Genomic DNA, 114,035 nt, shown 5'->3' with positions numbered 1-114,035 from the left:
TAAAAGCAATAGCAACAGTCAGCATTTTTTTGGCTAATTCATGCAATCCTTGAGTAAAATTTAAGCCCAGTTACTTTGATAGGATTTAATGGAATAAGACATGTGAATAAAATGTTGTTAGATCTGTGTAATTCTGAATAGTAAAATAAAGATTAAGATAGTAATATTGGTCCCTCAAGTACTGGTATTTAAATGTTAAAAATCAATCAAGAGAAAAGATTAGTGGTGTTTCTTTGGTGCTAAAAATGTAAAGCTAAGACCAAATTGTTCTAATTTCACAGATTTAAGATACAAAGAATGGTATTTAAAGACATTAAAATGGCTATTGAATTCTCTTCCGTTTGTAAAGAATCTCCTATGAAGTACACTTAGAAGAAATCCCTGAGTACATTAACTACTCTATTAGTATCTTCCTTCATAAACAAAGACAAACAATTTTAAAGCTTTGTAAGACATAAAACATAATGCTTAGCAAAAGCAGCATCTGTGTATAAGATTCCCTCCACAGTGCTTATAAATTAGGCCACCAAATGACTAATAGCAGAAACAATAGATTTACAAAGTTAAAATATGATTTTTGAACACATTAATTATCCTTAGGTAAATTAAGAAACCAATCTTTTATATTCTCTCTGTTTTGTTTTAGCCATTCGATATTGTTTTTCACTGTTTCCAGCACTTGCTCCCTAGGTTTTTCTCCTGCTCCAGCTTCTGGATATTTTTTGAAAAAGTTCTCTATCTATAAAAGAAAGGGAAATAATTAAGAAAGTCATATTAAGCGCAATTATTCTTCAAGAATTTCATTTACAAAACTGGATTTGTTTCCTTCTTCCCTGGAAATTCAGTATCACTACTCAACATTAAGATACATCTCTTGATGCATCATTTAGATTGAGCCCATCTCTCAGATTAGCCATTAGCACCCTAGGCTTTTGGCAACATGTCAAGCCAAAAGAGGCTCTGACATATTGGGGAAAGAGGGCAGCAGAGTAACAGCTGATATGCCCATTCCTGCTTCTGCTGGTTTCTCTATTTTCTGTGCATTCCCCAGGGTGGTCCCTGGAAAATCTGTGGAATGATGGCTTTGTTTAGCCTTTCACTCTTGGGGTCTGAAGCATTTTAATGCACTTTCAGTTTTCTTATTAAGGACTCAAAACAAACAAACAAACAAAAAAAAACCCCCCAACACTATTAAACTTGGTTCTGTCCTCCCACTTGCCTCCAAATCTCTCCCCAAAATTCAACCATAGTATTATTTGCTATTTACAAAAAGAAGAATTATTATGTGTCTTAACACAGAGAAGAATGTTAGCATTCCAATTTCTAATTACACAGATATTGAAAATGCATACAATGTGTCCAACATTAATATACATTTTTTTTTTCCCCTCTGGGAATTGAGATATTTGAAACCTAAACGATTTCGGTTTCGTTTTGAAATTCCAAAACTATGAATTCTGAAAGGAATGACATCTTGTCCAGCTTGTTGCAGGGGAACATTCAGCAGGAGGGGAGATGCACTGCTCATGCTTTGGCGGTGCGCTGCATGATCTCACGCAGACCTCTAAGCCCTGGAGGCCTCGCCTGTCTCAGACTTTAAACTTTGTTTCTTGCTTGTTTGTATTTTTTTCAGTTTAGGAAAAAACAGTTATACATTTAATTAGATACCATGATTTATTTCTCCTTGTCTTCTGTCATCGAAAGAGAGAAAATACTGTTTCTCTCTTAGAAAAGTTAGTTTTTTTCCTTCTAAGACAAGTTCAGGGGTTTTGTCTTCATACCTGCCAGAGCTGTAGTTCAGTGTTGAATGGCTCTGCTATTGTGACAATCCGGCCAAGGTTTCTGTCATTGAGTGTGTATCTGAAGAGAAATTTTAGGGAGTAAAAGGGAATGTAAGTACACAGAACTTTAAATCCTTTCTCTTTAATTTTGTGGGGTTTTTTTAAAAGTAATTTTCAAAGTAAGCAAAACATTTAATTCTTTTCAGGAGAAATTCTTAGTAAACTGTGCACTTCATTTTTTAGATAGGTTCATACCACTTTCCCAGATGTGGTAGACTACTTGTTGTATTCCCCAAATCAGTTCTCCTTTTATCTGCACACATGGAAATCCAGCTAGAGACTACATTCTTAGCCTCCTTCATAGCTACGTAAGTCTAGACAGGTGACCCAATGCGTGTCAATGCAACATGAGTAGAAGAAGTGTTCAATTTCTTCCACCTCCTTGCTTAAGGAAATTGCTTGCCTTAGGCTCTTGTTTTCTTCTCCCTTTTCTCCAAGCTTCAACCACATAGATAGGATAAGCCTCTAGGCTTCAAGCTACAAAACCACCTAACCACTTAGAATACTCATTTCAGGAGACTAACCTGAGTGAGAAATAATTAATGTCTTTCCAGCTACTGCATTTCTATATTTCTGTTATAGCAGAAAAGCTCTATCACCTTTATGATAATATTCTATGCATCTTCCTACAGATATGCAAATTTGAATATAGGCTATTTATTTTGCTTTCAAAAAACCGTATTAGCTACTTGCATATTTGGGTTATGTTCTGTATCAGCCAGGCTAGGCAAAGACAGTTGAAGCTAAGTGCAAAGATAGAATATCATCTCTATTTCTGTCCCTTTTCCATTTTCTCTCTTAAAGAGCGAGAATCAGAAATTTCCTTGCAGACCATAACACCAGTGATTGTGATACAGGTAAACATCGCATCACAGCTAATCACAGTGCAAGAAAAACAACTATAAAAATACATATAAAATGTGAACCGTTGGGATGTTGAGGAAAGATAAAAGAAAATATATCAATAGATAAAGAAGTTAATAAACAGTAAGAGAAATTTTACGTTTAAAAATTATTACATAGCAACAGTAGAAACCATAAAGATAAAAACTGATAAACTTTGTTGCATATACATTTTTAAAAATTTTATATTAAAAATGTCCTAAAATTAAAAGTTAAAATTTATTACTTTGTTGTAAAAGGAACGAATATTTTCACTATATAAAGAACCCTTCAAATTAGCAAGAGGGAGAAATATACAAACATGACATTAGAAAAACAATGAATCAGTGGTTTGCAGAAGAAATATACAAAGAATATAGACCAGTGGGTAGAAGACCAAAAGTTCTGATGAGTAACCATGCTCTTCAGTGTACTAGGTCCAGTGCTCACTCTTATCACAGACACAACTGAATTTGAATCCATCATGTGTTTCATCCTTTATGTCTTAGAAGTCTAAGGCAAGCAATTTCCCTTTACTTCATGTCATCAGTCATTATCCAAAATCTAAGACTCTGAGGCATCTATTCTCAACATTGTCCCTATAATTTGTATACCTCCTTACCTCTTCGATTTAGCCTCCCCAATCTTCCCTAGGTCTCCCCAATCTCTTGAACCCTTCAACCTAGTTCTCTGAAACTATCCCTTTATAGGGAATAACACTTTGCATCTGGGCAATGTTTATTTTCCCACATCCTTCGTAGCACCAAGTCAGAATTGGAATAGGTACGCCAGGCTCCCCATTGCTGCTTCCAGACTATCATTCCTCCACTCTCTTTAAAAACCTATTTTCTTTCAGGTTATTCCCCCTCACTTTATTTATGATACACTTTGGCACCTGACTCCTGGTTTCCTTTCTACTCCAAGCCATTCCATCATGCTGGGTGATTTCAAGGTTCACATGGATCATCAATATAACATCTCAGCTCCTTAGTTTCTTGATCTCATTTCCAGTGATATTTTCCTCACTTGAACTCAGCCACCAATTGCAATGGTCATATCTTGTGATCATCTATAAACACTCTTCAACTAAAATTATTTGTTTATGCACCCTCCATGACATAATTTACAGTTCAATTTCTACTATGACCATTCTTTGACTTTATTTGGATTTCTGGCCCATTGACCATCCCTACGCCTATTTCTGCCTGGAACATCAACTCTTCCTCTTCTTTCACTTATTTCCTTCTATAGCTTAGATTCCACAGTCTACCGTTTTCAATAACATTTTTGCCTAAGCCCTAAACTTCCTTATATTTTAATAGTTTGTGTTTATCAGAACTCCAGCTTTGGATGAAATCAACAGCCATTTTCTCTGTGTTTGAACCAGGTGGCCAAGTTCTGTCGAGGAAGGTCACCCACCTTCCCCCGTAATGTATCACTATAAATTCACAGATATCAATCTTAAATAAGCTTTCTACCTTGACAATCTTCCTATATTACTTTCCTTGACAATCTTCCTATATTACCTTGGCAAACTCATTTTCTTCCCCTTTGAATTGCCTTTTTCAAATGTTTTCACTCTCCTCTAACCTCCAAACACTTCCCCTGTTTCCTTCCTCCCCACAAAGATGACCTTGCATTCTATTTGACAGAGAAAACGCATAGTAACTCCTATACAAATATAGGTATTTTCCTCCTATCACCGGTGTTGTGGTTCCTATTTTCCCCCACTTTCTTAAAAACGTTATTTAAAAATATTTTTTCTGTCTTACACATTAAATTTCTCATTCTTCACTGGATCTTTCTTATCAGCTTTTAATATATTAAACGTACGGAAATTATCTTCCATATTATTTAAAAAAATCCATTCCTTTGATCTAGCTCTTATCTTAATTTCATTTCTCTCATCTCCCCATTCATAGTCAAATGTTTCAAGATATTTCTCTGCAATTCTTGTCTACATTTCCACCACTGACTCATTTATTGACTTATTTTAATTTGGGTTCTGCCCCCATCACTCCACTGAAAATCTCTTCTGGTGTTATAATAACTTATACGCCAATAAATATAATGAGCATTTTTTAGTCTTCACTTTACTCAAACCTTAATTAGCATTTGACAAGGGGCTGTAACCTCCTGGAAACAATCTTCATTTTAAAATCTCAAAAGAAATTCAATGGCATCATATATAGCAAACTGAAATCATCATTCTCCTTCTTCAAATCTTATCTTTTCTAGAAATGTTGGCATTATCCTTGATACCTCACTTTCATCTCCAATTTCTAATCTACCCTCCAATTCTAACTGTTGTTCTTATGTCTTTATCTTCATCATTATATCCATAGTCCAACCTACTACTATTTTTTGCCAGGACTACTGCAATATCTTTCTAACTGCTTTTCCCAAATTCACTGTGGCCCCCATGTAGGTCTGTGCTTTACCTCAGCACCAGAGCTTTCTTTTCAAAGTAAAATCGATCATTCATTTTCTTACTTAAAACTCTTTAGTGACTTATTGCTCTTAGAACAAAAGCCCAAATGTTGACATGACCGTGCAAAGCTTGGCCCTTATCTTTCCTCTTATCTTACAGTAAGCACTCAGCCAGAATGCTTCACCACCTGTTCACCTAATTAACTCCTGCCCTTTCTTCAGGATTCAGCTCAACCACCACTTCCTTAGGGAAGCTCTTAACCTCCAACTTCTCTTAACTTGGTCAATTTTCCCTTTACGCTATTTCAGTGTGCCCTGAATCTCTTCTATTTGTAATTATTTAAGTTTTAAGCATACATATATTAGTGGATTTTTTACTCAATATTGATCTCCATCACTAGACTCTAAGCTCCGTGAAGACAGGGGACTAGATTTGTTTCTCCTTATCGTTGCATCTTCAATGGTAAGCAAAATCCCTAGCATATAGTAGACGCTCCATAAGATTTACTAGATAAAATGATTATAACTTAATATATCAGATTTCATATATTCATTTAGCAAGAATATTTTAAAATGATAGTGCTCAGTATTGGCAATGATTAGACAAATAGGTAGTTATTAGTACATTTTTTTCTGGGTGACAATTATGCAACTTTCATCAGAAACCCTAAAAATGAATACATTATTTAGCACAACAGTATTACTTCCAGTACTATTTATATCCTGAGCAATTTGTCAAGGACATTCAAAAAGAACAAAGAGATTCAATTTCAAAGATGACCATAAATACATTATTTATATGGTGAAAAGTTTGGAACAATTCTATTATCTAACAGATGGAAGATGACTAAATAAACTAAGATGTATCTACACATTGAAATACAACTGAGCATCAAAAATCATATTGAAGAAGCACACTTAACGACATTAAGGAGGGGGCAAGATAGTGGAGTAGATAAATCACATTCTTGCCTCCTCCCACAATCATGTTAAAATTAAAACTAAATTGTAGAACAATCAAGCTAGAGATTCATCTGCAGACTAGCTGAACAGAAGTCCTATAATGAAGGATATAAAGTAGAAGCCACATTGAGACTGGTAGGAGGGGTGGTGATGCAAAACAGCCAGCCTCACACTTGCATGTGGCAGTTGAGAATTGGGAGAGAAATATCTCGGTCGGAGAGGTTCCTCCCCCACCATGAGAGAAGGACCCCAGCCCCACACCAGGCTCCACTACCCAGAATACCAGTGCCAGGAAGTAGAGCCCCCACAACATCTAAGAAAAACAGTGGGGGTTCCACCAGTTTGGATGAGATAGAAAACTGCTGGAAACCCAGATGTCCTCTTAAAGGGCCCGTGCACAGACTCACTTCCTCACAGGCACTCACCTGGGCTCCAGAAGAGGGACAGTGACCCAGGAGATACAGGAACATACAGGGAAAGACTGAATTATGTGGCTTCAGGGTGAGGACAGGAGGGACAGTTGCTGTTTTCCTTGTGTAGAACTCTCCTCTCTTGTAGGCAGCATGTGGGTGCCATATTTCTTGTGTTGAGCCCTCCCTCCCACGAGGCCAAATCTTAATCTACACTGGCCTGGTGATTTTCTGGGACCTTTCCCCACCCAGCTCGCACACCGCCTGAGGCACTTTCCCTGACCAGCAGCCAGACACACCATACACACTCCATGAAGCTCTTTCAGCAGCAAACATCTGGCCTCAACTTGCGTGCAACTGGAGGAACTTTTGCAGCCAGCAGCTAGCCACAGCCCATGCTACAATCTTTCTTGGACAGCTCTTGGGGTTGACAGACCCCAGGCAGGCAACAGCTGGCCTCAGTGTGCTCTGAGTCTTTTGCTAAGTAGCTCCAGGCTCAGCACTGTTGCCAAGCCAGAATCTATATTAATCTGTTGAACACCAGTTGTCCCACCCTGGGGACGCCCTGAAACCCTGCCTCACTGAACTCATATACTCCATGAGGCTCTATCAGTGGCTAAGCCTTATGGGCAGCTGGCAGGTGAGAGCAGGCCTTGGGAGTCCTGGGCTTTATGTTGAACTACTGCAGGCCCAATGGTGGTGGCAGCCATCCTCAGTTTGCAGCGTGGCTTCTTCCATGCATCTCCAGGTTTAACACAGTCAGCAATGAACCACAAATTGCTGTAGCTCCTACCAGGTAGTCCTGGGCCAGTCACAGGCAGTAGCTGACCTAGGCCTAACCTGGAACACCTCCCAAGAGACCCAGAACCAACATACCCAGAGACAGGCTTCAGAACACAGCAGAGTACTACCCAATTAGCCCCACAAGTGGTGACCTCAATGAGTGATATCAGCAGAGAACTGAATCAGCAATTTGGAAGACAACATAGGAAAAAACACCCAAACAAAATAGCAGATACAAAAAAAAAATTGTTTTAAATGAGGATAATTTAAGGGACCTCTAGGAGAACACTAAGTGTAACAACATTTGCATCATAGGGGTACAAGAAGGAGAAGAGAGAAAGCAAAGTTTTGAGAAGCTATTTGAAGAAATAATGAGTGAAAACTTTCCCAACCTGGAAAAGGAAATGAACACAAGCCTAGGAAGTACAGAGTATCAAAAAAGATGAATTCAAACAGGCCCACACTGAGACACATTACAATTAAAATGGCAAAGGTTAAAAATAAACAGAAAATCCTAAAAGCAGCAAGGGAAAGACAACTAGTTACTTACAAAGGGAGCTCCCATAAGATTGTCAGCTGATTTCTCAACAAAAACTTTGCAGGTAAGAAGGGATGGACACAAAATGACTTACAACCAAGGCTACCATTTAAAAATGAAGGAGAGATAAAGAGCTTCCCAGACAAGAAAAAGTTAAAGGAATTCACCACCACCAAACTAGTATTACAAGTAATATTAAAGGAATTTCTTTTAGAAGAAGGGTGGAGGGAGAACATAAATATAAATAATAAAATGTCAATAACTATGTATCTATCAACAATTACTTAAATGTAAATGGATTAAGTGCTCCAATCAAAAGACACAGGGTAGCTGAATGGATAAGAAAACAGGACCCATGCATATGCTGTCTACAAGAGATGCATCTCGGATCGAAAGACACTCATAGACTGAAAGTACAGGGATGGAAAAAGATATTTCATGTAAATGGAAACAAGAAAAGAACAAGGGTAGCAATATTTAGATTGGACAAAATAGACTTTAAAACCAAGACTATAATAAGAGACAAAGAAGGACATTACATAATGATAAAGGGATCAATCCAACATGAGGACATAACCCTAGTAAACATCTATGCACCCAACATAGGAGAACCTATATATATAAAGCAAATGTTGACAGACTTAAAGGCAGAGATTGGCGTAACAAAATCAAAGTAGGGACTTCAACACCCCATTGACACCAACGGACAGAAAATCAACAAGGAAACAGCAGCGTTAAATGACACATTAGACCACATGGATTTAGTTGATATTTTTAGAGCATTTCATCCCAAAGTAGCAGAATATACCTTCTTTTCAAGTGTACCTGGAACATTCTCCAAGATAGACCACATGTTGGGGCACAAAACAAGTCTCAATAATGTTAAGAAGATTGAAATCATATCAAGTGTCTTCACTGACCACAATAGTATGAAACTAGAAATCAATTACAAGAAAGAAACTTAAAAACACACAAACACATGAAAGCTAAAAAACATGCTGCTAAACATATGCTGCTAAATAATAAGTGGCTTAACAATGAAATCAAGGAAGAAATCAAAAGACACCTTGAGACAAAGGAAGACAAAAAACACAATGACCCATAATTTATGGGACACAGTGAAAGCATACTATGAGGCAAATTCATAGCAATACAAATCTACTTCAAGAAACAAGAAAAGTCTTAAATAAACAATCTAATCTTACACTTACAGGAACTAGAAAAAGAAGAGCAAACAAAGCCCAGAGTGAGTAAAAGGAAGAAAATAATAAAGATCAGAGCGGATATAAATGAAATAGTCTAAAAAAAAATACAAAAGATCAATGAAACCAAGAGCTGGTTCTTTGAAAAGATAAACAAAATTGATAAACCCTTCATCAACTCATCAAGGAAAAAAGAGAGATGACCCAAATAAATAAAATCAGGATAAAAATAGGAGAAATGACAACTGACACCACAGAAATATAAGGAATTATAAGAAAATACTATGAGAAACAAATTGGACAATAATTTGCCAACAAATTGGACAATCTGGAAGAAATGGATAAATTCCTAGAAACACAACAATCTTCCAAGACTGAATCAAGTAGAAAAAGAAAATCTAAACCAACTGACTATTAAAAACTAAATCAAATCGGTAATGAAAAAACTCCCAACAACCAAAAGTCCTGGAATGAATGGCTTTACCAGTGAATTTCACCAACCATTCAAAGAAGAATTAACACCTATCCTTCTCAAACTATTCCAAAAATTTCAAGTGGAATCTCCCAAGCTCATTTTATGAGGCCACAATTATCCCTATTCCAAAACCAGGTGATATTACAAAAAAGAAAATTTTAGGCCAATATCCCTAATGAGCATAGATGCAAGCATCCTGAACAAAATATTAGCAAATCTAATTCCGCAATACATTAGAAAGATCATATACCATGAACAAATGGGATTTATACCTGGGATGAAAGTTTGGTACAATATCTGCAAATCGATGAACAGGATACACCACATAAACAAAATGAAAGATAGAAATGACATTATCATATCAATAAATGTAGAAAAAGTCTTTGACAAAATCCAGCATCCACTTATGATAAAAACTCTCAGGAAACTGGGAATAGAGGGGGCATACCTCAACATAATGATGGCCATATACAACAAACACAAAGCTAATATCATACTCAATGGGGAAATGCTAAAAGCATTCTCTTTAAGATCAGGAATAAGACAAGGATGTCCACTTTCACCACTTTACTCAACATAGTATTAGAAGTCCTAGCCACAGCAATCAGACAAGAAGAAGAAATAAAAGGCATCCAAATTGGAAAGAAAGAAGTGAAACTGTTGATATTTGGAGATGACAATATTATATAGAGAGAATCCTAAAAATTCCATCATAAAACTATTAGAACTGATAAATGAATTCAGTAAAGTAACAGGATACAAAATTAATATTCAGAAATTGGCTGCTTTTTTATACACCGACAACAGCTATCAGAAAAACTAATTAAAAAAACAATGCCATTTACAATTCATCAAAAAAAAAGAAAAAAGAAAAGAAAAAGAAAAGAAAAAAACAAACCTAGGAATAAATTTAACCGAGGAGGTAAAAGCCCTGTACTCAGAACACTATAAGACACCAAAGAAAGAAATTGGAGAAGATACAAATAAGTGGAAGTGTATACCATGCTCATGGATGAAAAGAATGAACATCGTTAAAATGTCCATACTACCCAAAATAATCTATAGATTCAATGTAATCCCTATCAAATTACCAATAGTATTTTTCCCAGAACTAGAACAAATAATTTTAAAATTTATGTGGAACCACAAATGATTCCGAATAGCTGCAGCAATCCTGAGGAAGAAGAACAAAATTGGAGGTATCATGCTACCTGATATCAAACTATACTACAAAGCTATAATAATCAAAACAGCATGGTACTAGCATAAAAACAGACACACAGATCAATGGAACAGAATACAGAGCCCAGAATTCAACCCATACCAACATGGTCATTTAATCTATGATAAAGGAGGCAAAGCTATATATACAATGTGGTAAAGACAGTCTCTTCAATAAATGGTGCTGGGAAAACTGGACAGATACATGCAAAAAAAATGAAACTGGACCACCTTCTTATGCCATATACAAGAATAAACTCAAAATGGATTAAAGACTTAAATGTAAGACACGAAACCATAAAACTCCTAGAAGAAAACACAGGAAGTAAACTCACAAACATTACCCTTACTAATTTTTACTAATAGATTTTTACTAATAGATTTTTACTAATTAGATTTTTACTAATAGATTTCCTTGGGCAAGGGAAACAAAAGAAAAAAATGAACAAATGGGACTACATCAAACTAAAAAGCTTTTGCACAGCAAAGAAAACCATCAACAAAATGAAAAGACATCCTACTGAATGGGAGAGGATATTTGCCAATGATACATCTCATAAGGTGTTAATATCTAAAATTTATAAAGAACTCATATAACCTAATACCAAAAAAAAACCCAAGGAATCCAATAAAAAAAAATGAGCTGAGGACATGAATAGACATTTCTCCAGAGGACATACAGATTACCAATAGACCAATATGAAAAGATGCACATTGCCAGAGAAATGCAAATAAAAACCACAATGGGACATCACCCCCACCTGTCACAATGGCTATCATCAATAGATCAACAAATGTTGTTGAGGAGGCAGAGAAAAGGAAACCTTCCTGCCCTCTTGGTGGGATTGCAAATAGGTGCAGCCACTATGGAAAACAGTATGGAGGTTTCTCAAAAAATTAAAAATGGAACTACCTGATTACCTAGCAAGTTCACTTATGAGTATTTATCTGAAGAAATCCAAAGCACTAATTTCAAAAGCTATATGTACCCCTATGTTCACTGCAGCACTACTTACAACAGCCAAGATATGGAAGCAACCTACCTATCAGTAGTTGACTGGATAAAGAAGAGGTAGTATATATATACAATGGAATATTACTCAGCCATAAAAATCAATGAAATCTTACCATTTGCGACAACATGAATGAATCTAGAGGGTATTTATGCTAAGTAAAATAAGTCAGGCAGAGAACGACAAATACCATATGATCTCACTTATATGCGGAATCTAAAAAAAAGAAATAAACGAACAAACAAAACAGAAACAGACTCATAGATACAGTGAACAAACTGATGGTTGCCAGAGAAGAAGGGGGTTGGGAGGCTGGATGAAAAAGATGAAGAAATTAAGAAACCCAAATTGGGAGTCACAAAACAGTCACAGGAATGTAAATTACAGCATAGAGAATATAGTCAGTAATAGCGCAACAACTATGTATAGTGCCAGGTGGGTTCTAGACTAATCAGGGAATCACTGCATAAGTTATATAAATGTCTAACCACTATGCTGTACACCTGAAACTAATATAAAATAACATTAAATGTCAACTGTAACTGAAATAAATGAACTATTTTTAAAAAAGACATCCAAAATATAGGATGATGTGAAAAAAGGTTATAAAACCATACGTATAATATGATTCCATTTCTGTAAATAAATAAACAGCCATAACTAATTACTTAAGGAAAAACAGTAGTGTGACAACAGGGGTTATTTCTAGGTGGTGAGATTATGCGTGGTTTTTGTATCCATTTTGCTTATCTGCACCTTGTACAAAACAATACATATGTACTCATATTATAGTAAGAAAATGGGGATTTAGAAAAGGAAAACACATTAAGTTGCTATAATGATATTCTATAGATTCAGGGAAAGTCTGAATCTTTCTTACCTGTAACAGGAAAGAAAATAATTTTTCTCAGTGACCTTCTATAATTTCTATAATATTTCTCTCTTTTGTTCTTAGGTACTAAAAATTAAAAGATATATTTGGGAGCTAACAATGGATAGATTGAATAAAGACTGCAACTACCTATATAAACACTAGAAGTGTAAGAACAAAGTATGTTCATTCCCAAGAAACCAGTATCACATAAAGTGTAGCATTTAAGGAGAAATATGCTATATATTTATCATATTGACTACTTTTAAAACTAAAATAAGGATTCAAATATATCTTAAACATTTTGAAAAATAATTATATGAAAATAATGTTTGTGGAATTAATATATACACAAGTATTATGATGTTTCCCAAAATGAATGACTTTGATGCACACAAACTTTTAGTTGTTTATTAAATTATTTTATGAGATAGTGTTTAAATGGTTTCAGTTATGTCCCATCAACTTAATTTTTTCAGTCATAGTCATACATTAAAACCAAATTTTGTCATACCACACTATTGATTTATTGGGTTCATCTAACTTCACAGTTTCATCTAAGAGTTAGTGGAATAAATAAAAGCGAAGAATAATTTCTGAAGTATCTTTGGAACTCTGTGGTTAAGTCTCAAACTGGAAAGTGCATTAGTGATGTCATAAAATCACATGACAAAAGCTTTATAAAAAAGCAGTTTATTTATTTTAGGATGACAATAAATTGTTCAGAAATGGAGGCAGTAAAACCACTCATTTTGAAGTCTGTCTGGAAAACGTTCAAGAGTTTGGAAATATTTGGATAAAGCTTAGCTCATTTGTGTTCAATTTGTCTCATCCAATTTTAATGGGAAAATTCTATTTATTCAAACTAACCATAATTAATATTGGGCATTTGTGTGCGTGTGTGTGTGTGTCTGACATGTGGTTATTACACAACTTTATGTTTGAGGCTATTTGAAATAATATCTCATGAGAATTAGATCACTAGACTATGTAGAAATATTAAAAGCCTTGGGTGAGGGTTTTGGAACTAGCATTGGAAATACTTTATCAATGTATTTTTTTTTGAAAAAAATTCAGTATTTTGTCTAATAGATTTATTTTAAGACCAGAGGTTTATGACTTTTATGACAAGGTAACACTTGTTTTTCTCTACTTCTTAATTTTTAAAGAGGAATAACAATGAACTAATTTTTAAAAAAGAAAAATGCATTATTTGAAATAAATTACACCAGGGCTATTCAAATAAATAGGACTTGAGAAATACTCTATTTAAAAGACAATAAATGAATGGCCATTTTATTATGCAAAATGAACACTATTTACTTATCTTTTCTCAATAATACAAAAGTAAGAATTGTTCTTCATCTACACAGATTTCTTGCAGCATATACCAAAAAAAGTTTTATAGTCTGTTCAATTAAAACAAATACACAATATTTGTCATTAGGCATATATCTTTCAAAATGGAAGGCTTCATCTTACGTAAAATGTACTGTTACCCCCAGATTACAACATGTTCTGTATAGGTAGGTTTACTAATTCTAAACCAAGCATTTTATTGAAACAATTATAAACAGATGGACAAAGCATCATGTGCGCCAATCAATTTTCATAGAGATCGATGAACAGTTACACCCAATCATTGCAAGAATAAAAAAGGCAAAAATTTATCACAAATAGGCAAAAGCAATGTAGGCTATCTTGGTTGAGAGCTAGAGATATAATCTGGATCTGAGAATGATGAGAAATGTGAATCAACATAAAATGGCACTCTGGTGAGTTGTAGAGTAGAAAAGAGAACAGAAATAAAAGTTACAGTCGTTAGTATTTCTGACGAGTCAGTCAACGAGGCAGTGCTGATGGGAAGACAGAAGAGATTAGGAGGGGATACCAGAGGCTATCTCCGGCTATGGAGATTACATATGGTAAAGGTCTTTTAGTCAATGTTTTCATATTTGTTTGGCTATATATTCTATATTACATTTTATACTCTGTCAAAGAAATATCTTTTTAATGGAAATATCATTAAACTTAGAGGATTAGGACCAACAATAGCAATATTTATTCTGTATGGGGCTGTAGAAATAAGAAATTGGGAAAGCATTTCTTTAGTTAATTTGCTATGTGTCATTTTAAGCTGTTATTGCCTGGGATATATAGTTCCCTTTTAAGAACATTTCAACATACCTGAAGTTTAATTATCTGGTCAAGGGAGATAAAAGCTATCATCCTTATAAGCTCCGTAAGATATAGGGCTCTAATTTGAACTCAGCTCCAGGAATTCTCATTTAGTTTTCATTAGATATTAATTGAGAACTAAATATGTGCCTGGCATTATGTTAGACGCTAGCACAACATGAAAAATTATATTAACTTATTTTAACCAAACTAAAAATAATGTGATTTAGCCATCTCTCCAGATCTCAGATCGGGGGGAAACAATATTTTCCAAAAAAGAAATTATGTATTACAGAATTGTAAACTTGAAACCTATGTAACTTTACTAACGATTATCACCCAATAAACTTTATTTAAAAAAAAGAAATTATGCTGAAAATTAATTAGTATATTGCTTCCCTGGAATGAAAATACCATGATTCTTTACCTCTGATAATATGATATTTCAGACATTATATTGATGTCAAAGAAAGTACAGTAAAGAGAAAAAGAAAGAATTTTAGATAGTTCTCTTAGTATTCAACAAAGAGAACAACAAACCATTATCTGATCATCTCACCTGTTGACTAGATATTCCCAGTTTAGCTGTATCCAGTTCCAGGCCATAGTCTTCCCATAGTTGTTGTATGAGATATATCGGATAACGGTAAATACATCCTGAGTTTTAATAAGGTTTGAGTCCTTGAGTAAATCCAAATACCTAAGAAAAGCCAAAAGTTCAAAAGGAACTTTGAATGTTCACCCTTAGCTAAATTCCAAAAGAACATAGCTTTCATTCCTGTGATTCAATTCTTGAGGCACCAACCAACAAAGATAATTAAATATGACAAATGATAAAACACAATTTAAAATTTTCTAAGATATTTAACTGATTTTAAAAAACAACCTATGATTTAAGGACTAGTGATATATAAACTACAGGAACATTGAAAATTAAATTATTTTTAAAGTACTAAAAACAATAAAGATTAACATTTTAACTATTAACTAAAAGGTAACTATCTATTGAATAGAAGCACTTTACTCATTTACCTATTACCTCACTGAACTATAAAAAAGGAGCCAGTAAGTTAAGGGAAAGTATTTATACTCTTAGTTTTTGTGAGATAACAGTTAAGTCTTATTTGTTCTTCCACAAAGTGTAAGAAACAACCTCCTAATGTAACCTATATGGTTAGATTAGTTGGCTTTAGTTATAGTAGAATGTAGATAAGTCCAAATCAATAAATTGTGGCAAAATCAACAGATTTTGATTAAATTTATGCCATGGCTGTATCTAGAGGGAATATCTCAACATGTTCTAGACCATTGGACTTCCAGAAACTGCACTGGAGTGGTGGACCCCGGAATTTTTGTGCAATTTATCTTTTACCCTCTAGTTCACATAAGTCTTAGTAAGGCATCCAAGTACTTGCTAATTTTCTCATCAGATGCAATCCACACAATGACATCCAAGTAATGGATCAATGTGAGGTTTTATAGACTGTCAAGATGATCAAGTTCTTGGTAGACTATCTCTGGGCAGTGAGCAGGAAAATAGACATATACCCTGACGCAAGATGGTGAAGGTGTATTGTTGGCCCTGCCAGGTTAAAACAAACTGTTTCTGGTAGTCCTTACAAATTGGTTATTGCATTGTAGTTTATAATTTACATTCTGCCTCTCCCACAAATCTGTAAGTTTCTCAAGGATAGATATCATGTCTTATTCATTTTTAGTCCCACAATCTATATGCTTATACATAGAAAGGGCATTATAAGTGTTGGTTAAATGAATTGAGTAAATAATTCAGAAACCACAACTAAGCAAAATAATGAATTAAGGCAGGAGTTAGTTGATTTGGAGCATAGGTGTAGAGTGGGATAAGAATTCATAGATGAGCTTCAAGCAGTCTTTATACCTTCTGAGTGGAATCTAAGTATACTTTATTTGTGTATGTATGTCTAGTTTTATTCTGGGCTTGGATCAAGGTATCCTGGAACCTAGGAAAGGTAGACTCCTACCTTAGCAGCAGAGTATCATGATTGACCAAAATCAGTCAAAGGAATTTAAGTTCATCCTATTCTACAAATGATCAACTGGTAGACCCAGAGTATCACCCAGAATGATCACGTATGACCCAGTTCTGGATTATGAGAGGAAGTGGAGATAACTGACCTCTTAATATGAAAGACAGAGCCTTGTGAGGAGGGACTCTTTTGCTCCTGTCCTTCTTCGATTGAAAATATATGTGTGAAGACAAAATGTTTGGAGCTCTGGAAGTCATGAGTTATCCAACATGTTGAAGATGACAGAGCAGAAAGTGAAAGAGCCTAAGTCCTGGATGAAAATGTTGAACAACTGCACATAACTGAAAACTGTCTACCTTCAGAATTTTTTCATATAAGATTGCATTCCTTTATTGTTTAAGCCACTGTTGCAGCTATATTTTATTTCTTGCAGGGAAAATAATTGTAATAGATTTTTTTGGAAACATAATTTAATTAGCATCTCTAAGAGACTGTGACACATAAACCATGAAATACCATTCATAGAGGTGAAAAAAAAGCTCCAACTTACCTTGACAAAAGAGTAATATTCTTCACTGATGCTAATCCATACAGCAGTTTTTCTTTTTCTTGAGCTAATGGTGTGTTCTGGTATTGATTAAGAGTGTAGTTCCATGAAGTTTCATTGCCAGAGTTCTGCATTCCATACCGATATACCAGAAGTCTGAGATTTACAGGAATACTAGAAGAACAAACAGTATTTCAGAGATTTTAATTTCTCATTTCACAGTTTAAGGTCTTCTAGTATTGAAAACATGGTGAACAGTCACCTCGTCCCACTAAGCCACTGCTCAAATAACTTGGAGGCATTGTCCAAGGCTTCTTTGTCTCCCATCTTGCACGCGAGTCCCAACACAGAGGCACGGAGTAACCTTAGGAAACAAACATACAAAGCTGGACCTTGAGCTCTTTTCAACATATTTTAAAACACACTAACAGATATAAAATGAATATTAGTTTTAAAAATGTAAAAAATAACTTTGTGTTGTGGTCTCCAATATCATTCCATGCCAACTGAGCTGCAATGGACTTCACTTGCTTTCTGAAGTAGTCCTGAAATAAAAGTACCATGTACAATGAGTAATAATTCATTACTTATCAATATATTCTCATTTATTATAATCTACAGCCCGCCTCTCCCATTGTAATATTTTTTTCCTATAGTTCAGAGATATTTGGGCCTGTCCTCAGGAAAGGGATGTATTCAGTTCTTATCACACTGTAATTTTGCTTCAATCCTGAAGATCAGACTATTCGATCATTCTCTAGTGTTTGTAAAACTTTGGTAAGCCCCTTTTAACTTCCATGTCTTATTTAACATTTGTAAGAAATAAAATAACGATTGACATACTTACTACACTAAGAATATTACACAAGTATTTATGAAATAATAATAATGGTAACTAATATTTGTATATTGCCTTTGGATTTACAAAGGATGTTTATATTACATGATCTTCACTATCTCATTACCATAGGCAGCCAAGCACTGACATTCCTATTGCACAAAGGAAATTAAGACAAATATGAAATCATTTGTCTGAGTCCTTTCATTTACTAAGTAGAAGAGCTAGAGATTTGAATCTAAAATTTGTTTAAAATTACAAGTGTCTTGCCAAAGTGCTACAGAATCACAAAGCAAAGTATTTAGAATGACAATCTTATAATAAAATCTCAATGTGGAAATAATAACAGTAAAATAAGGAAATATAATGTTATATTTCGGTAAGAATAAATTCATTTTGACTTAGATAAAGCCATTAGAAATAGGATCTATTTAGTACGGTTTAAAATGTCTATTTTAAATGAAAGATTAATTATCGTATTCCTTGTAACACTAAAATATACCTTTGAGTGGTATACTGAACCAGAAATACTGATACATTTCAAGTTGAAAAAATAAATAGCATCTCTTTGCTTTGACTAGTCAAGTCATTGTACTTTCCTTTGATTTCACTTGTCAGGCAGATAGGCTTTTGTGTCTTCCAGGAGCCCCTTCTCTCAGAAATCTTCCTGTTCTGCTAACAGCTAAACATTTATTTTCATAAAATATACCATTAACATCACCTCAATCAAAGGGTATAGCTCTTTATCATCTTCAAACATGTTAACGATATAGGTTATAGCTGGAATGACTCTCTGCCATGGTAAAAGATCCTCTTCCATTCTGAGGTACTTGGTCAAGTTCAGGGCCACCTGATAATCTAGAAGATGAGCTCTAAGAAAGGGAAAAAACCACCACAGTTACTTAAAAAACAGATTAGTTTCCATTTGACTGAAAGAACTAATATGAGAATACAGAATTCAATGTTAATGAAATTCCTTCTACTACACAATTAAGAAAAATGCATGTATTGCTGAAGCCCAGTCAAAGAGTTTTGTTCATAATGATGTCTTATACTTTCAAGCATTCAACAGTAAAGAGGAAGACAAAACAATAAGATGTACACCATTATAAATGTATCTTATTGAAATTATTTGCATTCGATATAGAGGAAACATGAATAACAGTACTCAAGTCATGAATGCTTGAAACAATCCAATTGAACTTATATCTCCCATTAAAACATCTCATTTTTAAAATATTTCCTAATATGACTAAATAAAATGGATTTTGTTCCTCCAGAAAATTTGAAGTTATTATTAGCATTTCAAAGTTTAAATAATCTAATCTCCTCCTCCTTAGAAGGGATTCTATAATCTCTTGAAATCATGTTCTTAGAAATCAGTTATGCTTCAAATTTTAGCCTACGTTTTGGAGAGAATTTTAGATGGGAATCCTGTTTTTCCAAATTACACTTAGGAAGTCTAAATTAATTAATACATTTTAAATGATGGAATTAGTAATACTGATGCATTGAGGGCTTTTATGTTTGAGGTCATTTTATGAATGAAGTATAATGTAATTATACTTGACTTCTCCCTCAAGAGTTTGGTTAGAGGATGAACTAATATTGGAGAGGTAAATAAGAATAAAACTCTTTGGCATCATACGATTTTTACTAATAAGAGATGACACAGAGTTTTCTTTTCAGTTCAGAGAGCTAATTTCTCCTATTTTTCTCAGTTCCTGGTCTGATTAGAAGGATTTATATTTTGGAGCATTCAGCCTCCCTTAATAAAAGTATAAACAATATTGAGAAATGGAATGTTTTATTGAGACCGTTTGTTAAGTAAAAAAAATGTAGAATTTGTGTTGCTATTTGAAACTTGATGATTTTCTAATTTTAATGATTCTCCATTTTCCTGGTGGGTAGAGCAACAACTATGTCCAGTTAGTATTTTCTTAAGATACCGTGTTTCCCTGAAAATAAGACCTAGCCAGACAATCAGCTCTAATGCGTCTTTTGGAGCAAAAATTAATGTAAGACCCAGTATTATATTTATATCATATCATATCATATCATATCATATCATATCATACCATATCATATTATTTTACATACCCAGTCTCATATTATAGTAAAATAAGACCGGGTCTTGTATTAAGTTTTGCTCCAAAAGATGCATTAGAGCTGATTGTCCGGGTAGGTCTTATTTCCAGGGAAATTCGTACTTACGAGGAATAGTTGTTGCTGTGAGGATCAAATTAGCAAAGAGACTAAGTTTAGGGAGAATGACAGATGATTTCGTCAGAAATCAAGTGGGCTGGACATTTCTGTCAGGTTAAAAGGTTAGAAGAGTCTTGGTTACAAGGACCAGAAGAACTGGTTAACTGGGTAGCATAAACAGACGTAAGGAGGGCATCTGATGATCCACAGGTTAGAGGCCTCGACTAAATACTACATATTCAAATGCCGAAAAATTAATATCTGTCCTAGTGTCTTATTTTTCCAGCACATGTCATAGCTATGCAATAGTTCCACTTTGGTACCACTTGTTTTTTTTAAGTCTGAGTCATGTGGTCAGGACACTGGACTGGGAGTGAATTTTTTATGCTTGATATTGTAGAGAGTAATATTTTGAGAATTAAGCTGATATACTTTTCATTTCCCCCAAATCACATTACTCTGCAGCTCTTATCCACGGGATCAACGGTATTTGATACTTCAGAGGAAAAGCAGTATCATTTAGAATTATGATTCTCAAATGTTAGCATATATCAGTAAGACTGGAAAGTTGGTTAAATCACACTCTCTTGGGTCCCATTCTCAGAATTTCTGATTCAGTGGGTCTGGAGTAGGGTCTAAGGATTTGTATTTCTCACAGGTTGTTAGACAATGCTGACATTACTGGGGCTATATGTGAAGACTTCGTTTTTTTAGAACAAAGAGATCTATAGTGCCCCTTCCAGATCTCTTTACTATGTTGATTCACAGCTGCCACCTTCTTCAGAGAATAGCCCTTGGCCAAATACATTCATCTTGCCTAAAAAACACTGCTACTCCTGACCATTAATTGTCTGACTCAGGAATGCAACAAGCCAGCGTGGGTTCCTCAAGTTAGACCTACTTTGTGGTACAATTCATAGCTTCCTAGTTGAATCTGGCAGACATAGACTCCAGATGAGACCATATCGTTACTCAGCTTTTTCCCCCTACCCCATCCTGCTTCTTGCACTCCCTATTTCAAGAGATAACCACATGTTCTCTCTTAATAACCACATGTTCAAGAACTCCCATTTCACACTCTGCTTCTAGGGAAGTCAACCTAAGACAGCATTCTTATTCAACTTTAAGTATCAAGTTCCATTTCTTTTTAAATGCATAGCAAATAGCAGTTCTAAAAGCCAAAGTTGATTGAGAATTTTCTTTATTCAAAACTCTTCCATTTATATAGTGAGAACCCAGGCTGAGGGACTTAAATCACAGAATTTTCCTATAATTCATATAGTGTAGAGAGGATGGAGGCTATAACTGAAAGAAAGTTCCCACCAAACTCAATGGAGAAGAGGAAAAAGAGGTCCTATGAGGGAATTCTTGCTCTCCTATCTTGGGCTGAGGCATGCAGGAAGTATGGGAACTCTTGTACCAAAATGTTTGTTTTGTCTTCTCTGGGTGTGACCTGGAAAGACTTTCTTCTCAGAGAAGCCTGGGTTAAACATATTGTCTTGTTAAACAAGGCTATTGAATGGGACAGTAGAATGGTTGAGAGAGGTGCCTAAGTGGATGAAACTGACCCCACATGCTCACGTTCAGCCAAGCCTTCAGGTAGTGTGGACAGTTTTAGAATGTTCTAATGTATCTGGTCTCTCACTGTTAACTCGCCAATTAAATTCAGATTTCTGGCTTAAAATGTCTCTTTGCAACCAACTAGATCCCTTTTGATCTTTCCCCATTCCCCTACTTTTCTGCCTATTTTTAAAGGGCTGTCCACGTGATGGTAGGGGAGTTGCTTATCCAGTTCTGTGTTATCCTCTGCTCCCTTCTGCAAACACCTATAAAATGGCAAAACTGGTGTACCTAAAGGGCCGTAATTTTGGCGTGGCTGATGTTCACCTAGTGGTTTTTATTTGCTAACCTGGCCTTTACCTTGGATATCGTTGGAGTCACTGCTCTTTGAAACCTGGCTAGAATTCTATTTGTATCATTAGCTTAGGTGACGTTTTAAGCTGTTTTCTCTGCCATTCTTCCCTCACCCAGGGACTTCTGCTCCCACCCATGGGCTTGTTAGCTGGCAGTCTCTACTTTCCCTTATGTTATTTTTCACCCCTATCCTGGCTTTAGCACACAGTGGTCTGCACAGCACAAAATAAGCTATTGAAAAGGATAAAACCTATCGTAACAGGTGTACAACAAAGGATTATTTCTCAGTTCTGGCAAGGCCCCCAAACCAGGCCCCTTGGCCTACAATCCAAAGCAAGATGCAGGCCCACCCAATTGGGACTAACATGGCAGAAACTGGTTTTGTGACCCTTAGCTGATAACCTGTCACCATCCTAATCAAGAGGTTGGAGCAGGTAAGGGGGAGAAAGTGACATTTTAGAAGAGGACTTTTGGGAGTGCTGTCAGTGTACTGTGAGGGCTTTCCCCATCATATCAAGCCTAAGAAAGGAGCCTTTGATGAGACCACTTGAAGAATTTTACCTATGTATCCTGGAGCTTGGAGGCATAGTGGTCTGGTGTCTGATATGCCAAGAAATCTAAAGGATGAGAGGCTGTGGTTGGCTAGTGCTCTGACCTCAGAGTGAAGAGATGGGACTGCATGAGGTGGCCTGTCCTTCCAGACTTTGTCGGGGCAAAGGATACATGAATACTTGCTATGGCTCAGAGGTGTTCACTTGCTCCTCACGGGAACTGCAGGAAAAACACCGTTGGCCGCGGAATGGGTGTGAGTAGCAAAAACACCATGCAAATGGTGACATGAGGAAGAGTCAGTGTTAATTATTTACAAGGTTCAGAGAGGACCCAAAGTAGACAGCATGTCAGGGTATTTCCTCTCTTCATCTGTTCTCCTTGCTTTAAGGCTGGAGGAACCCAATGGAAGCATAAGGAGTGAGAAGTAGAAGTTCCATGCAGAGAAATGGAGAGGAAATCAAGCATATCGTTTCCACTGCAGGTGCCCAGCCAGCAGCTGGCCTGAGTTGGGGGCTGGGAGAAACTTTAAATGAAGTTGAAAACTTTGATGATTTCACTGGGCAGGGCACTTAATTGAACTGAGCCTGTTTGCAGGACTCACAGTGACTGGGAGAATTTTTACTCCATTTATTTTTAGATGCACCCTGTTAGTCTTGCTTGTGAAACATAATAGTTACATTTCTTTTTGAACACCTGAGAAAAATAGTGTAAATTCTAATCCTACCACAAGCACTTATCTAACTACACATTTCTCCTCTCTTCCTCTTAGTTTCAGAGTGGTCTGGACTAGTCTCTAATCAACACCAGTGGAGTCTGTTCCTCTCTGAATCCTGTTTTTCTCACATGTTGCAGAAGGAAATTGGATGGTAGCTCAATAGCTAAGCTCATATCTCAGGTATTTTCTGGATTGGTTGTTGTATGGTTCTACATAATTTTTGGTTTTCAAATTCTTTCACTTTCCTTCTTTCTGCAGCTCTTCAAATTTTCATGGGGCTGTGGCCAAGGAGTTGAGCAAATGCGAGAAAGTCTCTCACTGTGTGAGTTATTTGCTTTACACAGTGTCTCAGAGAGAACTCTTCAAGAGGCTTTCACTTTTTAAGGCAAAAAGAGCTGCTTGCATTGTGTTGTGATGGAAATTAAGCTATAAAGATATTACAGTTCTGTGCAATTTTTAACAGCTAAGATACTACATTGTGGCAAAGGTCATTATGCATTCACAGGAGAGCTTTCCTGAAAAAAATTCTAAATGGTTCCATTATGTTTTAAAATATTGATCGTCTCCTTTCACCACTTAATTTCCCAGGTCTATACAGTGCCTTGTACAGAGTAGGTGCTCAATTAATATTTATTAAATGATTGACTTACATATCATAATATAATGAAAATACAGTAGTTCCCCCTTATGCATGGGGAATATATTCCAAGACCCCCAATCGATGCCTGAAACCATGGAGAATACCAAAACCTATATAAATTGTTTTTTCCTATACTTACATACCTGTGATAAAGTTTAATTTACAAATTAGGCACAATAATAGATTAAGAACAATAACTAATAATAAAATAGAACAATTATAACAATATACCATAATAAAAGTTAAGTGAATGTGGTGTTATTAAATTAAATGAGTGTTACTCGAATACAATCACTGTGATAGTACAACAGTCGATCTGATAACACAAACGGCTACTAAGTGACTGATAGGCAGGTAGCACATACAGTGTGGAGACTCTGGACAAAGGGATGATTACCTTCCTGAGTGGGATGGAGCCAGACGGTGCAAGATTTCATCACACTATGCAGAATGGCATCCAATTTAAAACTTATGAATAATTACTTACTTCTATAATTTTCCATCTAATATTTTCAGACTGCAGTTGACTGCAGGTAACTGAAACTGCAGAAATCAAAACTGGGAACACAGGGAGACTACTATAAAACAATCTGCTATGTATCCAGGGGATTAAACATGGAGATTCACTAAAGGGAATCATATTGTCTGTTCCCTACAAAGGGAATCTAGATTACAAATTCAGAAGAGCTTTTCTAAATGCTTCTTTGTTGTTGCTAAGCAATGGTGGATGCATTTTCGTTAAATAATACGATTTATTGAGCACTTATTCTGGGCCAATGTTTTGGTTGCTTTATGTGCATTACCTCATATATTTCTCAAGAGTCTTCTAACGTCATCTCCATTTTATTAATAAGGAAATTGAGCCACAGAGAGAGTAGGAAATTTACTTAAGATTACACAGCACCAGAATTTTAATCTGGTTTGAGCACCTGGTTAAATTCCCTTCTTAAAAAATTTCAAGAAGTTTTTCTGATGTACAGTAGCCTATCTAGGAAGTCTGTGTAAAATAGTTCTCCCATGCCTTTAGTGGTGGTATCCTATCCTTCCAGCCATGTATTCAGCTCATATTTAATAAGCATCTACAATGGGCCAGGCACAGTTAGGAGCTGGGGATAAAAGGAGTGGGACAACGATCTGGGTGTCTACCCTCACGAAACTTACAGTTTGGTGGGTGCGATGGACAGTTAATAAGCAATGGCAATATAATATTGTGGGGAAATATAGGGTTCCATAAGAAGAATGCCCAACTCAGACCACGGGCCATTGTAAGCTTCCTGAGGAAGTAGCATCTCATTCTTGGTATATTGCTCATACTGTGTTTCTCCAAAAATAAGACCTAGCTGGACAATCAGCTCTAGTGCGTCTTTTGAAGCAAAAATTAATGTAAGGCCTGGTCTTATTTTACTTATAGCAAAATAAGGGTCTTATAAAATAATATAATATGATATGATGTGATATAATATAATATCAGGTCTTATATTAATTTTTGTTCTAAAAGATGCATTAGAACTGATTGTCCGGCTCAGTCTTGTTTTCGGGGAAACATGGTGTCTAGGATGAGGCCACTACACAACCAGCAAAACAAGTCAGCTGTGTCCCTAGTTCCTATAGATGTGCCAGAAATTCAACAGCTGTTGAATTACTGGTGTTAGAATGCTTGAAAAAAAACCTACAGTTAATTACCCCTCCATTCCCCCAATCTATGCTGATTATTATTTTTTTAAATTTAGGTTACCTTTAGGCCATGAAAAAAATAGTGAAATTTCCTAATTAGTATCTTAATTCTAATCAATGCTAGAGCACCACATCTCATTCTTCTTACCACAGAGACCTGAACAAGATTTGATGACTCAAGCCATAAAAATCTTATAATAGGCTTTGGTTCACAGAACTGAGGTCATGAAACACATTGTTTGTCTTTTTATTAAATGAAATTTGAAAGTACACTTTTAAACATTTGTAAATGTCACAACTAATTAGCTCAAGGACTCTGATATAGACAAGCCCTACTCAAAGTCAATAGGGTAGGTGAGTTTGTATATGTATGTTAAGGGCTAGTATCAGTATTTTGGCTATAAGTTTCAGCTGAGCTTAAAAAAAAACGTTAAAGTAAACAATAATGTTATAAATGGTGGCTTTAGATATTTTAAACTAAAATTAATTCTTGAAATTTGCTGTAATTCATTAAAAATTTTTATGACAAAATCCACACTATTTTAAATAATCTATGTCATTTCAAAACCCACCTTGCCAAGGCAAAAGCATCATCAATAAGACTTGCACGATCAGCAGAAGAAAAATTCTGGGAAGAGGAAGAAAAAGAAGTAAGATTCTTAAAGCAAACTGTGTGGGAAAAATTAATATCACTGAGATGTTCTTCTTAGAACAAAAATAAAATAACTCACAATCATTGCTACTCTTACCTTGTGGCTGGTGGAAAGCATGGTAGATATCGAGTACCAAGTTGGTACCTCATAATTTACACGATAAAACCCAATATGGTCTGGGTTTATTTTGAGAAAAGCATTTCCACTAGGATTAGAAGAGTTCAAAGTGATTCCTGTGGTAGTAAATAAACACTAATGAGAAACATATTTGCATATATTGTAAACACAGAGAAATTAGACCCAGAGAGTAAAAAGAAAAGAAAAGAAATATTAGCTCAAGTTTGATTTGGCTCCAAAGCCCCAAAGACTAATTCTTATTTAGTTGCCCAACTTTAGAATGTCCCTGTAGTGCATGAGCTGAAAAAGAAATAAGTAATGTAAATAAGTGTCCTATAATTTGTGACTTATGCTTCTTACTGGCAGAAGCTTGCAAAATGGGTAAAAGAATTTTGTGCTTATTTATTCATTCAATAAAAGAAAACAATGCCTTAAACCAAAGAAGTGCTTTGCTTTCTGGGGGTCACTTATATATTCCTAATCATGATGGAATAATTACACAAAGAATATTCACTGGGGCATCCTGGGAGGGGACAAAAATGTAAACATTTAAAAGAATACTTTGTTTATTAAAATCAACATTCAAATTGATGGAAATGGCTATTGCTAAGCAGAATAATGATTTAAGAATCAGTAACACTTTTAAAATGTCAAGAACTGAAATCCAAACACAACATTCTTGATTTTATAATCCATTTCAGACTTGCTCTTCCCATTTTATTTATCTTTGTAGAGTCTTATACTTCCTTATTTCAATTGATTACATCAATGCTTTTTCATCAGTGGATATACCAAATTAACTTTCTTTCTAAAGTAGAAGCCACTATTTACATAAGGCTCTAGTAAATAAATTTTAGAAGCTCAACATTGAAGAAACAGAGACATTTTTTAGGTTAAAAAAATCTCTTAAAATAATAGCTATGTTCTGACATGACTAGATTTGTTAGGAATACTCCTATACTTTTAAATTTATATATTCTTTTGTTTGCATGGACAATTTAAATAAGGGTGTGGGATTACTTAGTATATTTGAGGAATTGCAAATAGTTTAATGTAATGACAGTGTAGGATGTGATATTAGAAGACAGGAGACGAGGCTATAAATATGGGCTGGGGTTTCAATGTGAAGAACCACATGTTATATTAAGGAATACATCTTCAGTTAAGTTATCTTTTATCTTTTTTTTATTTTTGCTTTTTAAATTAAATTTATTGGGGTGACATTGGTTAATATAATTATACAGATTTCCAGTGTACAATTCTATAATATATCATCTGTATATTGCATTGTGTTTACCACCCAAAGTTTAATCTCCTTTTGTCACCATATATTTGAACCCCTTTTCTACTTCTTCCACTCCCCCTTGTTCCCTCTGGCAACCACTAAATTATTGTCTGTGTTTGTGTTTTTGTTTGTCTTCTTTGTTTGTTGCTTTCAGTTTTATATCCCATATATGAGTGAAATCACATGGTTCTCAACTTTTTCTGTCTGATATATTTCTCTTACCATGATATTCTCAAGATCCATTCATGTCACAAATGGTAGTGTTTCATCTTTTCTTATGGCTGATTAATATTGTATTGTATACAGGGGGTGCCAAAAAATGTATACATATTTTAAGAAAGGAAAAAACTGTATTAAAATTGTAATAATATATACCGATAACAAAAGATGAATACAAGTCACATTTGACTTCTGCAATTACAAAAGGTGCTCAAAGTGGTTACCATCAGTATAATTTTAATACATTTTTTTTTCTTGCTTAAAATGTGTATACATTTTTTTGGCACTTCTGTATATGTACCACATCTTCTTTATCCAATCAGCTGTCAGAAGACACTTTGGTTGTTTCCATGATGGAGAAGGTTTTTAAGCAGGGAAACAACATGTTCAAGTCTGTTTTCTAGAAAGATAATTTTGACAGTGATATAGGGGACATAATAGAAGGCAATTCTAGAGTCCACTGTGATAATCTAGGGCAAGAGAGAATGAGGGCTTACATTAAGGTATAGATAATGAAAATAGAAAGGAGATGATGTATTCAAGAGAAACACTACAGGTAAAATCAATACAATTCTTTTTCTGTCTTGATGTGGATAGTTAGAGGTGGGAAAAATGTCTTGCATGATTCGAGGAATAATGGTGTTGCCAGTAGAGAATAGACGGAAATGAGTCAGTTTCCGAGGAAGAATGATTTAAATTTTGGAAGTGATTGCGAGGTTTGGAAGATATCCAAGACACAGTAGTTTTTCATAATATATTTGTACACTCTACAACAAGACAATAAGTTTCTTTAGGACCTTTCAGAGTACGTACTTGACAAATTATAAACCTTTATCTCACTCATGTAATATTTATCTTTCGTTGTCATTCTCCCATGGACAAGTTGTTAAAAGGAAGCTAATCTTTTGGGAACCGTATACTTTGACTGTTTGTATCAGGAGGACAGCCTCTTGCTAAGAACTGAGCCATGTGTTACAGAAGAAAGCGCATGAACTTTTGAGTCTGACAGATCTAGAATAAAAATCCTTGCTCTATGAATTACTAGCTGTTTGATCTTGGCCAAATCACTTGACCTCTCTGTGTCCCAGTTCGGCATGAGGGAAATAGGGATAAAAATCCCTCACAGGGCTGTTGTGAAGATTAAATAAAATAACATAGGTGAAGTGTTGGTCATATAGTTACATGTCCAACAGATGGTAGCTATCCTCATTATAATGAAAGGGGATATGCTGCCAGTTCTATAAATAGCAAAGTAAATATAAATAACATTGAGAAGTTCCTGGCAATCCATCTAAATACTGCAGTATTTTAGTGTGCTTTATATATACCTAGTTAAGCCTGTCTAGAGTTACTGTGATTTTTCTCACTTTATAAATGAGGAAGTTGAGATCCAGGAAATTAGTAGTTAGAGACTTTCCAAGTTCATGCTACTTTCAGAACAGTTGTCAATGGCAAAATACTATTGGGTTGTTTAGTTACATAATGAAGTAGGTAGGACTAAAATATTGATGCCTATTCCAGATGGTGCATAGAAGTAACATTATATGTTTATCTTCTGTGTGTGTGTTTCTGTGTGTGCGTGTGTGTGTGCATCTTCCATATACACACACAAACACAGAATACACACAATGGAACCTTACTGCTTTTATGATTAGTAATCCTTTTCATTTGAAATTATATTGTAAACACCTTGTAATTTTGTTTTATATATATGAAAACGGAAATTTAATGGTCACATTATACTCTTATAAATTGCTTTGTTTTGCTTCTTGCTAATTTTATACACCTCTAAATGCAATAATTAAACTCCCTTGTTAATGCAACATATAAGGCTATCAGCTTGATGACATCTCTAAAATAATCGATCTACCTGAACTCTTTCTTTACCCTTATTAAGTAAACTCTCTTCCTGGGAAGAGAAAATCTAATTAGCTGACATGGTTCACCTTGGTCAGTATTTTTTTATTTGTGTAAATTAACAAATTATCATTCTTATAGCTTTGGTTTATGTGAATGAATACCCCAAGACTTGGTTGATCAGGGTTGACTTGATGAAACTGAGCTTCTGAACCTGCAAAACTGAATCCAATAATTGAATCCATAATGATACAATCAAAATTTAACATTCCATGAGTCTCAGATTGAAAGAATGAAAAAAGTTTCTTACTCTCTCTTTGTTAAATTATTTATTTTAAACGTATAATTTAAAAATATATTTCCATCATTATTTTGATATGAAATACTCAAATATAACTACTATCAAATTTTAGCAATATCCTATTAATATGGTAGTCAGAATTTGGCTATCTAAACCATCCAGAATGGATCCTCAAATCTGAGAGTTAGTAACAAAGCCATCACGAAGTCCATACCCTTTCCTATGCCCTAGACCCTCTCCTAGACCCTATGTGTTTAGGAATGCTTATTTTAAAATATTATGTGTTAACAAGATTGGCTATACGATATCATGTGTTAATCTTCAATTCTTCTAAATGTTACAAAGCAGCAGATTAAAAACAAAAAGGTGGTATACTACTAAAGTTAGATGCACTGACAATAGCTAAAATAGTAGCTGATACTAAAGACAGAGGCATAATTAAAGTATGCACAGATAACGTCTAAAAGCACAGCAGTGGGAGGGGGGCAGCAAGCAAGACTTCATTAAGCAACGACTTACTAAACTCTTAGTAAATCTTGGGATGTGCACAGCATCTTACTGGGAATAGAATGGGCAGGGGATGAGGAGTACATTGTGTAGTTTGTATCTTCAAGAAACTTATAATTTATTTAAAAAAGAAAAGGCAGAGAATATTAAAGCTTAAACAACAATGATGGTGTTTAAAATATAAAGTAATAATACTAGGAATAAGGATGAATGAAAGTGACAGCAGAAAATATATTACAGATGGCAAGAGGACAGGTTTTTCGGGGCAAGTTAGAATCGGCAGTGATAAAGTTCCTCTTCCTTTGCTGCAAATTACATGTTTAACGTTTTTAACATTTAAAATATTATGTACAATACAAATGTAAATAAAAGACCTTGGTGGGGAAGTCCCACCAGTGCCTGGGAAATTTCTAACTGATGAATCATCAAAGAAACCAAGAGGAGAGAGGTAAGGCTGGTAACCTGAGCTCACTGCCCATTCTGTACACTCAGGACTTGATCATCATCTCTGCTCTGAGCTGAGAGCTGAAGATGTCCCCAAACAGGAAACAGGAACTTAGTGCATCGCCTAAGAATGGAGCGGGCACTTTGAAGCAGGAAGGGATGTCTAGTTTGCTTCTGGCTAAGTGACCAGTCATGATTCTGACGTTTCAGATAAAAATAAGTCTGTCATCAAAGCTCTACGGACCTTAAAGCTCATTCATTCAATAAACAATTACTAGGTACTTGCAGGAGATAGAGAACAATCACCACCACAACAAAAATAAAACTCCATTTCCTCAAGGAATATCCTATGGGGAGGGGAGAGGCAGATCAGTCAATAGTTTCAGCAAAAAAAAAAAAAAAGTGTTAACTGTAATGACAGAGAGATGAAGAGTTCTGTGAGAGTCCTCAGCTCTCTCACTTGCATACCAGCATACTCTGTCCAGTGCACAATTCCTGTCTATGCTTGGTGAAGCTTATCACACATTTAAACTCTACTTTTAGCCCCCCAAACTCTAAACCTAGATGTCTTTTGCTTTAGTAACTTTTCCTGAATCCCCAAATTTGGCCCAGTGCTTCTCCAATGAGTTCCCTTGGACATTACCAGACGAGGCATTTATGACAGTATTATATTTGCCTGCTGACCCGTCAGCATCCTCCCTAGACAGTAAGTGTCACAGGACAAGGATTGTGTTTTTTTCCTCTCAGTATCATCTCCATTCCTTTCCCTGTGTCTGCTGCATAAGTTAGTTCTCAATAAACACTTGCTTTGGAAGAACTGATTAACTTTTTAATTAATTAGGGATTAAATTTATTATTCAAATATTCTATCTAATATATACGTAATACATGTAAGGAAAAATGTTTATTGTTGCTAACTCTTAAAATTTATTTTATGAAGCACCTGAGTAATTTTTAGTTATCTAGAAAATTCACTTATATGGAAAGCTTACTCCATGAAAATGCTGGGTAAATTGTGTTGGTGTAGACCAGGGCTGTCCAAACTGCGGCCCGCAGGCCAACTGCGGCCCATGATCCATTGTTAATTGGCCTGCAGCAAGTTCCAAAAACATATTTAGTTTACTTAAATAAACCAGGTGAGGCAATACGTACTTCACCTCGAGTGAGTGGCCCGGCTGTTTGTGTATTTTACCGCATACGGCCCTTGGTGAAAAACATTGAAAAAAGTTTGGACACCCCTGGTGTAGATGAAACATTCATGCTTTTCAATTTGTGAACAGCAAATCAAGCAGTTTCCAAGACATTCCTCCAACCCTCAATTAACCATTGGTGACCAATGGGGAAAATATGTAGCAATAATTAAACCAAATCAACTGAAAACCTCCCAATGGAATCCTAGCCTATCACACCTTTTATCAGTGCTATTACAGATTCTTAAAGGTGTCTTTTTTCTGTCTTCTCCATTTTCCTTTGGCAAATGTGCTTATGAATAAGAAAATGGTCAGAAGACAGGTCAGAAAAGATAAAGCATGGTACTCAAATACAATATAATCATATAAAATACAAAGACAAAAAGGCATTGGCTTGGGAATTCTGGAAGAATTAAGGAGAATTGTTGATCACAACAATTAAAGTAATTGTTAGTATAAATGATCAAGAGAAAGTTTTGTTGTGAAACTAATAAAAAGGGGTCTTACCTTGACAATACCAAAGCTGGTAGAGATTATATAAAAGTAAAAAATTACAAAAAGTTTGTCATGAAAGTAAAACACCCCAAAGGTAAAAAAGAAAACCCCTCCAGAATCCACACAAAAACTTGCACAAAAATGTTTATAGCAGCATTATTCATAATATCCAAAAGGTAGAAACAATCCAAAAGCCCAACAGCTGATTAACAGATAATCAAAAAGTAGCAGATCAATATGACATGAATATAATTTGGCAATAAAAAGGAATAAAATAATGACACATGCTACATGATGGATGTACATCGAAGACATTATGCTAAAAGAAGCCAGTCACAAAATACTACATATATTGTTCCTTTTATATGAAATGTCCAGAGTAGGCAAATCTATACAGACAGAAAGTAGAGGAGTGGTTGCTTAGGGCTAGGGGTATGGGAAGATAGAGAGGTTAACAGCTAAAGATTATGGAATTGAGGTAATTAAAATGCTCTTCAATTGACTGTGTTGATGGTTCCACATATCTGTGAATATAATAAAAACCACTGGATTCATAATAAAAACCACTTCAAGTAGGTGAATTGCATATCATGTGAATCGTATCTCAATAAAGCTGTTTAAAAAAATAATTACTGGCGCTAGGGTAAAACTTTACTTGCTAAGGAAAATATTACCTAATTATATTTTTTAGAGTATTTGCAGGAACAAATAGGCATATGTAAATAAAGGATAGGAGCCACAGGTGAAAGTTATTCTGAAACCAAGTCCTCATGAGATGGGGTGAAGAAGAGTCTCATTTATCTTAGATAAGAAATGCTTTTTGAACACAAAACAATGGTAAAATGTATAAAAAGCAGGATTCTTCTGGGATAAGTGCTAAAACATGCCTTATTTATTATTATTTTTTCAATGATTTGGAGCAGAGAATATATGATCAGTTCTCCTTGTTTTTTATATAACTAAAATTTTTCAAGAAAGAAAAAGACAAATCAATGGTGATAGAATACAGAAATATATTTGAAATCAGCTTAAGTAAGATGAGTTTAACACAGGTAAATGCAAAGTAATTCATTTAGGGAGATGGATGGATAGGTGGGTGGATGTAGATATAGATAGTGCCTTGAGCTACCGGTGACAAATTACAACTTAGAAAAGATAATTTGGAGTAGGTAAAGAGTCTAATATGCTGATTCGGGAAAATGATAGGTATAATTTAATGACAATATTTAAAACGTCAGGCTTGTCACATAACATTTTAAGAAATTCAATGGCTTACTAATCTAATATAAAGAAAAAAAGGAAAGGAAGAAGGGAGGAATGAAAGAAGGAAAGAAGGAAGGGAGGGAAGGAGGGAGGGAGGGAGGAAGAGAGGAAGGAAAGGAAGAAAATTTATAGATTGATCCGCCAATGGTTGGGTACATGACCCTTCGCCTTTGGATATGGGTATTTATTATTGTGTCAGTCTTGGTAAATCATTAAAAAGAATATCTCAAGGTAGAAAAATTTCATTGTTGTAGATAAGGATTTGTACTCAATAAATTGTTTAAGAGATGTCTTTTAGCTGAAATTTGCATCATAGGTTCCAATTTGCTGTTATTTCTTTACATGTATATTAACTTAATGTGGTATGTTAATCCAAAGAAGAAATAAATCAATTGATAATATTTACCTCCTGTTTCTGACCTACTGTAGAATGTAATGGTTGACGTATCACCTTCAGTCCATTTAACTGGAATATTCCATGTGTAACTAAAGGTTTTTAAAAAGAAAAATTTAACTTTCATTACTGAAAAATAAAAACACATCCAAAGTAAAATTAATTTTAAAAGCAGTAGGCAATCAAATTTTTCTCATAAGTGATCATCCAGTGTATAGTATACAATTGATACAGTTAATATAATACTCTTTAGTGATGAAGATAGGCCATGTAACTGCTTTCAATTTCTATAAATCTTTAAAATTTGGAACTTTGTATCAAAAAGTTAGCTGAGGATGAAAAAGATTATTTCAATAAAATGCCTTGAGGCTTCGGAACAAAGATATTGCATAAGAGGGTGCCAAAAAAATGTATACACATTTTAAGAAAGGAAAGCTGTATTGAAATTGTAATACTCAATATATGCCGATAACAAAAGATGAATACAAGTCACGTTTGACTTCTGCAATTACAAGAGGTGCTCAAAGTGGTTACCATCAGCGTCCAGACACTTCTGATTATGACGAACTACTGTTTGAGCAGCGTTGACCAAAGTGTCAACTTGTATACACTTTTTGGCACCCCCAGTATAACACATTGTATAATAATATTGAGCATTTCCACACATACTTGCACATATAGTACTAATATGCTACAGTTTCTGTCAATGAACACAAAGCATTTTTAGAATTCAGAAGATAATCTTAAAATGCTGTAAAGGAAACAACACATTTTATATACTGTAATGAAATTACACCATCATCATCATCTCTTAAAGTTTCTCATGCTCTTTAAATATCTCCTATTTAGAATCATGTGAACTGAGGTACTGCAAAGGAAATATCTTCAGGCAATCTTATTTCCAGGGGTTTTAGTGTTTTCTTTAGCTACTTACTTTTTTTTATGGAGCAGGGAGGGGAGGATACAATATATATTTAACATTTTAGTCTTGAAATCTCATAATAGAGGTCTTACATGTCTTTTTAATTGTTCGTTCTCATATCATCTCCTATCAGTCAGAAAACACAGGACATCTAGAGAGAAGGAGAATCTGTTTTGGGGTTTGGGTTTCAACTCAAGGTTGGCCTTGTTTTTCTTCCCCTGCGATTGTTCAAGTCCCTAATAGAGAATGGGGGAATGATAGTTCCCCTTTTTAAGGTATAATACAATTTATGTAATTCAGAGAGAATATATTTTGCATGAGATGTGATATAATTTCAATATAGTTTATAAAATGTGTTATTTCCTTCTACATGAAAGAAGTAATGCTTTGTTTTATAACTACTGAAATGTTTTATAATAGAATTGAGTTGTTACTAGCTCTCTTGGAGGATTTTATTGCAGTGGAATGTTTTTTTGGCTAGAAGTTTCATAGAACTAGTACATAAATTGTCCTGGGTCCTATAGCAGACATTGACAGTGCTCCACCCTATCCCCTTGAGTCTCTTGATCATTTTTGTACACCCCAGAATCCCCTGTGCTTTCCCTGCTAATAGCCAGCACCTGGGTCTGTCCATCAGAGGACTGCCCTCTGGCTGCCTGCAAGGAAAGCTAGAAGTTCCTGAGAATTTACATTCATAGATGCAGTCCTTTGCTAGTGATGGATGAGCATGAGCATCTTCCTTGTTTCATCTGTCAGGACCACTCTGAAGTTCAGTGCCCAGACACCATCTTCTGCAGGACCTGCTTGATACTGCACCCTAGGTACTTGATTTCCCCACTTCCCTTTCTCCTACCAGTCTTCCCAGAAACACTTCTTAATGAGTCACTTTTCCTTTAAAGATCACCTCAGGATTTGCTTTTGCTTTTAGGGAAGACAACATAACAGCGATCCCTTGTAGCTTCTCAACAGACAAAGAAGCATTTTTTAAAGTCACATCCTATCTACGTGCTTCATTTTTTCACTGTTCTGCTGACTTGGTGCTGCACATAGACTAACATTTCATTCCTTCTTGCCTTTCCCCAATGCCAACCTGACCTATTTAACAGAGCACGCAGTGTCTGGATGCCCTATGTGCACAGTCAGGATTTCACATTTCGACTATCCCCTCTAAAACATGGTCTCTGCAACTACAGTGGGCCTAAAAGTGGGCATAAGTTATACTATTAAGGTCATGTAAAAAAATATTGCTTTGAAGTCTGTAACAGTATCATTAAGACAAAAAGGATAGAGGGTTAAGGCTATATAATTTTATAGTTTTGGAATCACTTACAGGATCTAATCTAATTGAAGCCGAGTAAAATAATAAATTTGAGAATACAAGATGCCAAGAAATGAAAATAACATAAATGAAATGATGGAGTTTCCTCTTTGTTATCTAAAATTCAGGAGTATCCACTTTCGTTTTTAAAAGGTGTAATTCACTTTTTTCTTTATATCTAGCAATAGAACAGACTCTGGCAGTATTCAACATGACCAATCTAATTTTCATCAAGGACACTGACTTTGATTAACCCAAGGTAACACACCTACTCCCTTTCTTCCTCCTGTTTACATTGAGTAAACTGTTGAAGACATGTAAGTTCCCCCGATAGAGAGTTCCCCCTGATGGAGATGTGAAACTGGCCCATTTCAAAGAGATGGTTGAGCCCCTAAGGTTAAAACTGTAACTTATACACACACACACACACACACACACACACACACACGTGTATACATGTGGGCCACTTGAATTATGAAAAGTTCTTGATCAGTAAGAATTCCCTAATCTTGGAATATTTAAGCAGTGAGGAAAGGGAGGAGGCCATTCAGTTTATAGTAGAAATTATCCGAGCACATTGTCTATTAGGTAGGAATGTATCTCACCAGAGAGCAGGTGGACTCTAGAGTGGGAGAAAGGACTCATTAGTGTCTGAGGGTATGAAGGCATATATTATAATCTAATTTTTCAATCAAAAGAAAAATAAGGAAGGATGACTCTTGATATAATGTTTTTTTTTTGCTTATTTGCTCAGGAACTACTACTGATTTTTAGCAAGTGTTCTCAACAGGGAAGCACATGTTTTCTAGGTTTATTTCCCTATGCACATACAGCTTTATTTTTTTTTTAATAGAACAAGCAGATTGACTTCATGATAAATGATCACTAAAAGTCACGCATCTATATGAATTTAAATAAAACAAAAACAGTATCTGAAGGTAGAAACTAAAGAAAATATTAGAGAAAATTATTAATGTTAATATAGTTCCATGTTCTAAATCTTGATGAACATAATTTAAAGATTTATTATGACTGATGATATATTGAGTTCATTTGGCAATACAATTTTTTGTTTGTTGGGAGAGAAATCCATAACCAAGGAGCAGTTTTAAAAATTCCTCCAGTTTAAAAGTAGTGTTGGGTGTCTTTGGCTCAATAAATCAGTGGGTACATATGACAAAAGGGAGCAATTACTGTTATGCTTTTGCAACGGAAGTTTGTTTCTCAGGAGATAAATATTCTTTTTAATTTTAATATCCAAAGCCTATTAAATAGCGGTATTAAATATGGCCAATCTAATTTACTAGAACATAAAATAGTAATTATAAATTATCAAACAAACATTTCATAGTTAACAGGACAATCACAGAAATTATTATGTTGATTTTTATAACTGAATTATCACCTGATAACAAGTCACCTCTATGTTTCAATTCATTCCTATATTATGAAGGAAAGAGTGAAAAACAAAAGTTGTCGCCATTATAATCTTGGTTTCCACAATAAAGATAAAGAAGTATATATAGACACTCCCCGCCGACTGATCTCATTTGGTCTAGGAACTCAAATTTTCCTTTGTTCTGGCGTGAACTATTAATTTTCAGAAGTTGGATTACAGCAAAATATCCAGTTTCTCTGAATGTCCTTTATTTTGGGACAGCTGACTGTCTGAGAATTCAAGAGGTGTGGCTGGTAAACGGTGAGCACCACTGGCTTTCTTGATAATTCTCCTGTTCAGGTACCAACCAGTATCTTAGAAGTAGCTCATTTAATAATTCTCAGTGCTTTTCATTCTCTGAGGCCTTGGACAGAAAGCATTTTGTCAATTTGAATTTTTGTAAATACCTGAGTATGCTGTCAGTGTGCCTTATTTCCCAAAGTCCTGAATTGGAAGTCAGAAAACAGCTTCTGTTACCGAAGGGAGTGTATATCACAAAGTGGGTCTATAAAGATCTTTCATTTCTCTAGAAATATGGCTATGAACACTATAGAACAATATTCTAACAGGAGATTGTTTTCTGTAAATTCATCCGATTCAATTCCCTGAACATTGTTTATTCTTTAACTAGAAATTTTAGCTCGGCCTAATCTTGGGACTATCAGCCACACCCCTCCAGCCATGACCCTCTCCTAGTGCCGCCTGATCGCTCCATCATCTCTAACATGGTCACTTTCTACAGCATCGTCCTAACTGGTCTCCCTGTCCCACTCCTGCCCCTCTGATCTGTTCTTCATAGTGCAGCCAGAGGAGGACTTCGAAAAACATGAGCATGATCCTGCCAATTCTCTCCTTAAAGTCCTTGAATTTGTACATCATTGTTCAAAATCTTTAACATGGTCTGCATGCCAGGCCTCTGCCTTCCTCTCCAACTTCATCTCACACCACTTTTCCTAGTGCCCCTCTGCTGCCCAGTTTCTTGGAGCCAGACTACCTGTGTTCAAATCAAAGCTCCATCACATGCTTGCTGTGTAACCTTGAATAAGTTACTTAATCATTTTCTGCCTCCATTTCCCCATCTGTTATAATAAAACACTCTAAAGTGCTTTAAATAGTGCCAGCTACTTAGTACATGCTCAACAAGTATTGCATATTATACGTATACCGCCCTTTTTTAACTCCGGAGCCCTCATACGTCTTGTAGTTTCTGTTTTGAATATCCCTGATGATCAAAATTCTACACTAGTTTACTCACCTTAAATATCACTTCCTCAAGAAAGAAAGTCCTCTGTAACCCTCCCTGCCACACTGTACCTCCTGGCCAACCCATTAACTCAGGCTCAGCCTATCAGTGGACACATATGACAGGAGAGAACAATTTACTGTGAGATTTCCAAATGGAAGCTTGTTTCGTAAGAGAGAAATACTTTTAAATTTTAATATCTAAAGACTCCAGCAGTATTAAATTTGGCCAATCTAATTTGCTAGAACATAAAACAGTAACTAACTATAAAGAACGCAGATCATAGTTATTAAATGAAACACTTTCTGGGACATCTTCTTCACACCCTGTAATTCTCCTTCCTCGTGTTATCCTAATTGCTACTGAATAATTGATCTGTGATGATTTATATATGTGACTATAAAATAAAGTCAATGAGACTATTAACACATAGATTTCATTGGAAATCAGGCAGTGGAGATTAGACGCTGCCTTGAGTGGGGGGAGTGCATGAAAAATTCTCTCTATTCAAACTGTGTTAAGTTGGAAGAAGGGACAATAAAAATTAACATGGTGAAATTGGAATGATGTTCATGGGACCAGTGGGACCAGTGCCACGTGATGTTGTTCCCATGTAGCCAGTGTCCAGTCTAGGAGGGAGCTCAGCTGGGTAATGCAGGGCTAGGGTGGTACCCCCAAAGGGGTACACCCAGGGGCTGGACATCCTGAGATCCTGATTTGTTCTTTTCCGTTGGAAGTGGTTGGCACTCCAGAAACGTATATAAAAATAGTCATTTAGTTATACAGAAGTAGATGTAGTATTAAGACTTTTGTACAAGTTGACCTTATACAAGCGTGATAAGTTTTGAAACTATCAGCTATGTCAACATGTTTTGTCAGTTTTTGCAATATTTGAAATGTGTTAAAAAAATCTGAGAAAATGACATATTTAATTTGTAATTTTAACTGAACTTCTTAGAATATCTTAATTCAGTAGTTGTGTTTGAATGTCTAGAATAGTCTGATTTTATAGTTAAAGCTTTGATTCTTAATATGTTGAAAATGCCCAAGAAATTTATTTATGAATTTTAATTTGTTAAATTCAAAAAACTGTACAGGAAAGTTTTATGAAAAATAGATTTATACGTCTGTGTCTTTAGGTGTTTGTATTTTGAAATTATAAATGGATTTTAATAAAATTTTAAGTAGTTATGTTCAAAAGTTTCTCATAAACGACATATGCAAGAGAATTTGATTGAGTTTGTAATTGCTGTTGAAATGCTCAGGAGAATTTCATTTGTGCAATTAGTAAATAAAAACAGCCTTAATCAAAAACTATGGTGATGGAAGGAGAACCGACTCTGGTTGGTGAACACACAATGGGATTTATAGATGATGTAATACAGAATTGTACACCTGAAATCTATGTTACTTTACTAAAAATTGTCACCCCAATAAACTTTAATTAAAAAAAAAGAAAGAAGATTAAAAAAAAAAACCCTAAAGAAACTGCTATTGAAAAGCCACCTTCCACAGGCCAGCACCCCCTTTTAAATGCTACTGGTTTTAGTTCTTCTGATGTCTAGCTCTGTAACTCTAAATACCTCTATTTTTTAAAAATAGTGTTTATTAACTCGTCTGTGAGAGAGGGTGATTTAGTTACACTACTTCTCCAGTCCCCATTTAACAGTCAAAATGTAATAAAGTAAAATTATTATTGTTAGACTTTCTATAGGTCACAATTGTTCCTTTAAAAAATATATTCATACTGCTATTTTTGTTTCATAAATGTTAGTATTGCTACATTCTCCTAACTCTAAAAGAAGGATATCCTATGGAATGCTGGTAATTAACCGGCTTTGGGAAGGGAACATAGTATTTGCTGATTTCCATTAACTCACATCATGACCAATTTCAAGCTACCAGATGACGTCACAGGGTTAGGATTAGAGCCAGCTCTAGCACATGACAGAATTAGTATTCCAACACTTTCTTCCACTTGTTCTCCCTCTGCTAGCTCCTTTCTTCTGTCAGCTATTTTTTTTCTTGTTACAAGGTTGACTGCTTATATTTGCATTCTCTTTTTGCCACAATAACAATTTTTTTTGTATTTGTTATCCACTGGTTGATTATAAAAATTAAAGGCCAATAAATAACATTTATGAAATTATTCTATATACAGATTGTTGGCCAAGAAGTGTGTTGGAGATATATTTCCTTCTCTATGCTCTGATTTCACGGCCTCTGAGTCACTTAAGTAAAATTTCCCCCTACCATCCTAACATAAGGGTCAAATGGACTCCTTATACTTATTCTTTATCAATGGCATAAAGTCATTTTACTTGCTTCATATTTTTTAATCACAATTTTTGCATATAGCCTTTAGTTTTTCAAATTTTCTTTAGAGTTGATCAAACCGATGGGCCTTCACCAAGTCCTCAAGTTTTTCCATCCTCCCAATCACTCTTTCTTGGAGCTCACCTACCTTAGCCCCAGTCATCTGCTCTTATTCTCAGAGCTCTGAGCCCACTGGATCACTGTCAGCCTGCATTTCCTTTCATGGCTTTTCTAGGTTGGATTCACTGTTTCCTGGATCCCATCTCTTCTTCTCTTTTTTTGATTTATTTGTATTTTTCTCTCCTTCCTGCAACACCCCTGGAGTGCTGCATGGAAAGCATTTTCTGAGGCTGCATGTTTAAAAATGTCTTTTCTGTGTTTTTGCATTTGGTTTAGTTTCACTGGATAGTGAATGAGAGGTTGAAAATATTTTTTGCTTCAACACTTTAGATGATTGCTCTTTTTTTCTTCTTGTATTCAGGATTGCTGTGGAAGAGACTAATGCCACACTAACTCAGGTATCCCCGTTTTCTGAAATTTCATGAGAACATAGCTAGATACGATTTTTGTTTTTTCCATTTGTACTGTGTACTCAGTGGGGCCTTTTCATCAGAACCCATGTGTCCTTTATTATTTCTTTGGTATCATTTTCTCCTCAAGTTTCTCTGTTTTCTTTTTCTGCCAGACTTCTATTAGTTGGGTGCTGGACTCTCCATATTTATCTTGTTTCATATTTGCCAGTTTTATGTGTGTTTGCTTTATATTTTTAGAGAATTCCCCCAATTTATTTCTCATTGATCTATCAATATTTTTTACAACCAACATTTAATCTTCCAGAGATCTTTTTGTGTTCTCAGTTTGTCCTTTCAAAGACATTCTGCTCTTAGTTAATAGGTATAATAGCTTTTTTGATCTCTGAATATATTTCATATATTTATTTTCTATTTCCTCAATTATGTTTTGTATAGAGACAAGTGTTTTGTTTCTTCCTGTGGGACTTTACCTTTTATAAAAGCTTTTAGGTTTTTTTCATGTGTTTTGTGATCCTTGATTGTCCATTCATATTTAAGAAAGAAAGACTAAGTTGATTATTCTTGGTGTCTTGTATGTAATCCCTCTACTGTTGAGAAGAGAGGTATATTTTTTGAACAGGAAGTCTGACTGGAAGCTCTGTGTATGTCTAAAGGGAGCTGGTAGCTTTACCCATCCAGCCAGCAAATGCCATATGAGGAAAGCTTTACTCTGGGCATCCCAACCAAAGGGAAATTCTTAGCTCTCCTCAACCGTTTGAGTCAATTTCTTTAGTAGAAAAAAAAAAGCCCTCTGGATTTTTGCCTTGGGTCATTATCAGACTTCTGAGAACTCTGCACAGAGGAAAGGATGGCAGTAAATGAAGGAAAAGTAGAGAGTAGAGAGGGAAGTCTGAATAGAACAACGTCCTGAGTCTAGACTTCAAATTAATTCTCTTATTTTCAGCCTTACTTCTCATTCTCGCCCTCCACTTTTCATGTTGACAGTGAGCCCAGAGCCTGCCAAGGCATAGGGAAGATCAGCTTTCACTTCTACTGCAAGTCCCTTTTTCTTGGCTGCATCTTCCTCAGTTTATTTTTTGTCAGTATTTCTCCTTCTGCTTTACCTCTTCTAGAATTCTATGATATGTACAGCCCTTTCCCTTAATTTTCTTTACTTTCATGAGTTTATTTCTTTTGGCACCTCTATTCCTTTATTCAATGATTTCTGGGAAGAATAGAACTTAGATGCATGTGCTCAGTCCACCATTTTGAACCTGGAGACCACTGAGCTATTTTTGAATGCCTTTGTTTCCCTATAGACACAATGCTTTTATATTATCACCCATCAATTACATACTAAAGAGCAAGATCTAAACAAATGGCCAGTATCTCCATCAATTTTCTGCTTTTCTCTTGAAATGCATTACAGATCCTTACCCAAGAACTGAAGGTGGTTGAGAAGCATCAGCTCTTGAATCCAACAGAAAGCGTTTCTGTGTGATGTGTCTCCCATCTGTCACATTAAGTACAGGATACCCCATCTGTTTGGTCCAGGTGTCCATTACTTCTGTCACTGGTAGATTACTTGCCTAAGATTTAAAAAACATGGAGAATAAACAAATAAGGGGGAAATAAAAGCACAACTGATCAGATAAAGAAATAACTGATAAATAATTTGTTAATCAGACAAAGAAATATTTGGGAATATATTCTTCCTTACCTCTTCAAGTGCTTTCCAAAACTCTGAAGTTTTTGCATTCATAAATTTGTATTTTTCCAAGTAAATCTGTATGTGAAAGATAACAAGTATTTTAAGAGTCAATGTGTGCTTTTCTCATAGTTTCACAACATGAGATAAACCCCTTGACATATTTCACTCTAATGCATAATGTAGCAAGTATATTTAGAATGCAAATCAAATGGTACACTATAAGCAAAACATCCTTTAACAATAAAAACATTGTACAAATAATAATTTATTTGTAAAGCATAAGGAATATTTTTTCTTATTACTGAGATTTTTTTTTTTTTTGGTCTAATGGAATTGTGAACAAGACAGAGAAAGAATTTAGTATTTTCTGGACAAGCAATATAAGATACTTAAGGGGAGTCAGGTGTTCAGCAAACAGTCAACAGACCATAATATTTTTGATCCACTATGAAGAGGGATCAATAATTCTGTGATCTTTACCTGTCCACTGATGGCTGCATCCTTTACCTTTATTTATAGTGGTGTTTTCTCATCTTAGACCCTAGATGACCCCATCACACACAAATGATTGAGGTGATATGCAAAGACAAAACAAGTGAGCGTGGCTCTAAGCCAGGGCTCTGCTAACTTTTTCTATAGAAAGCTATAAAGTCAAGATTTTAAGCATTGTGGGCCATATAATTTCTGTCACAACTACTCAACTCTGCCTCCTTAGCAGAAAAACAGCCATAAATAATATGTAAATGAACGAGCATGACTGTTTTCCAATAAATCCTTATTTATTCACACTGATATTTTAATTCCATTAACTTTCATGTATCATGAAATATTCTTCTTTAGGATTTTTCAGCCATTTAAAAATTTAGAAATGATTTTGTTTGTGGACATTACAGAAATGAGTGATGGGCCAGATTTAGACCCCTGCTCTAAAGAAATGAATAATAATAATAATAATAATTGGGGAAATTATTCACTTTAAAGAATGTCTTCACTCTTCAAATATTTTTAAAATACAAAATTTTAACTATAAGTTTTCCCCTTTTGACAATTGTGTTCACAAAATCTCTCTATATATGAATTTTCAGATATAATGCAATATATCTTTAGAGAAAAATCCCAGTCTTCTATCTAGAGTTGTTCCATTTAAAATGTGGAAGTCTTTGATAGAAATAGAAGCTTCTTAAGTATTCTTTGAGGCTTCAAAGAAAATAACAAGTGATTGACTTTGTACATATCATTTTTCACTCTAAATTGCTATAATTTTCAGGAGGTGCTATACCCAAGTCACATTATCTTCTAAATTCCTCTTCTTTTCAGGTATATAGAGATAAAACAATATTAGCAGGACTGCTCCAGGAAGCCTGAATGAGGGCTGAGGCCAGTTTGGAATGCTGCCTTCAAATCTGTTGTTTTGATTAGTTCACCACTCAGCACTGCCACTGGAGAGCAGGCAAAGGAAGGGAGAAGAAATGAAAGGCACATACACTGTCAATTTCAGGTATCATTCTAGACTTTGTACAAATCATTCATTCTTTCTTAATAAAATAATTGGTTACTTGAAATAGTAATTATAACTATAGCTACTTTTTAATGACAATTTCTAGTGAACAGTAGCTTCTTAAAATTAATTTAGAGGAGTTTATTAGTATTAATATATTCACAATGTCTTAAGCTTAGAAATGAGCAATCTTGAACTGGAAGGGACCTTAAATATTATTTAATATAACTCTCACATTTTTGGGGGGTAAAGGAAATTGGTTCATAGAGAGGTGAAAAGATGTGCCTGAGATTATTTTGAACAGAATTCTGTGGGGTTTCCATCAATATTGTTATTGTTTTTTAAATTGCATTTTCTTGCTTCTCCTGAGCTAGAGGCTAAATGGACATTAATATAAACAGTATATTAAAAGGTTCTCATTTCATTTTGTCTAAATTAGTACTTCTGAATATTCTAGATTAAGAAATTTCCTTCTTCACCTTGAATAATCACAACTTCTGTCAAAATTTCATGATGACCTAGGTCACCCAATAATAGTCCCTCATTAGTTGGTATTGTTTGAGCACAAAAGGAAAGGAACAATGTTTCTATTACTAGTATTGCAGGAAGGGAAAGGATATTTTCCAGCTCAGCCATTCCTGTTTTATCAGGGATATTACTGATGCTAGGAGAAAAAGAAAGTTTGAATGTATTTCTCATCTTCTATTTCATAACCATATATTTTATGAATGGCCTATTATTTGTCATGCTTTGTTATGTAAGAGCACAGCCTTAAAGATTTTCCAGTTGATGGTTTTGCTCTTATTTCCCCTCACTCTGTACCTTTGCTGTCTGAGATTGGGCTTGGGGAAAGGTAATGAGCATGAAAGAGAACAGACAGCTGGCCATCCTCAGCTTAGCTAACCACATAACCACACCAGGTTAGCTAATGAAGAGTCACTTTGAAAGTTAGTATTTACAAGAGAAAGAGCTTGAACACTGTCACGGATTATGATGATAATTCAAGAAGGGATTCTGTTCGGATACTTGAACTAAGTGAAAGAATGTTCTAATTGATTTGAGAGCTTATTGAGTGTAGCCTATATTGATCATGTACTATTTTCAGATATTAGCTACTGTTTGAAAATTAAAGAAAAAGAGTTAATATTTCAGTGAGGTTTTTTTTGTTTTCTTTGTTTGTTTGTTTTTTTGGCACATTCATTTCATACCACTATAATGGTATGAAAGAGTAATATCTACTCTTTCTACTTCAGCTTCTAACACTATCTATATTCACAGTTAGGAAGGAAGACAATTTTAACTTGAGAAATATTAGTTTTAGACAGGACTGGGTTATTAATTAATTATACCACAGATACTGGACTAAAGGAAATGCAAGAATATTATTGAATTATTAGAATAGGTATTCACTTTTAAAGACTCTTTTGGTACTTCTCTAAAAAAGTTACTATGTAAAATCATATAATTTGAAGTCAGCTTTGAAGATTCCAAGAATGTGTTATTCATTAGTTTGAAGAATGAAAACTATGCAAATGGAATTTTAACTCAATTTTTAAAAAGGAATTATACATTTATTTCTATATCCTATATTATTTATTGTAGACTTTTCACTCATTCATTCAAGAAACATTTTTTTTGGATCTTCTAACATGTGTAACATTCTACTAGGCACTGGAGTATCTGCAAAGATATGGAAGATATAGTTTCTCACAAAAGCTACTTACAGTGAGAGAAGATATGATGAAATTTGAGTTTGAAGCTGATAGAAAACAAGATATTGTAATGTACACATACGAACAAGCACATAGCTCCTCCCTTTCCCCCTAATGTCCACACAGAATATTTTGTTAATGGATAAAAGCAGGAAAAGGTAGTGATGTACTTACTCCCTGAATATTTCCTAAATCACGGTTTTATTTCTTATTTTAATAGTCACCTAGGAAAATTAGTATTGGGTAGAAGGGACTATTTCCCTTTTGGGTAGTATAAAAAAACGCCACATAAGACCTGGCGGTAGTGAGAGTCAGGAATGATGGATAGGCACTGTCCAGGGAAATCACTGCACCGATAGTCTCTGAGAAGGTTGGCAAGGGTACTGCTCTGACTTGTGTACCTCTTTAGGGGTTGCACGCCATCAGCACAATTCTGCGTAACTACCTGGGATGTCAGAGTAGGAGGGATGGAGAAGGAAGGCAAAAAATAGGAAGACAGTTTCATCTCTAGGCTGCAACAGGAACAACCTGCAGACAGGATAGTTAGGGACACATACCTACTTTGATAATATAAGACCCCGAGAGAATTGGCTTACAGTCTGCTAGAAGAACAAAAGGTAAAACAGAAGCATCTACTGGGTAGATCTACTGGGAGTAATAAGCTTAAGTGGGATTTGAGAAGTTCTTTAGAAAGTTTGTCATTTCTGCTTCCAAAAGGAAGCAGGCCTTCTTTATTCACTGAATCCATCATAATAGGAATGATTATATTAACCATTTTCAAATTCACTAATAAAGTCTTTTATGAACTGTAAGGGAAGACTTTAATAAATAGATTTAAATTTTTATATCATGTTGCTATGGACTGAGTTGTCTTCCCCAGAAATTCGTACATTGAAACCCTAATCCTCAATGTGATGGCATTTGGAGATGAAGCCTTTGGGAGGTGTTTAGGTTTAGATGAGGTCATGAGGGTGAGATCAGTATCTTTATAAAAAGAGATACAGGATATTCTCTCTCTCTCTCTCTCTCTCTCTCTCTCTCTCTCTCTCTCTCTCTCTCTCTCTCTCTCTCTCTCCCCCCCGCCTCCCTGCCATGTGAGGACATAGTGAGAAGACAGTCACCTACAAACCAGGATGACAGCCCTGACTAAAATCTAAATCTGTCGGCACCTTCATTTTCAACTCCTCAGCCTCCAGAACTGGGAGAAAATGTGTTTGTTGGTTAAGCCATCCACTCTGTGGTATTTTGTTATGGCAGCCCCAACAGATTAGTGAACATGTAAAGGTTATAAAAAATAATGAAGTAACCTATTTAAAATTCTCCATTGAAACTTCTGCCAAATGGTAATTACTGTTAAAATGTAGGCACTTAACCAGATATAAAATCACTTTTTAATGTTTTGCTATGTTATCTATCTCTGAGTAAGGAAAGTAAAAGTCAAAAGGGAATTAGTTGTCTTTAATCACGTATCTTAACATTTGTAGGCTACATATATGTGTAGTTTACTTTTAATACCATTAAAAGTAATAAATCATACCTGACATCCTTTTTGAAATTTCTCTGGTGTCATCCAGTCTTCAAGCATTCTCAGAATGGAAGCTCCCTAGATGGAAAAAAAATGACAAATTGAACTAATATAGGATATGTAAGGTACAAATACCACTATTGTAACTACCCTGTTTCCCCAAAAATAAGACCTAGATGGACAATCAGCTCTAATGTGTCTTTTGGACCAAAAATTAATATAAGACCCAATATTATATTGTATTGTATTATATTATATTATATTATATTATATTATATTATACTATATTATACTATATTATACTATATTATATTATATTACAATATATTATATTACAATATATTATATTATATTATATTATATTATATTATATTATATTATATTATATTATATTATATTATATACCCAGTAAAATAAAATCGGGTCTTATATTAATTTTTGCTCCAAAAGATGCAGTAGAGCTGATGGTCCAGCTAGGTCTTATTTTCGGGGAAACACAGTAGTATTTCATGATCATATTTGTGAGGTTTCTTGAAGATAATTCTGCTAAATTACATGCTTATAGCTCTATAATTTGAGGATAAAAATATCACTTGGTACCCCCCCACCCCGTATCTATGCTTCTAAAATAACTTAAAGGTAAAAGAGAAGTTGATGAAATGGCTAGCATTTCAGTGACTCGAGGTTCAAGTAATTATTGCACTTCACCAAATGAACCAGCAGATGGGGCTTTCCTAATGAAAGAGAAGCAAGGAAAGCTTTTGAAAAATCATGTTCTTTTATGAATAAGGAAGGTAGTTTTTGGATAAAATTTTGGCTACTTGTTTTGTACATTTCAACACTTGAAAAAAAGTTAAATTTAACAGAGGGAAGTAGATATTTGAGATAATTATCTTGTCAAATAGTTTAATATAGATATATAATTTAGGTATAAAATTCTCTTCATTACTAACAATTGTCACCTCGATAAATAATAATAAAAAAATCCTCTTCATAAATGGTTTATGTCAATGTCAACTGTAATTGAAAAAAATAAAATGAAATATTTCTGTAAAACCAAGTGGTTTATATCATTGGGCTTCCTTTAGTCTGAAGAATCTGATCAATGCCTCTGTTCTCTACATTCTTTTTACATGTTATAAGATTAGTACTAAAATTTCTTATTAGTAGAATTTTAAATCAATTTTCAAGTAAATGACCAGAAAAAAACATTTAAGTTAGTAATTTTTACTATATTTTTTTAAGTACTATAAGTTCTTTTTGTGACTCGTAGAAGGATTAGAAACATTTATGTATTTCTACCCTAATATCTTACCTCTATGGAGCATCTAGGATTCAGGAAAAAAAAAAACTGATTCAATAAATATAAACTCTCTGTGAGTTACTGAAATATACTCTGGATTAAAAAGTTTCATTTTAATAGAAAGATTAAAAAGAATCATTGACAATGTGAAAGAAAAATAAATAAAAGAAGCCTGGAAAAATTGCATGGTAATAATATGAAAGGAAAAGACAAAAAATATGATGCTATGAATTTCAAATATTAATATACAGAAGTATTTTTTTCACTCAAGCCAATTTTATCTAGTATTCACTTTAACAATTATAATATTTTGTCTTATATAACTTTATGTATCACCCAGAATAACAAATATATTAGTTTGAAGTGACATTTGAGCAGCTTAACATAGTGGGTAAACTCTGAGAGGCTGAGGTAGAAAATGACAAAATTATGTCACATACAGGTATGAATACGTTTAGAGGAGAAGCTATAGCAGATGTAGGAGAAAATGGGTAACATAGAACTTCGGGCACTATAGATTTTCAGTAACTTCATAAAATTATAATGGATAACATGCTTCATTTACAACATGCTAACTAACAAACTCATCTTTAAATATTATCTAAAAATGAATAAAAATAATTCCTTTAGGGGCCGGCCCAGTGGCTCAGGCAGTTAGAGCTCCATGCTCCTGACTCCGAAGGCTGCCGGTTCGATTCCCACATGGGCCAATGGGCTCTCAACCACAAGGTTGCCGGTTCAACTCCTCGAGTCCCGCAAGGGATGGTGGGCAGCACCCCCTGCAACTAAAATTGAACACGGCACCTTGAGCTGAGCTGCCGCTGAGCTCCCGGATGGCTCAGTTGGTTGGAGCGCATCCTCTCAACCACAAAGTTGCCGGTTCGACTCCCGCAAGGGATGGTGGGCTGTGCCCCCTGCAACTAGAAATGGCAACTGGACATGCAGCTGAGCTGTGCACCCTCCACAACTAAGACTAAAAGGACAACAACTTGACTTGGAAAAAAGGCCTGGAAGTACACACTGTTCACCAGTCAAGTCCTGTTCCCCCTCCCCACTAAAATCTTTAAAAAAAAAAAAAAGTAATTCCTTTAAACCGAGTTGGATTCAAATACTTATTAGAAGCTCTAAAGGATTCTACTAGACAAAGTGTCCTCATACATGTATGGCATTTCTCGTTGACCACATGGGCACAAAAAGACTTACTGTCTTTTAAAAAAAATCAAATAAAACCATTTAAAATTTGACGCTTAAAGTTTAAATGTCCAATAATCAGAATAAGAGGTGTTATAAACAAAAGTAGAAACAGAAATTTAAAAAAATATGATTCAAAACCCTGAGACAATGATCAGCACTGGTCATTGCCACTGAAGACTATAAGCTATTGAATATTCAGCTCTCAGAACAAGTTCTACGCCATTTCCCAAAGCCCATTAGCATAGTCTAACCGTCTTACCATTTTTAGACATTTACTAAAAGAAAAGCCACTAAACAGGAAGATGTGTGAAGCAATGCCCTATTTTCCCCACCTTGCTATAGGATATTCCATCAAAAACAGATGTTATTTCATCAGGAGTTGTCACAGTGACAACAATTGGGTGTGAAGACATCAAACTATCATCCTCTTGTACAGGAAGTACATCTTCAAGCAACATGTGGTCCCGCTGAAATGACAGAATTAATCAAAGAAATATATCACTTCCTTTATATGGTTCATATTTCAAAATATCATGTATATGATACAAATTGGGGGAAAATAAATATAAGTGACTCAAATCACTTAAAACAAGCATTCGGTGTTAAAATTAATCATATTTTACATTAGTTGGTCTATACTGATTCTATTTCCTTCTCCTATTTATAACTCCTTTGATGTTGCCTCTATATTACAGCTCAAGAAAACATAACTATCTGTGACTTCTGTTTCTGCTACTTCTGTGTGACTTTCAGACATATGCCAAAATTTTCAGGCCCTATTTCCTTAGCTGTGCAATGGAAATGATGATTATTACTTCACAGATTTGTTCTGAAAATTAAGTGAGGAAGCATGTTCCTTTGCCAAAAGTTGGTATTCAGAGTTTTGCTTTGTTTTGTTTTTTGGAATTTTTTTGATCAACTAATCATTAGAATTTGGATGATTCATAATTAATTGAAGAAAACATTAACTTTTGCTCTAGTTCTAATTAATAATTATCTTCTCATTCCGGCCCTAGGTTTTCCCAGCAAAATAGAGTGATTGAGTGGTCTAGCCCTATAGTCAGACTTCCTTGGTTCAAAGCTCAGTTTTTCCATTTTCTCGACAGGTAAGTTTAAATCGTTCCCTCACTTGTTAAATAAGGGTAATGATGACATCTGCTTTTTAATGATGACATCTGTGCCAATTCATTGAGCGAATGAATGCATGGTAAACAGTAAGCATAGTACCTGGCAGAGAGTGAAAACTTAACACAGCGGCCATTGTTATTTTGAGTCTTAATCAATTAGATTCTGAAGAGTCCAACTCTGTTAAATCTCTATTAATAAAAAGGTCTTTATTGGTCTTACTTAATTCAAAATCTTAGTTTACATTTTCCAATGTTGTGATTTCCTTTTATAATAAACAAGGTACTATTGTCAAGTGATGACTGCCAATCAAGGTAATTTTGACTTAGACTTTAATTTCTGTCCCTCTAAAACATTTAGATAAGTGGATAGGATCCTGTTCTCGGTGTCAGGAAATTTGACTCTAGTCTTAGTTGTGCTATCAATTGTCTGTGTGACAATGGAAATTTATATTACCTCCCTGGGCATCAGATTTTCACCTGTGAAATGAGGGTCCACTATTGTGATACTTACCAAGCTCACTTAAAAAGCATCTTTATTTATCTGTCCCCTCCACCTACAAGACCCCCTAAATTGGGAATTCCCCAATTTAGTAAAATTTTTTATTCAGTTTTGGATTTTGTATAGTGTTCACTGAGTGAAGCATGAATGAATGAAGGAAGAATGAATGAATTGAATCATGTGATTAAGTTTCATTTAAGAACTGCATACTAAATTCTTCTGGAATTTAATTGGTGTTTTTGAAACACTGAATTTGTAATGTTAAAATATTATATATTACATGTAATGTAACAATATTAGAATGTTACAATTTCTTATAATATCTTGATATAAGAAGGGCACCATGTTACTTTATAGAAAATAAAAGGCAAAAATTTTTTTCATTTATGTAACTTAATTTCAATAAATTATGAAATCAACCATTTTCAGCGTAGAGAAGTAGTTCCCAACTAGGGGAAATTTTGTCCCACAAGAGAATATCTGGAAATATGGGGGGACATTTTTGATTTCACAACTGAAATGGGAGGCTTACTATCATCTAGTAGACAGGCCCAGAATTCTGCTAAATATTCTACAATACTCAGTACAACATACCACAGCAAAGAATTATCTGGCCCAAAATGTCAATAGTTCCATGGTTAAAAACCCTGATGTAGATTAAATATGTAAAGAAACAATTGTTTCAAATTAACTTTTTCATTTTTTAAAGTAGGTTGTAGAAACTGCAAGAGCTTCAAGCTTTTAACATTGTCTTTTTATTCTGTCCAGTAGAGGGCAGTAGTCTATATAGTACACAGTCTTCTGTTAATTCTCTACTTTCACACATCTACACACTTATATTTTCATGTTTATAAACAGATAAGAACACTATATAAATATAAATAAAAGCAAATCTAGCTTTTTGGAAAAAAATACCTGTAGCGTTCATACAAATTCCTGTTCCAGGCTCCTCGGGGACACATGGTATAATAATAATTACATGTACATTAGGGAGATTTTAAGTTTACAAGATAGAAAACGATGTTCTTGTTTCATAGAGGAGAGAACTGACTCAGAGAGGATATGTAACTTGCTCAAGGTCACATTCCCTGTAAAGCATCTCAGAAATGATTCGTCCAGAATTTGAACTTGAGTCTAAGTTTATGCTCTCATCTCTTTACCACACTATTTCAGCAACCCGTGTAAGCTAAATTATTTACAAAATTAGGTTTAGGCATTTTTCAAAGGGTTAGTGCCACAGATACTTTCTTGAATACAGAGTTGGCATTATCTAAGCAAACTTTTTTTTGTTTTTCCTCCCTTGACACTTGTTCTTGAGTGATTCTATCAAGGATATCTTCAGATCCTAGTGGTCAGTTACCCTATAGGGCCTGGCCATAGGCTGGAAGCAAGGTACAGGTCAGTGGAGCCAGCTAGATCCTCCTCATTCTCACATGGAATTCCCAGTTCACCACTTTACTTGGCCTCAAATTCAAGGTCATAGTCCAAAGGCTTTAATTTGCTTTGCATAAGATTTGGAGCTTATGTATTTAATACTCACCATTTGCCATTCTTGTTCTGCATGGTTTACTCCCAGGAACTCAAAAAAGGAAGCAAATCCTTCATTTAACCATAAGTCTTCCCACCAATCCATGGTCACAGTATTTCCAAACCACTGAAATTATAAGCAATAAAGTGATAGTTAGTTAGGGAGGCCTAAAAAATTTCAATATGTTCATTTGTTCATGCAAATTTTGTCACTTGACATCGAAGTGGCAGGCATTCTACTTAGCATTGATTTCCTGCTTTATTTTTCATGGTTTTAAAATAATCTTAAATTCTCCTCAGTTTCTTGCCTTTATTTAGGAGTCACTGGGAATATTTAAAGTTATAGGAAGACTTTCTGTGTGTCTAGTAAAGGCAAAACGATGTATCTTAAAAGTTTCTTTGTGGTAAAAATGTTTATTAGCACTAAGAAAGACTTTCAAGCAGGATTTTCTGAGTTGGCTATTTTTTTATTTGCTAAATTAGAATCTATTTCAGTTATTCCTGTGGCATAAGCCACTTTTTAAAATGAGCTAATCTGATGCTAAAATTTTGTACCTGATGCACAAGTTCATGGGCAACCACACTGGCCACCCTCTGCTGATTTGATGAGGCTGATTCCTGGGGGTCATAAAGCAAGTTCGTTTCTCTGTACGTGATGAGTCCCCAGTTCTCCATAGCCCCAGTGCCAAAGTCTGGAATAGCAATTTTATCTATGAAAAAAGAAAGAGTCCAGTGAGAAATACATTCTTTCCATTTGTTCATAACATTTCTTACCAAATTAAGTTCTTTGGATGAATGTTTTTTAAAAAGTCTAAAAATAATTACTTAGAGGGAAAAACAATAATCTATTTGTGCAAACTTTTTAGTCTTAATGCACTCAAAATTTCCATGGACCTTTTCCTGTTAGCTCCAGATATCAATGTGTCTTATTTTTTAATGGCAATTATACTAATTACACATTTTTACTAATGGCAATGTTCTTTTCAAGTCCTATATAAGTTTATGTCTTTTGTTCCTCTCTGTACGTCATTTTTAAAAGATTTTTAAAAAATAATTTTCACTTAGGTAACACAGAACATATGTTTCGGAGATAAGCTATCAGGAATTAAGAGAATGAAGTTTTCAAATGAGCACTTAGAAGCACAGAGCTTCCAAGAGCACAGAAATATATTTCTATCCAATGTTACAGAGTATTAGAGAATATAAATTCTACTTTTTCTCTAATTCTATACAATTTGAGGTCAACCTGATTCCCTGCTAAGTGAGTAGCTTACCACCCACTTGTATGTGTTAAATTAGTTAGATCAACATGGAATTGACTATATTTTCTCTAAATTTCCTTTCAGGTCTAAAATGCTGGATTCTTTCGTGACTTTCTATTACTTATTTTTGCTGGGGCCTATAATCTTAGACATATTCTCTGACAGGAAGAGACAGTACTGATCAGTTCTATGTTAAATTTCAAAACAGAAAATATTCAGCTTGATTACTGGACAGAATAGAGCTTCTCCAGTTAATGAACTATAATAAGAATATAATTTCTTTATTATTACATAGAATTTAAATGAGGCACATAAGTTAAAATAAAGTAAATTTTCATTTAATATACAAGAAAAGGCCCTTTCTTTCTGGTTAAAATGAAGATTTTTAAAGTTTATATAAAGAGTGAAAGTGGATATATCTTAAATGGAGGTCAAGGTCATAGCAGTAGTTTCCTTTTTGTGTTATCTTCATTCATAGGTTTGATTATTTGTCATAAGAATACCTCTTAAAAGGTAGAGAAGTATTTCCCATAAGGGCTAACTTTTTCCATAATGTTATAGAGCATAATTTGCATCTAGTCTTTGAAAAAGAAGGAATTTTTTGTAACCTAGTTTCTCTGCTGACTGCTGACATGATTGATTCCAGTGCACTTAATTTTGGGGGGTAAAATAAATGCAGAAGTCATTTCTAAGGAAAGTTTAAGAAGGAGTTAATTCTCAAAGGCTTTAAATGCATATAGAAATATGATAAAGAAAAAGAAGGAGGAGGAAGAGGAAGAGGACAATGAGGAAGAGAAGTAGTTGTAGTGGTAGTAGTAGCTGTAGTAGTAGTTTTAGCAGTAGAAGTTGTAGTAGAAGTTGTAGTAGTGGTGGTGGTTGTAGTTGTTATAATAGCAGTACTAGTTGTTGTAGTAGTACTAGTTGTAGGAGTAGTAGCAGTAGTGATGGTAGTACCAGTAGTAGTAGTAGGGAGGGAGAAAGAAAGCGAGGAGAATAGAGAAATCAATTTGTGAGATTTCCACTTCCCAGGTATCATGGGTGGTACAAGTAAGATAAAGAGAAAAAATACTTTTAATTTGATGTGGTTAATATTTTATTAAAAATTATTCTGATTTTGATGAAAAGTTGTTTCTCTTCCTGTCTCCTCTAATAGTTGTTAAGTAATCAAAAAAAAAAAATTGGAGCTGCTGCCATTGAAGAGAAAATGGGGCATCTACAAACTTGCTTAGAGCCACAGCCATTTCACGTAGAGAATTTGGCATTCCAGTTGCTTCACATTGAGAATTTATCAAAATAAGGGTAGAAATAGAAATAGAGAAGTCGATTTTTGGTTGGTTGGTTTTCTGTTGCTTTCATTTCATCACTACAGTTATTGATGTGGGTGTCCCATTTAAAGTCTTTGCTAATACCACTCAAGCATACTAATAAAGCATTTCTGTTATTGGTAGAAGTGTCATATCCATACCATTTTGATTATAGCCCTATTTTTAATTTAAAAAATAAAACTCTCTCCCCCCCCACCCCATATCAGGAAAATAAATATGGAAGGAGCACCAGCGTTTCATTTTAACTGCTGGAGAATCTGGAATTAGTCTTGTACAACAATGGAAAGACTGGAGGCACATGGGACTCTGACAGCATCATTTATTCCTATTATATCCAAACTCATTGATGATAAGGAGGCAACTAAGCTCTTGGGGTAGGTACTGATTTTGAAATCAACTGATCTAGGTTTCTATTTCTGGCTACTTCATTATCAACATCTGCAATTTTGTGCACATACAATCGTTATTTGGAAATAAAAGACTATATATTTATCATATAAGAATGTAGACATTATTCTCGGAAGAATCCAGAATGAAGCTTTCAACATCTAATAAATATTAGATACATATTGCAGGCATACAATAAAAAGACTTAGAGATGAGTATTAACCAAGGATGATAAAGCTGGAGATAGTGGGTTAACTTAGGTGAAAGCAAAGGCAATATTTAAAATAAGAAAATAAAAAATTATTCTCACCTAATTTAGGAAGAGCATAATTCATAGCAAAGTATTCTTCAAAATAATCAAACACAATTTTAGTTATGTTTGCAGCATATTCAGCTGTGTGCTTTTGTTCTGGCTGGACATATATAGTGAGCTATTAAACAAAAACATAAAAATTATTCTTCATTTGATAAAACACAAGAAGTATGATACACGAAATAATGGAAAGAATGTGGGCTTTCGCTTTCAGTTTTTCATGGTCTTGGACAAATCACTTCACATCTCTGAGACTTATGTGTAAAGGAAAATAATACTGCATAACTCGCTGAGTGATTTCAATGACGAGAAATAATGTAAGACACAATGATTGGCATATTGTTCAATATATTTTAAAAATGTTATTGTCTTTTTAATATCTATGTATGAATCTATCTATCATCTATCTATCATATATGTATAATTTGTCTTTGAGGAAATCAATCGTGATTTTTCTCATCTGAAGAGCCCTTGGATACATGTTTTCCATTTGTGCTATCCATTGCTACTCAAATTATCCTTTTGATATTTTAACTTTTTTATTCCCAGAGTCTAAAATACAATGATTCAAAATTTTCCTGAGGGCGAGGAGTGGGGGTGGGACATTGGATAAGCTACATAAATTCTATAAGTATCTAAGATATTATTTTGTGCCCTATCACATTAGTTATAAATCAAACCAAGTATAGCTTTTCTTTACCAGTTCTAAGCATGTATGAAACTAAATAGCCAACACAATATTAAAAGAGGAAAAACAAAGTTGGAGGACTGATACTACCTGATTTCAAGACTTACTATAATGCTCCAGTGATAAAGACAGTGAGGTATTATCAAAAGAATACATATGAGGTATGACAATTAAGTTCACGAACTCTTCCTAGAAAAACTGCTACATACTTCATTGCTGAATATCACTATGGTCACCTTTGAAGTACTCCCCTTGGGAAGCTATGCACTCACACCAGCACCTAGTCCACCCTTCAAAGCAATTTTGGAACTCTTTTTCTGGAATGGCCATCAGAGCTCTTGTCATATTACCCTTGATGTCCTGAATGTCATCAAAATGTCTTAATTTCAATATTTCCTTTATCTTCGGATAAAAAAAGAAGTCATTGGGGGCCAGATCAGACGAGTAGGGAAGGTGTCCCAATACAGTTATTTGATTACTGGCTCAAAACTCCTTCACAGACAGTGCATTGTCATGATGCAAGAGCCATGAATTGTTGGTGAAAAGTTCAGGTCATCTAATTTTTTCATGCAGCCTTTTCAGCACATCCATGTAGTAAACTTGGTTACCTGTTTGTCCAGTTAGTACAAATTCATAATGAATAATCCCTCTGATGTCAAAAAAGGTTAGCAACATTGTTGCAACAAGTTCGCGAACTTAAGTGTCAGACCTTGTACACAGATAAATACAACACAATAAAGAGTCCAGAAACAGAACTACATAAATAAAGTCAACTGATCTTTGACAAAGGAGCAAAGGCAATGCAATGGAATAAGATGGTCTTTTTAAAATGATGTTGAAACGACTGAATATCCCCTTACAAAACTAACTAACTAACTAAATAAATAAATGTAAACACAGACCCTATACTTTTCAAAAAAACTAACTCAAAATAGATCATAGACATAACTGTAAAATGTGTAATAATAAAATTCCTAGAAAATAATAGGACAAAACCTAGACAACCCTGGATGTGGAGATGACCTCTTAGATACAACACCAAAGGCAAGATCCATGAAAGAAATAATTGATAATCTGACTTCATTAAAAATGTCTGCTCTGTGAAAGACAATGTCAGGAGAATGAGAAAAGAAAATATTTTCAAAAGACACATCTGATAAAGGTATGTTATCCAAAATATACAAAGAACCCTTAAAATTCAACAAGCAGAAAACAAATAACCTGATTAAAAAATGAGCTAAAGACCTTAACAGATACCTCGCCAAAAAAGATATACAGATGGCAAATAAATATATGAAAAGATGCTCTTTCCTGCCTAACTGATCAGCATGTAATACGGCTGAACCTAGTGATTGGGTCAGAAACCTCAGGGCAAAGACTGAATACGGAAGTGTGATAGCTATGGTCTAGCAGCTCGCACTGCCAGGCAGGAAACCAAGTCACAGAGCCTGGTTGCCTTCCCCCACCCTCCCAGAGCTTGCCTCCTGCACCCTCCCAGGGCTAGCAGCAGCCCCAGAAGAAACTGTAACAGTGAGTGGGTTAAAGAGCAGAACTGGAGAGACAATCCCTGAGTGGCAGATGCACACTGCAGCTAATCCCAGTGATGAGGATGGAGATATAGGGGTGAGGCAGCTGTGATCTGGCATTCACCAGTGTTCAGAAGAGAACAAAGACACAAACACACCACCAGCAGCCTCTCCTAGCTCACTCCACCCCCACCTTTTGGAGCTGTTCCCAGTGCAGGCACTCAGGGCTGCTAAGGCAAACAGCTCTGCTGGCTGCAGGAGCACCACTGGTATTTCAGTGGCTCAGAACCCCATTGCCCACCACATTCTCCCACAGGGGTGGTACCCTGAGACCAAGGCAATTTGGTCACACAGGAGATGCCCACCTTCCCAGGAACTGGAGCAGAGCAAGAAAAATTAGAAAGCTCTAGCACTATCTTCTGAAAAACAAAAGAAACACCTCTTCATATCAACCTGCTGTAGAATTCATTTCTGTAGATGCCTAGGAAGAGAAATAATTCATCAATCATCATGAACAACCAAGATAACAAGGCAGCTCAGAAAGAAAATGAAAAGTTGCCAGAAAATAAACTTAAAGACATGGAAATATATGACTTAAATGACAGAGAACTCAAGATTGCAGTTGTGAAAAAACTCAATGAGATGAGAAAACTTGAATAGGCAGTGTAAAGAACCCAGAAATAAAATCAACAAACAAAATAAATACTTTGCCAAAGAGATTGATAATTTTAAAAAGAACCAAATAGAAATTCTGGAGCTGAAGAACTCAATAAAAGAGATGAAGAATGAAATAGTAAACTTAAGAAATAGAGCTGACCAGATGGAGGAAAGAATTAATGATATCGAAGACAGAAATATGGAAATGATGCAGATGAAAGAAGAAAGAGACTTGAGAGTTACAAGAAATAAAAGGACTCTACAAGAACTATCTGACTCTATCAGAAAGAGCAATATAAGAATAATGGGTATACCAGAAGGAGAAGAAAGGGAAAAGGGCACAGGAAAGCCTATTCAAAGAAATAGTTGACAAGAACTTCCCAAACCTGTGGAAAGTACTGGGTCCTTGAATCCAAGAAGCAAGCAGAACACCTAATAATCTCAATCCTAAAAGGCTATCTCTAAGGCACATTATATTGAAGCTGTCAAAACTTAATGACAAAGAAAGAATTCTCAAGGCACCCAGGGAAAAAAAGAGTAACCTACAAAGGATCACCCATTAGATTATCATCAGATTTTTCAGCCAAAACTTTACAAGCTAGGAGGGAGTGGAATCAAATATTCAAACTATTGAAAGAGAGAAATTATCAGCCAAAAATAATATATCCAGCAAAGTTATACTTTAGATGTGAAGGGGTAATAAAGACCTTTCCAGATATACAGAAGCTGAGTGAATTTTCTACCACAAGGCCTGCATTACAGGAAATACTGAAGAGGGTATTCTACCTGAAATAAAAAGATAAAAGGATATGAAACAATGAGTAAAATGACTAACAGACAGTCAGAAGTAGGAAATAGCAACCCATACACAGAATAGGGCACTATACACTTAAACGTAACATAAAGGGTAAAGGAGATAAAAACATAAAAAGAAAAAGAGAAGAAGAAGACAATTTGCTACTGCAATTCAGAAATGAACTCAAAGCATAAACAGGGATAATTTGTAACAACAAAAACATAAAAGGGGAGAAACTAAAGTTTTGAATTTGCAAAAAGGAATGAAGGTAAGATGCATGCTGAAGAAAAAGGACTACTATATATATGAAACTTTCTTTTACATAAACTTAATGATAACCACTCAAAAAAATCCATAACCGAGGCACATAACATAAAAAAGAGGAAAAAATCATAGAATACCACCAAACTGAAATAACAGACAGAAACACAAAGGCAAATAAACAATGGAGACACCGACATACCAGAAAACAAAAGATAAAATGGCTGTAGGAAATCCTCATATATCAATAATCACCTTAAATGTTAATGGACTGAACTCACCAATAAAAAGGCACAGAATAGCAGATTGAATCAAAAAACAAAATCCAACCATATGCTGCTTTCAAGAAACACATCTCAGCTGCAAGGACAAATATGGACTCAAAGTGAAAGAGTGGAAAGTGATAATCCAAGCAAATCGCATCCAGAGAAAAGTGGGTGTAGTCATACTTAAATCCAACAAAATACACTTCAAGATAAAATAGGTAACAAGAGACAAAAATGAAAATTTTCATAATGATAAAGGGGACAATAAAACAAGAAGACATAACATTTACCAATATATATGTGCTAAATCAGGGAGCACCAAAATATATAAAGCAACTACTAACAAAACTAACGGGAGAAACTGACAAAAACAATTATACTAGGGGACCTAAATACCCCATTGGCAGCTATGGATAGATCATCTAAATAGAAAATCAATAAAGAAATATCAGCATTAAATGACATATAAATAGACATAAATAGACATATTAAATAGACATAATTGACATTTACAGAGCTTTTCATCCCAGAATACCAGACTGTCATTCTTTTATAGCGACATGGAACATTCTGAAGGATAGACCATATGTTGGCACACAAAATTTAAGAAGATGGAAATCATACCAAACATATTCTCTGAACACAATGTTTTGAAATTGCAGATCAACTGCAAAAAGAAAGTGGGAAAAACCACAAATATGTGGAGATTAAACATGTTACTAAAGAAGGACTGAATCAAAGAAGAAATAAAAGGAGAGATCAAAAGATACACAGAAACAAATGAGAATGAAAATGTCTCATATCAAAATTATTGGGATACTGTGAAAGCAGTAATAAAAGGGAGATTTATATCATTACAGGCATATGTCAAGAAACAAGAAAGATCCCAAATAAACAACCTAACATTACATCTTAAATAACTAGACAAAGAAGAACAAATGAAGCCCAAAGTCAGCAGAAGAAAGGACATAATAAAAATTAGAGCAGAATCAAAAGAAATAGAGAACAAAAAGACAATAGAAAATATTAAAGCAAAGAAGAGTTGGTTCTTTGAAAAGATTAATAAAATTGACAACCCCTTGGCTAGACTCATTAAGAAAAAAAGAAAAAAGACACAAATCACAAATAAACAAAATCAGAAATGAAAGAGAAGTTATGATGGATACCACAGAAATACAAAAGATCATACAAGAATACTATGAAGGACTATACGCCACCAAATTCAATAACCTAGAAGAAATGGACAAGTTCTTAGAAATAGATAACCTTCCTAGACTGAGTCACGAATAACTAGAAAATCTAAATAGACCAACCAACAGCAACAAAATTGAAACAATCATCCAAAACTTCCCCAAAAGCAAAATTTCAGGACTAGATGGCTTCACAGTGAATTCTACCAAACATTCAGAGATAATTTAATACCTGTCCTCCTCAAACTCTTCCAAGAAATTGAAGAAGAGGTAATACTTCCAAACTCATTTTATGAGGCCAACATTACCCTGATACCAAAACCTGGTAAGGATAACACAAAAAAGAAAACTGCAGGCCAATATCTCTGATGATACAAGTGTAAAAATCCTAAACAAAATACTAGCAAATCAAATAAACAATACATTAAAAAGATTATACATCACTATTAAGCGGGGTTCATTCCACGGGTGCAAGGATGGTTGAACAGATGCTAATCAATCAATGTGATGCATCACATAAACAAAATAAAGGAGAAAAATCATATGATCATATCAATAGATGCAGAACAAGCATTTGACAAGATACAACATCCATTTATGATTAAAACACTTATAATAGGTATAGAAGGTAAGTATCTCAACATAGTAAGGGCTACATACCACAAACCCTGAGCTAACATCATACTTAATGGTGAAAAACTGAAAGCTTTTACTCTGTAATCAGGAACAAGACAGGCATGCCCTTTCTTGCCACTATATTCAACATAGTGTTATTCAACATAGTGTTGGAAGACCTCGCCAGAGCAATTAGGTAAGAGAAAGAATTAAAAGGCATCCAAATTGGGAATGAAGAAGTCAAATTGTCACTTTTTGCAGATGACATGAATCTTTATATAGAAAACCCTAAAGACTCCCCCAAAAAACTATTAGAAACAATAAACAAATAGAGTAAAGTTGCAGGATACAAAATCAGTGTGCAAAAATCCATTTCATTCCGAGAGATAGGGGATGGGGGGAGGGGGGTCCACAGTGTGAGGGATATAAATGATAAACGTCTAAGTATTACTTTGTCTTGTGCACCTGAAACTAATTAAAAAAAAAAAAAAAGAGCATTGAAAAAAAAAATCCATTTCATTCCTATATACTAACAATGACATTTCAGAAAAAGAAATGAAAACAATCCTTTTTGTAACTACAACAAAAAGAACAGAATACCTAGGAATAAACTTAACAAAGGATGAGAAGGACCTAACACTGAGAACTACAAGACATTATTAAAAGAAATTGAAGAAGACACAAAGAAATAAAAAGATATTGTGTTCATGGATTGGAAGAATCAATGTAGTTAAAATGGCCATATTACCCAAAGCGATATACAGATTTAATGCAAACCCTATCAAAATACCAATGCCATTTTTTAAAGAAATAGAACAAAAAAATCATCAGATTTATATGGAGCCACAAAAGAACCTGAATACCCAAAGCAACCCTGAGAAAAAAGAACAAAGCCAGAAGTATCACACTCCCTGACTTCAATTTATACTACAAAGTGACAATAATCAAAACAGCATGGTATTGCAAGAAAAACACACACAAAGACCAATGGAATAGAACTGAGAACCCAGAAATAAACCCACATATACAGAGGGTACCAAAAAAAGTATACACATTTTAAGAAAGAAAAAAAAACTGTATTGAAATTGTAATATTCAATTTTACCGATAACAAAAAATGAATACAAGTCATGTTTGACTTTTGCAATTACACGAGGTGCTCAAAGTGGTTACCATCAGTATAATTTTAATACAGTTTTTTCCTTTCTTCAAATGTGTATACATTTTTTTAGCACCCTCTGTATATAAGCAGATAATTTTCCACGAAGAAGACAAAAATATACAATGTAGGGGAAAAAAAGCCTATTCAATAAATGGTGCTGGGAAAATTGGAAAGTTACATGCAAAAGAATGAAAGTAAACTGACATCTGTCACCATATACCAAAATGAACTCAAAATGGATCAAAGAACTAAATATAAGACCCAAAATAACAACAAAAAAAACTGCATAGAAGCAAGTATAGGTACGAAACTTAGGAACCTTGGGTTCAGAGAGAATTGTATGAATTTGACCTCAAAGCAAGGGAAGTAAAAGCAAAAATAAATGAATGGGACTATATCTAACTATAAAGCTTCTGCACGGCAAAAGAAACTGTCAACAAAACAGAGGCAACCAACTGAATACGAGGAGATATTTGCAAACTTCCCATAAGGGGCTAATGTCCAAAATACATAAAACACTCAACAGCAAAATACATACATATGTGTGTGTGTGTGTGTGTGTGTGTGTGTGTGTGTGTGTGTTTGTATTGGTTTTGATTTGCATTTCATATATATATATATATAATTTTAAAATGGGCAGAGGACCAGGACAGACACTTCTCTCAAGAAGACATACAAATAGCCAACAGATATATGAAAAGATGCCCAATTTTACCAGCTATTAGGGAAATACAAATCAAAACCATAATGAGATACCACCTCACACCTATTAGAATGGCTATTATCAACAAGACAAGTAATTATAAGTGTTGGAGAAGTTATAGGGAAAAAGGAACCCTACGCTATTGTGGGAATGTAAATTGGTACAACAATGCAATATATAGATGATGTATTATAGCATTATACAGTTGAAACCCATATAATTTTACTAAACAATGTCACTCCAATAAATTTAATAAAAATTTTTTAAAAAGAAAAGATACTCTATATCATATGTAATCAATGAGATGCAAATAAAAACAACAAAATACTACTACACACGTACTAGAATGCCAAAATCTGGAACATGAACACCACCAAATGCTGGTGAGGATGTGAAGTGGTAGAAACTTACATACATTGCTGTCAAAAAAGTTTTAAAAAAAAGTTTGTGAAGTCTTCAAATAAATTACACTTGCTGAATTTAAGACCTGATTCAGAACCCTCAAGTAAAGCAAAAGATCCATTCATCTAGTAAGTTCCAGCCCGTATACCTGACTGGAATACATGACTCATCATTTTAAAAAAAGGGAAAAAAAATTGTGCCTACTTTCTTCATTTATTATTCTAAATGCATTGCTCATTTTGGTATTTATTTAGGCACACATCTTGAGGCATCTTTTCTTTGAAGTGAAGAACAATGGAGAGATCCAATAATTTAAAGGACAAATTGTGAAAGGGCATCCCTTAAATTGCCAGCACTAGCTCACTGTTCTCACATCCACTGGGTACCCGACATTCTTGTTTTATTTGCGTAAGTAAAGATCTGATCATCTCTATCTCCAAAGGCAACCCAACTCACTCATTTATCACCCCAACATTCTTTGAGGTGTTTTGTTTGTTTGTTTTTCCATTTGCCATAAGTGGTGATACATTTCCTCACTGCCCTCCCGTCCTCTGTGTAAACAATGATGTGCATTTCCCAAGAAGTTAAGTGAAACTAAGGATCCAGCTGGTGGTCACTGAACAGAGCAAAGGTAAATTGCCCCCTGTGAAATCAAAACCATCATGTTCATACAGGACTGCCCTCTTGTAAACTGAGTGTCTCAGAAGTTTTCATCTGTGAACTAATTAATATGCAAAAACTCCCTCAGAATTTCTACCATGTCCATTCCCTACCACTAAAAACTTCACGAAGGGCAGTTCCTCTTGACTCATTTCACTGTTGTCTACGTCCTCGATACTTCGGTGCAGCACATAATGTGTGGAGAGTGAAAGAGGCCTGAGAAAAGGAAGAGACAACCAGGAGGCCTCCCACCCTTGATGGAGCAATGGGGAGGAAAAAGACTGCGCTTTTTCTACCAGCGTCTTCTCATTTCCCATGCCAGGAAATTGACTCCCTTGAACCAAATGCTTCTGAGACAATATAATCTGGTTTTTCTTACTGTCTGTATTTCTGTAGGCAGCAACATGAATGCAGTGTCCTTAAATAGGATTGATAGTAATGTAAAGTCCACCAAAATAGAAGTATTAATAGTCCCTTCCTCTTTTGTTTCTGAGAAATGCACCCCCACAGAAGTATGCTCTGGCTTTACAGTCTGGCCAGTCTGCAGATCACCTGGGAGCTATGACTCGTATCCTGAAGGATCATAGATCATATTTTATGAACACTTCTTTTATCAACTGAATCGAGCAATCACAGACTAGCTAGATACAGCCCATTAACCTTGTAATTAGCCAAAGCATATCTGTGAGTATGTTCTATCTGTCATACATCACAAACATACTTTTACTTTAAAGATTCTGCTAACATGCTAACATTGTCTGTTATTTGAAGCTTCAAAAGTTTATGCATATATAGCATTTATTTAACAGCAGAACATCTGTGATGTTTAGGTTTGGTGATTTAGAAAAAAATCCTCTGTACTGGTGACCTCACGGGTCCTCAGCTCAGCCTTTCTGCTCTCTGACCTCATCTTCAGCCCGGGCTCCATTTGCAACCTTTCTGTGGGCTTTGTAGAGGGGCTAACTCTCCTCCATCATCCGCAAAGCCTCGGCACTTCTGTTCATAACAAAGTTCAGTAATTACCCCTGAATTGTCATCAATTTTTAGTAATAATTGTCATCTTTCCAGTTTATATGCATGCTTTACTGAGATGACTTTTTTTAAGGCTATGACTAGCTGTATTAAAATAGCATAGAGTGAGGAGGAAGATATGCAAGTATATTCTTTCTTCTTTTTACTTTCTAAGAGTCATATATACCTTTATTATTCAAACACTCTATTAAAGGTTAAATATAAAGTTTATACATAAACTTTATACCTTTATATATAAACTTTATGTATAAATATGAAAAATTTTAAGTCTTCAAGAACCTAATTTGTATGCATATATTTAGCTTTTAAAAAATTTTTTACACTTCATTTATTTTGACATTCAATATTATTTTATATTAATTTCAGCTGTGCAGCATAGTGATTAGACAGTTCTCCTTCCATCACCATATATTTGACCCCCTTTATCCTCTTCTACCTCCCCCACACCCCCTTACCCACTGGTAACCACCATACTGTTGTCTGTGTCTATCAGTTTTTGTTTGTTCATCTTGTTTGTTTGTTGCTTTCAGTTTTATATGCCACATATAAGTGAAATCATACGGTTCTCAGTTTTTTCCGTCTGACTTATTTGGCTTAGCGTGATACTCTCAAGAATAATCCAAGCTGTCACAAATAGCAGTATTTCATCTTTGGTTATGGTAGAGTAATATTCTATCTTGGCCACCATAAATAAAGCTCCAATGAACATATGGGTACATATATCTTTATGAAATGTTTTCAGATTTTTGGGGTAGATACACAGAAGAGGGATTACTGGGTCATATGGTAATTCTATTCTTAATTTTTTAGGAACCTCCATACTGTTTGCCATAATGGCTGTACCAGTTACATTCTCACCAGGAGTGTATGAGGGTTCCTTTTCCCCCACAGTCTCTCTAATACTTGTTATCACTTGTCTTGTTGATAATAGCCATTCTAATAGGTGTGAGGTGGTATCTCATTATGGTTTTGATTTGTATTTCTCTAATTGTTGGTGAAGTTGAGCATCTTTTCATAGATCTGTTGACCATTTGTATGTATTCCTGAGAGAAGTGTCTGTTCAGGTCCTCTGCCCATTTTCAAATTGGATTTTTTTTTTTTTTTTTTTTTTTTTTGCTGTTGAGTTATTTGAGTTTATATATTTTGGATATTAGCCCCTTATTGGAGGTTTATAAATATCTTCTCATATTTGTTGTGTTGCCTCTTTGTTTTGTTGATAATTTCTTTTGCTGTGCAGAAGCTTTTTAGTTGGATATAGTCCTATTCATTTATTTTTGCTTTTACTTCCCTTGCCTTTGAGGTCAAACTCATAAGACCTCTCTAAGACAAAGGTCCACAAGTTTAGTATCTATGCTTCCTTCTATGCAATTTATTGTTTCAGGTGTTATATTTAGGTCTTTGATCCATTTTGAGTTCATTTTGGCATATAGTGACAGATGTTGTCTGTTTCATTCTTTTGCATGTGGCTTTTCAATTTTTCCAGCACCATTTATTGAAGAGGCTTTCTTTTCTCCATTGTATGTTTTTGGCTTTGTGGAAAATTATTTGCTCATACATATGTGAATTTATTTCTGGGTTCTCAAGTCTATTCCATTGGTCTTTGTGTCTGTTTTTCTGCCAATATCATGCTGTTTTGATTACTGGGGCTTTGTAGTACAAATTGACATCAGGGAATGCCATACCTCTGGCTTTGTTCTTTGTTCTCAGGGTTGCTTTGGGTATTCAGGTTCAGGTGATTCCATAGGAATCTCATGATTTTTTTTGTTCTATATCTTTAAATGTCATTGGTATTTTGATAGGGTTTGTATTAAATCTGTATATTGCTTTGGATAATATGGCCATTTCAACTATGAGGTCTGACAATTACATTCGTGAACTTGTTACAATGATGTTGCTAACCTTTTTTGGTATCAGAGGGATTATTCATTATGAATTTGTACCAAGTGGACAAACAGTTGACCAAGTTTACTATTTGGAAGTGCTGAAAAGGCAGCGTGAAAAAGTAAGACGACCTGAACTTTTTGCCAACAAATTCATGGCTCCTGCACAACACAATGCACCAGCTCATATAGCACTGTCTGTGAGGGAGTTTGTAGCCAGTAAACAACTAAGTGTATTGGAACAACTTCCCTACTCATTTGAACTGGGCCCCAATGACTTCTTTCTTTATCCGAAGATAAAGGAAATGTTGAAAGGAAGACATTTTGATGACATTCAGGACATCAAGGGTAATACAACGATAGCTCTGATGGCCATTCCAGAAAAAAGAGTTCCAAAATTGCTTTGAAGGGTGGACTAGGTGTTGGCATCAATGTATAGTTTCCCAAGGGGAGTACTTCGAAGGTGACTGTAGTGATATTCAGCAATGAGGTACGTAACACTTTTTCTAGGATGAGTTCGCAAACTTAATTGTCTGACCTCATACTGTCTTTTTGCATCTAAGATAACACAGCCTTGAAATTTCAGAGTAACCTCTTTTGCAGACCTCTCGGGGCACAACCTCCCACCAGAGCAGGAGACCACAGAACCTTCATTGTTGTCTTGTTCCTCGAATACCATCTCTATGTGCTGTAAATGTTAATTATTATCTATCCTGTACTCCCCAGTGTAAAAGAAGTATCTGTCTCTCAGTTTTACTTCCTATGCAATCGCAGAGATTTATTTCCCACTTTGCTTTTAACTCTCCTTAAATCTCCTCCTTTGCTTCTAATGTATAAAATAAGCTGCAAAACTGCCATTCTCCAGAGCATTTTCTTAATCCATTGAGATTTTACTTCCCAGCAATTGTCATCAGTTTGGCCCAAATAAATTTATAAACATCTCTACGGGTTTGAAACACTTCTTACCAACAAGTGTAATCATAATGATTATTAGCCTTGTTGAGTACTTAAAACTTTCCAGGTAATGTGACTACATTTTTTCCGTCTAGTGTCTTGCTCTACACATCAATTCTATGAATCTGACACTATTAATAATAATTGAATATAATATTTTACATCAGTGATAATAATTTTACCCCAATCCTTTCACTAGTTCAGTCTGAAAATGAAAAAACTTTTTCTATGTTCAAAACAAACTAATTTGGTAGTGTCATTTAACCTGAATCAATAGGAGGTTTTTTATAATCTTTATTTTTCTCGTTATCAAAATATTGCTGCAGAAATATTACTGTTTGATTATTAGGTGCTGCCCCAGATACCACTATAACTATAGTTACTCAACACAGAGTATTTGTACCATGTTACTTTCCAAAACTCTGAAAATTTCTGAACTCTAACATTTAACTAGCCACAGGGGTTTTAAATAAGGTTGTGGACTCTTTAAAATTTTAGTTTGAAGAGTTTTAAAACTAAACTCACTCACTGTATACATGAGATGAATGAAGTCTGAGGCAGAACTGACACTAGAATTTAGTACAAAGTTTATTTTAACTATATCATACTGACTCTTTTTCTCTATTCCTAAGACTGACGTCTAACTTTCCCTAGCCGCAAAATAGAGATAACAACCATATCTATCTCACAGAATTCCCGTGAGCATTAACTAAGCTAATGCCTAAGCAGTGCTGACAAGTAAGAGTTTTATGTGTCCATCTAGAGCATTGGTATCATTGGAGATAATACATTGAATTATTAACCTCCATGATTTTCTGTCTGCACTTCCGCATATGTGAGTGACCTCCACATTGTGGTATCCACATTACCATTAGAAACATTAGGAGAATGCAAGGGGACAAGGAAAAGTTCAGTTTTTGACTTCCAAAATAGGCTTTTCATGCACACACATAAATTTGAAAGCCAAAACCCTTTGATTTGCAACAGCCTGTTTGGAAAGGCTTTTTAGCAATAAAAACAGAGGACCAGGAAAAAAGCAAACCACAGAGTTTATGCTATAAGGATAGATTGGAAAGAGAACAGAGGGAAATCGAGAGAGCTCTGTCTCAAAAAACTAGATGAAAGTCACCTTGGCCAGGAGAGGCGGAGTAAGGTTGATGGGGTAAGAGTCTGAAAGGGTGTGTTAGGGTGTGAGATGAAGGTGGCACTGAACTTGGAAACACCACATGAACAGAAAGGACTCAGTTGGAACAGACTGCCAGCTACCACTGCCACCATCACCCTGGTCAGAAGCTGACCAGTGCCTGCAGGATTCCAAATGTCACCTGGGAGCTCTGCAAGCCAGCTATGCCCTGGGTCCATGTCTTTATTGTCCTCGTCTGCTTAGTGTCTTCTGTTGATAAAGGTAACCCTCCATCCAGGTTTACCCAGGAACATCCCAAGTCTGTTGCTTACCTGTCACACTTCTTGTCACAATTAATAATTAATAACACCTCATTATATTTTTTTATGTGTATGTAGTTTTATTCTTCATGTGTTATTTTTTTTTAATTTTGTTTTCTTATTATATTTTATAGATGACAAAATGTATGGTCACTCTACCAACAGCCTCCCTTTCCACTGCTGATTAACAGAATTAGCACCTGTTCATCTCTTGAGCTTTTGCAGAGTCTCATCTGAACTGTTCCAAAGGGGTGAACTGAACACCCCTTTAAAATGGCCTAGGACATTGCAAAGGCGAGGTCTATGGCATTCAAAAGGATGGAATGACCAGCAAAGACCTGAAAACACACTTGGGTGACACTGGACAGTGGAGACTGCCTCTGTTTCACACCTCAATTGAGGTACAGATAGCTTAGTTCACACCCTTCAGGGCTTAGCATCCTCCTTGTGCACATAATAGGTGATCAATAAAAACCAATAAAATAATCTGATTGAAGGAACTATCTGTTTCATTATCAATGCTGAGGCAGCAGAATGAGAAAGAGAAAATAATTTTATATTTTCTGTAATTCTATAAATGCATGTTTAAGGTATATACTGTAGTTGGTGTTACTGAATATGATATAAATGTGTTTAATTTTATAAGTTTATGTTCTTCAAAATGTTTGTCTAGCAGTGGGCAGAATGTTGAGAGGAAGTAATACTTGGTAGAAAGGAATAGTATAATAACACAATAGTACTATAATACAATAGTTTTTTCTTTAAGTTTTCTTTGTGACTGCCTTATCACAGGACTGTAATGTATTTTTTTCTAAATTTTAGTTTGCACCTTACCCACAGATAAATTATAAATATGCAAAACCTTGGTTTGAACTTTGGGTGTGACTAAGAATAATTTTTCTGCTGTAACTATGAATGTTGCAAACATGTTCAGAACTTTGAGTTCAGAACTCAGCTGCTATGAAGTGCTGTTTGAGAAAAAAAAAACAGCATTGTCATTTAGGCTGTATAAAGCATTTCTTGGCAGCTTACTTTCCATTTTAGTCAAAATTTGTTTGATGCTTGGTTATTATTGTTACTGCAGTAGAAATTTTTAAAAACGAAAAAAAAATAAACATTTAAAAACTCTAACTTACCTCATAGAACTTTATATTATTTTTATTAATATTTTCTTTTAATTTTTTTAATTTAAATAAAGACTAAGAATATTTAGCAATCTTCTATGGCTTCCTGAATTAAATATATTTCTTTGGAGAAGATTAGAGCCCTAATTTAGAATAACCCTTCCAGTAAAAAAAAAAAAAAAAAAAATTAAAAAAACTCATAAAGTGTTTTAATAAAAATCAAGCTGATTCTGAAAACTTAGCAAAACCACATCAAAAGTGTCTTTTTAGAATAATAAAATAAACATATGTGAAGAATAGCTCTGAGGGAAGTAGAAAATTGCCATTTGAACATGGACAAGAATTGCTGCAGGCAAGATCCACTGATGAATGTGACAAAGACTGGTCAAAACTTTAAAGAGAAATAGGATATTTACATAGTCTTTAATTATTTCTCCCCATGTATTTATTAATTATTAAGGTGGTTATAACATATAGCCATAAAATCTTTGACAGTCTTTCCAGGAAGTGGAGCTTAATTCCCTTCTCCTTGGGTGTGTGCTGTACTTAGTGACTGCTTCTAACAAAGAGTATGGAAAAGAAAAATGGTAATTTGTAGTGGAGAAAACTAGCAGACATCACCTTAACCAAGGGATCAAAGTTAGCATTACCAGTGTTAAGTCATCTTAATAGCATGCACCCCTGTTATGATGTGATGAGAAGGGTACCTCACCTCTGCAATATTTTCCCACAAATCCAAAGCCCGTTTTCTAAGCATGAGAAAACATCAGACAAACCCAAATTGAGGGACATTCTACCAAATATCTGACCAATACTCTTCAAAGTGTCAAGATCATAAAAAAAAACAAGGAAAGACAGAAAATGTCACAGAATAGAGGAAATTAAAGAGACATCATGACTAAATATAGTATAGTATCATCTACTGGATTTTGCAACAGGAAAAACACATTAGTTGAAAAAACTGCTGAAATCCAAATAAGGGCTGTAGCCTACTCGTAGTTAGTTTTATACAGATATTAATTCCTTATTATTGATGAATGTATGATAAATGGTTACATAAGATGTTGACATTGGAGGAAGCTGGGTGAACATTACAAGGGGACTCTCTGTTGTATCTTTGCAGCTCTTCTGTAAATCTAAAATTACTTCAAAATAAGAAGTTTAAAAATATATCTGAGTATTAAAACAATGAAAAAATTTCTAATTAGACTATTTTCACGTAGGGTAATACATAAATTAAAAAAACCTAAACAGCTCTAAAACATAAAGTATATCCAAAAAAAAATCCATGACATACATATTTTCTGCCCTCAATCAATCTCTTTGATCCAGACAAACAGTGGAGTAAGACGGAAACAAGTAAGAAGACATAGGCAAGTAGGAAGGATTCATTCACAGGTATAATTCTAGGTGCAACTATTTAGGAATCATCCTGTAAGACTTTTTGGAAGAAGGCACAATAAAATCTCTTTTACTGAGTTATTAGAATTAATACAGTTATAGTATAAACCTAATTAAATGGATACTTTGAGCTAGCATTCTCTTAGTGAACAATTTTTCCCAACTTTCTCCTCTTATCATGAAACCCAAAAGTTGAAATAATCTCCAGCAAGGCAAGTTCTTTTAGCACATCCTTGTTTAGAGAAGACAGAGGTCAAATACCCCAAAGAAATTCAAGGCTTAATTAGAACTTACTGTTTTTGGGGAACTCTAAGAAGGAAACCCTTGCCATTTAACTTGTCCTGAATTTGCTTCCTAGGAGACTAGTGCAAAGTTAAAAATTCTGGCAAAAGTTCAAATGTACCTCAGATAGTATCACAAACCTAATAAATTAAAATGATTTTACATATGATAATATGGGGAATTGTTTTTTCCTGTTTGCTTTTTTCTTCCAAATTTTCTATAATGTGTATGTATTAAACCTATACTTTTGTTTTTTTAATATTTTTATTAAAAATATAGCTAACATACAATATTATATGAGTTTCAGGGGTACACCATAGTTGTTCAACATTTATATACCTAAATAAGTGATCACCATAAATCCTGCAACCATCTGACACCGTACTATGCTATCACAATATTATTGAGTATATTCTCCGCGCTGTACATTACATCCCCATGACTTATTTGTTTTATACCTGGAAACTTGGAACACTTATTTCCCTTCAGGTTCCCCACCTTTTTAATTTTTAAATTACAGTGGGCATTCAGTATTATTTTATATTAATTTCAGGTGTATAACACAGTGGTTAGACATTTATATAAGTGAAGAAATGATTCCTTGACTAGTTTAGTACCCACCTGGCACTATACATAGTTATTGCCACATTATTGATTATATTCTCTATGCTTTACCTTACATCCCTATGACTATTTTGTAACTACCAATTTGTGCTTAATCCCTTCACCTTTTTCACTCTGCCCCCAGCCCCCTCCCATCTATCACTCCAACAAATCTAGTACCAATCTGACACCATACACAGTTATTATAATATTATTGACTATATTCCTTATGCTATGTATACTCTAAATTCCCATGACTACTTTGTAGCAACCAATTTGTACTTCTTAATCCCATCCCCTTTTTTCACCCTCACTCACAACCCCCCTTCCATCTGGTAACCATCAACATGTTTTCTCTATGAGTTTGTTTCTGATTTGTTTGTTTGTTTATTTTGCTCTTTAGATTCCACATATAAGCGAAATTCACATTGCATCTGTCTTTCTCTGTCTGACATATGCCCCTCAGCACAACACCTTCCAGGTCCATTCATGCCACCACAGAGGGCAAGAACCCATTCCCTTCCACGGACAAGTAATATTCCATTGTGTATATGTACCACCACCTCTTCATCCATTCTTCCATTGACAGACACCCAGGCTGTCTCCACATCTCGGCCATTGTAAACAAAGCTACGATGAACGTATAAATGTACATGTCCCTTCAAATTAGCATTTGGGTTTCTTCAGATAAATACCCTGAAGTGGGATTACTGGGTCCTTCATTGTCTCTTGTTATAGACTTTGTTTTAAAGTCTATTTTGTCTGGTATAAGTATTGCTATCCCAACTTTTTTTTATTTTCATTTTCATGAGATATCTTTTTCCCATCCCTTTACTTTCTGTCTCTGTGTGTGTTTTTCAATCTGAAGTGATTTTCTTGTAGGCAGCATATGTAAGTAAGGGTTTTGTTTTCTTATCCATTCAGCCCTCCTATTTTTTTTATTGGAGTATTTAATCCATTTACACTGAAAGTAATTGTTGATAGATTTGTAGCTATTGCCATTTTATTATTCATAATTTTTATCTTTTTTTCCCCCGTCTGAAGAAGTCCCTCTAACACCGTACTATGCTATTACAATACTATTGAGTATATTCCTTGTAATACTGATTTGATGGTGAACTCCTTTAGCTTTTTCTTGTCTGGGAAACACTTCATCTATCCTTTGATTTTAAATGATAATCTTGCTGGGTAGAGTAATCTTGATTGTAGGTCCTTGCTTTTCATCATGTTGAATATTTTGTGCCAATCCATTCTGGACTGCAAAATTTCTGTTGAGAAATCAGCTGACAATCTTATGGGATCTCCCTTATTAGTTACTAGTTGCCTTTCTCTTGCTGTTTTTAGGATTCTCTCTTTCTCTTTAACCTTTGCCATTTTAATTATAATGTGTCTTGGTGTGGGACTATTTCGGTTCAACTTGTTTGGGACTCTCTGCACCTCCTGGGCTTGTCTGTCCATTTCCTTTGCCAGGTTTGGAAAGTTTTCAGTCATTACTTCTTCAAATAATTTCTCAATCCCTTGCTTGCTCTCTTCTCTGTCTGGTATCACTATGATGTGACTGCCTTTTGGGTGTGCCAATTGTGGGGCTAATTGGGTGGTTCTCTGCTGTGGTCTGAAGCCAACCTCCACGTATATTGACTCTGGGGCCTCTTGGGAGGGGCTCTGGTGCAGGCACCAGCCCCCACCCACTGCCTGTGACCAGCTGGGGACTACCTGGTAGGAGGTACAAAGCAATCTGTGGTTTTTCCATGCCTGTGCTTAACCTGGAGGCACGTGGGAGAGGCCACACTGCAAACCAAGGATGGCTGCCACCAGGCCTGGGATAGCTCCACAAAAAGCCAGGACACCCTGAGTCCTGTTGTCACCTACCAGCTCCATTAAAGTTCAGCTGCTGATAAAGCCTCACCTGGTATGTAAGTTGGATGAGGGAGTGGGAAGCGTTGTGGTCACCAGGTTAATGTAGACTCTGGTTTGGTGCTAGTGCTGAGCCTAACACTACTCAACAAAACTCTCAGAACACACCAAGGCCAGTCATCATTTGCCTGGGGCCTGTGTATTCGGATAGTTTTCCAAGAAAGAGTGCGATGTGGCTGGGGCTGGCTGCTCCCTCAGGCATTGAGGGAGTTGTGTGGGGCGGGGTCCCAGTGAGTCAGCAGAGCAAGCCCCAGAGCTCACCAGACCAATCAGATTCAGATTTGACTGTTAGGGGAGGGGGAGGGCTCAATATATTAAAGATGGCTGCTGCCTGCTGTCTGCATGGGAAGAGAATCCCTCACAGGAAAAATGGGACTGTCCTCCAGTCCTGACATCAAAAGCACACACCTCAGTCTGCTCCCCATGCCTCCAACGCCACCTGAGTCACAGTCCCTCCGCTGGAGTCCAAGGTGAGTGCCTGCGAGCGAGTCTGTGCACAGGCCCTTTAAGAGGACGTCTCGGTTTCCCGCAGCCTTCTGTCCCACCCGGATGATTAGAATCCCCACTGTTTTTCACAGCCAGATGTTGTGGGGGCTCCTCTTCCCGGCACCAGTTTGCTGGGCTGGGGAACCTGGAGGAGGGCTGGGGTCCCTCGCTTCTCTGGGGGAACCTCCAAAGCCAAGGTGTCCCTCCCAATTTTCATTCGCCACACAGCTGAAAATGGGTCAGCCATTTTCGCGTCTCTGTCTTTCCTACCAATCTTGACATGGCTTCTTCTTTATATCATTAGTTATAAAACTTCTGTTCAGCCAGACCTTAGATGGTCCTCCAGGTTGATTGTTCTATACTTTAGTTGCAATTTTAATGTGTTCATGGAAACAAGCAGATGCAGTGTTTACTGCGCCATCTTGGGTCTCCTCTTAACTTATAATTTAAAAAACTTAAACATATATTCATGACCCACATTGTTCTCAATTTGAAAATGAATTGCAGTATATCCCATAGGGAGATTTTGAGCTGAACTAAGTTAATAACATGCCTATTGGGGATATTGTTTCCCATGATATGCCTAAGTAACTCAAGTTACTCTGCTTTTTTCAGGGTTGAATCAAAATGTAATACAACTAATATTCAAAACAGGAGATATGCACAGTTAAAAGTCTTCTGAGCTACCTCCAAACCTTTTTTCTTAACAAATTTTTAGGAATGGGTCCTCCAGTGTAATTTTTCCTCATGAGCAACAAGGACATTTTAACATAATGATGGGTTCAACTATTAATACATGAGCTATGTCCTCTCCAAGTAAGCAATTAAGAAGAACATAGGCCTTGATTCTGTGTTTATTTATTTATCTTTAAAACCCCTTTATTGACGTATGATTGACACAGAAAGTTGTACATATTTGATGTATACAATGTTGTAAGTTTAGGGATATGTATACTGAAACTATCACCAAAATCTATGTCATAAAAATATCCATCACATCTAAAAGTTTCCTCCTGCCCTCTTTATTTTTTATTTCTTTAAAGGAGTTTTCAATAGGCCTTAAAGTACTACTGTTTTGTTGTTGTGTTTTTTTTCATCACCTCAAAAAGTTTCCTTATGTTCCTTTGAGTTTTTTTAAAAAAAATTATTGGGGTGACATTGGTTAGTAAAATTATATAGGTGTCAAGTGTCAATCTATAATACATCATCTATACATTGCATTGTGTTCTTGCTAGAAGGGTGAACATAGCCAGGAGAGTTTAATCAGGGTATCGTAGATTCTTGGATTGCACAGTATAATGAGATTATGAATAACAGGTGATTCATGTACCAGAATAATACTGTCAGAAGCAGAGTGGATAAGAATGCTCATTAAATTTCTACTAAAAATGTTGTATTAAACAACAGTTATCTAGCTTCATTTATTTTTTTAACTGACAAAGTAATATAAGGACTTTGGATCACGACTGTTAATAAATTGTAGGTTGATGAACTCCCACTGTTCCTAACATACAGAAATAGTAGATGCAATTTTAAAAAATTGAAAACCCACAAGACACATCAGGGCTTTAAACAATATAGGCATCTCCGTGGAGTTGATAAAAATACAAAGCAGTGGGCAGGAACTGAAGTATAGGCTTATCAGACTCTGGTTTTGGAAGAATTGGAAACAGGTTCCTGGAGATCCAAGCCAGGTCATGCTTTGGAAATCATGTTTTTAAATTTTGACTACTATTTCTGATTGTTCTCTTGGCTTTCTGTTTTTATTTTAGGTTGCTCATATCTTCTTGAATCTTTGAGTGTAATAATTAAAGATTGTATGTGTAAATGTTTGATTTTTTTATAGCTTTTTTTTTTTTTTTTTGGAATTATCTTGTTTTTTCAATTATCACCATTAACCCCCACCGTGTCTTGGATTTTGTCTTTTATATTGCTTGTTTTCCTCATATGCCTGCTGTCTGTTCAGCTCTAAGAATATAGTACTGTGAGGCTGGTGTGGGTTCCCTCTGATGTTACATTTAAATACATTTAAGTGATTGGTTTTCATTTGTAATTCTCTCTGGAGCGGGAAATTGTACTGGGAGCATTTGTGCTTGGGTGTTAGCTGTTAGCTTTCAATTTAGAGTGAGTGTATAGTGAGCCAGGCAGGGAACATCCTACATGTCAAAGAGGTGAAATATTATTGTCATTCACAACAAATGCCTCCAAGTTCTCCTGTAAGGTTCTATTTGAGGAAAATAGCCCCACAGGTTTTTGCAGAAAGGAAACCTGGTTGCTCATTTTCTATAGGAGACGCACCTACTTGCTCAGCTGCACCTTCACCTTCACCGACTCAGAGTCTCTGGGAAGTGTCTGCAGAGAGTTTGGCTTTCCATTCCTCTCTTATCAAATAGTAATCAGAAAGTAATATATTATGACAGTATCATCTTCATTTCTCACCCAAATGAGGAAAACGTCGGCGATTTAAGATAGAATGTTATGCCCTCAGCTTTGATAGAAGAGTCATTTAAGAAATATTTACCACTTAAACAATACTTCAGGATCTTCTGCCAAACTACCATTTTCAATATGTCATTCCAAGTCCTTTGATGATAGTAAAATCCATCAGTAGAACTCAGCTAACTAACTGATACAGATGCTAATTACTCACTCTGCCAGTGCAGTTACACAGTAATAGTCTCTCTTAGCCAATGGTAATAGTGTCCTTTACTATATCTAAAGGGCACATCAAAGCAACATATGTGATAAAGGAAAGACAAAAATCAGATCAGTCATCATGATATACAACCCATTTGAAAAGGTCTTTTAAAGTCCATTGGAAAAATGGACATTCCTCCCTTTGCTACAATTTGGATACAGTATAGACTGCATACTGAAAATCCAGGGTTAGGATATCTCAGAATCAACCCTTACTGCACCAACATTAAGGTAAATTTTCCCAGGAGCTAACTTCACAGGAAATAGAGGAATCCATCCATTCCCTCTAGTGACTGGTAAAGAAGTAAAGATACAGTCAGAATATCACATTTCAGAAGGCTTAGCAGGGTACAGTATTTGGAAAGAATTTGGCATTTGAGTCTCCACCACTTGTCAGCTGGATGATCTTGAACAAATTACTTAAAGACATTAAATTTTAATTCTCTCATCTTTAAAATGGGGGTGATGATTTCGTCCATATATACATATAAAATACGTAGCACAGAGGTAGGAAAACAGACTAAGCAAAATTGGGGCCTCCAAAATGAGAAAAATGATTAGGTACAAGTATTTGGCTTTTCAATCGAATATTATTGAATTTGTCATCTTGATAAAAAAACAAGCTTCGTATTTATATTATCTCACACTTTATAAAAACTGCTTTTGAAACTTTGTTGTCTTATTTTGAATTACATATAAAAATGGTACCATAAATCTCTCAGTGCTTCGTTGATCAAAGAATACTGATTTACCTCTAATTTCCTCCTCCCTCTCTAGACTATCTGGGACCCAAGCATATATACTCAACCATCTTATTAAATTGGGCATGCCCCAGTATTTTAATATTTTTGTGATGGTTTACTTATGAGCTAGCTTTTCATTTATAGTGAATTTTCACCTTACAATAACTGTAGGCTACATATTTCTATACTTGTTGTGTTTGTTTATTTTCTACCTGTGTTTTTTTATCTTAGATTTTTCTATATTGTTCAGTGTACCATCAAGCTCACAGACCCTGGTAACTAATGGGCTTTTCTAGTCTGTTATAGGGGGAAAAATGATTCAAAAACAGTAGCAAATTAATCACAAATGCATAGGTGATAGGTTTTAAAAAATATATGTGACTCACAGGTATTCCCCTCTTTGACGTCCTCTTTACAGGGTAAAACTGATGCACAGCAAAGCACACCAGGTAAGTGCTCATGGGGACAGACTTCTGGAAAGTTGTCCGATTCCATTTATCATCAAGTGACTCTTCTTTCTGTTGAAAAACAAAAGATAATCTTTTATTCAGCAAAAGATCGATCACGTGCAAATGATTACTCCAAACCTGGCTTTTAGTCAGACAGACGTCCTTTGTTAAAGCTTAGGGGTAAAATTTCTTTTGAACTTCTACATGGTGATGTGAAAAAGACTAAAGGAAGATTCATTTTATTTTTAGTACTGTGAAAGAGTTATTGAGCTATACACTGTAAAAGTTTCTCAAAGAGAAATACAATTTTGAATGTGACATAAACTGGAGAGGACTTTATCTTTCTACATGAAACACACAATCTTGATGATAATACTTGAGGAGATACTGTGATCCCTTAATGAAGAGGAGGCTAGTGCTCAATGCCTTGCATACAGGAAGAACTAAGTAGGTATTTGCTGATTTGACTAAGTGCGGGTCAGCAACAGCTGTACCAGGCATAGCAGGATGTTGGGTTGTCTTTTCTATCTCTGGCTGTCTACCTCGAAGACCCAAGATATGGTCACTAAAATCACTGCCTTGATTACCATGGAGAGAGAGGATTGCATTGCTTGATGCAACTACTGACCCCATCTGTCTGGTTTTCTGTCCAGGCCAGCTTTGCTTTTCTCACTGCCAATCACCAGTCCTAATACTTCATCTGCAAAAACTTGCCCAACTCTTGCAACCCATTGTTTAAAAATTTCCACATGCCCTGCAGCTACACAATAAATCACACTACAACGAGAAGCTTTAAGAAGGGATTAAGTGAGGGAAGCTAAACTAGAATTGATACATCATTCACAAGGCAAGTATGTTTGTGCTTGTATGGGAGTGTTGGAGCTCTAGCAAAGTAAGATACTATGCAATAAAAACCTGCGGGTATTAGTTTGATGTTTTAATGTCCCAGAACATTCTCCCTTTTCCAAGACATTCAGAAGTATACTCTGAAAAAGGAAAAGGTCATATGGGGAGGTCTTAAGCAGAAGTTAGTAAAGTTTGCGTGCTTTCTCTTCCCACCTTTACTTTCCCCCTTCCATGCCAAGACATTCTAATGGCATTTTGCCCTGATCCAATCTTCTGGATTGGTGTGTCACACTTTAAGTTTATCTTTTCCTCTTTTTTCTCCAATCAAAACTCACTCAGGCTCTGGATACCAGAAGAAACCAAGTTGATAAGTAATTCACACTGAGGCATGCATGGTCCATGGCAGTTTACTTTTTAACCCTCTTAAGATTTTGTTTGTTTTGTCTTGTTCTTGTTTTTTGGAGTAATATTTATGGAAATTTAAATGGGAAGAATTTCAGTGATGATATTTCAGATCATAGATCTGAAAGATGGCAGATGTAAGTTTGGCAGGGTATCCTTTTAATACCAGGTAGATGAGAATTATATCTAAGAGTGAGCCCGACCCTTACATGTCAAACATTTAAGGTATAATAAACCTCAGCTTTGAGGTAGTGACACTTTAGTTAACTGCATTACCCATTACCCGTTATGTGGATGAGGAACAGTAACAAGGGAAAGAGTCTTATGTTAATAATTGTACAGACAGAATTTACTGTAGCCTATTTTTTTTTTTTTAACATTTAATGAGCATGTTTCATTCACCAGAAAAATCTACGGGCGTGCTGTTTCACTTAAGTGATGATATTTTGCAGTATCTCTATCTTGAAAACGGGGTTTATAGTCAAATAAAAAACAAGAATAGTGATGTGACCCTCAAATATTTTTAAGTCTGTAATTCCAATAGTTTGCCATTAATTTTTCATGGTTGGAGACTCTCTGCGTTAAGCAGCTGATGTATGTCGACTGTATTTTCTCTTGCTTAGAAAACCCAATGTGGCTTTTTGACTGGACTGTGATCTCTTGGATTAAAGACTTCTAGGACTCAAAGAAAAGAGACTGCCAAAATGTGTTTTGAAACTTTGAAACTAAAACAAGCTATTAGAACACAATTACTTTTAGAATTCAGTAGGATTCTCTCCTAGCAAATTGGGTAATTTACCTGATATTTTAAACAAACTATCTGCATAAGCAAAATATTTAAAAAATACTTACCTCTACTGGCATATTTGAAAGTGCCTTGTAGTCTTTGGGGTGGATGATAGATATTGTATAAGTTGCTTTTTTGTTGGGCTCATCAAAACAAGGGAAGGATTTCCTGGCATCTGTTGGTTCATGATCAGTGGCTGCTATGCTCCTTAGGAAAAAAACACACAAACAAAACACATGTTGCCTCTTCTAACAGCCTCTATGTTTCTGTTCCTATGGAAAAAATCAACTACGTAATTATAACCATTACATTTCTTAAAATGAGTTTTCATCCAAAAACTATAAAATAGTTGCCCAAGTCTTTTCTGGAATTTTTAGGTTAATACATAAATGAAAATCCAGAGACTGCTTCAGATATTTTCTATGAATATTTAGATACTTTAGTGCCATCGTTAAAAATACATGAACTGTAGAAGAGCAAAAATAAACCCAATTATGAGCTATCACTCTCTTCACCCCAAAGCTGTGGAACAACAAGTAGACAAACAAGCCAACTGGAAGGCTTGTCTCTAACTGCCCTTGTGAGAGTGAGCAGCTGTGTTCTGTCATGGAGTAGAGGAGCGTATCCCAGAGTCCCAGCTCCTGTCCCTAATGGCATATTCTTTCTTAATTATGGTACACCGGAGGAAAAAAGCCTCAGTTTCATTTCCACGCAAAGGCAGTGCTCTGAGTAATCTGCCAGGTGAAGCAAACTTTGGCCAGGTTTAAAGCCTGTTTTTGAGAAGAGACAGCATTTTTTTGTGGCTCTAACAAGGTATATGCTTATGTAAGTGAAAATGTTAATGCTCAATATTTCCGTCATTTCAAAGTGGAAATAATTTTTTATGAGAAACGGCTCAAAGAAAATGAATATATACTTTGTACATGTAGTCATATCACAGTAAGATAGTATTATTGTACAGTTGTTCATTAGACGACTAAGCAAACTAAAAAATATAAAAGAAAGGGAAAATAAAAAATGTTGACTTATATTAATTAATAATTTGTGTAAGGAAAATATTTTGTCCTTCAACATTCTCAGGGACTGAGGAAGGTATATTGTAAAGATTACCAAGATAAGTTATTATATCATTCATTCATCTTACAAATATTTATTGAATTCCTTCCTTACACACACACACACACACACATGCACGCACACATTTCCCAGGCCTTATTCTAGGTGCTGAGGAAATAACAATGGCAAAATATTAGGTTGGAGCAAAAGTAATTGCGGTTTAAAAGGTTAAAGATAATTGCAAAAACCACAGTTACTTTTGCACTAACCTAATAGATAGACAGATGATAGATAGGTAGGTAGGTAGATAGATAGATAGATAGATAGATAGATAGATAGATAGATAGATAGATAGATAGATAGATAGATAGATAGATAGATAAATGAGAATGATGAGAGCTCTATAGAAAATAAAATGGGGAGTAACAGAGAATGACTCAGGAAAAGTGAGCAACATTAGCTAGAGTAGTCAGGGAAGATCTCTTACCTAGATCTTCCTAGATCTAGGCTAGAGTAGGGATGGTTTGCTGAAATCTGAACCATGAGACAAAGCCAGACAGGTGAAGCTTAAGGAAAATGTGTTCTACCAAAGGGAACAGTACGTGCACAGTGTCTGAGGTAAAAAAGAACTTAAAGTGGCTGAGGACCTGAAAGGTGTCCAGAGTGGCGGAAGTATAGTGAATCAGAGGGACTGGGCAAAGAGTTTGGTGAGGTCTGCAGAGGCCATGGTAAGAGTCTGAATTTCATTTTGGTTCAAGGATGTATTATATACATTAATTTACCTGAAAAAAAATGCCATAGGTCAACATTCATCTATAAGAAATTAAAATATTTTTTAGTTTCTTTTTAAAAACTCTCTAGACATAAAAATTACTTGTTAAAAACTCAGCCAAGAAAACTAATCTGTGTGAAAAATACAACCAGAAAAGTGGCTGTCCTGAAAGATTGTTGACTGAGAAAGGGCGCTTTCTGGGATAACTGAAAAAAAATCTCTTATCTTCATAGGGGTGTGGGTAACAAAGATGTATGCATTTGTCAAAATTCATTGAAGTGTAGCCATTAGATTTGTGCATTTAATTCACATAAATTTTACTCCCAAATAACTGTAAATCAATAGTGAGCTCTAGTAAGTAGTTTTGTGTTGTTGCTGTGGTATGGGGTAGCAATTCAGAAACAACCTTCTTTGTATGCTAGGCGTGAACAAATGAAACAAAGAAAACAAATAATGGAAAGCAGGTTTCTCACTGTTGGGGAAGAGGATTATATATTTGTAAAGACAGAAGATTAGAATGTACACTTGGTATTGAATTGTAATTGCAGATTTGGTATTTATTGATTTTTCATATAGGATATAGGTAGATGGGATATAAAAATACACACACCCACATATGTATTTCCTAGCTTTGTCTACTGAACAGGACTAAATGCAATGACCAGCTTGTAGCAATGAGCACAACTACTGTGTTTCCCCGAAAACAAGACCTAGCTGGACAATCAGCTCTGATGTGTCTTTTGGAGCAAAAATTCATATAAGACCTGGTCATATAATATAATATAATATAATATAATATAATATAATATAATATAATATAATATAATATAATGTAATAGACTGGGTCTCATATGAATTTTTGCTCCAAAAGACACATTAGAGCTGATTGTCCAGCTAGGTCTTGTTTTTGGGGAAACAGAGTGGTTCCCAGAGGATCATTTCTAAATACCACTCTCCATTAAAAGGAACCGTGATTCCTTAGAGAAATGGCTGATTCTGCTGCTGGGTCAGGAAAAGTCTAAGATGACCCTGGAATATCTTGCTATGCCAAAAAGTAACAAAATTCTCAAAGAATCATGGGGACAAGTACATAGGAAAAGGACTCTGCTTGAGGGGACTACTACTAGCCAAATCTGGGGGAACTGGAACATCAAAATAAACAATGGGATTATAACCCATTGAATAAAACCAAAGGGAACAGTACGTGCACAGTGTCTGAGGTAAAAAAGAACATGAATAAAAAAATCCATGAATCAGTATTTAATTACACTGATAAAAAAAATGCACAAATAAATAAGTGGGAGAGAAGGACAAGCTCTTCTTCTGCCGCCCTCAAATCATGACTTTTATTGCATCTTTAAAATAGCACAAATAAGTCTGAGAACCCTCAACATTTTGGTGTTTCTGTAGCTGGACAACTTAGATCTTATTCATCAGCCTGCTGAACTGTTCCTTTTGCAGAAACATAGATACTACCCAAAAGTTTTCTGATGTCCTTGTTTTTAACTGTGTGGCTTGTTGAATCAAAGCAGCTGATCTGATACAACTTTAGTATCATTAACTTCAAGAATTAACTCGTCTTTCTGGGCTTGAGATACTACTGAACAAGCAACACCTGACGTCATCTGAACACTGCAGATGTATGTTTCGTGCAAGAGATTTCGCATTTCAACAGGAGAACTATTTTATTACTTTGATGGGGAAGTGAGCGTACACAGACCTCATCTTGTAACGGAAGCCCAATGTAACACCCTTGATCATGTTCCGTACGTGACTACAGATAGTACGAACAGTAGCCAGTTCCTTTCTACTTCCCCACCATTTGTCAACCCGGAGCCTCTTCTTTTTATTTCCATGGAGACTGAGTTCTACATTGATGTGATTGAACTCCTGAATAACTCAAAAGCTCCTATTTATATATGGTAAAGCCCATTCAAACTTACTAAAGTTTTGTAAATATGTGTAAATTTGAAAACAAGGCATATGAAATAACAGTACAAACAATTTTAGAACACACCTTCTTTGGGGAGGATTTATTCGGTGATTAAAACTTTTTCTTTTTAAAATCAGATGAATTGTGTTGCAAATTAGTGGAAAAAACTGGGCTAATAGCACAATGTATGCAGGAAAGACTCTTCGTTCTTTGTCACATCCTAAATAATTGCAAGGCCAGGCAACCATGCTGAGGTAAACCATATTTCCATAAGGGCCTCTCTAGGCCATGCTAATAAGTCACTTTCGAGGCCCAGCACGTTAAAAATATAATTCTGCGTAGCTTATTAATTTGTTAAAGGGAAAAACATTCTTCTGACTGTTCTGAGTGCATCATATCAAGGTGACTTTAAAGAAAGCTGAAGAGAGAAGGGGTGATGCAAGTCAAAGGCCAGGTAGTCAACTTAAAAGAAAAACAAACCAATCAATTTGATTATCTCATAAATCATCTGGCATACTGTTTCTAGTGAAGACTCTCAGGCTATGTTCAGCAATTTATTAACTTAATCCAGCAAAATAAATAACAAGGTCTGAGTGGAAACCTTAAACAAAGGGCTTCTGATGCAAGCGAGGCAGCCACAACTGCTAAGTGTCTCTGTAGACTAAAGAAAGGGTTTCAGAGTTGAGTAGGGAAGCTGATCAGTGCAACACAACCCATTGAGCTTATTCAGATTCCAACACATTTTTGGTGGTATGAATGAACCAGTTAATTATTTAATTTCAAACTTACAGAAAAGTTATAAGAGAACTCTTAGAAACTTTACCCAGTTTCACCAATTGTTTAGATTTTATCCTAATCTCTCTCTCTCTCTCTCTCTCTCTCTCTCTCTCTCTCTCTCTCTCTCTGCCTCCCTCCCCCCCAATGTGTCTCTCTCTGTTTCTTTCTCTCTCTCTCTCCCTTTAAGTATTTTCCAGTTGCTTTTTTTCTATGTAGAAGACATTCAAGGTCAAGTCAAATTTCTTGTTTCCTTGCTTCTAAAAATAAAGGAAATTACTAAGCCTCCTTCGAAAAGTAAACAAGACCCCCCCAAAATTCTATTCTTTATTGATAATGGGTATACTGACAGCTCAACATATCAATCTAAGAATATAATGAATAAACTGACATACAACTAACATTTCAAGATCAAAACTACAAATGAGTATACACATCCACACATGTGAGAATATACCACACACTTAACTAAGACCATCTCACTGATTTCTTTTTCACCATGTTTCCACTTAATTCCTAATTCTTTATCACAAGCCCTAACCTTGTGCTTCAGAGTTATTTATTTAAATGTCTACTAGACATCTCTTCCTAGATGTCTGATAGGCAGGCAATACGTCTGACGTGGAACTTATAACTTTCCCTTCTAAATGTGGTTTTTCTCTTCTATTTCCAATACCAATTAAATGTGTGGTCTATTACTCAGATCAGATATCTGGGGCATCCTAGACCTATAACTGTAACTTAATCGTTTACAATCAATTTGTAAATCCCGACTCCCTTACCTCCAAACTGTCTCCTCCGTTGTGTCGTCTTCTGTCTACCTTGAAACTACTGACCTACCTGATCTTCATTTCTCTTTCCTGGATCGTTGCAGTATCTCCCATATACCCATGCATGGATTCAGCACTTTCTCCACAGCTAAATAGTCACCAGTTAATTTTTCCTTAATAATGCCTATTATTAGCTGTCCTTCCTTGTTATTCTAATGGGTTTTCCAGAGTTATCTCTAGCTAGCCTCTTCATATAAACCCACAAACTAATTTCTTCTTCCCACTCTACTTTTCTGATTTGATGCCTTTCCTTTTTACCTTCTCACTTGCCTACTGAAATCCCACCATAATGTTAAAATTCAGCATCAGTCCTACCAAAGCTACAAAGAACACCCAGAAAACCCAAACTAGAAACCATCTGTCCCCCTTTTAAATTCTTGTTGTAATTCCTGTCGATTCCAATGGTTTTTAGTCCTTAAAGTATGAAGACTATGTTCCTAAATCAAAAAAAGAAAGAAAAAAAAAAGATTTACCAACTCCTCTTCCCTTCATCAAGATGGGCAGAAAAGGAACCAAGGGAAATTTTCCACCCTGTGTGGGAAGTTAAAGATGTCATTGGTGGAACTTGGATTCCTTTACAGGAAAGGGGCGCCAGAGAACGTTAGTAGTGTAAAGGCCTGTATGAAAATGTTTCTATATGTTCATTCAATAATATTTGAGTGCTCACTGTGTGCTAGGCAGTGAACAAGAGAGACACAGCCTACTCTCAGAGAACGACAGAAGAGTCCATAATCACATCAGGTTGGGAAACTGCAACTATGGCTGCCTCTGGAGATTCATAATGGATATTGTCATATAAAAGTCCTGAAAAGTCCTACCATTAAAAAAAAACCACATCATTTTTAAATTTAGTATTACTGCCTAAACTAATTTGGCCACAGAGCCCTCCTCTGCTTTTGTTCTGGCAAAATCTATTAATATCCCATGCAAGTAGAGTGCTGTGGAACATACTTTGGGGAATGCTGTGTAAGAGCAATTCAAATGCTGAGAAAAATGCTGAACCTGGGAAAGAAGAAAATATTGTTACATACTTTGGAGATTTGAGTAGAAGTGACTCTGTCTGGGAAAAGAACAACTGAGAAGAATGTGGTGGGGTTTGGAGGTGTGGGCAGAGAAACATTCTAAAGGTTTCAATCCTTAGTGGTTTTCCTCAGACTTTAAAGAACAGACCAGAGAGTAGAAACTTCAAAGTGACTTTTAAGTTTCTTAAACTTTCTCCCCCTAATCCTCATTACAACTCTTGTCCCCAGCAAGATGATGTGAAGGAACTCTAAGCTGGCTCCACCTTCTTCTCCAACTCTCCTTTACCTCAGAATTTTGAGGAAAAGAAGCTCAGATAGTTGTCTCCCTTCTCTGAAGTCCAAGTCCTGGTTGTATTTGCAGAAATCAAGTAATTTTGGTTACTACTGAGTGCAGTCATGTTTACTTTGCTTCATGGTTGCAACAATCATATCCCAAATTGCTAATACTCAATCCTAGAGTTAAACTTTACATTAAGGGAAAAATATCAGAATATAATTTTGACTGCATACTTAAAATATATGACTACAATGGTATTTTTAATTGTATTAACATCATATATTATAAAACCCACTCTATAATGTGGAAGGATGGTGCTGCTTTAGTGAACTCACTCTTGTGGTCCTTCTGTGGACACTGGGGATGGGAACCCCTAGAGGCCCATATTGTCAAAATGTTACAGGCTTCAAAAAAACAATACACTTTTCTCATATGCTTGAAATATTTTGTAACAAGAAAAACAAAAAGCATTCCTGTTAGCCTAAATGAAGTTATTGAGTATGTGCCAGAACTGTCCCAAAGCATGTATGCAGTGCCGAACTGGCAGCATCCTGTGTAACACGAGAGCCTCAACTGCTACCAATGAAAACAAACAAATTCAGGAAGACCAATCTTCGTGGAGATCCTAACTGAGCACCAGCCTTCTTTGCTAATCTTGCTGTTGTTTAGTGTTTTCTGACCAACAATTAAGACAGCTGAGTTTCAGAACGTCAGCTCTCACGTTTGTATTTTATGGTACAATTAAGTGGTGTGGTAAAATAATCCAAAGAATCAGAGTGAATAATGTATATAGTACTTTTAAAAATATATGAAGTATATAACAGAACTTTATTAATGGAACCATGTTCCATGTTTGTTTGGCCTTCCTGTGGTGTATAGAATTTTTATAAAATATTTTGATGTCTTTACTTGGATGAAATTTCTACTGTTTTCACAACCTAAGAAGCAGTTTTAAAGTCTTAGCAATAATCATTTACAAATTTTAACTTACTTTCACTTTACACTAATGAATTTTTAGAATCACTTGGAGATGGATATTCTTCAGAATAGTATGCCTTTTCCTCCACCAAAGTGCAAACACTTTCAAAAATCATTTATCATTAGTGGGGCTCAGAGAAATTGGTACTTTCCTTCATTGTTAATGGAAACATAATTTAGGACATACTTTTTGAAAGTCAGTTTAGAAGCACACACACATACACATTGTGCATGCACCTGTTATATATGTATATGTATGCATAAAAATACATGTGCACATGCATTCATACATCAGTAGTTTGGACCATTTTCCTAAGAAATATTAGAAAATGTTATATGCACTCATACATAGTTTTTATAGGGAGGTTTATTACATTTTTATAAGTGTTTATAGGTTAAAAAAAATGGGAGCAACTTAAATGCCAACTTTAATGGAAAAGTTGAATAAATTACATTATATCCATACAATGAACTATCATGTATCAATGAAATCATTTGTGTAAGAGTACCAAACATGTTAAAGTGTTGATATATCCTACAAGCATATTACACAATACTATGTACAGCATCATATCATGTTTATCTGTGTCCAGAAAAATACTAGAAGAATATCTGTCTAAATATTAACAAGAACTATACTTGAGTGATAGACTCATAAATGGATTTTTATTTGTCACTATAAGTTTCCCCGTCTTTCAAGTTTTCCCCAGTGCATGTGTGTTGTTTATGAAATAAACAAAACAAATGTTACAAGTTTCTGGATATATTCATACCCTTTATATCCTAACATAAGGAAATAAACAGATACACACTTAAAGATGTACATACTTACAACTATGTTCTTTTCTGACTTGTTTATAGTAATAAAATACTGGAAGCAACTCAAATGCCTGACATTAGGGAATTGGTTTTAAAAAATAACAGTGCATTCAGACAATGAAATAGTGCACAATCTTTAAAATCAGATTCTTGAAAATATTTAAGAATGAGGGAAAATGCTTATAATATGTTAAGTTAAAAAGCTATATAGATACATACATAGACATACTATAATTACAATTTTGACTGCCTAGAAAAATATTAGAATTGAATTAACATGTTAATGGGGTTACCACTGGATGGTGAAAGTACTTATAGGTTCTTTTGAATTTCCATTTTTATAATTTTCTATGCTTTCAACATTTATCATTTTTATGAACAGAAAAATGTAAACAATAACGAAGTTTGTTTTATTACTACTGATATTAAGATACACCATCTACATGAGCATGATTCCTCCAATTTTTTTTTACAAAGTAGCATTTCTGCTTCATGTATTAGTATACCACACAGTAAGATAAGGGTATTTCAACATTTTATTTTAGTCTTTGGGTCTCTCTGACAAACAATGGGAAGAATTATGACCAAAAGGTTTACTTTGCTCTGTAGATGCTTAAAACAGCATGGGAAAGGGGTGTACAGTAGGCTGGCCCCAGAATCACATTTCTGAACCATGAGATTAAGGTTTCTTAATCGTTTAGCTGTTCAGAATCTGAGTAAGTAAAGGTCAAAGTAGTTTCAAGTTCAGTGACACCTCAGGTGTAGCCTTCCTCCAAGGGTCACGCCCACAATGTGAAGGTTTTCTGAGATCATTAAGAGAGTTTATGCCTTTCACATAACTCTGGTAATAACCTTTGAAAAATTGTCAAGGCAAGCAACCATCTATGCTAGACTCAGGAAATGGAATTGTGTTTACACACACGCACGCCCACACTTGGAAGACTGTGGGAGAGGAACGTTTTTATGTCCTTAATCATTTAACATATCTTTTATGTTGCAAAAGGCTTTACATTATCATTGAATATTGCATTATGGGTAATAAGCCCAAAGATTTATTTATGTGCTGCCACTGATTTTTTTTCCCCCACTCGGTGCAGCTCACTCAATACTTTCAAGTTTTACGATAATCTTTGAAAAATACAACAGGGCAAGAATTTTTGCTTCCCAGATGAATGGGCAGAACTGACACCAAGTTTAGATCAAGATCAGACCAACAAAGTAATTAAAAGGTGCAAGGTGCAAAGGAAAGGAAAAGAAATAAAAAGTAAGTCTATGAGTTTAGGGGAAATACAGCAAAAGTTAAAACTTACTTGATTTGTCCTTTCTCCACGTATGTCGTTCTGTAAAATCCCACGAGCGAGCCGTTTAGCCAGCCAGCAAACTCCATAGTCAGGAGGTAGGGATCCTCGACCCCGCTGGGTGCGAGCTCTTGCTCTGCCTCCAGCACCACATACTCCTGCTTTGGGTACTCGAAGCACCGTCGGACTTGCACCTGCGCGCCGGAGCGCCGCTTCAGCACCGGGAGCCGGCTGATCTTGGTCTCCCGGAGGTGCAGCCATAGGTGCCGGGTAGGCTCGGTCACGGCGATGGTGATGGTCACACTGCCCGTGTACGTGTCCTCCTCCAACACGGGCTTCACCTCCAGGTCGTAGTGCATCGGCTTGATGAAGTCCGGCAGCCTGAAATTCTTCCAGCCTCCACTTTCATCGTCACTGGCAGGACATATCCCCTGGTCCTGGGGAGGGCTAGCCGTGGGAGGACCGTGGGAAGGGCCGTCTTCCATGGGGTCACAGGATCTGGTCAAGCCCACAGCAAGTCCTACTATCAATCCTACACCCACCACCACTGCGCAGATAATGGCCACATGTTTCGTTTTAATGCAGTATCTCTTAGAGTCTTCTCCTTCCGCAAAGTTCATTTTTGTTTCCAAAGTAAAATGTTACACACGAAAGAATGTTAAATTTAAGTGACGTCAGCAGACTTCCTTTTTAAATTGGAAGGAATGCCCTGGTTTGGCAGCCTGTTTTCGCTTTTCCCACACCTCTCTGGCTTCTTGCGTCTTTCCCTCTCTCTGCAAGTTGCCACCAGCTACTCAAGGATGAATGAGGAAACGGGGGTAGGGGGCAGATAGAAGGGGAGCGGGAGGAAGAGGACTGACCAGAAAATTGTCACAGCTCCCTTATAAACCGTGCATTCCGCCCCCCCCCCCCCCCCGCCAGGGCTGGAAGGAGTTAAATATAAAACAGGGCTTAGCTTATCAGCCAACAGGAGGACGATCTTTTGCCAAAGCTCTGTCAGCAGCTTTCAGGGAGAGAACGTTTGGGGAAGAGGTGTGCTTGCAATAGCAAAACTCAACCTTTGTCACTGGGTCTCTGGCTTCTTCCTGGTGTGCTCACAATCTCTCTCTTCACCAAAGTGCTTCTTGAATTTCAGCTACTTTATAAGACACTTTGCCAAAGAAGTTACGTGTTTTGTCTTCATTCTTTTTCCTCACATTATGTAAATATTCAGATCCTGCCTTGCCAAAGACATACCCTGGAATTGGATGCTCAGTGATACCGAAATTCAAGAACCACTTAGGTGTGCTCAGTAAATATTTGTTGAATTGGTGGATTAGTAAAGTATGGCCAGGTAACCCTGAATAAGTTCAGTGGATGCTGGATGAAAGAGAGGAGGGACCATGAAGAAATTAGCCAAAGCAGTACTGGAGCTGAAAAGCCTAAGAAGTAAAGAGAGACAGAAGGGGAAAGGATGAAAGTATAGAAGATAAACTTGTTAGATAATCTTGTTGGGTTAGATAACACACAATATGTGTATATGTATATATATATATATATATATATATATATACACACACAATATATACACACTATATATATGCACTATATATATATAGTAATATATATATATTACTATAATTTTAGTAATATATATATATTACTAAAAGCAAGGTCACAGAGTTTACTGCCTGTGTTTTCTTCTAGGACTTTTATGGTTTGGGATCTTATATTTAAGTCTTTAATTCATTTTGAGTTTATTCTTGTATGGTGTATGAAAGTAATCTAGTTTCATTCTTTGCATCTGTCCATCCAGTTTTCTCAACACCATTTATTGAAGGGACTGTCTTTATCTCATTGTATATTCTTGTATACTTTGTCAAAGATTAATTGAGCATATAGGTATGGATTTATTTCTGGCGTCACTATTGTATTTCATTGCTCTATGTGTTAGTTTTTATGCCAGTACCGTGTTTTTTATTTGTTTGTTGTTTTACTATAGCCCTGTAGTATATACATTGATATCAGATAGCATGATACTTCCAACTATGTTCTTCCTTTTCAAGATTGCTGTGGCTATTACGTTTTCTTCTGTTTCCATATGAATTTTCGGATTATTTGTTCTAGATCTGTGAAAAGTAATTTTGGTATTTTGATAGGGAATGCACTGAATCTGTAGATTGCTTTGGGTAGTATGTATATATTAACCATGTTAATTCTTCCTATCCATGAGCAATGTATATGCTTCCATTTACTTGTAATCTTCTTCAATTTCTTCAGTGTTGTGCAGTTTTCCAAGTACAGGTCTTTTACCTCCTGGTTAAATTTGTTCCTAGGTTTTCTATTCTTTTTGATGCAATTGTAAATGGCATTGTTTTGTTAAATGACTATACTGATAGTCATTGTCAGTATATAAAAATCTAACTGATTTATGAATGTTAATTTTGTATCCTGTTACTTTGTTGAATTTATTGATTAGGTCTAATAGTTTTTTTATGGAATCTTTAGGATTCTTTGTATATAATATTGTCATCTCCAAATAATGACAGTTTTACTTCTTCTTTTCCAATTTAGATACCTTTTATTTATTGTTCTTGTCTGTTTGCTGTAGATTTCCAGTACTATGCTGAATGAAAGTGGACATCTTTGTCTTGATTCTGATTTTAAAGAAAAAGTTTTCAGATTTCACCATTAAGGATGATGATAGCTGTGGATTTGTCCTGTATGGCATTTATTATGTTGAGGTATGGAAGTTCCCTCTATCCCCACTTTGCTGAAAGTTTTTATTATAAATCGATGTTAGATTATGTCAAATGATTTTTCTACATCTGTTGATACGATCATATGATTTTTTACCCTTTATTTTGTTTATTTAGTATATCATGTTAAATGATTTGTGGAAATTGAACCAGCCTTACATTCTAGGAATCAATCACCTGTGATAATGGTGTATGATCTTTTCAATGTATCACTAAATTTGTCTTGTTAATATTTTGTTGAGGAGTTTTTGCATCTATGCTCATCAAGGATATTGGCGTAAAATTTTCTTTTTTTGTAGTATCCTTTTCTGTTTTTGGTATCTGGATAATGCTTGCCTTGTAAAATGAGTTTGGGAGCCTTCACTTTTCTTCAATTTTTTGGAATAGTTTGAGAAAGATAGGTATTAATTATTGGAACATTGGGTAAAATTCACCTGTGATGCCGTCTGGTCCACAACTTTTGCTTGTTGGGGCTTTTTTTGATTACTGAATTGATTTCTTTAGTAGTTATTAATCTGTTCTAATTTTCTGTTTCTTCCTGAATCAGCCTCGGAAGATTCTCTGTTTCTAGGAATTGATTCATTTTTTCTAGTTGGTCCAATTTGTTGGCATGCAATTGTTCATAGTATTTCCTTATAATCCTTTGTATTTCTGTAGTCTCAGTTGTCACTTTCCTCTTTCATTTGATTTTATTTATTTGTGCTCTCTCTCGCGTTTTCTTGTTGAGTCTGGTTAAAGGTTTATTAAATTTTTTTTCAAAGAATCAACTTTTGGTTTCATTAATCTTCTGTTTTTTTTTAAGACTCTATTTCATTTATTTCTGCTCTGATCTTTATTATTTCCTTCCATCTATTTGCTTTAGGATTTATCTGTTCATTATTTCTGCATTGCATTAGGTGTTGGTTGGATTATTTATTTAAGGTTTTTCTTGTATTTTTTCAGGTAGGCCTGTATTGTTATAAATTTCCCTCTTAGAACTGCTTTGGCTGTGTCCCATAGATTTTGGGTCATTGTGTTTTCATTTTCATTTGTCTCAGGGTATCTTTTGATTCCTTCTTTGATATTGTTGTTAACCCATTTATTGTTTAGTTGCATGTTACTTAACCTTCACATGTTTGTGTGTTTTTCAGTTTTCTGCTTGTAATTGATTTCTAGTTGCATACCATGTGATCAGAGAAGATGCTTGATATAATTTCAGTCTTCTTAAATTTATTGAGACTTGTTTTATGGCCTAAAATCTGGTCTGTCCTGGAAAATGTTCATGTGCACTTGAAAAGTATGTATATTCTGCTGCTTTTGGGTTAAGTGTCTTAAAAATATCAATTAAGTCCCTGTGATCTAAAGTGTCATTTAAGGCCTTTGTTTCTTTCTTATTTTCTTTCTGGATGATCTATCCATTGATGTCAATGGGGTGTTAAAGTCCCCTGCTATGACTGTATTACTGTCGATCTCTCCTTTTATATCTGTCATAATTTATATATTTAGGTACTCCTACATTGGTTGCACAGATATAATATTTATGAGGTTCTTTTGTTGGATTGACACCTTTATCATTATGAAATAGACCTCATATGTCTATTTTCTTTACCAGAATAGGGAAATTTTCCATCATCATCTTTTCAAATAGGTTTTCAATTCTTTACCCTCTCCTCCTTCTGGTACCCCTATGATGCAAATGTGTTCCACTTGATGTTGTCCCAGATGTCCCTTAAACTATGTTCTTTTTTCTTGTTACAGTTTTAAAATCAATTTTGTCTAATAATATTATTACTACCCCAGCTTTTAAATTCCTTTCAATTTGCATGAAACGTTTTTTTCCAACCGTCTACTTTCAGTCTATGTATGTCTTTCCATCTGATGTGTGTATTTTGTAGGCAACATATGTATGGATCTTGTTTTCCAGATTCATTCAGTGACCCTGTCTTTTGATTGATCCATTTAATCCATTTACCTTTAAAGTAATTATTGATAGGTATGTAGTTACTGACATTTTATTAATTGTTTTCTGATTGTTTTTGTAGTCCTCTGTTCCTTTCTTATTCTCTTGCTCTCTTCTCTAGTATGTTGACTTTCTATAGTGTTGTGTTTGAATCCTTTCTTTTCTATCTCTTGTAGATTTTTGGTTTGTGGTTACCATGATCTGCATATATACAAAGCTATTTTTATAGCAGTCTATATTAAGTTGACGGTCACTTAAGTTTCAACACATCCTAAAATCACTATAATTTTTACTCACTCCTTCACATTTATGTTTTTGTCATTACTTCTTTTGCATGTGTGTTTGTATTTATGTATAGCCCTTAATTTATTATTATACTTACACATCATCTTCCTACTATGGTTTTAACCTTTGTACTAGCTTTATAATTGGTTGATCCATTGCTTTGTTATGTGTTTGCCTTTGTCAGTAAAAAAATTTTCTTTCCTATATTATCCTATTTATATTTTTGATCTTTTCTTTTCTTCTTAAAGAAGTTCCTTTAACATTTTTTTGTAATACTGATTTAGTTATGATGAACTCCTTTAGTTTTTTGTTTTTTTTTCTTGTCTGGAAAACTCTTTATCTGTCCTTCAATTCTAAATGATATCTATACTGGGTAGAGTAATCCTGGTTATAGATCTCTGCTTTTCATCACTTTGAATATTTTATGCCAATCCCATCTGTTCTGTAGAGTTTCTATTGAGAAATCATCTGACAGTCTTATGTGGGAGCTTCCTTGTATCTAACTAATTGCTTTTCTCTTGCTACATTTGATTCTCTCCTTGTCTTTAATCTTTGGCATTTTATGTCTGATGTGTCTTGGTGTCGGCCTGTTTGGGTATATCTTGGTTGGGACTTTTTGCACTTCCTGGACTTGTAAGAGGTGTGATAATATATATATATATATATATATATATATATATATATATATATATATATATATATGGTGAATGTTTATATTAAAAGAAAAGTTATTTCAATAAAAGGCACATTGCCATCAATTCCTCTCAAAATACTCTCCCTCACTTCAATCACACTTATCCCATTGTTCTTGTCACTTTCTGAAGCAGTTCTGGAAGCCCTCTTTCATGAGTATCTTTACTTCATCCTCCATCATGACACTACTCTGTGTCTCACATTGCTTTCGGTATGGCAATTTCTGTCAAATATAAACATTGTGGTGTGTCCTCATCCACCTTATTCACCAGATCTGGCACCATGCAACTTCTGGCTCTTCCCCAAAGTCAAAATGACCATGAAAGGGAACTGTTTTGAATCAATTCAGGACGTTGAGGCAGCTATGACTGTGCAACTAAAGAGACTCATGAAAGAGGACTTCCAGAACTGATTCAGAAAGTGGCAAGAACAATGGGACAGTTGTGTTCAAAGCGAATGGGAGTGTTTTGAGAGGGATTAATGGCAATGTGTCTTTTACTATAATAATTTTTTTTAATTTAAACATTCACTGTATTTTTTTTTTTTAATCACACCTCGTATGTCTATTTTCTTTACCAGAATAGGGAAATTTTCCATCATCATCTTTTCAAATAGGTTTTCAATTCCTTACTCTCTCCTCCTTCTGGTACCCCTATTATGCAAATGTTGTTTCACTTGATGTTGTCCCAGATGTCCCTTAAACTATCCTCATTTTTTTAAAGTCTTTTTTATTTTTGCTGTTCCAAGTGGTGTTTTCTGCTACCTTGTCTTCCAGATTGCTGATTTGCTCCTTGATTCATCTAATCTCTTGTTGATTCCCTTCAATGTATTCTTCATTTCATTTATTGTATTCTTCGTTTCTGACTGGTTCTTTTTTGTTTCCTATCTCCTTGTTGAAGTTCTCACTGAGTTTATCCACCTTCCCCTATGTTCATTCAGCATCCTACTACCAGTGTTTTAAACTCTGCATCTGATAAGTTGCTTGGCTCCATTTCATTTAGTTCTTTTTTAGGAGTTTTGTCCTGTTCTTTCATTCAGGACATGTTTCTTTGTCTCCTTAAATTGGCTGACTCCCTGTGTTTGTTTTTATGTATTAGGTTGATCTACTATGTTTCGTGGTCTTGGCAGAGTGACCTTATGTAGTAGGTGTCCTGTAAGGCCCAGTGGTGCATTCTCCCTAGTCATCTGAGCTGGGTGCTCCAGGGGTGTCCCTTAAATGGGTTGTGTGTGCCCTCCTGTTGTAGTTAAGCCTTGATTGCTGTTGGGTGCAATTGACTCTCAAGCTGACGTGCTGTAAGGAATGGCCATGACTCCAATGGATGAACTTTTGTGTGTGGGATGACTCTGCAAAACAGGATTCACTTTAGCAGGGCTCTGGTGCCTGCTAAGTCCACTCTTTGAATGTATTGTTTGGGTGGTGCTCTGGTGTGGTCTGAAGATGGCTAATGGGTTCTGGGGCCTCTTGGGCAGATCTCTGGTGCAGGCCAAGGTCCACTGCTGCATGTGTCCAGCCTGGGGCCACCTGGTAGAAGCTACAAAATGATCTACAATTGGTTCTCACCTGTGTTTGGTTTTGAGGTGCTTGGGAGAGGCGAGGCTGAATACCAAGGCTGGCTGCCACTAGTGTCATGTTTGGGGCTATTGAGCAAGTATGGGGCACACATGTTTGGGGCTATTGAGCAAGTATGGGGCAAAAACAAAAAGTTTTTGGACTTTTGAGCAATTTTAGGAAACTCCCCAACCTAAGTGGAAAAGCTGTTGGAAGAGGTTAGAGCAGGGCATGTGACTTGAGTGGGGCAGGTCTCAGGGAATCACCAGGGTCAAGTGGTGTCAGCCAAGTTAATGGAGAGCTCAACTATTGTGCCCACCTGTGCCTGTCAGCTGGGTTGCGGGAGGGCTGAACGAAGGAACAATAGCACTTCTGTTCCTGGAGTGAACTGCTCTTCTCTTACCCCTCCAGCCCTCACTCTGAAGCTAGTCAATTTATCTCTTCCTCATTTGTCCTTGCTGCTTTTCTGGTTAATGTTCCAGTGCTACAGCTAAGAGCTACTGAGTTTGTGAGTCTGCACTTGGGCCCTTCAATACCTGCAATGCCTAGATCTCCAAACACAGTATGTCCTACTCAAACGCAATCCCTTTTGGTTTTCACAACCAGATGTTATGGAGACTTCTCTTCCTGGCACAGGAGCCATGCGCTGGAGAACCCGGTGTGGGGCTGGGACCCCTCACTCTTCAGGGGGGACCTCGTCAGCCAAGAATCACTCCTATTTTTTAACCACCACACCATGAGTGTGGAACCTATCTACTCCTGCCTCTACCTTTCCTACCAGTGTTGATGTGGCTTCTTCTTTATATCTGTCATTATAGAAATTATGTTCAGCTAGTTTTCTTTATATCCTTACAAGGTTGGACAATTAAGTCTGCAAACTTGCTACTGTGCACTTACATTAGCACTGTATGAACAGCTCGGTAAGATTTCATAATCTTGGTATATCAGAGTCTCAGAGCTGTGTTCATATCGATGTGTGGCAGTGTCTTGCTGAGTTGTGTTCATTATTGTTGCATGTTTTTGTGTGCTGTCACGAGAATGTCTGAGCTTGAATTACAGCAACGAACAAACATTAAATTTCTTGCTAAACTTGGCAAGAGTGGAAGTGAAATCAGGAACATGTTAGTCCACGTTTATGGGAATAATGCCATGAAGAAAATGGCAGTGTACAAATTGATGAAATGTTTTTCTGAGGTGAGAGAACGTATCACTGATGAAGAAAGTTCAGGGTGGCTAGTAACAAGAAGAATTGATGAAAACATTGCAAAAATTCGTCGAACTGTGTGTCAAAATCATTGGCTGACTGTGAGAAGCATAGCAGACCAAGTAAACACCAATAGAGACCCAGTTAGGAAAATCTTAACTGAAAATCTTGGCATGAGAAAGTTGTGTGCAAAAATGTTTCTGAAGGAGCTCATCAATGAACAGAAGTAAAGAAGAGTCAAAGATTTCCAAGACCTTTTGGAGAGGCAAGATGATGTTTTGGGCTGTGTTATCACTGGTGGTGAAATATGAGTGTACCAATATGACCCTGAAACAAAGCGTCAAAGTACACAATGGAAGTCAGCCAATGCTCCATAACCAAAAATTTCTGTCAGTCTAAATCAAGAGTCAAAATGATGTTGCTGACCTTTTTTGATATCAGAGGGATTATTCATTATGAATTTGTACCAACTGGACAAACAGGTAATCAAGTTTACTATTTGGAAGTTCTGAAAGGGCTGCATGAAAAAGTTAGACGACCTGAACTTTTCACCAACAATTCATGGCTCTTGCATCACAACAATGCACCAGGTCACACGGCACTGTCTGTGAGGGAGTTTTCAGCCAGTAATCAAATGACTACATTGGGACACCCTTCCTACTCACCTGATCTGGCCCCCAATGACTGCTTTCTTTACCTTAACAGAAAGGAACTATTAAAAGGAAGACGTTTTGATGACATTCAGGACATCAAGTGTAGTATGATAAGAGCTCTGATGGCCATTCTAGAAAAAGAGTTCCAAAATTGCTTAGATGGGGAGACTAGGTGTTGGCATCAGTGCATAGCTTCCCAAAGGGAGTACTTCAACGGTGACCACAGTGATATTCAACAATGAGATATGTAGCAATTTTTCTAGGGTGAGTTTGTGAACTTAATTGGCAGACCTCATAGTTATAGGAATTCAGTTTTAGGTTCTCAATGATTATTATTCTGTAATTTAGTTGTAATTTTGATGTAGTCATGGGAGGAGGTGAACACAGTGTTTACCTAATCTACCATCTTCACTGGAAGCCTAATATTTACTTTTCAACAAATATATTCTGGACAAGTTATTCTATAATAAAAACGCAAATGCTAGTAAATACTCTTATAGGCATGAATGCAAACTTTTGCTTTGCTCTTAGTATGTACAGGTTTTGAAAATATTAAGAAAAACAAAGAAAATAAAACCCTTTTCTATTGGGTTCTCTAATGTGCAATAATACATTGGGAGGCAGTGACAGGATAGAGAAACAACAGTAGAAAAGTAATAGTGATAATACAGCCTAGAATTCCATAGTTCTAAGAATTTCAAAATTATCTCTATAAATTTTCTTAGTGCACTAATAATAGCTCTATAATCTGAATTATAAAACTTCCTAACATGCTTCAGTCACTCAACAATTCCTTTTAGCCTTTGTAGTGTCTAAATTCTTGGCAACATTTTCTTTTTTCTCTTCTTTACTATCTGCAGAAGTCGGCAAAAATAATGTTGATGTGGGAGAAATATCTCACCCAATGTTCTTTTATCCCATAAAGAGTCCAAGTGAATTATACTAGCAATGATGATTTTGGATCATGTTCCCCACAATAATTCTAATAGATCCATTCTGCATTTTAAGCGATATTTATTATTTCTTTCAGAGGAAAGGCCTATAATTTTCCAATTTTTATTTATTAGCACTGGCTGTTTGGTGTTAAAATTTCTATACTACCACATTAATTTTAACAAATAAAGTTGTCTAATTATTGTTTTCTTTGGAAGACATTAACTGCATTAAGATGATCAAAGTCATCTATATGGGTAATAAGATTGTTATTTGTTCCGTTGGTTCATTCATTTCTTGGCCATGTCTTCTGTTTTTCATTTATCACTTTTTAGTATGCTTCTGTCTTAAGGTGAAAAATGATCTCCCCTTCACCCCCCAATGCCCCAAAGATATCTACATCCTATTGCCTGAAACCTGTAAATGTTACCTTACATGGTTAAAAAAAAAAGTCTTTGCAGGTGTGATTAAATTAAAAATCTTGAGATAGGGAGATTATCCTAGAATGATCTGTAACAGAGCGGTTCCTAAACACAATCTCATGTGTCATTATCAAAGGAAGTCAGAGAGAGACTTTTACACAGAGGCACCCAAGCAATGTGAAGACAGAGCAGAGAGGGATTTGAAGATGACCATCTTAAAAATTGGAGTGATGCAGCCACAAACCAAGGAATGCTAGTAGCCACCAGGAGGTGGCAGAGACAAGAAACAGATTCTCCTCCACAGCTTCTGCAGGAAGTGTAACACTGCTGATACCTTGGTTTTGGCCTAGTGATACTGATTTTGGACTTCTGGACTTCCGAAAGTGAAAGAATAAATTTCTGTTATTTTAAACCATGAAGCTTGTGATCATTTGTTACAGCACCACAGGAACCCAATATAGTAGTCTTTAGGTATTCGTTCAGCAAACGCATATTGAGAACCACATTCTGCCAGGTATTTTGATGGAAAAGCAATAAATAAAAACACAAATGAAAACAATCTCAGAATAGAAGAGTTTCTCAAGTAGAAAGAATGTTGGAATAAGATAGAATATCAGCTTTTTGCACAATAGTGTACTCTTTTCTTTCATTCACTTCTGATTTTCTAGAGATACACTTCAGAAAACTTTTTATTTCAGGACATATATAGATTTTACTCAAGGCTTTAAAGGATTTTTATGCACTTATTTCTGAATTGCTTTCACCATGAGATATCTGTTAATAGGGTTGAAAATTTATTTCTTCAGTGAATAGAATGTACTTATTTCTGTGTAAACATTATAACTCCCAACTGAATTTATTTGAATCATTTATTAAATGTAAGCTTAGGGAAAATACCGTGTTTCCCCTTCTTATATTAAGGTTTGCTCCAAAAGACATATTAGGGTTTATGTTCAGAGGATGTCATCCTGAAAAATCATGTTAGGGCTTATTTTTCAGTTAGGTCTTATTTTCGGGGAAACACGGTATATATTCATTTCTGATTTGGAAACTTTAATTTGAGGTACTTTTTCTTGTCAATGATGTTACAAATCTCAAGCAAAATAATACTATTTCTTGTGGATATAGTAATTTCCTTCTATCTTCTGAATGCTTTGTCTCATTTATTTCTACTCTTGTCATTGATGATAATCTGGTGAATTATTTGACTTTTTTATTTAGACACTGTCATTTCATGTCTTGATTTCCATTAGCTTTTAATTTTCAGGTGACTTTTTCATATTTGGTTTATCTGATATCTATTTTATTTGGATCTAAGTTAGTTATATGCATATATTGCAAAAGTCTTAGCTTAATTGCTTAAAATCTCAATACTCAGGATTCAGACATGTCTCCATATGTGATATCATCAGGTGCAGCCTGCTGTGGATTGGAGCATATGAAAATTTTAGATGCCTTTTGAGAAAGAATTTATTTTGGAGTTTGTGTGTCAGAGATGCTTTTAGTTCCAAGTAAAGAAAACTTAGACTAAGACTTAATCTATAAAGACATCTAGTTATCTCCCATAACAAAAAATTTGGAGATAGACAGTATCCTCATGGCTTGGTAGCTTAATAATGTCGTCAAGAAATTAATATATACTCATCTATCCATTCCACCATATTTACTGTATGGTCTCAAGCTGATTGTCACAGCTCTATCTCTGACAATCACTTTCAAAAGAAAAAAATGAAGGGTGGAGGAAGAGTAAAAATTTTTCCTTAAGATTTCTTTTCTTTTATCAGTGAAGAAAAGAATCTCTCATATGCTTTCAGCAGGCTTCCCTGACATTTCATTCAGCAGTCCTGACTCACATAGTCCTTCTGTAGCTTCACCTGGTACTGAGGAATGTAATAGAAATGACTGACTTGAAACAACTCCAATTCATCTCCAGAACAGCATATATTACTGCCACTAACAAATTCAGAATATTTGTCAGCAAAATAGAAGGGGGGAAAGGCTGTTGGATAGACAGTAGACTGCTGCATATATCAAGGAGCACAAACCTGGTCTGAACATATTCTACCTGTGGAGAGGAGAAGGACAGACCTGAGAACAGCAGAGAGTTTGTACTCCCTATTGTTCTCCAATTCCTGTTCCATCTTCTCCAGCACCCCACCTGTCTCCTCAATTCTATCTAAAATCATCTTTCATTTTGCCAAAGCACTATGTAACATCTCCGGTGAGTCCCATTCACTGATGGAATCAGTTTCATGGCATGATCTTCAAAGCCTCACTTCCATCCTCTCCAGAAGTTTTCTAACCTCTCAAAATCATTTTTCAAATTTACCTCCAACCAAACTGGTCCACTAATTGTCTTGCAAACATGCATTACACAGTGGTATCATGATGCATTTTCTTGTGCTGATGCATCTGCCCAGCAGAAAGCAAAAAGGTTTCTCTTTTTTAATAATTTTCAGGACCTAGCTTATCTCTATTCTCAAGTAAACTTTCACTGCTCCAGACAGACGACAATGATTAATTCTTCTCTATGCTCCTATAAACATTTACATGGTATCATTCATTTGTCATTTATCTTCAGACCAGTCCCAATCTAGCCAATTATGCTGTGTTTCAATAAGTGTATTCTAACAGCCCAAACAAGCTGTACCAATATATCTGTACTACATTATTTACTTGTCACTTAGGCCACATCCAAAGTGAATATTTTTGTTAAAGAACTCTCCTGGACAGCTCCCCTCCAAGCAGTGACTCAGGGATTTAGGCTCCTTTTACCTTGTGGTGCTTCCCTTTTCAACATATGGTTCCAAGATTGCCACAGAAAGAGAAGAGAGCATGAGGAACACACACTGGTTGTTTAATCACCTTGGCCTGGAAGTCACATGCATTACTTTAACTCAAACTCATTGATCAGAACTAGTCACATGACTCCTCTTAAAAGCAAAGTGCCTTAGTCACAGGTAGCAACCACTCTGCCACGTTTTTGCTGGCCAGTTAGCCTTGTCTGCCCAAGGATGGCCACCCCTCATTTTAGGACTGATTTTGTTGGTATAGTGCAGTGGCTCAAAAGAAGAGGATCATAAATAGAAGAAAAATGTGCCGAGTTTCCCAGAAAATAAGACCTGGTCTTATATTAATTTTTGTCCAAAAGGTGCATTTGAGGTAATGGTCCAGCTAGGTCTTATTTTCAGGGAAACACAGTACACTAATGCTTATTTCCCTTCATAGCTGCTCTGAATATTTAACTTGATTTTTCCTGAACAGACTTGTACAGTGAGGGGGGATATGCACAAAGCGATTTACCTCTCGTCTCACACTGCTTCTAGGAATGGCTTAGGTATAGCAACTTCCTATTTTGTTTTCCAAAAGGTTATTGTGTTTGCACTTCAGCATACCATAGAAACAAATTTAAATAAAGGTAATTGCATTCGTAGGGAAGAAGAAGGAAAGGAAATGAAATGAAACAGTACCAACTTTCATGGTCACATTTGGTTCCAGATGTCTTTTATTTACTATTTTTAATGCATCTGGCGATGATATGAGTTTGTTATTATGAGTCCCAGTTGCTACTTAATCACATCTCACTGCCTCCAAATCTAATAGATTTAGTACTATTTACAGGTTAGTCCAGATTTTTCCATGAGTAAGTTTGTATTTTAGTTACCTTACAAGCTACGTAGGTCTTTGCATCTAGCCTAGGTAACAAATCACATTTATAATATTGTTTCTCAGGAAAAATGGCTGCCAGATCCAAATATAAGACCTGCTTGTTTATCTAGTTGTCAATCCTCTCAGTATACTGGGAGATCCCTCTCTCCAACATGCTTTGATCTAGGGTGTCTATTACATTATTTTTTGCCCTCCAATGCTGGAGGGTATTCCTATTAGCTTGGGGTGTTCAAAAATTGGTCTCATAGTCTAAGCAGTGTGAATATTGCCTAGCTTTTTAGTTAAATGATGACAAATGTTCAAATAGTAAAAGAAAAAAAAAATAAGAACGGAAAGTGTGATGCACTAATTATGTTTAACAAACTGATTGTTATTCTATTTTTCAAATGAGTCATAAATTTGAGAATCTGAGTTGTCATCTCAGATGATTTTAGTGAAGGCTATTTCATTTTCTTGATGGTTGATGTTTTGTGTGTTTCAACTACAACATTATAGACATGAAGTAAGTGCACCCACATCCACATCCAAAGAGTCAGCCAAGTCATTTTCTTGAGGTAATTCGGGCAACAAATTTCAATCACAACACTTAACATAATGTTCTGCATCTCTCTGAAGGCCAGCATTGTCAATTTCCCCCCAACTGCTTATAAAGTTGTTTGCATAATGAATAGTGTCATTCAGTACAGAATCCCTTATTCATTTTGTTGCTTTTATTTTGCAACTGAAACTCAATACTGCTGTCTCTAAAGCAACAGTATCTGTACATGGCAATAAGATATGTGGAGATTTGCCTAACGATTTTATCAAATTGAATCATGTAGAGATACAAATCTGATAAATAAAGACAAAGTTATATTTGAGATCCAAGGTAGCTGTTGGCTTACTGACAGTGACTGGCTAATTGCTCATGAAGCATATTTCCTCTTCCTCTTGGACTCACATCTGGGCAACATTTTTCAGCCTACTTTGCCTTGGAAATAAGACTCCATTTTGGCTAATGGAATGTGAAAAGAAGTGACATATTCTCTTCAGACCTGGTGCGTAAAAACTACCTATGTTATCCTGTGCTCTCTTCCTTTGCCTGCTTGCTAGATGTTGACACCCAGAGAAATCTGGAAAGCCACATCTTGAAGATGGAAGAGTCATATGATGACACAAGTTTGGTTCAAATGACTATATCCCCTCTCTAACTCCATATCACCAAGGGATCCTCATGTGAGCAAGAGAAATTCTATTCATTAAGTTAAAAGCATGACTTTAGCTAATATTATTTACCATACATATGAGTTTTATTTAATAGCTGAATGTTTCCTTCAAGCCAGTGGTTGTCAATCAGGGACAATTTTACCCTCTCCTCAGGGCAAATCCGGCAATCTTTGGCAAGATCTTTGGCAAGACTCAGAGAGCAGAAGGGGGTGGGGCTTGCAATTGGCATCTAATAGGTAGAGGTCTGGGATGTGCTAAACACCCTACAGTGCACAGGACAGGTCCTTGTGCATTGTCTAGTCCAAATGTTAGTGGTGCTGAGGTTGAGAAACCCTGCTTTAGGCTATATCTACATGGCAAAAATAAATGTTAAATATTTGGTTAGTGTCATTATGTGCCGTATTTAGTAATCTCCTAATCCTGTCTTTGATTACTTGAAGTTCTTGTTTTGGTGCTGTGACTCACCTATAGCTTTGACCACTAGTTGTCATTTGTGCAAAGCTCTATAATGTCTATATTTTTCTTTCCACCTCCACAGCCCCCCACCCAGTCTCCTGTACACTGTACAATTCTCACAACCATATTGCTCTGTCTCCAGCAATTTTCACAATACCTGGCAGAGTCGCTGTTTAATAAATACTTAGAGAACAAAGACTGAATGAATGTAAATAAAAGCAGGAGAAAAATAAAAGCACAGAGGAAAAAAAAAAAGAATGACTCACTCCTTGCCTTCAACTCTCCTCTCCTTTAGCTTCACTGCATTGCTTTGGTTCTTCTCTCTCCATTCTGTCTTCTCAACATCTCTTCTTGTTCTCTAAATGTAGTTCTTCCACGAGTTAGACATTTTCTCTTTCTCTTCCTCCATTGGATAACTCAACCATCACATCTCTTCAGAAAATGCCCATATTTCATCAGTAATCCAAATTTTCTCCTGAGATTCATAGAAGATATTGTACACCTAGATGAGGGGATAAATGATGATCAGATAACACTTAAGCTGAAAGAAAAACTCATTCCCTCTTTTACTTATAAATTTAAAAATTTAACTAAGTTTATAGAACATCATTTACCAGATTTTCTCTCTAAAATATTAATCAATTTTATTATGATACTGTATTTAACTGTTTTAACTACTAACCAATATAGGTGTACTGTGGAAAAAGAAAATGTGCACAATGTAATATATGTGTATGTATATTATGTGATAAAAGCAGAGAACAAAATGATATGTACAATATAAAACTTATTGTAAAAACGTACATAGAAAAACAACTAAAAATCATAAATCAAAATGTTAAAAACAGTGGTTTTCTTTGTTATTATATAGGTAATATATAGGGTTATGGGAAAATACTTTTGTTTTTTGTTCTTTCTTTTTTTTTTTTAAAGGAATTTTAATTTTTTTTAAATTGGGGAATATTGGGGAATACTGTGTTTCTCCAGGGCCCATCAGATGCAAGTCATTGTCCTGCAATCTAGTTGTGGAGGGCGCAGTTCAGCTCTAAGTCCAGTTGCCGTTTTCAATCTTTAGTTGCAGGGGCACAGCCCACCATCCCCTGCGTGAATTGAACCCGCAACCTTGTTGAGAGCTTGCGCTGCAACCCTGGATCCCACAGTTCTCGCTCTAACCAACTGAGCCATACGGCCGCCCTGGGAAAATACTTTTGTACTTTTGTGTTATTCTTATTTTGTTTTGTGTAGCGTATTTATTGGAAGATATGTTACTTTAGTACTTAGTGAAAAATAAACACATATATACATAATGTTATACTAGGTCAAGTTCTTCATGAAATATCTAGATGTTTTTAGCATCTGTTATTTCCATGTACTTTAATAACTACCCCTTTCCATATCTTGACCTATTAAGTTGAATAAACCAAGAAAAGGTGTTTATGCTGTCTCTAAAAAATACAAATCCATTTCCTGTCATCATTCCGTATTAGGATGTTTAATTATTTATCTGTTTGTACTTTTCCATAGATCATGTTTTTGATTGTTGACCTCCTGTTTGTGCTGAAACTTCCATTCCATGTGTTATCTGTGGGGAGCCATGATTTCTTGATGCTTTGGAACTTTGAGAACTGGCTCAGTTTATGATTAACTTGTTTCTGCTCCTGAGGCATTGTCTTGCCTGCACCTGGAGGCAAGTGCAGGCAAGACTGCTGAGGTATGCGGTGGGAACGGCCAGTTTCTCGGACACAGATCACTGATGGCTATCAGGATAATGGATAGATTCTGTCATGGGATAATTGCTTTTGGGGAGTTCTTTAGTGATTTTGTAAGTTTCTGGGTAGAAGTTAAAAATTTACTTTCTGTGAGGTAATGCACACTTGTGATTGTTAAACTGCACATACTCAAAGGGTATATAAACGGTGGTAGTGAATAAAGTCGGTGCTTCAGGATCACTGAAGACCGGCCGCATCATCAATTGTGTGAGTGTCTCTTTTTCATTCCCACTCCCCTTGTCAGGAACTGTTCGACTCATAACGGCTGGTCCGCTACATTTTGGCGCCCGAACAGGGACCTGAATATAGGGGTAACGGTGAGGAACACCGCGTGGTTAGGATCCGGCTCAGATGTGGGGCTTAGTTCATGGATGCGCGGTGAGTGAAACACAGTCCCCTCAGTCGAATGTGTGTGTGAGTGAATGGTAGCTCCACGACTTCGTGTTACGGAGCTTGTTTGGGCCCTAATCTGAGGTTCCGGTTCTGTCATATGGCATAACGGCGATTGGGGCTCCATCCCACCAGTTCGGGGGGTTATACCGAAACGCCTCTAGCTACGACAGATTTGGTCCCGAGAGGGGCACGGCCAGATGGGCATCTGAGTGAAATTTGTGTGAAAGAAGGGCCGAGTTAGGGAACAAAGAAATGGGTCACGCTAGCAGCAAGGACCTGTATGTTAGAGGACTTAAGAGATTACTTGCCGCCCGTGGCAGCAGGGTGAGCAAAGAGCAATTAGATAAATTTTTAGAATTTGTAAGAGAAGTTTGCCCATGGTTTCCAGATGAAGGTACCGTCAGCCTGGAAACCTGGGAAAAGGTTGGGGACAGATTGCAGGATTATTACACTGTCCATGGACCGCAGCAGGTCCCGGTGGAAACATTTGGATTGTGGACACTGATTAGAGATTGTCTAGATTTAAAGAGGGAAGGTTGCAAGCTCGAGAAAGTGAAACAGGCTGGAAATGAAAAAATTCTTCCATCTGCCGCCTCTCCGGAGGAGAAGGAGGAGGGGGAAGAAGTCAGGTATGCAGAGGGACTTGCTAAGCATGATAAGGAGCCTGTTAGTCAAGATCCGCCAGACGAGCAATGGGAAGATTTAGACCCTCAAGATCAGGAAGATTTAGAGGAGGCTGCAGCTAGATATGATAGAGAAAAATATCCGCCAGTAGTGGCTGTGGCACAGGAGAGTAGGAAGCCTCCTGATCCTATACATACACTTACACAACAAATAAAAATTCTACAAGGCCAACGAGAGGAACTTAAAGTCACTCGGGAGGGAGAGAGCCTTTTGGGACCTCCCCGAGTGCCGTATACTGAGGAGAGTCTCGGGCCTCCTCAAAGTCTTACCAGACCTTCATTAGTTATGTATACCAATCCTTGAAATCCAGGGGGTAAAAATCCCCCTGTGAGCAATCCCACTGCGCCGCCTCCTGAGGGACCCCGCGTGTGGGATCCTCCGCTGCCACCACCGCAGCCACCGATTTGGGACATGTTTACAAAGCCCCCGCCAGGTTATGTTAAGCCAGGGTCAGATTCACTTGTACGATCTCCACTTCAGCTGGCTTGTGAGGAAGCTCACACTCAAGGAGAATCTACAAGACACTTTGGCGTATATCCCCTTTTTGTGAGAACTGATCAGGCAGGAAATCAAGTTAGGGAGTGGAGACCTTTTCAGTGGAAACAGGTAAAAGAATTGAAAGAGGCATGTGCTCAGTATGGCCCTATAGCTCCTTTTACTATGGCCATTATTGATGCATTAACGGGGGACGCTACCCCCCTGGAGGACTGGAAACACATCGCTCATGCCTTTCTGGAGGCGATTACCTTTTATGGAAATCAGAATTTTATGAAAATTGTAAGACAAAGGCTAATGAGAATGCATTGAGACAAATTCCTGTTACTTTCGATATGCTGGCGGGAGAAGGCTTGTATGCCGAGTTAAGAAATCAGATGGGCTACATGCCTGGTGCTTACGGCCAGATTGCTGCGGCAGCTAAGGATGCCTGGCGAATGCTGCCTGATTCCTCCCGCAAAGAAGAACAGGTTACTCAAATAAGACAAGGAGCCGATGAACCTTTTCAGGACTTTGTGTCTCGCCTTAGTACAGCTGCGGGGCGAACTTTTGGTTCAACAGTGGCCACTCACGCTTTTATTAAACAGCTTGCTTATGAGAATGCTAATTCTGCCTGTCAAGCAGTGATCAGACCATTTAGAAAAAAAGGAACTTTATCTGATTTTATTCGCCTGTGTGCCGATGTGGGCCCGTCTTTTTCTCAAGGTATAGCCCTAGCCGCAGCTTTACAAGACAAACCTATCAAAGAAGTAATGTGTCAACAGACAAAACTCCATGCAGGGAGTCGTTCTGGGGCTTGTTTTACTTGTGGAAAATTGGGACATCGAGCGGTTCAATGCCCTCGCAAAGCCAAGCCCGAGAATTCAGCGGCTCCCACAAAAAAGCCGCCAGATATATGCCCTAAGTGTAGGAGAGGAAAGCATTGGGCTAATGAATGCAAGTCTAAGACAGATAAGGATGGAAAGCCGATCCAGGGAAACTGGGTGAGGGGCCAGCCCCAGGCCCCAAATCAACAATGTTATGGGGCACTGCAAATTCCGGAGCAGATACAGGGACAAAAAGAAAACGGGTCCCTGAAAGAAAACATATCACAGATCTATTCAGGGCCACCGCAGGCAGCGCAGGATTGGACTTGTGTTCCACCAGTGACATCGTATTAATTCCTGAGATGGGAATACAAACATTGCCCACAGAGATCTTTGGGCCATTACCACCAAAAACTATAGGTTTATTATTAGGAAAAAGTAGCACTACTATGAAGGGGATTCATGTTTCCCCGGGAGTTATTGATGAGGACTTTACTGGAGAAATTAAAATTATGACCCATTCACCTTTAAACATTTCAGCCATACCTGCTGGGACTCACATTGCTCAGCTAATCATTTTGCCTCGTATAAAAATAGAAAAAAATAGACAAAATCAGTAACGTAGAGACCAAGAATTTGGTTCTTCTGATGCTTAT

The 114,035-nt window shown here is 35.8% G+C and overlaps 1 protein-coding gene across 1 annotated transcript; it reads right to left on the bottom strand.

Moving 5' to 3' along the window:
- Positions 1–511: 511 nt before the first annotated feature.
- Positions 512–94,359, bottom strand: ENPEP (glutamyl aminopeptidase). The gene is made up of 20 exons (XM_033106457.1): positions 93,498–94,359; positions 83,792–83,933; positions 81,629–81,760; positions 57,756–57,876; positions 55,027–55,181; positions 54,485–54,598; positions 51,651–51,785; positions 48,834–48,899; positions 44,096–44,161; positions 43,813–43,964; positions 34,639–34,718; positions 26,651–26,787; positions 26,474–26,529; positions 18,923–19,073; positions 17,835–17,908; positions 17,626–17,727; positions 17,367–17,537; positions 15,367–15,507; positions 1,782–1,860; positions 512–739 (listed from the first exon to the last, which is right to left on the bottom strand). The coding sequence occupies exons 1-20, from the start codon at positions 94,103–94,105 to the stop codon at positions 587–589; spliced, it is 2,835 nt and encodes a 944-aa protein (XP_032962348.1). The 5' UTR covers positions 94,106–94,359; the 3' UTR covers positions 512–586.
- Positions 94,360–114,035: the final 19,676 nt, after the last annotated feature.

The sequence above is a fragment of the Rhinolophus ferrumequinum genome, chromosome 5 (genome assembly GCF_004115265.2).
Source record: "Rhinolophus ferrumequinum isolate MPI-CBG mRhiFer1 chromosome 5, mRhiFer1_v1.p, whole genome shotgun sequence".
Taxonomy (NCBI): domain Eukaryota; kingdom Metazoa; phylum Chordata; class Mammalia; order Chiroptera; family Rhinolophidae; genus Rhinolophus; species Rhinolophus ferrumequinum.
Note: the sequence above shows the minus strand (reverse complement) of the source record. Positions and strands in the feature narration are given on the sequence as shown.

What these genes read in the sequence shown, in the direction of transcription:
- ENPEP (XM_033106457.1), bottom strand. Translation starts at nt 94,105, where the DNA reads ATGAACTTTGCGGAAGGAGAAGACTCTAAGAGATACTGCATTAAAACG. An exon ending in CAGTGGCTTAGTGGGACGAG is followed by an intron (nt 17,538 to 17,625) that starts GTGACTGTTCAC and finishes TTGTTCTTCTAG; the next exon opens with TATTCCTGTAAATCTCAGAC. An exon ending in CTGAACTACAGCTCTGGCAG is followed by an intron (nt 740 to 1,781) that starts GTATGAAGACAA and finishes TTTCTTTTATAG; the next exon opens with ATAGAGAACTTTTTCAAAAA.